The 144,179-nt window shown below is 32.7% G+C and overlaps 1 protein-coding gene and 1 non-coding gene across 4 annotated transcripts; both read left to right on the top strand.

Moving 5' to 3' along the window:
• The first annotated feature begins 29,680 nt into the window (after window positions 1-29,680).
• Window positions 29,681-29,752, top strand: Trnae-uuc. The gene has a single exon. It is a non-coding gene; the product is annotated as a tRNA-Glu (tRNA).
• Window positions 29,753-51,419: 21,667 nt separating this feature from the next.
• Window positions 51,420-123,470, top strand: LOC123708921 (neuroligin-1). 3 transcript variants are annotated; one of them, XM_045659936.1, is made up of 12 exons: window positions 51,420-51,582; window positions 74,538-75,061; window positions 86,432-86,584; window positions 98,534-98,731; window positions 108,456-108,572; window positions 109,412-109,537; window positions 114,379-114,517; window positions 115,451-115,663; window positions 116,092-116,230; window positions 121,123-121,274; window positions 121,514-121,672; window positions 121,854-123,470. In XM_045659936.1, the coding sequence occupies exons 2-12, from the start codon at window positions 74,617-74,619 to the stop codon at window positions 122,677-122,679; spliced, it is 2,667 nt and encodes an 888-aa protein (XP_045515892.1). In that variant the 5' UTR covers window positions 51,420-51,582; window positions 74,538-74,616; the 3' UTR covers window positions 122,680-123,470. The 3 variants fall into 3 exon arrangements, with proteins under 3 accessions (XP_045515892.1, XP_045515891.1, XP_045515893.1); XM_045659935.1 differs by having other exon boundaries at window positions 86,429-86,584; XM_045659937.1 differs by lacking the exons at window positions 121,123-121,274; window positions 121,514-121,672; window positions 121,854-123,470 and adding an exon at window positions 116,882-117,005 and having other exon boundaries at window positions 86,429-86,584.
• The last annotated feature ends 20,709 nt before the right edge of the window (window positions 123,471-144,179 follow it).

The following is a 144,179-nucleotide window of genomic DNA, read 5'->3' as shown; positions in this document are numbered from 1 at the left end:
AAAATTTAAAAAAGTCTAAAGATGATATACGTGTGGTACCGGCCTTACCCTGAAATAGCCCAAGAAAGCGCGACATTAATTCGATGTTCGCAGAATGTTAAGATTTTCTGCATTAAAAACAAAACAATACCTAATGCTTATTCGTCTGTGTCGAAGAAAGAAAAGCGGCGAACAAAACTTTTTATTTGTATTACTTTATTTCGAATACGAAAATTATATGTCTACAATTGAATAAAAATCATAAATTTATTTATTAACTGAGGTTTTGCATCTAACTACTCTAGGCTCTCTGCTAATCAATAAGTCGGGGTTAGTAGCCTTTAAAAAATCCTTAGGTTACTACCCAATCAAAGCCGGGATATCTCTTAAAATTCTACCGTTCTTAAATATCCTGATTTTTTTATTTATCCGCCTGAATTTCCTGTAATTTGGCATAATTTTGCGTGCTATTTAATAATAATAATGTAAATTAACTTAAAAACAGAATGAATTTTGTTTTTACCAAAAACATAATAAATTATACACATTAACCACCATCAGAATAACACTGTCATAGTTTATTTTTTTATATAGAATATTAAGTGAGCCTCCTGCCCGGTTGGGCGCAAACGCAAGGATACCTTCGCCCATAGACGCTCTCCGGCCTTTTAAAAATTGGTACGCTCTCTTCTTCAAATCATATGTATATAAAATTATTATTGTTATTCTTTTAATAATTTTGACCATTTTGCAATCTATAATAATTTTATAAACATATGATTTTTAAACAATTTTCATTATGAAACTCAGATCATTATTACATAAAGAATATGCATAATTAGTATATTTATGTTCGAAGTTTTCGTCTTTGTTTCACGGCAATTAATTCGAATTGTCTCAAACGTAACAATAATTTGGAACAGACTGCATCACGGTGTTATTAAGGTCCTTATGCAGCTGAAAACTATTTATATAGATAGTTATCACATTGTTAATGTGATAAACTTTGGCCTATCATTTAAAATCCTTTATACATAAAGTATCTGTTTAAAAAAAGACATGTTATACAAAGATTTTGAATTTTTGTCTTAGTCTAAATTAATTGTAAGGAGTTGAAGTATATTATTCAAGTCCTTCTCTCTCGCAAATATCCATCGTGTCATTTTTGCAGGAAATAGGATGATGATTTGAATTTATGAAATGTTGAATCATATTCGTGAAGTATTTTTAAGCGTTTTTCTTTAACTTATTCAGAGATAATAACCCAAATTTTGTTTCATTAAATGATAATAAGTGCTATAAAACTCAATTAAAATTAAACGAAAACAGTTTACGTTCAAGCGCGAGTCCGTAAAATTGAACACAAAGGTAATTTTCACTTTTCACCGCTTCGCATACGCGGTGCAATAAAAACAATATTCCTCATTTTGTCAACCGTTTCCAATCATTATAGTACGTATTTGTTCGGGAGAATGATTTGGTTATTTGTTACTGTGGTACAATTATTCTTTACAATACGTTTTTATCATATGACAATTTTAAGGGGTTGATGTAGTAGATGGGCGACTGTAGTGTCACTATTATTTTATAAGTTTTAGATTTTTTTCTATACAGAGAAAAAAAAACATTATTTTACACAGACTGAGAGACATTAATTGAAAGTCCAGTAATCTCTCCTATAATATTATAGATTGTTTCCGCGTTATCAAATGCGTTGTCTCCTACAACGCATTTGCATACAATTATTCTCGCATAACGTTTTTTTACAAAAGTTTAACTTTTCTCGTTATAGGTTAAAGTCAAATATTAAAAAAAAAACTATGAACGAAATTTCTGTCTACAAATCATAGATGTCCATTACGGAAATATAAAATCACCTATAGTTCGAGTAGTTCCAACAAGCATCAGAATCCGAAATCCTTTTTAAGCCTTTCAAGCAAGATTGCATCACGGTATTTCACCAGGAACATATAGTTTTACCTGGACTTTATTTGTTACTTTATTACTTTACCATCCCAGGTAAAACTATATGTTCCTGTAACTATATGTTTAAGACATTTTTTATTATTATTTCCTAAACGTAATTCCAATAATTTGTAACCATGTTTAAATACTGCTATTCTACAAGTGATCAATAAGATCGTTTTTAACCTAATCTATGGATATAACAAATCCGGAAACTTAAAAATCACTCCGCACAGAAACAGCCTAAAATAAAGGTGTATGAGTAATTAGGTGTAAGCGGTGTACGGTATTTCGTGCGGCGAATTTTATGTTTCGTTTGTATAGATAGCACTTTTAGGATATTGAAGCTACTACGAAGATGAATTGGCGGGTTTTTGGCTGCCAACTGCCTGCAATAGTAACTTTTATTTTGCACATTTTTCGTACCAAATAGTTTTTAACATCTATGTAAAACGTTCTACATTGCTGCGTTCACTCTAATTGTATGTTTCATGACCTAATCTGTGACACAGCTATGAAGCTTAAATTTACGCTTGTTTATTGTATATAAGAGCTAGAATCCTCCTAGCTCGAAGCGATCGTATTTAGAATTAATAAATACTTTTTCTTATAGGAAAATAGGTGTTCGAACGTCTTTATATCACATATTAGATTGGAGGCGATTTTTGGATTTTGGAAGAGCTGGTTTTCACAGGTGTTTTTTTCATTTTTGGACAAAGTGGGCTGGAGTTGAGCCACCTGGCATAGTGTGTGTCAATTAGTGTATCACTTAACATCAGGGTCACCCTATCTGGGCAGTCACTCCACCAGATGGCTCGCGAATGGGTTGCTATCCTTTAGTAAATCGATACGCTCTTTATTTGAATCACCCTTAGTATTGGTTTGTAAATATATCATACCTAAAACTGAATTCTTTTACTCCTTCTTTACTGCGCAAAGTATCCTGCTATGGAATTCCTTACCAATTGATATCAGACGAGCTCAGTCCTTAAATTCATTTAAAAATCTTCTTTTTGATAATTTTCCTTCTGCCTCGTAATTTGCTACTTATATATATATAACTACTTATATATTAGGTCCTTACATATGAAATTGGCGTTTTGTCGTACTGGCCACTTTGACCTCAAATACCTGCTCTTTGGTTAGGAATTTCAAATTCAAATTTGTACAGCTATTTAGTCATGTATTTGTGTTTCGATGACCGTCATTCATTTTTTTTTTTCAGTTTTTTTCTGCTTGCGTCACTCATTTTACAAAATGGAAAACTTAAAGTATCGCATTATTTACGAGTACGAGTTCCGCCGTGGCACTAGTGCTGCGGAAACGACTCGAAGGGTGAATGATGTGTATGGCGGTCATGTTGCAAAAGAAAACACAGTTCGTTTTTGGTTCCAACGTTTTCGTTCTGGAAACTTCGGCCTGCAGAACAAGCCCCGTGGACGGCCTGAGACCCAAGTTGATAATGAAGTATTGAAGGCTATTGTGAAAGCGGATCCATCGCAAACCACGTCCGAGTTAGTTGCAGGCTGCGGTGTTAGTGCTAAAACTGTTTTAATTCACTTGCAGCAAATTGGGAAGATTAAAAAGCTTGAAAGGTGGGTACCTCACGAATTGACTGAAGCAAACCGGTAAACGCGCGTCGACTGCTGCGTTACAATACTGAACCGGCCCAATAATAAAGGTATTTTAAACCGAATCATTACCTGTGATGAAAAATGGATTCTTTACGATAATCGGAAGCGCTCAGCGCAATGGTTGGATCCTGGCCAGCCAGCCAAATCCTGCCCCAAGCGAAAATTAACCCCAAAAAAGTTACTTGTAAGCGTTTGGTGGTCTAGTGCCGGTATTGTTCATTGCAGTTTTCTCAAATCTGGCCAGACTATTACGGCTGATGTCTGTTGTCAGCAATTGCAAACCATGATTGAAAAGCTAGCAGCTAAACAACCTAGGCTGGTCAATCGCTCCACGCCACTGCTACTTCACGACAACGCTAGACCACACACTGCACAACAGACGGTTACCAAATTAGAAGAGCTTCAATTGGAATGTCTAAGACATCCTCCGTACTCCCCGGACATTGCTCCAACAGATTACCATTTTTTCGAAATTTGGACAACTTCTTGCAAGGAAAAAATTTTAACTCTGATGGGGCAGTCCAAATCGCCTTCGCAGATTTTATTGATTCCCGTCCGACTGATTTTTTTTAGTAAAGGGATCAATGAACTACCTATGAGATGGCAAGAGAGAGAGGCTGAAGAGAAAAGGTGTTGAATGTCAAAAGTATCACAGCTGTAGAGAAAGTTGTGTTATCTGTATTTATTTCCCCGGAGTTGGTATCGACTAAAAGATGACGGGCTTTTGCAGAAATGACTCACGGTGTCCTTTATTTTCGCGGATTGTTTGTCTTGGAGTTTTAATTTGGATATTATTGGACACCTGGGGTGTTTGATAATTTTAGGCCGTCTTCTCTATTGGAATTCGGGTGTTTGTTATTTCAATGGCTTCGCGTACCAATCTTGGGAAGAATCTTTTTTCTTTCGCAAGTACTTTTGGTTGGTCAAAGCGTATGTAGTGATTATCTATCCTATCCTATCTAGTGTGTGTTCACAGACTGCTGATTTTGTGTGTAGTCTATGTCTTATATCCGCAATGTGTTCTTTGAGTCTGCTGGACATATTGCGGTTAGTTTGCCCTATGTATGACAGGCCACAGTCACAATCCAGTTTGTATATACCTGCATCTTGCAACGGGGTGTTACTTTTGATTGCTGAATCTTTTTGTGCAGCTTGAAAATTGTATTAATAGAAGCTATTTTTAGTATCCGGCTAATTCTATCTGTAACTCCCTTTACATATGGCAGGTAGGTTGGCTGGCGGGAAACTGTTTGTGTCTTGTTTTTGTTTCTGTGATGCAGCCGGGGGATGCGCAGTTTGTTTCGGTGTAGCACCTGTTTTACATGGTGTAGTTCCTCCTCGAGGTGGGCAGCATCACAAAGACGTTGGGCTCTCTGGAACAAACATTTACCGGCAGAAAGGAGTTGTGAAGGGTGGTGGTGGGATTCACCATTGAGGTACCTATCTGTGTGGGTTGCCTTTCTGTGTATTTTGTGACCTATGGTGCCATGTAAAATGTCCAAAACGGGCAGATAGTTGTTGTTCTCTTGTTCAACAGTAAATGTTGTTGTGTATTGAATGTGCTAGAAATGCAGATATTTTGTCATTGGGGTGTACTAGAAATGTGTCATCGACATATCTGATGTACAGTCGAGGTTTAACCGGGGCATTGGCGCGATATCAGCGACTATAAGTGACACCGGAGAACCCATGGCTACTCCATCAACCTGCACATAGAACTCATCTTTCCACATTAAGTATCCTGCTGTGAGACAGTGTTTAACAATATCTACATAATCTGGTGACGTGTTCTGTTCACTAAGTCTTTTTGCAATTATATATAGGCAGTCACTTAGTGGTAAGTTTGTAAGTAGTGTCTCAATGTCAAAACTCACCACAGTTTCATTGTGGAGTAATTTGAGATATCTCAATGTTTCCACAAAGTGGTAAGTCCTTAATATTATATTATATAAGATTTAATGTCTAGTAACAGTGTTTTAGAATATTTAGTACGGAAGGGAGATGTTTGTTTTATTACCTTGTTTGTAGGATCTTTATCGACTTTTTTATAGGTATTGACATCGTTTAAGAGGAGAGCCATTTTGCTTTCGTATTCCGACGTATCCATAACAATGGTTGCGTTCCTGTTTGTCAGCTCAGACTACTACCAAATCTTCGTTCGCCTTTAGCTCCGCGAGAGCCTTTGTTCCAGCGAAAGTTAGGTTTCTTTTTGGCGGTTTCGCAGTATGCACGAGATGTCTTGCCGTCAGATTGTCAGCCTCATCCTTTGGTATCGTATTTTTGAATAAACATTTCTCTACGTAACTAACAATTTCTTCGTGAGGGATTTTCCGCGGTGCCGTTGCAAAATTTAAGCCTCTATTTAATACCTCGATAGTTTGTATAACCATGTTTTGTTTTGATAGATTGATGACAGTGACGTTTTGTTAAATATCGGGTGTGTCATTTAAAGTCGCGAAGTTTGACAGGTGTCTATTGGTCTTCTGTGCTAGTTTTTCAAACTTTTTATTTTATTTGTATGACTTTGCAGTTGATTATTAGTATGTATTTTATCTCGAGTCCGTCGGTTGCGGGTATAAGTGTATACACGTGTTTTGGATTTCATTATTTAGTATTTTCTAATTTTCTCGTAGTTTAATGGATCAGCTGACTTATCCTATCGGTGGTGGTTAATTAATAACATCAACTACTAACGTAAGTTATTTTTATTTATTTATTATATTTCTCCCTTTACCTTGTTATATTTTTGGTAGTCTATAATGGAGAAACGCCCTCCAGATCCCCCTGATCCTCCGGATAAGATCTCTTCTCCGGTGGAATCAATGCATTTATCCTCCCCAGTGCTTTCCCAACCTGGTGTCAAACTCAGACTCAATTCTATCAATGAAGGTTTAGCGGAACCTACCAAAAAACCAATGACTGATGTTCGGTCATCTGCTGATGACGTCAACCATGGTTTTTACTCCCATCCATCACTCACTGACTCACCTAAGTCATACCATATGAATGTCAAGGGCCCTTTTTTGGTCCACGTTTCTTGCCCTGAATCTGACCCGTACGCTAGTTCATCAATCAGTTCAATTAAATTAGGTCACTTTTTAATAAAAATCAAAGTATCCAATATTGTTCAAGTTGGTGTCAAGAAAGTGGGTCGTAACAGAATATCTGTCGAGTTTAAGTCGGGCTTAGATGCTAATAATTTTATGTCTAAATCTATTTTACCTTCCAACAATTATTCTGTTACCATTCCTAATTACAATGTTTCCCGTATGGGCCTTGTTAGAGGTGTCCCAGCTGATCGATGCAGGAATTTGTTAAAACGTTAGAAATTCCTGAAGGTTTTGGTATAGTCCTCAAGGCCAGACACCCTAATCGCAAGCTGAACTCTAATGGTCAAATTACATGGACTTCAACGCAATCTGTGGTTTTGACTTTTCAGGGACAATCCCTTTCGGAGAGAGTATTCTACTGCTATAATTCCCTCCCCATTGAGACTTACCAACTCCGAACAATCCAGTGTCTTAACTTCTGTAGATTTGGTTATGTAAAGGCACAATGCCGATCGAAGCCTAGATGTTACCGTTGTACTCTAGCCCATTCTGGCGATGATTGTAATATCCCTGAATCAGAAGCCCTATGTTTATTTTGCACTGCCTCTCACTATGCCACCAACAAAGCATGTCCGGAACACAATAGGCAAAGGAATATAAAACATTGTATGTCTCAGAATAGTGGCAAATCTTTTGCAGATTCTGCAAATACATCCCCGGCCTCTTCAATCAGTTTATCCCGGCCCATTACTATTCCTTCCCAAGTTTCCCCTAAGACTACATCATACAGGAAAACTGTATTTCTCCCTCCTAGCTGCAAGCCAACATTAGGTAGATCCTATGAAAAGGTGGCCAATGAGGCCATTACTTCCAATTTACCCTCCTCTCTATCCAATGGTTGTGCCTTAAGCGCCCCTTCCCCCATCAACAATGAAGTTTCTCCTAATGACAATCTTCTTGACTGCTTATATTAAAAAAATAGTCTCTTATATTCAAATAAGCGTAATTTTAAGTTAAAAATAACCCGCTGAAAGTACTCAGTACCTTTAATGTTTAGAACAACGCAATTTTTATATAAAAAATGTATTTTAACTTTCGCATTTATGTAAGAAGAATTCTATGTCAGCACTCTATGCCGTTATGAATAAGAAATAATATGCAGATGTACAGATAAAGTATATCAAACTGCCACAACTATCTATCTTCGAGCAAAGACATTCCCGCCATAAATCAACTCATTGCGACACAAAGGAACACTTTACTCTGAAAAACTGAAAAAAAGAATCAATAGCCTTTTATTCCTCACTCATATTTACGGACTCTTTATAATCGGTCATGGCGGATATTCTGGTGGGAGATTGGAAGTATTTAATCAAAGATCTAGGAGGCCGATTAACAAATCACACAGATATTTAAATTACTCAGATTTTGTTACTTCTTGAAAAACTGTTCGTTAATAATAATAACGCTCATAAAAAACTTCGTTGTAAACAGAGAGAGAGATATGAATAAGTAATATATTATTCTGACTTCATCATCATTAGGGATAGTGCACGTTCGTAATAAGTGCTAAACAGTGAGTGAAAAAATAAAACACAAGAACAGAGTGTCTTCCCTTTAATAGAGACTCTCAGTGTTATTGGACACTTCCTTATGTTAAAAATCATTTTTAGTAAATAAAGTTAGACTTAAATTACTTATTAGTCTTAAGTTAGTAACATGTAGAAAAAATCATCATCATTAATATATATACAGCCCCTTGTGGGCCTTAGGCTTCTTAAACACACTTCATCATCGAAATCTATCCATTTCCTATTCCCACTTCCAATTGCGAACCCCTATTGTTTTGCACAACTCCATCCCACCAACGCAGCTTCGGTATACCGGGTTTTCTCTTGTCATTATTCTGACTTAGATATATCAATATATATTTGCTCATTTATGGAATAAAAACTTAATAACAATTAATTAATGAATCGACGACATGTGTAGGTCAGAATTATCACCAATAAAAAATATCAATGAAACGGATGCAATCTGGGCCAGCATCCATCATCATATTTCGGCAACGTGCTATCCGCAAAACTCCTTGGACTAATAAGTCCAGTTTTCCAGCTTTCACCTATCGGAGCACCAAGGTCATCATCGACGGAGCTTATTCAGATCTAAAAATCGTGAACGCTGGGGTCCCACAACGCTTATGTCCTGTCCCATATCCTGTATCGTTTGGATACCAATGATATGTTGCAATTAGAACCAGGCATACTCTTATCACTGGCCGTTCTGGTATTTCTTGGGTAGTTGTAGGATAGGTACCGGTTCAAACTTATGTCTGAAGTCGAAACTCTACTACGTGGAGTCTCGGACTGGGGTAAACTAAATCTAGTCCAATTTAACCCTAAGAAGACAAGTTTGCCCGTTTTTCACTAAAAAATACCCTTTTATTGCTACCCCTCTTTTGCAAAGACACTCTCCTTCATTCTAGTATAGGATTACTGGGCGTAAACCTATTGATTGACGTTCTGTTTCGTGGTCATTGAGACTAAATTAGCCACTCAGCAAGGCGAGACAATACTTTACTCCGGGCCACCGCTTGCAACTCCATAAAACGCAAATTCGGCCCACATGGAGTACTGTTCTCATTGCTCCTTTGACTTAACCATATTTAACGAAGAAGGATTCGAATCATCGCCGACCGGGCACTTTCCGAACGGCTTGATCCCTTGACGTTGCATAGAGATGTGGGGTCTCTCTGCATCTTCTACCGCATTTACCATGGAGAGTATTCGGAGGAGTTGTTCGAATTAATACGTGCAGTTGAGTTCCATCGTCGGACATCAAAGTAGAACACGAAATTCGTAAAACTAAGCGTTTTTAAGGCATTTCTTGCCGCACACAAAAATATATTTTTAATGGCTTCGATCTGCTTAAAGCTAATATGAATAATAATAATATGATTTTCAGAATACCTTAGCTGCATACTTGGCAAAAATATGAAATTTCAAATCTAAAATGATAATTTCAAGGACGTAATAAAACAAAGTTCTGAGAAAAAATTAAAATTCTATGCGCAGAGGTCGTATTTTAGTGCAACATTACACAATTTAAGGTGTGAAGGCTCTATTTATTCTCTTTATTGCCTTTTCGTTGGAAAATAAATATGTTTTATGCAATTTTTTAAGTGCAATGCTTTAATTCAGTTTGAAATTATTCGTGTCACAAAATCTGGCTCTAAGTTAATATTGTTACAATGTTTATAATGTCATAATTAAAAGGTGCATAGGTTTGAATACTTAATAATATAACCAAACTTATACTATGTTATATGATATGGCGAATTATCAGATAATGTTTCCGAACCTATTCGACCTATTAGGGTCCTTCAAGAAAAGAGCGTACCAATACTTGAAAGACCGCCAACGCACTCGCGAGCCCTCTGGCATTGAGAGTGTCCATGGGCGGCGGTATCACTTAACATCAGATGAGCCTCCTGCCCGTTTGTCTCGTGTCCTATAAAAAAGACATATGCATGTATGACCATATCGTAAAATAGTAACATTATTTGCCGTTAGAGGCGCACTTTGGTTTTACCGACGCAATTACCACTGATGTACAGTTTCAGTTGTCAATCTGAAAAGTTAGATATTCGATAAAAACATATTGAGACTTACATATCGATTGGTTTAACATATTACATTATTTTTTGTACTTTTTGGAACCAGCTGCATGTCTAAGTTAAAGCCGTCAATGCAGAGTGAGTGTCCATTAGCGGCGCCCACAACGCTGTGTGCCACATGTTTTATAAAAATAAAAATGAATATATGAATATTAACAGTTTAATAACAAATAAGTATTATATTGATTAAATAAATTAAGTATTAAGTGCAGAAGTATAATTGTTTTTATGCATGAAGACCTATGAAACAAATTTCTGATGTTGCATTTAAAGTTATAAGAAATAAATATAAAACATATATGCATGCATATCTAATATAGGCGCGACGATGCAACCTTTAACCACTTCATAAATATTCAGAAAACTATTCACCAGATTACATAACCCTTTCTATTAAATTTCGCTGTTGAATCATCATTTCGTCACACTTGATCACCCAATTTTATACTGTAGTGGAGAAAGAAAACAAAAATCCGCGTTTTCTTTGATTTTTTGAAGTCAATTAATTGTAATAGCAAATGTGGTAGTACATTACGCTCTGACTAAACGAGAGCATCACACTAGAAAGCTTTTCCATCAAGGCTATAAAAGCATTTACTCATAAAGTCTTAACGTGAAGTCGACCCAAGTAAACCTGGATCACGTTAATTTACAACCTGCTTTATATCTTATATATCTTATTAAAATCCTATTTACATCGTCCTTAAGAACAGTGTTGACGGTGTCTATGATTTTGTAAACGATTTAAAGCGAATTACTATGAAAAGCTTTATTTTTAACACTAGACTAGTTCTCGTAATTTTATTTCGTTCCAGCTTCGTTTAAAATGCTGTCTTCGGTAAGATTACATTAAATAGCTTTATTACTCGTACAACACACGGGATGCTTGCATTTCCTATTATGACTTCATAAGGACCACACTCAAGGCAATTAAAAAGTATTATAAACGGTACGTAATATGTTATAAGAATGTATAAAGTGAAGAAAAGTAATTACCGATTTAAATATTCAACCTAGCTTTTTCTAAGCAATCTTATTTTTTAAATATCACAATACCAGGCTGCAAGAAAATGTAAAATCGCGTTTTTATAAACACATAAACTGTCAAAACTGAGATTTTTCATCCAACTTATATTGTTTCGTCTATTATTTATTCCTTGCTTTCATTAAATGCGTACATATAGATATAGGTAGGTTAACCCGCAGTGATTTATGGAGCCGTGGATGTTTATTAGGGTCTAGTTGTGATGTGACGGATAAATTAAGTTCTTCAATATACTTGAAGTGTGTTCATTTAATATAATTATGAGCACAGAAGTCATCCTGGTCTCTGAAATTATACCTGATGATGAATGTAGAGAGATACAAATGTCTGCCTTTTGGTGCTGGATTAACATGCCTCTACGATTTTATAAAAAACCAAAAAGTTCTTATTTACATTTTTTTAAAGAATTCTATGGGATACTAATTTTATTTTAAATTATCAGCTTAATTTACATCAAGCTAACTGACTTAATAGAAAACAGTGCTTTAATCCATTATAGGCTCTTATTCGCTTTGTATATTAAATAGTGTAAAGCTAAACTTTGTAAAGCTTTAAGACTTTCGAGAAAATGTATGTAACGGCAGCATGTAACATAGCAGTAAGTAATATAACAGAGTAAGCTGCAATTAAGTAACAAAAGATTAGTTAAAATAATTCATTGTATAAAAAATTCGATCAGGGTTACATTATTGTATCTGTAGCAAAATCAAGAATATACATAGTAGTACCAGAAGCAAACTGGGTTTTATAAGCACATTTAGTCTGTTGTACGTTAAGTCCTGGCTAGTTCAGCCAGCCTAGCTCCTTCCAAAAGCTCAGAAGTTTGCTGGGCACTTCGCAGCCTTCACGGGGAAAGCTCACTGCTCCGAAGATTTGAGATTGATGCTGTTGAGGTTTAGAAGTCGCTTAGTCTGCGTTTTACGACCAACGGTGATTTTGGAGTTTGGTAGATCTTTGCGAATCTGAAGAAATATTTGAAGAGGCGGGAAGACTCTGATTTTGTTTAAGCAGGAATTTGAAATATAAAGTATGATTTATTGATTCAAATGTTAAATTTCAGTTTTCATTAGATTAAAAAAAAGTTCAATATATTTTTGTTTATTAATGTACTTACTTGTATTCTGTTACATATATATTGTTTATCTATGTAATCTGTTTTGGCTTTCTGTATTATCTAAGTGTTTTGTTTTATAATATGTATGTTAGCTGTAAGATGACTAATAATTAAATAAATAAAATACATAATAGTTCTTATATAACTTTTGTGAAACATTGATCTAATTGAGCTTTCAATGTGACGTAATAGTATTATCGTAGACATACATATGTATTTGGTCAATAGTACAAAATAGTCAAAATATTTAAAGTAACTATTGTAAAGCTATTTCAGTACTAATATATTTTTGGTCTGTTGTAGTGAAGTTATATAAATGGTTTATCAAACGCAAAAATATTAATACAGAAACTGAATCCATGCACTTTACAATATTGCAAAAGTAAATAAAATTTAATACGAAGCCAAAGATTTAGCTCACAAAAGGATTAATACTCTTTCCACCAAGGCTTTTGTTGAGTTCTTTTATATTCGTATTAGATTATTTTCTCTTCGGAAATACAAGATACCAGATATTAAATAAATTAAAATATGTAATGGTATTTTCTTTAAGCTTCATTCGAGATGGCATTATTAAATTGGTTTCACGTAGGAGTGTCAATATACATTGCATGCTTTGATTGTTTTCATTTCGGCAATTAGGTGATCAGCGTTCTGTGTCTGTCGTTTATACCTCAGATAGGCCAGATTTGTCACTTTCTTTTTCTTCAATGATTGAGGTAATAGGTGGCTGATATGTAATGAAATGAAATTTTAATATGGAATGAATTTTTTCAAACGTATGACAGAGTTGGTAGTGACACGCTTTACAAGACCAACAGTGCAGTATCTATTGAGTATATTTATAGTAGTAGTAGTAGTAGTAGAGATAGAAGTAAATCTGCAGGGTATCCCATTGGATGAATTTATTGAATCATTATTCAATACCGATTCGAGACCAGGCTTGTTTGCACAGAAATCTTTAAATTGAATTTATTTATTTGTCATTGTCCATAGACTTCAGTATATTCACCCCGTGTGTTTAAAGAAGATGTATTATAAACAAAAAGCAAAGACTATTAAGTTATGGAGAGAACTATCAAATAGTTCATAATAATATATATTTATGAAAATAAAGTGTTCAGTATTTTAAACGAGCTTTTCAATATTACAAACCGCATGATTCCATTAAAATAGGTAAATACTTATTTTAATATGTTTGTATTAATTACAATGAGACCAACTTTGCAAAACAATATTATTAATGAGGATAAAATAATGTATATTTAATTAAAGTGACAATCATTATTGTTTTGTTTGTATTAATTGGTAATGTTACTCTGAGGTGCAGTTATAATTTATTTGTCAATAAAACTTTGTTGCAGTTTTATTCACAAATGTTTGGATTTGCATTTATATTTTCCGTTACAAAAGCTGCCTGTTTTATTGTCCTCGCCCCAACGTACTTATGTACGTAACGTAACGTAAATATGTACTTTTATTATTTTAATTTATGCATATAACTTTGCGTTTGGTTAATAACTATGATAATTATTAATTTATATTTACACTAACCTTTGTTTAATTGTAAATAAACGGAAAAAAAAACAAAAGGAATTGTTCCTTTAAAATTTTCCGCCGCAACTGAAGTAATTCGTCTAATTCTACTTCCCTGCAGTACCGTCTTACTTCTAGACTCATATTACCCATCAAGTAACCAATTCCTCGGATTTCAAAAATAAAATAAATCAATGGCGCTACAACCTTTTTAGATCTGGGCCTCAGATTTCTGTATCTGTTTCATGATCATTTGTAAATCGAATAGGCAAGTAGGTGATCCGCCTTCTGTGCTTGACACACGCCGTCGACTTTTTTGGGTCTAAGGCGGTTTCCTCAAGATGTTTTCCTTCACCGTTTGAGCTAATGCTAAATGCGCATTCCCCGGTATTAACATCGCTAATATCAAGGTAAGGCGGCTTATTTCCGTGAAATATCCAATTATGAACAATTTTTACTACGCATTTAATTTAACTTTTTCAAACTACTTTTATTGCTAAAGAATTACTGTAAGACATATCCTCGGCAACCTAATTTGTGGAAGGTACATGATTACTGACTTTACCCACTAAACCAGTATAACGCCATCTTCTAGCTTTTGATATTTGGATTATTTATGTAATCTTTACTAACTATTTTAGTCTGTATATAATATAAACTTATTTTATAACAACGTTAAAGTATATATATTATTATTTTTTATTGATTACAGGTTTTTTTAATTTACTTATATAATTCAAATTCTCATTTGCCGATTCATTATATATATTAAACGATAGAGTGACCCGAGACTAAATAGTGTATTTCAGAGGTTCATATGTATAAGTTAGATGACTAAATTTGAACTCTGTTGCCAAATTGTTTTCGCTCGTTACGCTTTAATGTTGCATAAAACGAGGAATTTAGTACATACAGTTGATAACTGGAATTGTTTTATTGTATTCTAATTGTTTTGTTTTCGTATATTCATGGTATTTTGTCTTTACCAGAAATTTTCACAAGCACGTTGATAATTATTTTAGAAATAAAATATTAGTTTTCGTAGGAAACATATTCTCATATACATTTCTCATTTATTTTGCCAATAGTTTTGTTTATTTATGCGTTAATTTAAGATATCAAATCGGGATTATTAAAATTTCAGACAAATCCTCTTTATGAGTGTCAACGTAAATAATGTAAATATTGATTTGTTATTTTTTTACTAAATTTGTTTCATATGTAGTTATCAAAAACCAAACCAATTGTTACTTTTCAAATTTACATATGAAATCGTAGGCCTTAGGTAGGTAATACATGAAGTAGCAGTTAGTATCTCTTCGTATAACGATTGCGAGTGCCAGTTAAACTCGGAAACAGGATTAATCGACTCATTTCCTTTCGACTCGGCCTTTCACGAGATGAGAGGGAGCTTCAATGAGTGAAAAAATCCAAAATAAGTTGAATTTCAGTTACATGTGTGCTATTGTAGCTTTAATGGACGTATTCCGATAACGCCTGATGGAAATAATTACCTTTGCTTCAGGCTTTGCCTTGATATTATTGATTTTGCTTTGAAAATAATTGTCCTATAAAGAAAATACTATCACATATTCAAATTCAACTGTGTATTTAAGAAGATTTCATAGTTTTTTGTTATATCAATGATTTGTAAGTCGTTTTTAAACATTGTAGACTTTTATTTAACAATTATAAATCTCATCTTTCCTAAACTATTCCTTTTTTAAATAACTATTTTATTAATGTTTCTACTAATAATTAAGAATTCAATTCGGTATTTCGTTATAAACAATTTTGAAAGCACAATTGTGTTATTAACAATCACACATATTTCTGAAATAGAAAATTGCCTCCATACTGTATGTTTCTCGGAGTAACACACAGTGACAAGCGGAAGCGAATATATCATTAAAAACATCTAAGTAAATTATAGGTATATAATATATACTCAACATAATTTCAGTTTGTTAAGATTCAAACAACAGATACCTATTGTCAATACGCTGCCTTATGACAAATTCGATCGCGAGTTACTGTCTGCTAATCGACCACTTAGAGCTCACATAGGAGAAGGACTCCATGACGTCATTCTAGCGATTTTTGATTGTGCCGACGGGAAGTCGGCTATTTGGGTCTCTGTACCAGCGGAGTATGGCAAATCTTTGTTTCTACTGGAAAAATTAAAATTCAGGATTAAATTGTGTGTCGTCGAAGTGATTCTAATTCACTTTCAGCCGTTGCAGAATCAAATTAAAAACGCTAATTAAAGATTAATCGCTTTACTCGTAAACGTATTCAGTGCAAATAATTCCCCTACAGACGAGTACATTATAAATGCTTTGAGAATTTCGCAGTGCGAACAGCGGCCGAATTATTGAATTTTATTTTCCGTGTGTTTATCTCAACGTCGGAATGAAATATTTTATGTGGCAATCGTGTTTGGAATCTACTGCGGACGATCTGTATACAGTCATAAGGCAAAGTAAAATTTATTTAAAATACAATGAAATAATCGTATCGTACGTAGCTATGAATAGTTTTTTTTACTAAGATAGCAAATAGGAAACTTATGAAATTGTTAGGGAAATTTATTTTAGCTCGTTTCTAATATATACAAGAGATTGCTAACATAAGATTTTTGTGGTTGTTTTATACAGCCACAATACTATAATATAATTTAGAATTAAGAAATATTTATTGGTGAAGTCTTGGTGAACTTGAACCAAAAGAACACGTCCAAATAAAAAAGTCTGGCATTAAAATTATTTTTTAACAATAAAAAGCCACTTTGTGGTAACATACAATCACAAGTTAGAGTTCAATGTTAGATTCGATCTATTAATTTTTTGCCTATAGTTTTGCCATTGAAATTCCGGCAGATGCCCAAAATGTACAGAATTTAATCAATCAAAGCGACAACGTTGGTCCCCTTTAATATTACATTACTGCTCTACTTAGCTGCGGGGAACTTTTATAATGGTTTTGGATAGCGGCCAGCGATAGAATAACGACATGTCTACACTCTCGGTTGCATTATTCGCGCAATTTGACCAGAGCAATCTAATAGCCAACTAGTCAAGTTCATTCTAGATTTGGAAAAAACCCAAAAATATAGGCATCTTTCGTTTATTTACTGTAACATCACTTTACATATTTTCCATTGTAATAAAGAAATAAGAATGTATATTTTTTCTCAAGTTTCACTGCCAAAAAACAATTAAATTAAATTTAAAATTAATTTTCTATATAATAAAAAACTAATATCCAAAAAGAAATTTATATCAACTATCATAAAGAATTTATTTTTAATATGTAATATTATCACGAAAGTAATTAAACTATATTTATATTTCATTAAAATATGTACAATAGTAATGGGTATGTAATTTTTGTCATTACATAATAGGCTACCAAAACCACGAAAGCCTCATCTCGATAATATTTCTCGTACAAGACAGTAGTCGTAGACAAGCCTCTTATACAGAGTGTACACTCACCCTTCTTGTAATCTCTCGTTCCGCTCAACTATCTGTTTTGGATCGCTCAAATTTTTGTAATAACGTGCTCTGATGAGATATTGCGAAAGTAATAATATCCCTGGACGCGACTTTGTTCCAATACTTGCGGTCATATTGCTTATTGACAAAAAGTGGGCAGCAGGCACATACAATATTGCGTAAAATCACCAGTTGAATCACTTAGCTATTTGAACTGTTATATAATCTACTTACTTGTACATAAGTACGCGGTTATTCAATCGAAAGAAACTGTTTTTATTAATTTATCCATTAAACCCAACTGATAAGAAGTCAGTCCAGAAATGCGTGCATACTTGAAAACTACTAAACCAAATATTTGGTTAGTGGCGAAGCTTGGACTGTTTCCTAAGTCGGAATATAGTCATGCAAATGGAAGTTTCACCCTCATGTGACTTAGATACATTTGTCGATAAACAAACAAGATACTTATGAAATTTAACACACTTACTTGGGTCATAATAAAATAAACGACGTTGTAATATAAACAAAAATTTAAAATGGAAATGGGCTGGTCATATTGGCCGCATTTGATGGTAGATGAGATGGCAGATTAAAAAGACCCTTAATTGGAATGGCCCAGTGGGAAGAAAAAAAAGAGGATGCCCATCAAAAACTTGGGAAGATGAAATAAAAGGAATAGCGGGGAAACATTGGAAAATTGTCGCAAGGATTAGAGACAAATGGAAGAATCTGGAGGAGGCCTTCACTCCGTCGGAGGTCGAGTACTAGTGAAAACATAAATGACATCGACTTAATTATAGTGTTCTCGCATAATGGGTATTTTTATTTTACTTGGATCATAACTCTATTATTTAAATGATGTTATATTTTATTTACCTTTTTTTCAGTTCTTAAAATTATTTTCGACGATTAGAAAAGTACTTATATACGCTGATCTTTGATACTTCTTAACGAAATCTTTTTCACACTGTTTCATTAAAGTTGTTTTTATATATTATGTTCAATTTCCTCGTAGCAGAAAAAAACTGTTTTAACTTATTATTTAAATGATGTTATATTTTATTTACCTTTTTTTCAGTTCTTAAAATTATTTTTTGACGATTAGAAAAGTACTTATATACGCTGATCTTTGATACTTCTTAACGAAATCTTTTCACACTGTTTCATTGAAGTTGTTTTTATATATTATGTTCAATTTCCTCGTAGCAGAAAAAAACTGTTGAATTTCGAATTTTCTGCTGCTATTTTCTTCTCAGCTTACAAGATACTGTGTCACGTAATACCCATTTCACCGACTATACTGTTGTCTACGTTTGCACCTTTGATCATAGAATGGACTCTGTCTTATTAGTCTATTTTTACAATAAACGCGTGAAATATATTTTTATATACCAATGAAACATGGCACACAATGTGTTTTCTTATATTTTGTAGAATTATGATCATACTTTGCAGCTTTTGTTTTTTCACAGTTGAAACCATATGGGATACAACTACACCTAACATAGGTCAGTCACATCATTGAATACGTTGACAATTTTAATCGAAAACATGTATACCACAAAGATTGTCTTCATACAAGTCAGTATTACTTAAATAAGAATCAACACGCATCGGCCGGGCCGATGCTTATGTATACGTAGCGTGTAATTAATTATATACTGCAAAAGTTATCTAAAAATACGTTTATATAAAAAAATATAAAGGTAAGTTAATATAAGTATTTTCTCATCAGTTATCATTTAATAGCGATGTTTTATGTGACTGGACTTTAACAAAAAACCGATTCAATCAACGCCACGGGAGGTATTCAATTTTTATCTGTATTTACACAAACACTCTACGCCCAATTTTTACGTCAAATATTTGTTTTTCACTAGCCATGATCGTGTCGAAATACTTGATATAGAAATTTATTGAAAATAAAACAAAACTCATATTTTACTAGAATATATCATTTATAAAATTATTTGAATTGACAAAATCAATTACATAGAACTGATAAATTTTAATATTACAATAAATCAATAACATACAATGTTTTAAGTAAGGCTTCAGACGTAACCTATAAATTCTCATTAAACTTATTTCATAATAAAGTACATACATTTTTATGCAATAACTGACCGCAACAAATAAAATAATGTATAGCCTTTTTACCAATTAACATACATTTCACATGGTTTGCCAACGTGTTAATACAGAGGCAAATACGTAAATAAATCATTGGTACTTGTCGCACAGTAGTAAGTTATGCTTGTATCGCGTGCTTTTGATATGTTAGATTTATTACTTCGTCCGCAATTTGCTTAGTTGATGGAAGGGAATGCTATTTTGTATTGAAATACTGAAACTGAAAAGTTACCTGACTGAAAGAGGTCAAAAGAAAAGCGCACTTAGGTATTTTAGAGAAGATTGGTAAGGAAAGTGTAGATTCCGGTATTAGACAACGTTTGTTAGAGTATATTTTATGCAATCCCAATGCGGAAAGTTTCGTTAGCAAAATTTTAATTTTAGTCTCAATATTTTAGAGTATTTAATTTATGACCATTATTTCTTCCATCTCATCAAAATCGATGAGTATCGTATAAACTCCTATACACCATTTTTAACACTTGGCGGGTTTAAATTGCCGTCAATGTAGTTTATAGATTGCATTCATAAACATACTATATCACGAGTCACCGGCCTTAGTTAGGTTTTTAATTATTTCTTACATTCTAAACACTTTAAAACTTATTTGAATAATAAAGTACTATATAAAGTAGATGATGATAGACGGTAAGAATTAACTGTCTTAACTTCTATATAAATAAAATATTTTAGACAATCATGTATGAATGTAGCTTCGATATTACAACTCATTGGGGCAATTCTATAGAATATATTATTCCAAGTGAAGAAAACTAGGCTCATTCGAGGACAAACATCCAAATTATTTCCACTTACTATGCGGATGACGAAGGCTTGATTGCCTGTAGAATTTATACGGGTGAATTATTGTGTTAGCCTAGATTTAGGCCGATATAGTGTTCTGCGTATGTCGTGGAGATAAGAGTAACAGTTTTCTTTGTTTTTTTGTTGTGATTTTTTTTATAAATATCTCTTTATAAAAAAAACTGAGGCGAATTTCATTAATTGTAAAAGTAGAATGTTATTTTGTTGGGAAAATTGCGAATTGATCATTATCAGTCGTAACGTATGTAACATAAATTCAATATAATATCTAGGTATATTATTTATTCGTTATAATATTTCTCGTGAATAGGTAAATATTTATTTAGGTAGTAGGTTGGTACTAAAGCACATTTAAATAACTTTTAAAATGTTAGAAATATTGGTTGGTTAGAAATAAATATAAATGTTCTTTACTCCATAAATAAAGTAATATTATATTCGTGACCTAATAAGGGTAAAAAAAAATTCTACAAATTTTTGTATTTGTATCTATGTAATTTTTCAAAACATTTTTTTTTCCAGGTCATTAAGGGTTAGTTGTTTGTCTGATGACTAGTGAAATAGATGTAGAAATGTGTCCGTTCTATATCTGAGTTCCGTTCAATGATACGATGGCAATACATTATGTAACAAAAGTGATTGACATTACTGAAGATGGATCCGTTTGATGGGATGTCAATCAATATCATCAATTTATCCTTGTCAAACTTCCTTCTACAAAATTAAATAGTGGTTTTAATTTAAACTTAGAATGGTGATCAGGCTCCAGGCTTCTAAATGACCATCACATAAATGATGACTCGTACTTTGGATAATTTTTGTTCCAAACCGTAGGTTTGTTCGTTTGTTTTTGATATCTTGTACGAGTACATAGTGGCCGCCACAAACATCCATTTTAGAGGTGTATCATTTGTATTTTTGTATGTTTTAACACCATTATGAACCATAATTACCTAACGAATAAATCACACCATAACAAACAACACAAGACAAATAAACAATGACGGGACAGACTATAATCATTAGAGAATAATATAACGACAAATTTGTAATGGCGACAAATTTGAACATTATTACGTATAATGCATGCAGTATAATATTTTTCAAATATCATGAACACAAGCGAGATTTCTAATTTTGTGTTTCATACGTCACATACCTTACCAACTACGAGCGCGCGCTTCTATAGTTTGCCATTAAATTGCATTAAACGGATATTACAGTACTGTTAGCTTCCAAAGAAATGGCACTAATTTAAATTTAAGGTATTTATAGTTGAAAAGTATCATTATGAATATTGTATATATTTGTTAGAAATAATGTAATAAGAGAACACGATATCATTTGTTTTATAAGAATGGCATCACCACGCAATATCATAGACATCGGCTGCCAATGGACTTTGTATCCGGCTAATAAATAAATAATAAAAAAATCATAGATATCGTACAGGTTGTAAATTGTCAATGTGTCAAAGTCAATTGTCAGTAGTGCGTTAAATTGATAGTTGCTCTCCGATAGGCGCCTGCGAAAGGCATGCGCCTGCATGAGCAAGGGAACTTATTTAAAAAAAAAATCAGACGAGGATAGTGGTAACAACTTGGCAAATATTAATCGCTTCGAGTCTGCGACATATTTATCAGATTCATTTGCTTGGGTTAATTGATTATTATATACACTGCTATGTACATTTACATTATATGTACGAAACACTATCTGTAGTAGTTCAATCCCTTCTTCATATTCCCCTTTAGTCGAAGGTCTCGTCGATCTAGTTGATAGGAAAAGGGTGGCAAGTAGCAACATAGTAGTATCATAATATTAAAAAAGTGCTATTGTAAGATTGAATGATGATTGTTTTACATATTCAGTTAACTCGAAATATGAATACGAATAAATTCAAATTATAAAAAAGTAAACAATTCAAATCCTAATCGTGAGTGTAAGCCCAGCTCATAATCGGCTTTGTGTCGCAGTTAAATAAAAAATATTATTGGTTAATAGGCACAGAACAAACAGACGCATAAATATTAACCTTTTGTCCTATTACTTTACGAGAGAACGTTAGTACAAATGTTAAATTTAAGTTTAAATGGCATAAGTTTGGACTTAAAACGAAACGACGATCGTGTTGCATGTCTGTGTTTACACTGGAAGTGTTGTCCAATCACAAATGAGCAAAACGCTTCGACTCATCTTTCGTTTTCAATGTGTATGTGTGCTTAAATACTTTTATTACGATAGTAGTTGCTTATTATATGGTTACAGATTATAACGATTATCCCATATTATTGACTTTAAATGAAACTAAGAGCTGTCAATTTTCTTTTTGAATTTATACTTCTCATGGCGCGTTAGGGAAAAATGATGAGATTAAATTTTTACGATGCGCTCGCACACCGTCACAAAAAACCGACACCGCACACCGTCACAAAAAAAACCGATATCCTGAAGTTAGCATAGTCAACATTGTAAAATATGTAGAAATATTTTTTTGTAATATTTAAATAAACTTTATTTTACTATACAATGTGTTATAATAAAACTTTCAATATATTCAATACCTTTTTTATTATTTGTGTCGTGTTTTGCTAGTGACGTATAATAAGGCAAAAGATAAAAAAAACAAAGATTTTTATCTTGCTACGCTAAAGAAGTATAACTTCTAACGTGTGTACATAAGTACACACCCATGTCAAAGCAAATCAAAGCGAGATTGTAACTTGTCAATTTCAAGCCGTTTTTTTACATTTCAATATAGCCCCTTAAGCTTCATTTTTATTCTTAGTATGGCATCAAGTCGACAATAATCGCACCGTGCCAGTTTAATCACCCCCTCGGTCAATAAGGGATGAAAACATAAAAATCTACCCTTTAATTGCATTAAACCCGTTCATACATTCAACTACCTATATGAGTTGTTTGTTTGTTACAACTATGTTTATAAAATAAATACTAATTATGCATACCGTGTGATTTCGAGACAGGCGAGTTTTATATATCCGTTCACTGCTTCATAAATAGAGAGTAAACAATACCAGATTTACTCAAAGATTTTGATTTCAAAATCTTTTAAATGAATTCTGTTCCATTTTCCTCTTTGACACAATATTGGGCAGAATGTTTGCCCATGACATTGGGTTGTTTTTCTAATAATGTCCAATACATACTAAAATAATATTGCTCAGATTAAACAGAGACGCACTCGATACTAAAATATTTGTATAAAGAACGTATGTGTACTTATGTACTCGCGTTAGAAGTTATATTTCTTTGACGTAACAAGATAAAAATCTATTCAAAAATTTTATCTTTCGCCTTATCTACGTTTGTTGAAAAAAAAACGACACTAACAAAAGAAAAAAAATCTCACAACATTTTTCCCTAAGGCGCCAAAAGAATTCTAACTTCAAAAATCTCTGTAAAGGTTTCGTTACCTTTTGCATTAAATAAGTAGGTTGCTGTTTAACTGAAATATGACTTTGTTTTATATTACAAGACACACAAATCTAGTTTCAGGAGCTGTCAAACCATTATTTCTCTATGAAGTTTGTAATCTATGCTCCTGACAAGATTTTGACTTGAGATATAAATTACAATATAAAGAATTTGTCTACTACTTATTGTTGTACGCATTAAAGTAACACATTTAACAACACAGTAGTTACCTACATAATAACAGAGATATAGCGTTCAGCTCAACAGTTAAAAAAATTAATAAGAATTATTTTTATATAACTACTAATTAAAAATAAAAATATATCTGTGGTGCTACCTTTTTAGGTCTGGGCCTCAGATTTCTGTATCTGTTTCATGATAATTAGTTAATCAAATAGACAAGTAGGTGATCAGCCTTCTGTGCCTGACAAACGCCGTCGACTTTTTGGGTCTAAGGCAAGCCGGTTTCCTCACGATGTTTTCTTTCACCGTTAAAGCGAATGTTAAATGCGCACATAGAAAGAAAGTCCATTGGTGCACAGCCAGGGATCGAACCTACGACCTCAGAGATGAGAGTCGCACACTGAAGCCACTAGGCCAACACTGATCCTCAAATAGTACTTAAGTTAATATTTTGGTTGGTAAAGGTTGATTGGATGGATATCGATTTTTCTTTGTGCCCAATCAAGACTTGCACAGAAGGAAACCAGTCTAAGACCGTACATTGACAGCGGATATTAGACACAGAAGGCTCATCACATTCACAATACATGAGTTTGAGGTCAAAACCAAAGTTTCTAGAGTCAGTATTTTTAGTAATGTATCCAGAATCCTCCTTTATGTTCCGTACATTCCGTCAAAACTTTCGTGTCAATCCACACCTGTTCAATGTATTCCTTGGAGATTAGCATTACATAAATGGGTCGAACATAGCCCGAGGTTAGTTGAAGCAATTAATACCAATATACAAAATAACATTTTCTTATTAGTATCCAGCTTTAGATAAAATAAACGTTGGTACAAAAATTTATTAAAATTATCCGCTTCTTTGTATTCGTTTGTTTATAACAAAGACAAAGGGTCGTATTACCGTAATATTAATTTTGTAACGTTTTAGTTTTGTTTAGTTTTTAATTTGGTAGTAATTATATTAAATGCCAAAGATGACATATATCATTTATTATATAATAAATCATTACTTCTGTAATATTGAGATGTGTGAGCATGGTGACTTAAGCTTTTGCCTCTCTACCCTGAGTTGATGTGGTCGAATTACGCAGTGCAGCTTTAGAATTTATTTTCTATTTAAGGAATCAACAATCACCCGTTCGCTAATTTTGATAATCTTTATAGATAAGATGTTCAGCCTTCTGTGTTTTGGTTTTTAAGACATTTCGGTTCCCTCACAATGTTTTTCTTCACCGTACGAGCGAGTGTTAAATGCGCATACAAGAAAGTCCTTTGGAAAGCACATTGGGGCCTAAACTATGACCTCAGGGATGAGAGTTTCACGCTGGAACCACTACATCACCAGTTCTAATTAAGTTAAATATAATTTTAAAAAATAATGAAAGATAAAGGATTTCTAAGTACTTTTAAATAATTGATTAAAAAAATAGAAAGAAGTATATAAATATATTCTGAATGTAAATAAAAATAGTTCAAGTTAAACAGCTCCCTATAAAAGGCTATCCACAGATTGAGTTGGGGGATTCCCCGGTTGTTAATTCGATAGCTGGCTAATAGACTTGCAATTTGCTTAAGTGCTACAACGATGGCCAAACTTAATTTATAGCTTAGTTTTACTTAAGACGCTTCTAATACATTAGCTACTAACCCATAGATGGAGAATCTTTCAAAACCTTTCAAATCAGCTTGTAAATTCAGAAGAGATTTATTAAAATAAATTTATATTTATTAGAATAGAAACACTACTTATCCAGCTTGATATATTCGGTAGTAGGCTGATCAATTTAGAATAAAAGTGTTGTTAAGTTAAGCTACCTGCGACTAAACAAATCGGCATTGTAAAACAAATAAGTATATTGCAATATTACTAGTAAAAACTAAAATTGGAAGTATAATATTTTATTGTATTTTTGTCAAATTTATGTTCATCGTAATTGTCATGTATTTTAGAAAAGATATATTGCAACGTATACTATAGAAAATGCATTATTTATGATATGATATGCATAAATAAGTAAAAAGAGCTACTTTTGTGGAGGAAGAATGGTGTACTTTCTCTCCAATCTGGAATAACTTTGTTAACGCGATTCAGGCTATGATGCCATCGCAGTGATTGTAGTCATAAATTATAGGTGTCGCTTCACTCCTTCAAATCGATATTTTCTCGGTTGTGTCTGGTTAAATAGAAGATAATTAGTATGTATAGCAACTAACGTACAAAAGTTTGCTTACTTGTAACAGTGTAATTTTCAATGTAAGGTAGAACTTCCGGTCACGTCCGGAGGACGAGGAATACGTATTTCTACGTGTATTCTGTATTTGCCCTACAGCCTGCACGCATGTGCGTGGATAACATAACAGCCCTTTCTTATTATTATTCAATTAACATCGAATTGTAGATTATGATAAAGCTTAAGAATACTAAATTCTCATGTACCATGGGTGGTCTCAGATAGTATTTTTTCTACAGTTGTATTGTAATGTAATTAAAATTTTACCGTACATTTTAATACTGAGTCTTTTGTTTGCAGAAAACTACCACAAAGTATGTAGCCAGTTATATATGTCGATGCCCCATACGAAGAATCGGATGTCATATCAGTATAGAGCGGAAGTCGATTTATTCAGAATATGAAACTCAGCTCCAGATCCGATTATGATATATCATAATATATGGTTATTTCATACATACATTTGATGATATTGCATTTCTAGTTTTAATATTTTTATTTAGTTTTTATACAATGTTAAATTGTATTTGTTTGAACTTCCCTTAACAGATGTTTCATAAATTCAAAGTACCTAATACTAGCATTAACAATACCGAAATCAAATCAAAATATCACTTATTCGTATAGGTATGCAATGAACGTTAATTATGAATCAATATTTACATTTGCACCAGTTCCATACATCGGGGTTATACTTTCCAGTCATTTAAATCGCCAAAGTTATTTTTATATAAAATGTTTGTAAGCACATGTAACCTCTATAATGTAATATTCCTAATAACATACTAAAGCAGTTTATTATTGTAATTATATAAATAATAAATAATAATAGTCCTATAAAACCTAAATCAGCAAGGCGCGGTGAAGTAGGTGCGTGCGCTTACATTACAGTGCAAATAAAATGCAAGAATGTTGTATCAAGTTGAATAAAATGAGAAAATAATTAATTCATGTATCACACACTCAAACAACCTTAACAATACTTATCCTCACTGTCGGAGTCGAAAAATATGAGTGTGAGTCTCGAACTGTGAGTCTCGAATCAATTAGATTTGGCATACAGAAGTAACAACCACTTAAAAATATTATCAGTACTACTTAGTATTGATGCTATTTGTAAAGTTTCAATAAAATACGCATATGTATACTTATATATATCTGAGCTTGACCCTTTGGCATTGCGTAGAGATGTGGAGTCGCTTTGCATTTTATACTGCATTTACTATGTCCGAAGGTGTTTTATGGATCTGCAGTTGAGTTTCATCATCGGAAACCGATACAGAATATGAAGTTCCACCCATCCAATCACCTCGCGTCCTCGCGTTTGTTACGGCATTTTTCCGCGAACCACCACTTTTGAACCAGCTGCTCATTGAGGAATTTCAATACCAATTTGAATTAACTGCTATGGTGTTTGGTAAAAGGTTAGGGATAATTAAAAATTAATTTTACTAGTCACCACCTATTATTTTTCGTCTATATATTATTTAGAAACGAATTATTTAACCGAAAAGGGTAATTTTATTTCCTGTTATTTTGATCTTCCAAGCGTAAGGGTGTGGGAAATTTATTTCTGTCGCTGAAGAAGGAAAAACGCAACATATTTTTTATTTACTAAGCCAATTCTTGACCACGGTTTTATATATTTTTTGGTGGTCCGTGGGTGTGGCTTGACACGTTATTTAATAAAAGATCGTTAGTTTCTATGAAATGTCTTTGATTGCCACCGGATGAAGGCTAGTAACACATTAGCGAGCCCTGGCAATGTCAGTGTCTATGGGCGGCGGTATCACTTAACAACATGTGAGCCTCCCACCCGTTTGTGCCCTTTTATATATATATTTAATGTTAATACTCGGAACAAACGCAGGCTGCAATTTTCGCGTACTAGAATATCTAAAGTTAGTACCTATTTGGGAAAAGGGAATTAATATTTTTTTTTGATCTTCTAGTGACTGGTCGTACTTGAATTCGTCTAATTCGTGTATGCGGTGATGTTAGTTATTTCGACTATGTATTTGCGTGTTGTTCCCACGAGAATGTAGGTGCGTGCTCCTATTTCACCATGCCTCCTGCTGACAGATCTTTGACAATCTGAGACAAATCTTTTTTTTAAATTTATTTTATTATTATTTATTACTTAAGATTTTAGACAATTTAATGACGTGGAATAAGTATAATACCTGTATCTTATATTCCATAATGAACATATTTTTTTATATATTTCGACCTATGATACATAACGTATTTCGGTTGAACAATGACAATAAAACGAATGCTCTTGTACCGTCTAACAGTCGTCTAAATGTCGTGTTATTACTTCAATAAATAATTACTTAATATATTATTCTTATTCAATGAATACAAAATATATATATTAAGTAATTAACACAAATAGTCAACCAAATGACATTATTTAACATTTTTAAATCTAATTAATTATATTTGAAGGGAAATAAAGAACGTATTTAAATAAAGGCATATTAATATATAAACAAGATATATCTATTATTCTGATACTGCGTCATTTAGACGTAGAGATTTAAGGAGTTCACCGTATCGACGAAATTGACATTAAATGTTGGATAGTTATGAAACCCATATATATTTGGTATTATTCGTAAATTTTCCGTAGTGTCTGCTATTCGATACTAAGATATATATGTTTTCGAACAGATACAACTCTGTTTTATAGAAAATTAACATTCATTCATTTATATAAATTGAATAATTTAACTTAACTGTCGCGTGTATGTTTTTTGTTTATTTTTATTTTATTTATTTCTACATCATTATTATATCTTAACAGTTACTACTAATTCGATAGAATGTCAAAATAATATATATATATATTTAAATACCAAAATCTTATAACAATATAGCAAGCAACTCTTGTTCACTCAGCCAGTGTACAAACAAATAGGTAGATATTTACATATATATCAAATACTGTAATATATAAAGTATTTGTATTTATGGATTTATTGTATGGTTTATATAGGATTGCTTACTTTATTTATTGATAAAATATTTTTCAAGCGTAGTTTAATCCACTCAGCCTTGCAACACTGATAATCATTACGAACGGATAACAACACAGACCAAAATAATGAAAAAAGTTTAATTTGTTTATAATTTTTTTATACTATCATGCAAGCAAACAAGGGCATAAAAAATAATTAATGGGCTGGGTAGAAATTCGATCAAAGAGCATGTCACCCCTATGGAGACAGCTATCTGTCCCCATACCATGTAAAAATATGTAATAACTAAAATAACAAATAAAAACATACTGAAGCAACATCTACTACGAACGATACAAATATTGTTAGATTATAATACATATTTTTGTTTTGTCCAATATCTCCCGTATGGTCTAGTGGCTAGGATACCTGGCTTTCACCCAGGAGGCTCGGGTTCGATTCCCGGTACGGGAAACTTTTTATTTATTTTTGTAACACCCAGTTTGTTGGAATGTTTTATGTTATTTCGTTTACTTTATTTCATAGTAAAACCATTTTTTTGTTATTATTATATTAGCTTCCTTTTTTTTGGTTTATCTTTTTTCAATTTTCTAGATCATCCTAATATAATGGTAACGTTTTAGATTTCCAAAGAAAGATGGAAATGAATACTAATTTATAAAGAAATCTAATGAAATCCTAAAATCATAATTAATATAAAAGCAAAGACGTTAATTGGCCATAATCCTGAATTAAACCATCGTTAATTACCTAAATGAAGAGTCTGTCAATCAACATAGACGCTTGATGAATTAAGCAACTGTTTGACTAAAGATTCAAATTGTTAAAATTGTTTATAAAATGAAACATTAAGTTGTTGTATTCTATTTTTTACGGAGCTATAATCGTTAAGAGATTTAAATTAAAACTTTACAAAAAATTGCATAAATATCTCTATTCACTTTAAACCTTGTAAAGACTTGTAGATAACTAAGTAATATCTTTACATTTTAGGCTTATTAGAGCTAATAAAATCATGAAGACCGTTGAATTTTTTGCACTTGCAAAAACAACTTCCTATACTTACCTAAAAGTGAGTCTTATATGGTTGGTGTAAGGTTTATTTTGTGTCGTTATATCAATTTTCCAGAGGTCATAACGATTGAGCTGTAAGCGTGGATAGCCTCACTGGGGGTAATCCGGCTGAAGCCTTCGAAATCCTGTTTCAGTCCCATCTGAGCTTACTGTCCTTACAACACTCCAGTAAAATCTACAGACGAGAACAGCCCTTGCCTACTTTGAAATATGAGTGGAATATGTAGCGAGATAGATTACTTTGCAAATTGTCTACCCTAATATGATCATTGAGCGATATGGGCAAAGAAACGCTTTGCTTATTAAATAATATTATTTATATAGGCTCATCTACGTAACACCGCGACTACCTCCGGGTTTTGGATACGATACCCAGCAAAACAGTAAATATTTGTAGACGAAGGCTATCTATTTATATTAATTATAAGAAATATGTCTGCCATATGTGCCATTTCATTAACAATTATATTAACTTATATTTTAAACAACGTCAGTCACACGTAAGCTTCAACTACTTGGAGTATAATTGGTATTACAGTTAGTTAATAACTTCACATTGCGAACTTCCAAGTATACCAGTTACCGACAATATGATGGCACAAAACAGAGAAATTGCGCAACATCCTTAAACTAACACAGACATTTCCTACGTGGTGACATAGTCCCGAATACAATTACCGGCCAAACAATTATTGTTTCAGGTCGGTGTAGGTATATTAAATCATAATATCATTAAAATGAATCACCTTAATTGCACCATTTGAACTGAAGTACTCATCTGTCTTTTTCCGTATCCAACATATAAAACGCAATTTACTGAACTGTAACTCCATAACGTAAGAATAAAACATACAATAGCTTCCAAATGTTGTCTGGTTTAAAAAAGGACTTTAGGTTACTTCAGCATTCGTAACGTCAAGTTAAGCTGTGTATCAAATGTGGGTGTATATGTTAAACTAAAGATGATATTAGAGACAGTAATGACAGATTTATAAATGATTAGTGTTATTAATGTTTGTATTTTCCCGTTCTTCAAGAACAAGAAGAACTTTGTCATCTCTTTTAAGAAAGCATTTTAATTATAACAGAGGAGAATTATAACTGTACACACATTAGAACATGGCAAATGAAATAGTGGTTTGTATGTACAAATGGCCAAATTATATTTAAGTTACAGAAATCAAAGCGTATATGCAAGTACGTATGCAATACGTAATGCTTTGGCGAGTCTGGCTCAGACTAATTACTCTATCAAACGCTGTTTCAAATCGCTTAGAATATACTTTTAGTTTCCATTCCAAACATTTCGTATGTTTTAAATTAAAATGACAAAATAATACTTGTTTCAAGAACGTAGAAATGATATTATAATCGAGTTGTTTCTTCTATTTAAAAGAAGAAAATGTATTTGTTTAGATATATCAAAAAGGAAGTCACTCTAGTATTACGACAGCATTTCTATTTTATGTATTTATCATGTCTTGTCAATTAACAACTGAGTCTTCAAAACTAATAAACTAATATTTTTTTGTACGATAGTTTAGGAGATATGGAGAAAAACGTGTTTTCACCCCTTTTTCCAAGATGAATCTTGAACCCCACATACTTGGGTTTAAGATTGTATTAACCAAAAAAAAATTGCGTCCTCGAAAAATTTTCAGCCCATATAACATTTTAATGGACTATAAAGAAAGTTAATTAAGAAAAGTTAAGCCAACTTCAAATAGCTGTCAACATTATTTTCCTATAATATACTAGTATAACTCCATCCGAAAAATCACCCAAACTACTAAAACTATTTTATTTAAGCGTGGACTGTTTCATTGGCTTATGAAATATTATCTCGCTTTGATTAGTTACCATATATTGACTCGTTAGACAATTATACGAAGATACAAGAACAGAATCGCCTACTTGGAAGCCTTAATAGACTTTTTTGCTCAAATATGATTAAATTCCGAAAATATTCTGCTAGGACTGATACTTTAAATATCTTTTTTTAACTAATTAATTAATGTAATAAAAGAACAGCGCTTTTGCCTTAGAATTAATTTGTAATTAAAATAAATATTTGATACTAGAAAAACCACACATCGTCCCACTCACACATCAATAATGTCTAATGTAAGCTAGATAAATAATGAAAGATAGTGTGTGGTCGATGTATCGGTTGGGGCATTTCAAGACAGGCATGACCGTAATGGAGACTATAAGAAACGAACAAATAAATGATATTAATAACTTGTTCCAAACCAGCGATGTTGAACGTTGTAGATTACGCATGTGTATGCTTTGTGAGGTATTGAACAATGCACCCGCATAGCGACCATTCAACCAACCAACGATATCCAAGTCGAAATATTATCATGTTTATTGTTAGAGTATTATTCGTACTACATGAAAATTATTGGGTGGGACCAGGTGGGATCTTCTTTTAATCGTCATCTTGTTTTTAATATAATTTCTAACTTTAAACATCGCTATGTAACCCAAATATTATTAATGAAACTATATAATACTACTTTTTAGTGAATACCCGAAAAAAGTTAAAATATTTTATTGATTTTCAAAGGTTTTAACCAAATTTTACGATTCCAGATACGCGATACGCCTTAGAAATTTTAAAGTCGTAATAATATTGTACGAAAAGTTAGACTTATACAAAAGGGTCATAGGTATTGTGAGGTCAATGTACTACTTTCGAAATCCCAAAAAGACATCTGTATGAAGCGTCATATTATACAGAATACCTTACATTTTGGCTATGGCATATGGGTTCATTAAATATGCGAATTATACCTATAAATTAATATTGAATTTTAAGCTCGCTAATTTAGTAATTTGTTGCGGTAAATTACTTTTACAAATACAACATTGTCAAAGGCAATCTCTATTTTAAGCTCCATATCTATCAGGACCTGTATCATGTACAATAGTAACTCTTTCATTACTACATTGAATTATTACGCCTTTAATCGGTGGTATTTTAATGTATTTTACAATGATCATAGATTGAAAATTATTTTATATCAGCCTGGCTTTGACAGTCACGATAATTTTATATCGATTATAACCCTCTTATTTATATAAACTCAGTCAATCTGATTGTACCGTTTAATAAAGTAATCTGTCATCCTTTTCCGTCAAATTATGTTTACTCTCTGGTGAAAGAGAAACAAATGAGCATAGTTAAAACGGAGATATAACTAGACTAATAGAAGTAATTAAACATCAAGTGCTATATAATTTAATAGTATTAAAATGGTATTATCAGCCTTCCATTTCCACCCATTTTTTAATGTAAGAATATTTTTATGGTATGGGTATTTTACGCTATGGGATATGCCTTTAACTGTATGTATTAGTGGACAAAGAGCCTCCAAATTCGTTACTAACTATATATTTGGACTTTAACTAAAACGTTCTGTCAAACGTGAGGTCTGTACGGGTTAAGGTTGTTTGTTTAATTATACTGTATTTCGGCTTTGTTAAGTGGTAGCCACAGCTAGTTTTAATAAAAACATTCAATATTGCACTGAATAAATTGAGCCCTCAGTAAAAGCTGAAAACAAAGGGTCGCGGTAATATTTGGCGGATTAAAATGCTGATAATCACTGAAATGATACGAGCGATATGAGTTGAAGCTTTTACTGAAATTGTTTCGCCAATAGCGGAGCTTTTATTTGCCATTTTAAGGTTATTGAAAGTTACTGTAATATTGAAATGATTGATATTACTAGAATCCTACAATTATTGGAAAATTAAATATAATATATTAATTGTTATTGGAAGAAAATTTTTTGAGATTTCTAGAAATATTTGCTGCATATCTAATTGGACACATCTTCCCTTAATTTCCAGGTCACTTCTTGCAGTTTAACTATACATATACGTTGGTTTTCAATTTCCAGACTTCACTGAAGAAACGCTGTGTAGTGATGTAACTTCCAGGTAGCAAGCCAGATTTAATTAACGAAGTACCTAAGTCATCTTAATTTTACGTATATAAATTGCACACTGCTTTATTTTGTTTTAATATAGATAGAATTAATATTAAGTTTTATTAAGATGTATATTGTATATATTAATATTTAGAAATGATCTTTTATGCATTATTCAGCGTTTCTTTTCTTCTTTCTTTATTTTTTCTTGCACTAGTTGTTATTCTCGAATTAGGAGTATTTACACAAAGCCTTCTTATCTTCATCAATCTAATTTATTATAAAGTTACACCGAATCTATCAACTTAATATTTTATAAAAAGTAGTTTCTTGGAACTTTTTTGTGAAAAAGTAAGCTGAATGTTGATAGACATCTTTACTTAATACATATAAACAACACTTCAAACAAAAGCAGAAAATTCACGAGAAAACATTTGCCCCCGGTCCCAACAAAAGAAAAAGTACTAAAAATATTCCAAGGCAGTATTTCCCCGAAAATATAACGTTAGTATTCATGCCGTTAAAAAAAGGGAAAACCGACGACTCTTTGACGAAAATATGCAGTCTTTTAGATGTTCAAATTAAGTGGCCTGTAAAAATTAGAGGGCTTCCTGTTGTGAAAATACAAAGAGATGGTTTTAATAGACAATAAATAGAGCACGCTTTAACATGGTTCGTGTAAAAATTTCATTGTTCTAATTTAAATGTCTGTGATGGTCTCTTATTTCAAAAGGTTTGAGCTGTTGCATCGACTGTATGCATTTTAAAAGCATATTTTTCGTAACAACACGCGACGTGTTAAGGCCATTTTAAAATTGTAGTAAAATGAACAATTTTCAGTTACAGAAAGGGACTAAAATTCTTAAAACTATTGTTGTTTTTGTACAGAAAAACATACTACTTGATGATTACATTCGTCTTAAAACTCTATCTATTTCTTTTTAAAATCGATACTAATTTTGATTTGCTACAGTGCAGTAAAATCAATAATTGAAGATTACAAACATGAATTTATTTTTCATACAGCGATAGCTGTGGTCAATTTTAGTTTTGTATGCTTAAAATGCAATTTCGATTAGTGATCTATTATCGAAGCAAACAACTGAATTTACTATATTTTAATCATAGTACTTGTTTTAAAATTATCAGAAGATCGGATATTATGTTTTGGCATCCTATATCATAACAAAAAACTGTTCAATACTGGGAAATACTCAACACGCCGAGCGGAGCAACAAAACTTATGTATAAGTTAATCATCATTGAATTATTGACATCCATCATTCACCTTAACTCCGTGACTTGGTACAAGCGTTAATTTGTCCCTCCGAGCCATCCTTAATGCCTGTATCGATTACTCAAAGCTAATCTCTCATTTCCTAAAGAATGACCCAAATTAGGCCAAAGTAGAGGGGAAAGCGATTATCGTTGTAAAAAATTGCCGATTTTGTGAGCTGGGGCACTCTGGGTTGTAATAAAACTTCTGCTTTGGACAGAGCCCCGCCCATCCTTCATTTCATTAAATTCATTTAGAACGCATTGCGGTTCCCACGTATTTTTCAAACTAACGGCTTTGTAAAAAAATCTTTTAATTTTTTTCAAGCTTTCGTTGATTGGCAAGTTTGTAAATTTAATTAAATTGAACAATATTTTTTTTTCTTCTAATATCCAATCACGCGATCAGTCTTCTATGCCTGATTATTATTTTTTGAGTTTAAAATATTCCAATGTTTTGTTTGGAGATAGAATTAGTTGTGCAAATATATGAAGTGCACAGCCGGGGTTCGAACCTACGATCACGGGGATGAGACTCGCTCGCGTAAGTCAACAAAGTCCAACAACTTTATAAACCATTATTATTTATGTGATATATATTACTTCCGCAATTTAAAATGAAAAATAACTTAAACAAAGAAAGTTACCGATGAAATTTTTAATGGCTTCGCAAAAGTTGTTAATGTCAGTTGCTCCATTAATAATTAATCTGTCAAAAGTCCGTTTGGCATTTATTACAGCCTTCATTGAATATTTATGCGTTTTTTAATATCTTTTTTCAGGCTGCCAATAGTCCTTGACACTTATCAGGCAAATTTACGTGTATGTTTTTTTTATTTTTCGCAAGCCATAAGTTAGGAATATTTTCTTTTTAAAAGCTCAAAGCAGAAAGTCTAATTAAAGAGGAATAATTTTATAATTATTGTTGTAGTTAAATGTAAATTATTTACTCAACGTATTAATCAAAGTATGAACAAAATTATATTTTAATATACTTTTAAACATTAAATCACAGCTTTCAACATTTTGTTAAGTTTCTATTTAAAACGCAGTATTGTAAGAGATTATCTTAATGAAAAGTGATAACCGATACCCGTTCGGATGGAAAACTCTTGTATTCACTTCGTCGATCTTACATTTTCTTTAGTTATTTTCTCCAATAAGCTTAAAGCTCTATCTTAAAAATAATCTTATATCGCGTTTATTTAGCAGAAAATATTGTCCTCTATATATCCAAGCTATCTACTAATTCATGCTGGATTAGTTTGCCTAGTGTGTGATGCAGTATCCTCCATTCTATTAGCTGAGACTATATATTTTTTTTAATTTCTTACAGATAGTTTATTTCTTTATGTATCTGAATCAAACTTATGTATACACTAGCGGGCCCGGCATACGTTGTCCTGTATGATATTTTTAAGCGATTAGGATATGAATAAAAGTATAAAAACTCCGACTGCAGCGCTATCTGGTGGGTGGATTTGTGAATCTAAACAATCCAGGGCGCCACCCAAATGCATACTAAAAGAACATTCAAATCGGTTCAGCTATTTAAGAGAAGTTCAGTGACATACACACATACGTAGTAGAATTATACTTAAAGATATATATAATATAATCTGGTATAAGTATGTAGGCTCACACATGTAGGCTTTATTTGAGCATAACGTATCTCAATTAGAAACTCCATAGAGGCCCCTGTGAAGACGTATTCATATGGAATGTTATTCAATCAAGATTAAAATTTATTGGTATTGTTATGAGGACTGCAATGTTTCTAGATTTTTCCACTACTTAGAGAACTTTTCTGCATTTCACGAGAGCCGTTCAGCCCCGTCAGGCGTTTTCACGCCTAATTAGACCCCTTTGATGAAGGAATATTCTAGACCCAGTTTTCTAGGTGGGGGACAAGGATGGAATTATACGTGAGAGAGAGTGTAGATCGGAACCTTCTCGAAGCTAGACTGAGCACTCTAGAACGCCGAACGACAAGGACGGAGCAATGTGCGAAAGAATACGGACATTCTAGAATTATGCAATTGCTACTCAGTAGAAATCCCGTCTAGAGAGTTCTCAAATATTGTTTAAGATTATTCCCAGGGATATATTAGCGAGGTGAAACGCGACCAGTTAGTTTAGTTTCGATTGCGATATCAAGAGATAAACACCGAAGCAATAAAGTGCAATGCAATGTACTGTGTGAAGTGTGCATAATTACTGCGATTAATTAATTATATTAAAATAAAATTAACTCCACATTGATTTATAAAGAAATAACCCTTGGCATCTACGGTATTGTCTATTCGATCCCCTAGCTCGTAGCAGTATTATGATAGACAAAAACCTACTACAGATTATTTAAAACAAGGAGCAATAAATGTTACTGTTTTACCAAATAGTGTCGTGTTTAAATCGGCGTACAAAACTAAGAAACAATATTTAAGTACAAATCGTTATAAATCTTAAGCTCTCCTTATAAATAGCAGGTACATAAAAAGCTTAGAATCCAGGCGATTCGTCACTGTCGCGTAAAAACTAGTAAATGAGCGTTGCGACTGTTTTTGCGGTGAACAAATGGTTTAACGTTATTTGTTCTGGTCGCGATTGGAGGGAAAAGCGTAAATTAAGTGAGGTTTAACACATATGTTAATATGGTTTTACCCAAGAGATATCAAATTAATCAAACATTTTTAATACAAATGACCATCATTATTTTATACTTACATTTTAAGGTATTTGGTTTGCATTGATATATTAATACTAAAATATTTAATATTTATATTGTTTTTTAATACTACCTTTTTCACTATAGTTTTTGCATATTTGTTGTGTTCGATAGTGTATATTGCTATTTATTACATAATATATATATTTATATATGTGACTTAAACTCAAACTCAAAATATCTTTATTCATATAGGTAAATAAGTACACTTATGAACGTCAAAAAGAAGTTAAATTAATTGTGATTTTACATTTACTACCAGTTCGCAAGTCAAGGGTGTAGAGCAGGTAAGAAGAACAGCCCTGCGATTCTTTTAATCCGTGATTTTAACTAACACCAACAGCGCTCTCTTCGTCACTCACCTCGTTTTTGAAATCTTATGGTATTCTGTTAAGCAATTTCACTGTGCGTCTTGACAAGTGGAGGTAATGTGTAGCTCAATTACCAAGTGAGTGGTTGTCTATTGATATCGTGACAACTAACCCATTTTATTTATAAAAAGAGATAATTGTCAAAATTTTCATCTTCTAAACAAAATATTTACTATTTTATTTGATAAATAAAAAATAGAATACGTATATCAAACATGTTTTGAAGAATCCAGATTAAACTCAAAATAGATAAAAACACTTGTTTAATGAAGTGTAAATATAAAAACGTCTTGCCAATAATAACTTATTATGAATATTGTGAAGATGATATTGATTTTGACCGTAAAGTCCATCTGGCAAAGGGGCCGCATACTTTCCAGTGTGCGTGGTCACGGTGACTGGAAAGTACGCGAAACGTCGGATTAAAATTTAGAATTATGTAAATATAATATATATATATATATATATATAATATAATTATAAGTTTTAAAAATAATACATAGCTTTAATCCGTTCAAAAAGCGTTTTTTCTTAATGTGTTAAAGCTATTTTAACAAAAGACAAACATTAAATTGCTACGCAATATTATTGTGTCCGTACAGTGACTCACTTTTTACAATTTTAACAGATATCCATTGTATTACAGCCATCAGTAGTAGTCAATCAAGAATGAGAAAGAAAATGACGAATGATTTAAATGTTAAGAGATATTAAACCAAGACGACAAATCTATTTTGAATGCAGTTTGGACAACTATGATTTTTATATGAAAAATTGTATTATCATGTTTAAGATAATTGTGTACTTCATAAAAAAAAAATGTAATTACATTGTTGTTATATTAATAAAATGATTTATTTAATGACTGCCTACCAAAAACATACTAACCAAGTCAAATACAAAAATGATAAATATGTTTACCGTAGATCATCTAAAATTTTAATCTTTTGAGATAAATGTATTTACTAGACCCTTCGTTCATCTCAAAAGCTCATAAAGCAACAAATGTTCGAGGTTTAGTCAACACCATATAATTTCTTGGGTATAGAAAAAAGCGATAGTAACTAACGCCGAGAAATCATTTGGTCGTTTCGTGCCTACATTTTCTTCGCCATCTATAGATATTTTATTAAGTATTTTTTAATTTTTTACATCATTTATTTCTTGAAATAGAGGGTTTAATTGGACACGGGCCTTCCGTAACAATAAAAAGTTCTATTTTACTAAGCCTAATGCTTATAGATATAATTTTTATTTCAAAAATGCTGTATTTATAAATATTATTTTATAAACTTACCCCAAGCAACATATAGATTGTCCTATGTTAGAATATTTTCACATAAAACAGCTTTTAATTTCGCTTAACTGGCCACGGGGCTTTTGGACACTATTTACACAGACTCAAAACGAAAACGAGCTCCGTGTGACTGTGACGACAGAACTGACCAAACTGTGGTTCATTTACTTGTTGACTATGCAATATTTTGAAGGGCCAGGTGCGATCTGGAGCTCGAGACTGGCATGAGGATATTCCGGGATGGCCTATCCGACATGTTGCTTAGGCACAGATCGCAGCTGTAAAAAATCTGCGGCAAGATTGTCAAACATGTCACTGACATGAGGTACGAGAGGTAACGCCCATAAATATCATGACGATATTTCCGGAGTAGTTGTCGCCCGGGCCCGGCGTAAGACGCCAAGCCTCTTAGTTAATAATGTCCCTTTTTAAGAAAGGGGAGACTTCGACACTGCCCTGCAACCTAGCTACTCGGTCACATATCTGACTGACTGCGTGCCCGATAGGCTAGTACGTAGGGGTCCTTAAAAAAAACTCGCTAAAAATGGCTACCTCATAATACTAATAGTAAATCACGATTTCACCAGGAAAGAGCAACTTTTAATTTGACGTAAAAAAACGACTTTCCTGCCGATTTTAATTCACTGAGATGTGAAATCAAATGGTATCAGTATGCCAAATACCAAAAAAAATTGAGCGTAAGTGTTTTGAGTGTCAAATTTTAGTTCCAAATGTAAACAATCTCATTTGAGCGGCGATTTTGTTGTGGATATTGTTTATCAGAATACCAAATTGTAACATGACACCTTCACGAATGATTTCAGAGCGAAATCCGCTGTGAGAGTTTAAAGAGTGAGTTACAGAATCGCAAGGCTGGCAAGAAACTTTCCGCCACTCTTTTTAATCGCCAAGTATTGAGTCATACAAATTGTTTGAACTGAAGCACATCAATCAGAAGGATTAGGATCATTTAAGTATTCGTAAAATTTATAAAAAGCTTTATTGATAAATTTACGTTTAACGAGGGCTTTGAATTTATTTACTGATAATTCTCTTATTTCCCTTGGGAGTTTATTGTAAAAACGAATACAATTTCCGTATAAGAAGTGGTTTATCTTCTGGAGACTGGTTGATTGTACACTCAAATTATTTCTATTTCGCGTATTTTATTGGTGAAAATCACCATATGTTTTAAAGTCCTTTATATTTTTTTACATATAACAAGATTTACTTCAAGAATGTATTGACCAGATAGTGTCATAATATTCAATTCCTTAAACTTATTCGGTACCGACTCCCTCGGAGAAACACAAAAAATACCCCGAACAGCTCGCTTCTGCAGCACAAATATGGATTGAACATGCAGCAGCACCCCACAGTAGAATACCGTACGACTTAACGCTGTGAAAATAGCATGATACACAATTTTAGCCGTGTCCTTATCAGTCAGAGGTCAGCCTATTCGAAAGAGTCTCTATGTGTGGGCCCCACTGGAGTTTAATATCTATTGTTATGCCAGTAAAAACAGTTTTGGCGTGACTTCAGCGTGCAACTTGACATGTAAGTTCGAATTACACAATGTGCCAAAGGATATTTCTTTCTTTAGAGGTAAATAAAATAATCATTTTATTTTTATGAGTGACGGTGAAAGTTGTTGATTAATTTTATTAATCAGAAAAAACCTTTACGTCGATCATAACACATTTTAAACTTCATGACATACTGATTTTTTAATCGCTTCAATTAAAAATATAACGGCACAGTTGATATGTGATAAAAAAAAACATTCTCTCCATTCAGCGCTTATTATAAAAACTTCATAAGCATTTAATTTTCTGTAGATATATTTATAGTACATTTAACATTCGCTTGACCGGTGAAGGAAAAACATCGTGAGGAAACCGGCTTGCCTTAGACCCAAAAAGTCAACAGCGTGCGTGAGGCACAGAGGGCTGATCATCTTGCCTATTAGATTAACAAATGATCATAAAACAGATACAGAAATTTGAGGCCAAGACTTAAAAAAGTTTTTCTTAATTTCAAAGCCCAAATATTTGTTTGTTTTACTTTAAATTATACTATAATAATAATAATATTCCGTGTGTTCCATTTAAAGTATCTGCAGCTGTGCTCTCCCTCTGTGACTCCTAATAGTCAGCGATTCCGATTCCAATGTTGAGTTAATGCATACGAAACCAAAGAAATTGATACAGAGTAGTACTGAAAGTCGCGTCTGCGCTTCTGCCGCAGCAAATATCAAGACTACCCCATAGCCTTTTCCCTCACGCTTACGTAAGTCATATTACTTTTATTTTTGTTAATAATATTTTTTCAAAAGTTATTAGTATAATATAGGTTAAAAAGTATTTTTTTTACTTCTCAATTTTTGAAGTGAAACTTCTTTAGAATCGTTGTGATTTCAAACCGGATGCAACGAAAAAACGACAGGTAAGAGACACAAATACAAAAATGTGTAGGATGAAGCCAGGGGAAAGAATGAGACAGAAATATACATACAATTTGTATATTATCGGTCTCTCCTCTTTGTGCCATACTTCGTAGCGTCCCCACTCCCGTCTTCTAAGCATAGTCGCCTGTAATTTGTGAGCCAGAGCGAGAGAGCAGATGTCAGTGTGTATGTATATTGCACACTGTTTAATACGTGCTTGTATTTGAGCATTTAACGTGTGTAGTGCATGTGAAAACTACGTGAGCTTACTGTACACTGTATGCGGCTGCGTATTACAGCGTTTTAGTAAGATAGCGTGGTGTGTTATTTTTTTAATTAAAAGTTTTATCCTACTTTTAGACATTGAAAAACGTCCAATTTACATATTATTAATAATAAAAACATTGTTTTTGAAGGTTTCACTTCTAACACGTGTGAATTGCACACATGTTTTTTTAATCTGTTTGGATTATCTTTTCATTTGCTTTTCTAATCCAGAACAAGATTCTTATTTAAGTGAGAATAAGCATGATTTTGCAGAAACCTGTTATTATCAAAGCAAATATATGGCTCGTTTGAGGCATAAGTCACTAGTAAATCTTAAACAAACTTAGATGACGTTTCTGCAGTAATATCGTAACTTTAAATACACCAAGTTTAATCTTGATACGTTGTTTATGAGCAAAGTTACCATATACTGCATCACAAAGGCAAACAAGCTAAAAATAATATCAATCGGTCCACATCATATGACAAAATTATCTCCATCCAGTAGTTATGCAATAAAATTTCAACGAACGCAATTAAATATATTCAATAATAAAACCGAGTTTAAAATTGAGCTACACTTTACAAAGTATCCTTTTAATACTCACACAAACGTTACTTTTTAAAGTAATTGCTCAAGTAAATTGTGCTATTTCACATTGAAATCGGAATGAGTGGTTTTTTCAAGGGTTAATCCATATTTCAGGCTGTGAATGTTTTATATTTTTTTGGTAACTTTCGGAACCTATTTTAGGCTAAATTAAAAAAATAATTTATCGTTATGAGCTAACACTTACGAACAACATTACAGTTATGCCACCCTTTGCATGAACTATACAAACAACTGAAATTATTCTGTGTATATTTATATCTAAACCATGAAAGTTTGTGCGTTCGAAGAGGATTTTTATAATAAATGTAAACTTACTCATCATTCCTCAACTATATGATAATCAGTAAGTCATTTTAATTTAAATGTGGAAGATGTAACCACTAATAAAACCTTGGGTAGGAACCAGTGTAAAATAATGCTAATAAATTGTGAATATAGTTGATTAGTTATTCAGTGACACAGGTGAGGTGGTGGCGTGCGTGCCTCCGCAAAATTATCATCCTGTTAGGTTATAATGAGCTCTCTACAAACCCTTGCTTTCTGGGTAATTTTTGTAAATTCGCGCTAGTCGTGATAACATGTATGCAAGCGATACTTTTATTAGGAAAAAGAAGCATTAAAAAAAGGTTGGCGTTGTTTTTTTATTTTAATAAATTACAACTTTATTAGCACATTCCGACATATACATTTATCAACAAATTGTTATATGTATTTGTTGTTTATGAACTTAAGTATATGTTGATGCTAGAAAAAGTACAAAAACGGTTCTTAAGGCAATTTTACGGGTATAAATATTACTATTCCTCCTTGTTATACAAATGTTTTGAGGGGTTAACAGACTGCATGAGCCTGCATCCAAAATTGTACAGATTGAATGTGCCTGAAAAAAAATTCAGATCCCGGACGCATGCTTTGCTGTTTGAGATCAGTTTGAAACTTCACCAGCAGTCACCAATTCAGAATATTATGATATCGCTGCTTTACCGTTTCATGAGTTGTGTATCACAACTGAATATATTTGTTACATCTTTCATGTGAAAATCATGGATTTTCAAGATCCACAAACAATTAGCGACTGTAATTATTTTACATGATTTTATTTGATTTGATTTGCATTTATTTTAAACTATAGTAATTTTTCTAATTAAATAATAATGTTAATAATAATGTTATGCCAAACGCCATAAGGTTATAGGAAAAAAGTTGTAATTGTAAAAGCGCTATGCACTGAAAAATAAATTTGCTATCGTAACAAAAGTATTCTAAAATTTTCTAATTTTCCGTGCAATTTTCTTCTTTCATAAGAACCTTTTCCCGACAGTAACAAAAAAAGAATTAGCGAAATCGGTCCAGCCATTCATGCGTGATGCCGTGACCAAGGGAAATAGGGATTCATTTTTATTTATATAGATACACAAATATTGAGCTTTTATTAATCGTACATCTAAAAAGTATTTTTTGGCAATTAAACAATTTGATTAAATAATAAATGGTTATTAATAATCCAGGCATTTGCTGGTCATAATATCATACACAGCAGTATTGGCCTAGTGGTTTCAGTGTGCGACTTTCTTTCTGAAGTTGCACGTGCGATCCGCGTCTGTACACTAATGGACTTTCTGTACATGTGGGCATCTAACACTCGTTTGTACGGTAAACGAAATGTCTTATTTTAAACTGGCATATCAAATTCGACAACTTTTGTCAGACAGAAGGCTGATCACCTACTTGTCTATGAAATATAAATGATGAAAGAAACCGATGCAATCTCCGGCCAAGACCCATATATAGGGTAGTTGCCACTGGTTTATTATTATTATATTTCATACATGGCTCAGCCTAATACGGATTCCTGTATGTAGACTAGAATTCAATATTATATTTCCCATATGCACATTCCATACATACAAAGTAGCAACGGTTTGCTATCATGATGCTCCTACTGATCTCTATAAATAAATAAATATATATATTCTCAATATTAGTTCGAAGTATGTTGAGGTGCCTGTTAGTTTGTAACACAACTAGGCAGAAGGCATGCACTGCTTTAACGACCCACGCCCCACAATAAACTGTAACAGCTTGCTTTTATATGTGCTGTAAACCTACATAAAGAATCCCTGTTTATTGATGGAGAGATAAGTTTTTAAGTTGATAATTTTTTTTAATAAAATTTCACTATTCAAGAGCTTAGTTAGCTTTGGTATATCAGGAGAATGAATACTGTAGTGCTAATTTGATTTCTTTCATTTGCATAAGACATTGACCATATCTGTCGATAAAGTAAACTATCAATAATAACTTATTTATGAGATAATCGTCTTAATAGTTGGAATCTTAATATTATATAACGCCACTGTACGCCTCTGTTGTTATCTCAAATTTAAAACAATTTCAATTATCAATATTCGATTTTTATGAGACCTTTCACATTGACTACAAAACACTTTGTATGGGTCCAATTGTAAGTCAGAGCTATTGGACACCTCGATCATCCAGATTAGACCACGTATGTAGGAACTATGCTTAAGTGTAGACAAATCATGTTGATTTGATTACCATCTAGGCTATTTGAAGTCAGTAAATATGCCTACATATGTGCATGTACATATGGCTCATAAATAGCTTACCCGTTTAGTTATTGGTTTGAATGAAACGAATCAAAGAACAGAATAGGAGACAAATGGACTCTGGCTCAACTGATGGTAAGTGTTACTGCCGCCCATGGACACTCACATGAAAGCTCGCAAGTGCATTGCCAGCCTTTTAAGAATTGGTACGTTCTTTTAATTGACATTCATATGTTTTTGGGGATGGGGAAAGGGCTCCGGGAATCTCTCTCACCGCACAAAATGTGAGTACAATGAGGCGAACCTGTTACATCACTTCACGCCTGTTTTCTGAGATACAGCGGTACTGTCCCAGACGTGCCTGCACATTTGGCTAATGCACTAGTCGCACCGACTAGAATTGTTTATATAACTGTGATTATATACTGCAAAGAGCCTCTAGAAAAACAATAATACGAATAATGTATATTATATATTCAATTGTTTACTCTATGCAACATAAAAAAAGATATTACCACAATAAGTATATTGTTCACGAGTATTAAGTCTTACATTTCGTATCATGAAAATATTCAAATATTCTGAATAAAATCTGAGTAATTCATTCATTTACATTTATATTCTAGGCATAAATGTAATTAGGCCATCTCCGAGCCTCTAAGCGGTGCCTGCTTCTTTCTAATACTGTACTTACATTGTGAGTTTTGTAAAGTAACATACACAAGGCTAGTTTATAGTTTTTGTGTGATATATTTTGGGCTGTCATCAACATTATTAAATTATTTGTTTTCGTTAAAAACATATTTCTTTTTTACGAAAGTTATGGAAATTATATTAAAGTTATCTTATTATTTGTTTTGTAGAATGCCTCTGTCATATAGAACGAGGTTTGGACGAAAGCCGACTGTCTTGTTTGACGTGTTGTTTAAGGAAAAAAAATGATTAAACATGTTGTATACAAAACTATTTTCAAAATTTTGTATTCAGTTGATGCGATATCCTTTCATAACTAAATTGTAATTATTTGTATGTATTGTTAATTATATAATTATTGGAAATAAACAAAAGCTGCTTTAAGCTATGCTGAAATTGGATCACCAGGTAGTAATTAATAAATAAAGCAATTATGTCTACGTCCTTATGACGTCATAATAGAATAGCTCTCAGATCTCGGTCCCCGGAGGTTCTTAAACAATTAATCGTCTTTTGTCAAGCCCTCGCCGTCAGGTGTATAATCTGATGGACTTATGGTCGGTCTTTACACGTTTCTAAGTTATGTATAATATAATTTGCGTTTTCATGATATGATAAGACAATTATTCTTGCTAATATTACATGTAGGCATAATTTAGGGATTCAATATATCTAATCTATGGCAGTAATTGTATTTAAGTAGAAAATAATATATATATATATAGATGCCATGGGAAAATCGTAATTATTTTATTTATTCATGACGAAGTAAGAATTATGAGAAATTTCATTACCTTAACTTTATTATTGATATCACTATTTGCAACCTCTAAAATACATACATATAAATATTGCATATTTATATATATTTTAAACATCACCTTTAGTGTCAATATACAAACGTATCTTTCATATGTCAAATTCCATACCTCAGTGTCAAACCACGTGACAAAGCCGTGCACGGTCAGTAAGTCGTTGTTCATAGCACTATAAGTACATAAAAGTGTCTTTAACAAATGTATAAGCGAGCTCGTGAGCGGTTCGGACGAGGCGGCGATAAACTCCCACTGGGAGCTTGTCAGAGTCTAAATTACAAACGTTTAATTAAAGATGCAACAAAATAGCTTCTCTATAAAATCTATAAATCGGTAAATTTAGTAATAATGTCAATTTGGACTGTGAAATTAGGCGTTGGTTATCAGAATTTCGATGAATTTCAACATCTGAAAAAAGGCGGGTTCTTACTTTTTTGATATGTTGACATCAATCGAGTTTCCATATCATTTGAAACATGACTCATTCAATAGGATGCATTATGAGCGTTTCTGTAACCGAAACTGGGTCAACCGTGGTTAACTTTGAATATGCATTTAAAGAGAATATTTTAAACCGTGAAGAACGACTTGAAAAATGCATCTTTTGTGAAATCTTAGATTTTTTGGTTATAAACTAACGGTATATAAAAAAGAAAAGATGAAAATCAAATTGTGAAATAGCAATGTCTTTAATTATTACAGTAGTCGATGGGTTGATGTTTTGTCATATATTATCATTTTCGTACAAAATTAAATTTAAAAAATATATATTATGAAAATTTAGAATTAAATAATATCAAGTATACAGAATTAAAATTAAAAGTAGCTAAATTTGAAGCTTTCTCATGAAATTTTAATTATTCAATAAAGCCAACAAATACCCGTTGCTTATATACAATGACGCTAGTTAGAAAGTGCTAACTGAATGTTTAATTGGTTCACTTATATACAATACAATCTATATATCCCTTTTAAACGCAGCCATCTCGAAGCAGTACTGCTGTCACCAGCACAGACTAGTTCTTGATATTGTAGTAATTATATTAATAGATTTATTTAATGCTTTCAGCTACAATAATCATTTGTTTTATTTATTTAATAAAAGTGTTCTACTTTTGAAATCTTTCATATGTCCCTTACTAGCAAAATGAGATGACAAATTAATAATGATAATATTCTTACAATTTAAAGTCCTACATTTGACTTAACTACGATTTTACGTTTATATGACGTACATAATATTAACTTAGTGTCAACTTAAAATCAGGGCAAGAAATTATACAGCTTAAATTGTACCGAACTCAACCCATCGACTGCTAAAGACATTGTTGTATCCCAATTAGATTTTCACATTTTCTTTTGTGCTTGGTATATTAAAAAAACAATTGTGTTACAACCTATTTAGGTCTGGGCCTCAGACTTCTGTATATTTTTGGTGATTATTATTTTTCTAAAATCCAAGGCAAGATGATCAGCCTTCTGTGCTGCTATCTCGCCTTATGCACCTCACGATGTTTTCCTTCACCGTACTAGCGAGTGTTACATGCGCCACATAGGCAGAAAGTCTGTTGATTCACAGCCGGAGCTCGAACCTAAGACCTCAGGAATGGGAGTCACATGCTGAAGCCACTAAACCAACACTACTAGTAGGGAAATAAACCAATTCTATGTTGTACGTTGTATGTAGATTGCATATTATATTATTGGAATTGGTCTATCTCAGTGTAAATAGTAACTTGGAAAATGGTTTTTATTGTGCAGCGCCAAGGCAGTTCAATTCTCATGCTTCGCTCGTCTCATGATTTACTTCATGTTATTGTTTTGTAGAAAATAGTCTTTCCGACCGAATGCCGACTTATATAATTGTTATATCGGAGAAATTTAGGTCGCTATTAAATTTAATTTTAAAGCTCGTTGAGCGAGCGTTTTGATATTTTGCTTTTGTTTCTTCGTATTTATTAAAGCTTTAGATATAACATAATAACATTACTTGAGTTTTTATATCTAAATGCGATTGCATATAGTTGATTTTTTTTATTTATTACTCTTATATACTTGTAGATAATAATAAAATATTTTAAGAGATGTTAAGAATTTGACTGACAGTATGACTTCTATCATTCACATGCTTATTTTTGTTTAAAGAATTCATATAATTACGTTTTTTTACTATTATATACATTGTTTATAAAAAGAAATTTATTATACTGTTGTGGATTCAGATACTATATATAGCATTCATAAGGAATTTACAACTTGTTTCGTAAGATTAAAGATAATATAACTATGTTAAATATAAAATAAAGTGGGTATCTAAAAAATAAGATATTGCAACAAAACACAAGTAAGTAAGTATACATTATTATATTTATTTGCATAAAGTTATAACTGCAATCCTATTTTCTTAAACACCCATTCCATATTGTCATTTGCTAATGAACACGTAAAAATATGTGAAATGGCGCAAAATCAAAAGAAGTTTTTAAATAATATTTCAAAATAATTAAAAAGTTGAAAAAAGTTTTTATGTAACAGTATTTATGGCCAGAGCAGTTAATATATTAAAATGACAAAGTTATAATAAGTTCTTATATATTTTGTGCTATATCCATATCCTCTATTAGTTTTAATAAAAAAATATATATTTATATTACGTTTACCCCGTATATGTAGCAGTTGTTAATTGGTCCACGTGACTGAAGAAACCAAATAGAATACATACCACGATGAATAACCCTATTTTTCGTAGTTAGGTAAACATTTTCATCTGACGGCCAACCTCCAGTAATGAAGAGGCACTAAAAAAAGAAGAAGAAGGGAAACATTAAATCTTTCAATCCCATACAAAAAAAAATAAAGATAATTAATTCAGTTGCCAAAATTATTTCGTTAATGCTACTCTAAGCCACAGCTTATCCTTTATCGTATTACATAACCATAGAAACGGATTAAAACTGCATAGACAAGGATCAAAGTCCCATTAACCATATAACCCACCAGAGGGAAATAAATGTTATAGCAACGGATACCCCATTTGTGACGATTTATAAAATTTTCCCCATTTCCACGATAATTCTTTGTCCCATTTCACTTCCGGCTATTCTACGGAATTGTTCTACTCACTTATATGTTTATTAAAAGAAAAAATGGAACAATTTCAATTTGACAATTCGAATTGGATACGGCTGGTATACCAAAATCGGTAATTGTATTATATTACAACACATATGGTTTCATATATTATTACTTTAACCTTTACCTAAAATGAAGAATCTCTGTAAAATATTTAGGGTCAATTCGACCCTTAACGGATATAGGTCGAGAACTCTGAGAAATTAACGATTCATACCGACGTCTCTCAACATTTCAACGGTTAAATCAAGCACAAAAATGAAATGTTATATATTAATCGTCAACAGGAATTTGTTATCCATTAAAACTAAAATATTCTTTAACATCAAATAAAAATCGGATACATTAAGTAGCAACTTATTTATAATACAAGTTTCAGAATATTATGTTTTCTAAATATTGTATTGTTTTCTGTATAATTGTTATGTTGTTGCTTAAGTGTATCAAAACAAATGAATTACATATCCGTAGCACTGCGTAGCAAACTCGTAGAGCCTAGTATGTGATGTATAATATGCTTGTATAAAATAACATTGTTAAGAACTTAAAAATATAAATAAACTGATTACTTTCATAGATTAAATCGTTAAACATAGTCTAGTGATAATATAGCCTTAAGCATCATTGCGAGCATAAAATAAAGATGAAATTATCAAAATGTATGGATTTCACACACGTCTTAGATAAAGTACATTCGCCGACAAAACAAGAAAAGTCAAGATGTCCAACTTCACGACACAACGAAATTAACACCGATTTATTGTCGACGTTCGCCTGAACGGTTAACGCGTATCGTGACGTTTCGCCGATTATCGGCCAACTTCGGCTGTAATGCCGAGGTGCGCGGGTAAGCATGCGCAGAACGCGCTTATTCTCAAACGCTATCAGTGATCTGACGTGTATGGGTGTATCCCGTCGCCTTTAAATGATTTGCGATTAAAAATATCGAATTACGGATTTAATACGACTGCGTGGTGTGTTTGTGATGTGTGTGTGAAATGGATGCGACTGTGAGTGATAAATTGGTTTTTGCACGTGTCTGTATTCGGACTTTTGCAATGGTAAGACACTATAATACTTTGAAATATAACATTATTTATGGTGCTTCGTTACATGCGAATATACTGCACGTTATTTAAATAAATATATTTAAAATTAGGTTACTTCCAATTATATGGTTAAAATTTATCACTTCATACACGTGTCGTTTTCGAAGTAAAGAACTAGACATTTGTTAATTATTTTATTTACTTTAAGATTTTTATCTTCATCATAAAGTTATTATTCGACTACTGACATTATAAAGAAGATAGGTCATATTTATAATATTATTGCATGATACTGGATATTTCATATTACAATTTTAAATTATATCAGTATGTTATTCCCTCATTTTACCAATAGACGCGGATACTAGCTAGGTGTGTTGTAAAGAGAAGCTGTACTTTTAACAAAGCTTTTCCTCCTACTGAGCTTTTAATGAGTCATTAGTGTATGTATGATGTGGGCACTCAACGGAAACGGCTCATTGCATAGATTACTCCCTATATAAAGCATATTAAATTGATTTATTCGAAAAAGGGAAGTTTATTTCAGCTTTAAGACATTTTTTTGAGGTTACTTAATTTTACATTCTACAAACTGATGTTACTTGTAATGTATTTTTTTCTCTCTCTTTAATCGGCAGCTTATTTTTGAGCGTCGTGGTCAGCAGGGAAGCATCTAGAGTGGACTATCTGCTTCTATCGGTTGCTGTCCAACGCGTCTCTTACGACAGTGTACAGTTTTGAGGATGATGAGTCTTTCACTTGATCGGTCCATCTGGTTGGTGAACGGCCACGTGGTCTTTTGCCTTCTGTGTTTCCAACCACGATCAGTTTCTCCAAATTCTCATCGCCTCTGCGCAATACTAAAGTATTTTAATAATATCGTATAATTAATATAAATTTTAAAAAAACTTCTTGAAATATATACGTCTCTTCATAGTCATGCATTCTATCCTGATTTAACGATATGTGGCAGGCATAGAAGTCAAAAAGGTAACATACCTATAATTATCAAAGCTTTATTTCTATGAACCGAATTTTACCGAAAGTATTAAATAATTGGTTAACAGTGTCTCTTTGGACTCTTCTAGCTCCCTCTAATTGGTTTTATCACGGGCAACTTAAGGCCACACAGTTCTTCCTGTCGTTTCAGATCATCATAATTTCACCTACGTGGAATCTGCTATTTCTACAAAAAAAAAATGCATTCATAGTATTCAACCCATATAGAGTGACTGGATTATTATTATATTAAACTTAACATAAACATATGATTATGTACCAAACACATTATATATGTAACAAAAGTTGCGTTCGTTCAGAGGCTAAGCATGAGATTCCTATCCCCGAGGTCCTCTGTCTGACACCCTATGCGAGTAGATTTACCATGTGCCCAATTATTACTTGCTTCACCATATAATTTCGAAAAATTGACAGAATGTGGATAACATTATTTTTAAAAACATTCAAGAAAGAACAATATCTAAATTTAAAATGGAGTTGACTAAGAGAGCGCCGAAAATTTTTACATAAAAATGTCTTCCGCCGTCCATGTCCTTAACTTTTAAGCCATTTCCTTACCGAACGAACTAACTGAGAAATTTTCCTAATCTTATGAATATGTATACATTTTTATGAATCTTATGAATATTTTAACGTTTTCCTTAAATTCACACACGAATCACGTCTTTGGATAACCGAAGAATAACTGATTTATGGCGAAAATTTTAATAAAATTATTAGTACTTCTTGGAAAGAAAGTTACGGTTAAATTTAACATTCAATTATTACGGTTAAAATAAAAGTAAAAAATAAAGATCACGATAAAATAACAAATTTACTAAATTAGTAGTACAATACGCATTTTATCGTATTAGTTATCGCAAAATATATATTTTACACGATAGCGCTGGCATAAGTATTTTTATAATTAAGATTACAACATCTTATAATAATCTCTACCTTATTAGAACCCTTCACATAGACTACAATGTAATTTCTCTTCAATTCAAAATAAAATAAGCTTTGCTAAGGTGTTAGTTATTAGGCATGCGAGGTTGTGCATTAGAGTCCCTCAATAGAATAATTGGTAGTATCGTGGTAAGTATCCTGTCACGCGGAGACCGGGGTTCGATTTCCCACCGGAGAGCCATTTACGCACTATAAAGTTAATGAGAGTCGAAGTGCGGAAACTAAGTCCAAGAACACAAATCATGAAATAATCATCAGCCACTATACGATATATAAAGAGATGTAGCTCCACTGGATGTCTAAGCTTAGATAATTTTTCTTTACTCATACATGTTGCAATTAATTCTTCCCATCTATTTACCTGAAGTAACGAACGAGGTATCGAGGTCAGGCTTCCAGGTCTCAGGGGATTAAAACGATCGCTTTCAGGCCAAAGCTTACTGCGCCTATGCAACAGATTTCTGATAATAATCTGGCTTAAACCCCTTAGGTGGCTTACGCGGTCGAGCTTCTATTGAGTTTAAAGTATAAATGATTTAAAAACGCAGTTTCTCCAACTCTACGTTTCTGGATTAAAAAGGAGAATGTGCAAATGATAAATATATTTGTTTTATTCATGTTCTTCCTCTCTTTTCCTTGTTTGTTTGTTTAAAGTGCTTGTATCTTTCTTTAAACTTTAGGTGCTTCGAAAAACAAGATAGCGCTGAAATAATATAATAAATAATTTATATTAAAAATTGATTCAATTTATTTTTTACTGAAATCCAGTTTTTTGTAAATATTACAACACTTAACATATTTTATATCTTAAAAAAAATTGTTGTCTAATATGGCAGGTATAAAAGTTGCATCTCCGGCATAGTGTATACTTTTGTTAGAAGTAAATTACACATAACGTACTTTAACTAAACAAAAAATAGTTTTACTTGTTTAATTACGCAACTATATTGTCTGTTACGAGTTAGCTACACAGTACTACAAATGTTCAACTCCCTCTTACAATACTGATTTGCAAATCGATGTTGCGACATATCGAAGATTCTTAAACGTGTTATGTATGTGTATAGCCTACCTGGTTAAGCCTTGAACTATGCGATTGATCCTCACTAATAGATATTACATTCTATATGCGAAAATAACATTTTCATATATATATATGTTACCATACCGGTAATGGAAACTTATCGTGAAGACACCGACATGTTTTAAAACGGAAGCTGACGTATACATGTGCTCAAAAAGCTAATTCCAAATTTGCTATAGAAAAATCATTAGTGAAACGGAGAAATGTGTCTTCTCCATGCCTCCTGCCCTGTATACGAGATTTATATTTATATTTTTTAGTTAGGTAGGATGTGCCTGTTGGTTGGTTAAGATGCAGTTTAGTAAAAATATATGGAAGAATCACAAGGAAATTAAATAATTTTTCAATCGCATCTTTGTTCGTTCGGGATTTGGCCTAAAATCCATCGACCGTTTAAATATCGGCTTCGAATTGTAGTGACGTCAGCAGTTTGTGAGAAAAGGGACACTTACCGCTAATGGACCAAGCTCGGATGTATCGCTTCAACAAATAGTGCCTGACTTCGTTTTATTGGTAACTTGAGTGTTTGAGGACATCCCTTTACTAACGTTTACGCCTTAATAAGGTTCATTTGTAAAGAAATATGTATCATTTGATATCAGTATATTACACACTCAGGCTGTATTTGTATTGTAATTTATTGTTTAACTTAGCGTCACAATGGTATCCGCGTGCTTAATACTGAAAATAAATTCTATTCAAATAAATATTAATTTACCAAAAGAATACTGTATCTACTAGAAAGATTTGATTATGATTATTGTTGCACTGATTAATACCATAAATATAAAGGTTTTTTTTTTAATTTAAGCCATCGAACTCAGGTTTATAAAATAAATTGCATAATTAAAGTTCATCTGCCAGTAGTTACAAAATTCCAACCCGAATAAATATATAATAACTATGAATCGCTTAGTAACGTCTTGAAGTAGAATTTAAAAAAAAATCAACTCGTCTTATGCAATATCTTCTGAAAAGGGTACGTTTCGCTTCAAATATATTCACTGAGAAGCACTCACTTCAGAGTGTTTCAAAGGATTTTCCGAATACGAGTGACATATCGAAGCCTGTGTTACGTATACGGCCATTTCTATAGCAAATGCTCAGATATTGACGGAGATAGTAATTTAAGCATTTATACGAATCTCTATTTTCCACTTTACTCGTCGATGACACTATTTAAAATGATAGCGTCGCTTTACGTTATTCTTATATCTTAATATTATGTGTATTATTCGACTTTTATTGATGAATTAATTTTGACATAGTACAATTAAGTGATTGTTTTAGTTTATTTTCCGTTTTCAACGAAATAGTAAGTTATTATCAGAAGTCTTTTACTAAATGGCTTTATAATAATCCATCTCCGGTGTTGTAGATCTTTAATAAACCAGTTAGGGTAATACTACACTAGTTATTGTGGGATGACAGACTTCTTTTGTCGTTTGGATTTAAGAAACAAAAGGAATAAAACACTATTCATGCACTTGGGATAAGATCAATCGCATGTGAGTCTGAAATCTTCTAAAAAGTACCTATTTTGTATAAGCAGAAATGCGAGCAAATCTATAAAAAGTGTAAGATAATAGGATTATATATGGGGATGTTACCCCAACAATAATATAATAATTCACCAACATTTTCAATCATTTATATTAAGATAATAAATCCATCGTGTAATCGTCAGTTAATTCTCGATAATATCGTGCCTAATTTAACCGTGAATTAATAAGGATACCCCCTTGTCGTATTAAACGGATTATGAATCTTCTAATGATAATCAGCATTATAGTAAAATAATTAAATCTAGTAATAAAATAAGTAATTTCATTCAGTAATTTCAAATTAAACATTCAACAGACGTACTGCTTTTATACAAGATTGAGTTTTTGATATTTTTTTAGAATCTTTGAATAATATCTGCACATTACTGAAACAAAAGATAAATTATTAAAGATTAATTACAACGTAGCTTTTTTAAAAGCACGACGTGTCTTCATAATGACAATTAATGTATATGTGTTAATAATAATGTGTTTTCGTAAGTAACATTGATATTTATGATATACATTACATACAATTTTATATGTATCGTAAAATCTGCGTAGCTAAAATGTTTGAATTATTGAAACACAAGAGATGCCTTTTGTCTGATAATTATACGATGCCTTAGAATTAAACCAAAATGTTATCTCCACCACTCTTTGGCAGCTTTTATTTAGCCCAATTCAATGCAATGTGGAACGAACTCAAAATTTTCCTATGACCATATATTGGCTTTCAATAACCAAACATACACAAATCTACGACAAGTATTATAAAAAAGTAGGGTATAATTGAGAAACATCTAAAATCTAAACACAAAATTGTAAATTTATTATTTGACGTGATTTCGTTATTAACTTTCTCCTCACTATACCTGAATATAAATTATCTGAGTTTCATATAAGCTTTATAAATTATCTTTATTAAATTGAGCATGACAGCGTGAAAGCCTATAATATGGCGTAACAAGAAAAGCGATCATCCATTGATGATACGCGCAAGCCGTATATAAAAAGTACGTCGTTAGAACATGTATTAATTAAGTCTAAATGCATATTTAATTTAATTATTATAACTCATTCTTCGGATACTTATGGTAATTCCAAATTATAATTAGCAATAATAATATAAATGCGAAAGAACTCTGTCTACCTATCTGTTATGCTTTCGCACTTCAACCTCTGAACAATTTTATTTAATAAGACTGTAAAGTTAGGAAATAACTTTAGAAATAAATAAATAAGTTTAGATAAAAATTTAGTTTAGCGTTTTGAAAGTTATCCCCTTGACTAAAAATCACAGAAAATATATACATATACATATTTTTTATTTCTTTATTCCACATCATTATTCTATCTTAACAGTTACTACTAATTTGATAGAACGACAAAATATTCCGAACGACCACACCGATTATCCTACAAAAAATCATAAAAACATACTATATACCTATTTAGGTAAAACTATCGATATAGCAAGCAACTATTGTGAACTCAGCCAGTGTTCAAACGAATAGGTCTACCTCAATAGACATTTTGTTTATTATTTGTATTACTCGCGTGAGTGGCGTTTCGTTAACCAAGTTGAGTGTGCGCGCGGTACATCCATAAGTTAAGTTTAAGAAAGAATCAGGTTTCTACTTGGTACCCATAAACCCAGTCTCTCCACTATATCCAGATTATGAATCAGACCCTTAAATAAATACACTGACATGGCTAGCTCTCTTCTGAGGCGTAACTGGTCGTAACCCACCATACCCAGAGCAAACAGGGTCGGGTACATAAGCCGATACAAGGGATACACTCCATACAGTCTCTTGTAGATGATGTGGAATAAATAAATAAATATTATTTCCAGCATAAGAACATAAATGCCGCCCAATGAATACCACGTGGATAACGTTGCGGGCTTAAGCTTGTGTTAACATATAATATCTTTCCCATATTATTTGTATACCCTTTATTATTAATTATAGGCACTGTTGGCCTTGTGGCTTCAGTATGCAATTCTCATTCCTGTGGTCGTAGATTCGCTACCCGGCTGTGCACTAATTACTTTTTGTCTATATGCACAATTTACACTTGCTCGTACGATGAAGGAAAACAACGTGAGGAAACTGGCAAGCCTTAGACCCAAACATTTTACGGTGTGTGGCACAGAAGAGATGACTTGCCTATTAGAAATTATCACGAAACAGATACATAAATCTGAGGCCCAGATCTTAAATGTTGTCGGGTATATCTCCTTAATTATAAAAATAAACAATCAAATTTTCTGAACTATCCAGTGTAGTTAACTTTTTTAATTCATTAATTAATTTGTATAATACACTATTCTTGCTATACACTTCTTTATACTACATCTCATCCATCCAGGAGATATATAAGGAAATGTATTCTTCTTAAATGATATAAATTTACTTACTACAATCTTTATATACTTCGTATAAGCAATTAAGTAAACTATAAACGATTTCGTTCGTTCGAAAATCAAATAAACAGTGAAGAATTGTATAAAATTCTCATCAATACCCAACCATTAACCCGAAGGTAAGAAATATTCGCAAGAAAGGCCTTCAATATTGTACGGGTGAATGAAATCACCCCTGGGGTGATAGTTATTAAATATTAAAGCTTCAGGGTGGAAATGACATGCGTTTTTACGAGTCGTTTATTTGTTTATTTCAATCTGGCAACGGTAAGGAAGTTTACCTTTTCTCAAATGGATTTCGGAAATCTCAAGAAAATATAAATAATATACTCGTAAGTATTGTCTACCCCGGGTCTGCACAGGTTAACTTTTATTTCTACGAGCGCATTCATCACTGTACAGTGAAGGATAACATCGAGAGAAAACAAGCATGGCAATGAAAGCTGTTCACTTTTTGTCCTATTACTACAAAAAATTACATATACGGAAATCTGACCTCACCACTTTTTGGGTTATGTCTATTTAAAAAAATACGGTTTTGTCCAAATAAACATATTTAAAAAAAATGTGTGCGTGAACTAGTGTACACACGTAATAAGTGAAATTTCTTTATGACCTTATTTTTCGAAAAATTATCCATATATGAAGAACTTTACAGAAATTGGTTAAATAAAGTTAAATTAGATAAAGTTTAACAAAAGGCTTAATAAATTATAACTATAAATTTGTTATTAATGGCTTCGAATCCCTTCAAATCAACCGTGGTAGGGACACGAAAAAGTTGGCGCTTAACCGAAAAATGTGACGCGTAACCAAAAAATGTGATGGTATTTTTTTGTTAAAGAAGTTTCACTTCAATAATTACTTAAAGTAGAACTGTATATTGGGAACATTTTAATTTTAATAAAGCCATTTAATTTCTTAAGTAACAACTAGTTGATATAAATTATGTGACACTCTGCTCGCTTCGTTGTAATATAGTCATAGCTTCTATAAGAAAACACAACATAAGTACAACATAAAGACAACGAATTTCAGCATTTCAACAATATTTTGCGACAAAATAAGATATATTTGTATTATTATAATTGTATTTATTTATTACGTAGCAAAGAATATAGGACAATAGATCCACCAATCAATATTTATACTGATAGGATTAGCCCGCTCCATAAAACAGAGAGAATTGAATGAATATGAAATTGGGCATATAGATCCAATATAAGATCATGTTAGGCTAAATTTCGATAGAATTGGGGATTATTTATCCGTACGGCGTTTGTTAATCAGATTTGACCTTGGGCTTTTGTTAAAATAATTGCTTGCTAATTTTTAAGGGTTCAAATTACAATTGTCATGTCAGGCACATATGTCTTAATACTCATTTAATTGGTTCAGTTTAGAAAGATAATGATTAAATTACGTTTTTTTAAATATAAAAGTGGATTCACGCATACATTTTGATGCAAAAACTTTTTTAGATCTAGGCTTCAGAATTATCGATTATTTGGGTCTATAGCACGCCTGTTTTCTCACGATGTTTAATACAAATATAGGCAGAAAGTGCCATAGTACACAGAATACTTTTTTGCTGTAATGTAATTGTTATCTGAATAGATATGTGACTTGGAGCTCTGTCATAAAACGACTAAAATGATTTGATACCGCCATGGTTAGTTTAAAATATGATGTCTATGGTAACAAACATAGTACACTGTTTATTACACGTTTTGTATCGTCGTAGTAAATTATATTCCCAAATATACTAAGAAAACTTTTATTTTAGATATCTATTGTTTATTCCGTATTTGTAGTTCAAATACTTCGAATTGGTTCACTACGCCTTAAAATAAAGTGGGTACCCGAATGGAGTACGTTAGTCTATCGTCAACATCTCAATCACGTTCGTTATGAGCACAAAAAATACTTAGCGAAAACCGGAGTTTGTTCTCGTCCCGGATTCGAAACAAAACGTAAATAATGACGTCATCACTCGACAGGAATGTGCGCAGAGTAATTTTATTTTTTGAGTGTTATCTTTGCTCTTCGCTTTTATTTTAACTGTACGTTTTGAGTATATTTGAATGATATTATTTTAATGATGAAACATATTAATGTTCTACTATTGACTCCACGTCGGCGTATTCACCAAGGCTAACTAACTTTGTGTTTACTTATATTTCATAAATTAATAATTTATATACAAATAGTCAAGCTAAACATATAGATGTCTCTTTCTCTACCTTAGAACTAAAAGAATTCTATTATTTCAAACGGTATGTAAAATTATTAATTTGTGGTCTTTCCTTATGTGGAAAGAATAGTTTGACATCTCTTAACACTAGATTGATGTTATAGACTTTAGGGACGTTCTTAAATGTTTATTTTGTGCAAATAATAAAAGTTAGTTTTAAATAACAACAGCTAGTTGGTAGTGGATCAAGTTAATTAAATTGAAATATTACATTTGTTTGGGCGGAAAACGAGAATCATACTCAAATTTATGTTCTACATATTTCCTCTGTTTTAATTTTAGTAAAAAATTGTTTTAAATAAATAAGTATCAGTAGTGGATCAAGTTAATTGAACTGAAAATCGAAAATAATATCGAAACTATATGCGGACGAATAACCTACTCAATTATTTTCTACACTACATTTGAATAAAAATAACTTTGAGCGCAATTTGAATCAATAACTGCCTATTGAGGTCACTTAACGGAAATGACGTCACTGGACCACTCGTCACACTATCAAACCAGTGGTTTAATTAACGTTTAACGATAAATGAAAACGAATTAAAACAGTCTTTAAACGACTTTTATACGTAAAAGGGTCACATCCATCGAAATTGGTTTTCAACTGAAAGTATTAATACGATCTTTGTATAAAAAGCCGAAGAATAATGTTCCATTTTAATGCTTCTTACATTAATGTTGTCTAACGCAATTAAATATTGTTTTAATGATAACATTACTTTAGAACTTATGTAAATACGATCCCTTAATGGTTATTCAGAACTCTAAGAAACCTTCCAGTTTCAGAAAGCCATTCTTGCAGCTTATATAATGTATTATAAGCAACTTGTCGTTTTATCGACAATGAATAAAAAAATGAGTCGTAGTCGTATTTTTTAACTCTAGGCCCTGAATAAATTTATATTTTGCAATCATATGTTTAATTCCATTACAAAATTCTCTTCATATAAGATTTATGTTACTCAAACTATTCCTTTTAATTTTCTCTCTCAAATTTTAAATTGCGATAATAATATTTTAATAACGAACTATCTAAATCTTCATTGCATTCCTAGCATAATAAATTTATTTAAAATATTCATGACGTAAATCTCGAAGTTATACGTATATGTAGGTAGTAGCTGATTCATAAAGAACATTATGTTAGGTTGAGTATGATGAAATGAACTTTTATTTTGTCCCAGCGATATTCGATTTCTCAAGGTTGACCTATTTTTCTTGATATTCAATTAAATAACTGTCACACATCACAATTTAAATGCAGCGGCAATGGAATGGTCCTTGTATCACAATTAATAACAGAGAATAGATATTAAGTTTATTAAGCTGCCTCAGGGGCTTAGTTGGATATATTATGGCGTATAACTCGGGAGGCCATGGTTCGTATTTTACGAGAAGCACTTTGTTGAACAATTTGTTTACCTATAGGAGGGAAGTCCGTATTGCTTATGCAGTATAAGCAATACGGACTTCCCTCCTATCCATACTTGTTTAAAAACGATGTTAAACAAACATATAATGTTGTCTACCCCATGCCCCTTTCAATGGGCACGATCAAATAAAAAATATCATCGAATCAACCTTACCATAGTATTCCTATATATCTAGACTAATAGTATAAAGAGGTAAAAATTGTGTGGTTGGATCTACTAAACCGATTTTGAAAATTCTTTTATCAATAGAAAGCCACTTTATTAGTCTTTAGCTACAAATTAAAGCGAAAAAAAAGAAAACTTTGTCGTGGTAGAATTTACAAACTAATTCTGTGATAAAACGGTCGAACTGAAACTTTTATTACGAACGCTGCCTTAACGATGAAAGATGAATGATTAAATTCCTAAGAAAAGTTGCCTTACCACTGTCTAACAGCATAACTTTTATATTTAATAAAAATAAGTACTCCGCTGCGTCTCTATTAATACCTCTACTGGGTCTACACGCAAATTCGTTTCTTTTATGGTGTTTATTTTTCAAGTCATGGGGCCTCTAAAAATACTAATTGAAATTCCGATGTTTTTCCGAATCGTGTATGTAATATGTGTATGTAACTTTTTCAAATATCACGCTTTGCAATTCGTATATATCTTTGTTTTCCCTTTTTGATAAGAAAATAAATTTTGAAAAATAAAAAAATATAACCTCCAAAACCGTAAGTAATCATTTCAAATGAGTTTTTCGAAAAGAAAAAGAACTTAAGGAACTTTAAGTATATTTCAAGTTTCATAGTAAGATAGTTTCTAGTTAGGAAGATAGGTGAATATAATGTACATGCATGTCACACTGAATTTGACGTTACATACTGGTTCATGGCGGCTGTCATAAACAATCAGCGTATTCAAGTTCCAACAATTTAAAGCAACTGAAGGACTATTAGTGAAGGTTAAATCTTAGTTCAATGTGAAGTTGCAAAATACTACAGCTTTGTTTCTAAGTAAATGCCCAATCACTCCGTTGTAATAACGAGTAATCAACGCTGCCCTTCGTTTTCTATTACAATGACCGAATTGAAATAAAACACAATATATCATCATAATTGAGGTTAAGAGATATAATTATTCAACATTTACGAATAATGGTTGCCCATCGCTAGTTTTCAACAACTGTATTAAAATGTCAGAATTTATAAAATCAATAGTTATTGGCGACTAGTGGTGTGCGAGAACACACGTAATGTTTCACCACTGTAACTAAATATGTAACATGCTATTAAACCATTTAACCATCGTGATTTTTTGTATGTTCTTGACCTGCCCATTACAAGGAAACATGAAACTATTAATCTTTGAACGGTGAAAAGTAATCAAACTTGACCATGTATTATGTGCATTTGAAAGGGAGCAAATTATAAGGTATTGACATTGTTAAAATATTTTTATCATGAATAATTATTAAGTGATAAAAACTCTTTCAATTTCTTATGTCAATTTAATTAAAATATTTTGTCTATAGAATCCTAATTCTATCATTATCCATTTTAAAAGTTTGGTCACTTTGGTTGCTGGTTTTAGTTAATTTTAAGTTTATTTTTATGGGAATTGTGAATTAGGAGCATGTAAGCGTGTATTAAAATATACCTATATAGGTCGACTTTGTTTTGTTTTAAGAATAGGCAATTCTACCTTCTACATAAAAACAATATTTTGATCGCAGCATTAATTGACACCGACAACAGCTATGAATTCGATAACGGGAAGAAGATACAAAGCACTACTTTAACTGAAAGAATCGTTCTACCATCGCTTTCGATTTGTTGATTAACGATCTTGATAATCGGCTCTCGATTAATGATTCGATACTGAGTAATCGATTCTTAGGTAGCATCGTGCGAGTGGCATCCTCTGTGATAATAGGCGATTGATGGAATTCGAGAGAACCAATTCTTTATCTTAAGAAATCCTGATTCTGAAATGTATTAAATTTTATCAATTGTATTCAGATTTGCAATATGCTATTTCTGAAGGATCCTTTTCAGGTTAGTAATGAAACTAATATTTTAAATATTTCTTACGTGTATAACTATTTTTAATTATCGAAAGTACTCAAATACAATTTCCGTCAAATGAAGATACAAGCAAGCAAAAAAATTAGACTAATATTTTCTCATATATATAAAATATAATAAAACACGATAACAATACGTGTGTAACACTGAAAATGTTTAGAACTGGCCAGTTAGAAACATTGCTAATGAAAACTTTTTTTAATTTCAATTTTAAAACTCCTTGGTAACCTAATGTAGTATATTGCATTCATTTGTCATTTATCTTTGAAAATTGGCGGCAAATCTAAAACTATTATTACACGTGAAGATGACGCGAGAAAATTTTCGCTCATTGATTTATTATGACTTTCGTTGTGGGCTTACTCAACAACAAAGCTATGATAGGCTGCGATTAGCATTTTTTAATGAAGTCCCATCTGATGTCATTATTTACAATTGGTTCTCAATGATGTCTACTGAAGATAACATCAGTGCTGTGCGACGCATGAAAGAGGAATATAAGACAGTGACCTATCAGCAGATACGGGCAAGCCAGGCATTGGTATGAGTCAAGTTCAAAAAATATTACACAAACATTTAGGTGTCTGGAAGCTTTGTATCAGATGGATACCCTATACTTTAACCGACGACCAGAAACAACTTTGCATGGACTGGTGTCGCCAAATGTTAGATAAGTTCAACGGCGGTGAGTCAAATGCTGTATTTGACATCGTCACAGGTGATCAAAGCTGTTATATATATATATATATATATATTTACGAACCCGAAACCAAAAGACAATCAGCTCAGTGGGTGTTTCCTTTCCAGGATCGTCCAGAGAGACCTAAGGTAAAGAAAGGAAGAAGTCCAGGAAAAAAGATGATTGCCTCATTATTTGGTCGGAAAGGCATTTCGAGACAGTTGTGCTAAAAGATGGAAGGACATTTACTGCAGACTGTCAATCGCTGTTTGCCTGTTGTCTTGGAAAAAATTCGACAGCAGCGCCCTCGAAGCAGAATCCTCCTTCACCACGACAATGCTTCAGTGCACTCCGCAAAACGGACTGTTGAATATTTGACTATGGCTATATAAATTTGTCGAGATCATGAGTCATCCGCCATACAGTCCTGACCTGGCGCCCTGCGACTTTCATTTATTCCCAAGAACTAAAGCTAAAATTTGAGGTATTCGCTTTACAAGCCGTGAAGATGCGGTGAAAGCGTACGAAAATGCCATAGAAGAGAAAGGAAGCAGCTAAGGAAGAATGGGCCCACTGCTTTTCTCAGTTGTTCCATCGATTGTCACGCCAGAGAGGAACGGAGATTACTTCGAAAAACAATTAAAGTATTGGAAACTTTCTACATTAAGCCGTTTCTCATTTTCTAAACATTTTCAGTGTTACCTAGGTACTAGCGACGCTAAAGCTTCATTATTAAAAATGAAATATGTTTGTTTGTTCACCGAATTGATAACCGCATTAAATAATTACTCTGCCTCACGACATATGACATTTTTAATTAAGTAAATTTGCGTGCACGAGCTCGTTAACCGTTATTAATAATGTATATCATTAAAATGTTATTTTCGTAAATATTATTCATATCATGAGTTACTTTAAAACTTTTATCTTAGAATAGACTGAAGATTAGGTAGTCTTGAGTTCCGTTTCCGGAAATAAATATAAAAAACGGTGTACAATTTTAAAGACTATGAGTCTTTCACTTGATCGCTCAATCCACTTGAACGCCCATGCGATTTTATGCCTTCTATGTTAGCAATCACGATAACTTACTAAGTTCTCATCTTTAGGCATTGTATAGCCGAAATATGAGAAGATCTGTAGTCGGGATAATTTATTCATGAGCATACTTATTTAAATACCATGGTACAAATAAATGCTATTTAAAGGTATGCATCTCGCACCGGTGTCGCCCTCGTAGGTAAGCTTTTAAAGACTTGAGGTCGCGTGTTCGGAGCCCGTCTGGGCACTAATAATGTTCTATTATCTGTGAGCAATTAGTACTTCTATGAATACACTAGTCACCTTGCCATAGAAGATCATCTACATGTCTAGAAATAAAAATTAGTAAGATTGGCAAACATTTAGTTACATATTCAAGGATGTTTTCGTGCATAATGAATGCTTATATATATATCATTAAATATTAGTTATTAATTACCTTGTGCATAATGTAGGAGTTTTTATATCATTGTAAATTTTTTTTGGGAATACCTAATTAACCATAAGTCCAATTTAAACTCAACGTGAATTTAGTTTATAAATAACGTATTGGGTTATGCAGTAAAGCGAAAATAAATAATAAAAACAAATAAGCAATGAAACTAAAATGATAGATATAAAATTTTCTAAAAGTTGCATAATTAAAGTGCATTCTCATTTACAAGCGCGGTTAGATTGTAAGCCGACCTAGAGGGCGCTGGGGTCGCAATTTCCTGAGAAGCGACCCATTTCCTTCAAATGGACAATACACAGTTTAATTTAAAAGTCTCGGTTATGTTTGTGAAACAGCGATGCTTCCACGATCTTTCTGTATTTTTGGTTTTATCTTTTCTCCTATTTCCAAATTAGGATTAATTAATAAAAATCTAATCACTATCATACATTAAGTTACCTTTCTTATGAATTACGAATGAAACAAAAATACATTAAAATTTGTGCAATTACACTACTTACAGTATCTATTAAAAGGAAAACATTGTGTTATATTTGTTAAGAGTAGCACTTTGTTTTAAAAAAAATGGATCGAAATACATAATTTCAATTTAATAATTTTTTATGATGGTGATCCCAAATGTTTTTTCTCGGCCGATCGTCACATTTATTAGTTGAGTCATTGTTGAGATTTATTCGGGTTACGTTAGACACATTTTTATTTTGATATATACTTTTTCTTAACTATAAAAACTGTGTCATTGCGATCATTAATAGTAGTATATAATCGTGATATACACATTTTAAGTTAACAATTGTTATTTCCACCTGTAAAACAGGATTTATCAAAAATACTTATATTTATTTTAACACGCACGCCACGAGTTGATCAAAGTCTATACCCGATTTATTATCGGGGTTTACGACTATCAAAGAGAACTTTCCAAATAACCTAAAAATTGCAATATATAAGGGACAACTACTTTGATAGATATACCGTGCGATTTAGTAGTTAATGCTGACCTGTTAGATATTATTTTATTCATTCACTATTGTCTTATTGTATATATATAAATAATTATATTTAAAAAACTTCACATCAGAAACTAATTGTACGATTCGTAGCCCGGACCGAGATAAATGATTTGAAAAGTTTATGTGAATGAAACCATTTTGAGAAAATCAGCATGTCTAAGATCCGTGTGAAGTATATGTAAGGTAAAGATAATAATAAAACTGCCTTGGAAATGGACTACACAGAAAAAAATCATTTTGAACGTTTTTATTATTGATATTTTTTACATACACATCGATTTTTGCTGGTAGATTTTTACTAACTTGTCGATTGATATAAGTCATAATTGCAACAATTATAAAATGAATTAATAGATATTATATATCCATTAAAGACTTAAGAAAGGTTTTTACAACAACAGATGTTATATCCAGGTTAACGTTAAAATGTTGTATGAATCACTATGATAAACGAACCTCTAAAATATGTCTTCAGAAAAGTAATAAAGATTTGATTTGATATGCCTATATTCGGAGACGTAGCATTTAAATGAAAGGCACTTCTATCAAGCTTTTTACGATGGAAACCTTACTTTATAGAGCTTTTATCTGAAGAAAACAAATTGTGTTTCGGAAATATTCGTTAATTGGATGAGAAAGGTTTTTCTTGTGTGATTGTTTAATAAGGTTAAAATGTTAATACATGACAATGCTTGGCTGTGTATTAATGCTATTGTCCTTAAACTATGTTTAAGCCTAAGTTTAAAGGTTCGAACCTCGGCTGTACTTTAATCGGTCTTATGTTTTGTGCAATGGACCCACGTTGATTGACTTACCACACATAGAAGAATGATTTCTTTGCCTTTCCAAAACAGACACTGAAATGAGTCTGCATCATACTATCTAAGGCCGGCAACGGCTCACTAAATGCGAGGACTGCCTTTTTTCGTCGACCCGTACGCTCGCTTCACCCCTATGCTAAAAAAACTACATTACTTCATACATTTGTACTCGAAAATTTGCTTCAATTAATTAAGTGTTCGAGTTTTATAAAATAAAAATAGTTCTTTAATTAAGACATTCCAGTACTATTGAAATGACTAAAAGAAAATAAAGTAGAGTTCACTAATTAAATCATAATTCCCAGTTTGGTAATTAAATTAGGTTTCCAACAAAATCTTATTATTAACGTACTCAAATAAATATTGGATGAAATTGTGTGTTTATCTTAATGCTTTGAGTAAATAAAATTTTATAATAATATTAAAGCAACATCTTAACTAACTTATTAATTATATAGTATGGAACATTAAGAAAAACACTTTTTGAACGGATTGAAGCTATGTATTATTATATACAATTCAATTTGTTTGAATGGAATGGAACAATTCAATTTGTTTGAATTGTTTGCCAACTATTAGAGAAATATTTTATTTCTATTTTTAAAGTAATTATTAATATTTCTTAACGTGATCACAAAGCAAAATAACGCTGACTTATATAAATATAAAAAATCTGCTGCGCTACAACCTTTATTTTTAGGTCTGGGTCTCAGATTTATCTGTTTCATGATCGTTTGTCAATCTAATAGGCATGTAGGTGATCAGCCTTCTGTTCATGACACACGCCGTTAACTTTTTCGGTCTCAAGCAAGCCGGTTTCCTGACGATGTTTTCTTTCACCGTTCCATCAACCATTTAAACTTGTTTATTTTGCTAACATTACGTTTTGGCTAAATACCACGAAGATTGTTAGTTACAATGTGATGAATAGAAGTTGAATCAGTCTCATGCCTGAAGCTAACCTAAAAAGTTGAAAATAAATTGCATCAGCTAACAACGGAAACGATGACATCACTGTACACTTATGATATTTCTGCAGGTCGAGCTTCGTCATGTGTTCCAAAATAATGTAGCCATATGTCAGCAGCGTTCATTCAAAAGTTTATTTCTTCGAAGCGTTCTCGAAAACTAAACTTAATTCCAACAAAGATGAAAAAAACTTCTTACAAATCCGATATCCATCCAAGTTGTAGTTTTCAAAGACGTCTAAAAATTGTCAATTTAATATTCTTAAAAGAACGTATTCCAAAGTTTTATACAAAAGAATGAAATACTTTCTTAACAACCTAAAGTCGTTAAATTTAATTTATTTACATTGAAAACTGGCGATCGACTTTAATCAGGGTTGCTAGCACATTTTTATCCTTTTTTCAAGATTTGCAATCTGACAAACTGTGATAACCGTAATAAACTCAATTGGTGCTTCTTATATCATTATTTTAATTTTAAAATCAAATGAAGCAACCATTGGATCAATAACTAGCGGTATTTACTGTCTTCGCAAGACTGGCCTTTAATTTTAAAAATATTTTAGAATTACATGCTATAATAATAGCCTATGTTATTCAGAGATAATGTAGCAATTTAATGATGAAATAATTGAGATCGGTTCAATGATTTTTGAGTTTTTAATATCTTGAAATGAAAATAATTCCTCTTTATAGTATTAGTATACTTGTGGATATCTACCCCTAACGCAAGTTACAAGGATAATACTGTTTTTAATTTTAATAATTATTTAATAACATTGTAAAACTATGTAATTTAAAGCCACATACATGTTGTTATCTATCTGAGCAGTGTTGGCTTGTTTGTGGGTTCAGCGTAGGACTCTCATACTGTAGACTCGAAAAGACGACGGCACAGAAGATTGAGCACCTACTAGGCTATTAGAAAAAAATACCAAAGACCGCCCGTTATGTTACCTTACACCAGTTGAATTATATTTATATAAATTAATAATTAGAAGCACAAATCAAATGTTAGTAATTATCGCACACTTGCAGCCAAAATCAACCCCTTGGTTTTCCCACACTCATAAATTGTAATATAAGATTCTCGTTTCCGATAATGTCTAACTGCACTTATATTCTTTATATACGTAGGTAACAAGTCAAAGTCAAAGTCAAAAATCATTTATTCATATAGGTATGTACACTTATGAACGTCAAAAAAAAGAAATAGACATTAAATGCTTCTAATTTTACATTTACAGTCAGTTCTCAAATCAAGGGTGTAGAACGGAAGAGAAGAACTGGCAATAAACTCTCCGCCACTCTTTTTGATAGCCAAGTTTTTTTTGTATTACAAACGTTTGTAAGGAGCTGCAACCATTACATCATGTTCCACAAGTGTCAAGAACCCTTAAATAAGTCAACTTAGTTTTTTGTTACCCACCCCACTACTAATTTTATGTTAGCTATGAAGTTTTAATAAGCGATTAAGGCCAGTTGATGCCCATTGATTATCACAAAGAGTTTCATTTAACATCTCTACAACAACCACCACCAAAATTAAATCGCCACTGGATTTTTTATACTCGTAGATATTGCTGGCACCCCTAAATCTAATTCGAAATTCGAATGATCACGAACTTCTGATGAAAGATACAAACTTTTAGGTATACGTTGCATTTCAACTGTGTCGTTAGTTATAACTTTGCTTTTATGATCCTTCATACTTTTATTTGAGTTGGAAACTTTTATTTATAGCAGTTTTTAATCTAACAATTTTTGGAACACGCAATACTATGATTAGTGAATTATTTTATTGGTAGTAATTACTTGTTTTGTTTTTGAATGATCATATAATTTAGGCTGCTATTGTTATATAAAGTTCATGGTATAATTTTTGACCAGACTCTTTAATAGGCAAGTTGGTGATCAGCCTTCTGTGATTGATACACACCGTCGAGTTTTTGGGTCTAAAGCATGTTGGTTTCCTCACGATGTATTCCTAAATGCGCATATAGAAACAAAGTCCATTGGTGCACAGCCAGGGATCGAACCTACGACCTCAGGGATGACAGTCGCACGCTGAAGCCACTAGGCCAACACTGGTCAACAACTTAATTTATAATTGTTGAAAAATGTCAAGTCATTTCATCTGAGATACATCTATATATTTCTCAATCTAAAAATCTGGAAATCTAGAAATATTGTCAGTTTTTTATCGAAATATTATGCGCTACTATTTTTACGCACCGTATTGTATTACTATAAAGCATCCAGCGAATACATTGAACAATTTAAATAAATCCCTCGCAGCCAACGTACGTCTTAATATTTAAATTCCATTGAAGCTTATCAGGAACAAACCTACATCTCATTATTCGTTCTAACATAAATATTCACAAAACCGTATCTCGGGTTTAGCGCTATTCAAGACAACGTTCCCCAGTAACGACATTTTACGGCGACTTGTATGTTTATCTCAGCAAAATTTATTGCGCCAATAAAGCCGAGTTCACATGTGATCACCGATCTGCGCAAGACACGAACGAAATCAGCTCGATAACTGATTGTTTGACAGTAGCGCTCGCTTGCTAGTAAGTTTTAACTGAGGGTCAGCGCTAAATGATGAGAAATGTTTTTAGAAAAAGAAAAAAGGCAAAAGGCTTGAAATTGTTGACACAATTGTTAGCGGTAGTTGATTTAGTTCTTAGGGTAGGAAATTAAACACTTCAATGATGTAAGTCATTCACTATAATTTACTTCACTGATTTTACGTGAACTGTATAACTTCAAACTTGTACGAAAAAAAGGCCCGTGCGCATGTGTCACAACCTCTTTTATAAGCACAACTCCCTCCTCCGACTCGACCATCCCACTTCGGGAAAATGGTTGAGTCAATTCGTAACAACTCGTAAACAACCGAACGAGTCATATGAGTAACTATTGCACATGCGCACTTGTAGTAAGATTCTTAAGAATATGTTTCATAAAAAAGTTTAGAATTTAAATAAATTAATATTAGAAGCTAACACAATGTTGGAATTAGTTTCATGTCAAGTAAATGAAATAAATTTATCACTTCAACTACCCTCCTTGTATAAAAATTTAATTTTCTAACTTATAAAGAGTTAGTATTGTCTTTGGTTAACATAACTTTTACACATTGAAAGAAATCAATTTTTTTACCGGATTAAAGCTATTTGTATTATTATAAACTTATAATTATTTACATAATTTTAAACTAATATCCAAATTAAAACCCCAAGACAAACAATACGCGAAAATAGAGGACACATTGAGTCATTTCTGCAAAAACCCGTCATCTTTTAGTCGGTCCTAACTCCGGGGAAATAAATACAGATAACACAACTTTCTCTTCAGCTGTGATACTTTTGACTTTCAACACCTTTTGTCTTCAGTCACCGTGACTACGCACGCTGTAAATGCGTGCGACTACGCATGCGAAACGTCGGAAAATTTTAAATTTAAAATTGTGTAAATAATTATAAGTTTATAATAATACAAATAGCTTTAATCCGGTTAAAAATTGTTTTATTATAAAAAGTTTCTTAACTTCAGAAGATTTATTAATTGAAATTTATAGATGGACCTTATCACTCTGGCCTCGTGCATATAAGGTATTATTTTAACAATTTAAATAAAGAACGTTTGTGAAAACGACCAAAAAGTTTCAAACGAATTATACTATACAAACTCAGTTAAGATGACGAAAGTATAGCGTGTCTTATCTATAAAAGTTGGGTCAACTGAGGTGAATGGGGACATTAATGTTGTGGACAATATCGTTTAGTTTATGCACTTCGGTGTCCAAAGTTTATTTTATTTTTAGTTTTATGCGATGGTTCCGATTTATATTGTATTTTAATTGTAAAATTATTCGTGTAGGTATTATTGGGTAGATCTATCTTATTAACATTTATGCGAGAAATAAATAAAATATGCATTTATATATTTTTTCAAATCAGAATTTGTAAACTGAACGCTTTTCTGAAACTGAAGTTTCTTAATGTTTATAAAAGTTTGATAAGATGTATACAAAAGGTTCTTTTATGATATCGGACTCGAGATTCGTACTTGCTGAATCATCAGCAACAATTCTGAGATATTCATGTAATTTACGGCTCATTGCGCGACTATGATAATGCAATGTAATGCATCATTTATCATGCACCCTTCACTCGCAGCCGATCGGCTTGAAAGGCCACCCTTTGTGACCAAGCTTCTTATGTCAGCGGGTTATAAAATATTTTCATGGTCCATTGGAACGTAGTTTTTAAAGTTTACTACTTGAGTTCAGTTGAGCAGTTATTTTATTACAAGGTCAAGGGATGACACTTTTTGACCATAACAACTTGTAAGTTGCTTTAATGCATTATGTGATTTCATTTAGACAATTGCAAATAGATTGCACATCATATTCCATAGAAGTAGACCTTTTAGTTTGTACTATCACTAAGTTTACAAGAGTAGCTTGTTTTCTTATTAGTAATGAAACGTAGGAGATATCAAATAATTAAATATTTTTTTATGTAGAAATTCGAAGAAAACATTATTTTTGTTGTGAATTATTGAATAGTCACTGGGTTTGGCGTTCATTCTCTTACTTTAAGTGAAATTATCATACAATTTAGCATATAGCGTCAACATTTTACTTATAGGTACAGATACCGGAAACTTCTTGACCATTAAACAAGGGACTGGAGGAAAGTTTGCGCATCGTACACAGCGCGGGGCACAAACGTCAACTGATTTACCAATCACGCGATCGACACGTCAATCTTCAGTCGAGCCCCACCCACCCTCTCCCAATAATACCTAAAAATCATTTCTGCGCAGGCAAGAACATTTGTTCAAGATGTTTGTCGGTATCTATATATGAGTGTTAGGAAAAAATAGATTTCGGATCTCTATAAATTATAATAGTTTCAAAGTTCTCTTAAAACCTAGTACCACTGATTCCGCGACATTGAGATCGCGTAGTACAATGATGTAATAACACATAATGTAAGTATGTAATAAGCACTAATTAATAATAGCACAAATAAAATAATTATATTAATTATTCTGAAGAGTTGTTACTACGGTTAATAAAATCTTACAAAAATGCATACATAATTTAAGTGATATTTTCCAAGATCCAGATTAAGTGTAATATTAGTTGGCATATGACTCAATTAATTCCAAGTTTTCTCTTTACAGAACCATTAGATGGCGAGAGGAAGATACACTATGGTATACTTATAGCATCCAGAAACTTTCAGTGCTGGTGGAGACCAAAATGATAATACTGATACTTGTGCACTTCATCACTCTCCCAGCACTGACGTCACGAGCTAACGGAGATACAATGGAAGATAAAACACAACCATTAATAAGTTCCAGAGTGGTTCGAACTAAGTACGGTGATATAAGAGGCTTTATAGTTACTCCAGAATCGAGGTTTCTAGAACCCGTGGAAGTATTCCGAGGAATACCTTACGCGTCACCCCCCGTTGGTTCGTTACGTTTTATGCCACCGGTATCGGGAGCGCAATGGTCTGGAGTTAAAATAGCTGAAGAATTTAGCCCAATTTGTCCACAAGTACTCCCTGATGTACGTAATGAAACGGCTGTATTGAAACGAATATCGAAAGGGCGATTGGAGTATTTGAAGAGGATTTTGCCGTTTCTTACTAATCAGTCAGAAGATTGCCTCTATTTAAATATTTATGCACCGGCTCAAGGTTAGTATATTTTTAATAACTTTTAAAAAATAATACCACGCCAGACAACGCTGCTTATGAACCGATACGCTCAAGACTTATAATATAAGAGCATAATTTGATCTTGAGTGACTATTCAACCTTCCAAAATGATTTTGTTACTTACTCCTTTACTATATATCCTTTATGCCATTTTTTTTCAAAGTTGCTTTTAATTGTTAATTTATATGATAAATACTAGGTCGACATGAAATTCCATATAACAGAAGACAGAAGTTCCATTGAATAAAATTTTAATTAAAATTTTCGGTTTATGTTTTCCGAAATTACTTCTAATGTCAGTTGACCATTTTAAATATAGAAACTTTCTCTTGAACATAATAAATAAACGTCAAGGGGCTTATCATAGAATCTACTTCAAATTATCTCAGTATCTCACCTACAGTTCAAAGAAATGTCAGAAATCAAGAGCGCAGACACAAAAGTTACAAAAGGTATTATTACGAATCTAATTTATAATTTCGAGCGAAAACGTCCAAGAGATATAATTTTCTGGGAGACTTTTGTCCTTGAGCAAAATCACATTTATTCGACTGTAACAGGAGAGTTTTTCGGGTCAGATTTTTGGAGTGAACGAACGCCTTCTATAATTTATAGACACCCAATTAAACCGTCAGTATGAAACGAGGTACCAGTTTAAGTTACTGCAGATTTTTCGAGCTTATTACGATATTTTTACGGAGAAATTAAGATAGTTAATTGCGTAATGGGATTTAATTTACTTTGGACCCTTTAAGGGATAGGTTTTTGTTCTTCCTATTAGGTATATTTTTGCTTGTCTCTTTAAATTGAAAGAAATATAATAATATATTCTACAAAGTAATTAATAATTTCAGAGCAGTGTTGGCCTAGTGTTTTCAGCGTGCGATTCTCATCCCAGAGGATTTCGGTTCGTTCCCCGGCTGAGAATGGACTTTCTTTCTATGTGCGCTTTTAACATTCGCTCGAACAGGGAAAACATCGTGAGGAAACCGGCTTGCCTTAGACCCAAAAAGTCGACGGCTTGCGTCAGGCACAGAAGGCTGATCACCTACTTGCCTATTACATTAACAAATGTTCATGAAACAGATACAGAAATCTGAGGCCCAGACCTAAAAAGGTTGTAGCTTGATTTTTATTTTTATTTTATTGATAATTTTAGTAACGAAACGCTGGCAACGACCTTTTTTAAGTTATTTTTGATATCCTTTGCACTTATTATTAATTATACTTTACTTTTGATATATGAAAATTCTAGATAAAAGGGTAATTAACGTTTATAACGTTTCAGGAAAAATAAATGTTTAATAATATTTTAGGTAATAGAAATATAAAATATTTTTCATTAACAAACAAATGTTTATCGCAAATTTTTTATTGAATTATTTTACTCGTAAATCTGTATTAGTAAAATGTCAAAATCCCCAATAAACAGTACAGAATGTTCCAACTGTGCTAAAAGCAGTTCAGGATAACAAAAGTAAATTTAGCAATAGTTTTGTCTGTATAAAGGAACTGTCAAAATTGCAAACATTGCGGTGAGGTATAAAAGGCGACGGGATTTCCAAAAAACACCTCGCAATTCGGATATTACGTCGAAAACCATCCAATACTTTTTCCGAGCTGTGTCGTCTTTTGTTAGCTGCTATACCTTTTCACATCTTCGTTTTTGTTCGACACCCAATATTTGCTGATTTATAGAAAGAGCTGTGCAGATAACACATAACGTAATATGTCAAGTTTTTAACGCAAGGTACGTGTAATTTGTTCGTAAGACTGGGTTTAAGGTTTATATATAAAATAAATATATCAATGAAAATTAAAAAATATATCTACGTTCTATGTAGCCATTCCATATAATATGTGTGTAAAAATTTTTTGGTTGGTGAGGTTGTTGATCGACCTACTATGACTGATATAGGCCTTTTTCAGTCATAGTAGGTCAGAGTAGGTCGGCCATTTTCCTTTACCATACGAGCGACTGCGCAGTTAGCCAAAAATTCCAATGGATGACAGATGCGCTTGAACAATGCATGGAAGTTTATGTGCAAATAACTGACAGATTATATTTCGTCAAATTTGTATAAAACGAATATTTTTATTACTAATAAAACCTCACTGAGTGTCGACTTTCATACTTAAAAATTCACTGTTTTATTCACTTTCAATTAGTCTTTACAAACTTGGACAAAAGCTTCGACGTTATTTTGGTTATTCTTATTCAAAGTCTAGACTGCAGTCTTATCTTTTTCATTAGTGGCGACTAGCTTACTACGGCGACGATTAGTCACGGAATACATTGTTTTAAGAACATTCTCGTTTTAGTGTTCTTTGTTCTTTCGTTACTGGCCTTTTTTAATCCCCTAACAAGTTTAACATTATACTACAACAAAAGTTGCCATATTGGTTTGAGTACGATAGTTCGAGCATACACTTGTTGCTATTGATCGAAATAAGAACTGGTGATCAGATTTTTTTATAATAAATCTGTTGGTATTAGACATTTCTTAGTACGATATTTAAAAATAAATAATGTTACATATCGCTTGCCTCGATCTTTATTCTGCAACATCATTGAAATTATCTTAAAGAGGTATGTTTTGACTTTCTTAAGTTACTTTTATCCAATATATTCGAAATGCACCGATAGGAAAAATAACATACCTCAGTGCCGTGTTCACAACAATAATAAATCAAGTCCCAATACAATCGCACAAACTAACCTAAAGCTTTGTGACCAGACCCAATCCATCATATTAGCTAACAAACTAACCGGCTGTGATACAGAAATAACACTCGCTGGCCTCTATGTAAATGAAATGGAAGTTAACATTGCGTGACCAACCTGAATTTCAGGATTCCAATTGATTTTGAATTTAGAGCCAAAATTATGGCAATGGCTGTGTATAATTCAAGATTATTTAGCTTTTCTTTAATTGATATCTACCAATAGTTTGTCTACCTCGTTCACTTTACGTTGATTTAAACTATTCTGTATAGAATAACTATAAGTAGTAGTACTTGTATAAGTAGTTTCTCTGCATTAGTATAGAACAAAGTCACATCCCACCGTGTATATTTTGTCTTTTACTGACCCTCTTTTGTTTTTATATATTAACGTGTCTTTCATTAATGTCATTAAATTTTTAATAAAGTGAATACTCGTTCCCTCTAAGGAAAGGAGGAATTAAATTTTAATTTCTAATCTAATATTTTAATTATCTGTCTGCTCTCAAGTCAATAGATTGTTTATGGCAAAAATACAAATAAAAATAACCACAGACTGAGCGACTTGCAACAAAGCATTCAGTTTACGCTTTGTTAAATCACTAATAAAATATAACAACTTTGCTAATGTTCGCAATGATTAAAATTGTTGTATCAGTATCTGTAACGTACACCTTTGAACGACTAGGTTAACATAAATAGCCGCACAATACTTCATTAAAACCAATTTGAAATCAAACACAAACCAGAATACAAAACATGAACATACGGTTTTGAAACAATACTCGGGAATGTAAAACCTAATTTGCATTCCGCAATGAGTTATTCACTCCACTATTACTCCACAATAATATTTTAATAGATATATATTATTATATATTAAACTAAGATATAAAGACATTGGGAGTAATAAATTCAGTTTATTTACCAGCAAAAACCAACCAAAACAATTTTTAGCGGTTTATTAACCTTCTCAATTATTTATATTTCAAGAAATGTAATAATTAATAAACGTTACAATAATTACTGATCTCGTTCCAACTGTATGCTTGATTCCTATTTTCTATCGCGTGTTAAACAATTTTTACTTGCATGACCTTTGTTTACATCTAGCCTTGACCCATTACTCCTCAAAAACTCTGCTTGGATTGCTTATATGAAAACTCTAAGAGCATATCTTCCGTCTATAGCACTTGTGAGTTGTGACGTAATTAAAGTAAAAAGCACCTCTTAATGAGACCGCGGCGCTGCCACTTATTAACTGGGAGTACGGCTTGTGTTAGCTATATGTATTATATATGAATGCAGAATTATAATTCAAGATCAAAATATACATTAGTGTACATACATCACATTTTTCTTATGTCTTCAGACAATAAATGTTTAGAACTAATAACCGAATAATAATCATTTGTTTGTAAAGTCAAGGCAAACATTAAGTGATGTGAAGATGGAATAAAATCTGTATGTTATATAAGAAAAGTAGAACTTTTCTCGGTTAGTTTAAATCCATTATCCCATCTAATATATATTGCACTGACTCTTGTATAGAATTTATTGTAGCGTCATAACCCTTAATCTCAATTTTATTACTATTTGAGTGTAGATCTATTTTATATGCTATGTATATCAATAAAAATATAAAATTGTGACTTTATTTGACATATTATTAATTCAGCTAAATTACAGTTCTATTTATTATAACTTTTTATACATATTAAACTAACTTTAATAATTAAAACATAGATACACACACCAGTGTTCAGCTTCAGCGTGAGACTCACATCCGTGGAATCGTAGGTTCAACCTCCGGCAGTGCCAATGAATTCTATGTCCGTATCTCACAGTCACTCGTACCTACGGTAAAGAAAAACAAAAGTGTGTCATAGGTCATCATTCGAGAAAACTTGTATTTTCGATTTTCTACGAATCCATCACGTCGGAGATTAAGACAAACGTTCAAGGCTTGCCAATTCTGACTCGGCTCCTTTTTGTTTTCTGCCTTATTTGAAATACGCAGGTTTTGAATATCGATTTTCTCATTTCGTTTTTAAACTGTTTCTATCTGTGAGGTGGGGTCCTTTTTTATATTTCGTATATGGAAAACCCTTACGCTAAATGTTTAGTACATTTTGACACACATCAATTTATCCAGTAATAATAAAACAAGTAATTTTAATTCTAAGAAACGATACCAGCAAGACTAACGTAATACGTGTAGATAATATTTATTTATTTTTTCATTTATTTATTCATTTGCGAAACAAACAGATACATCTCTAAAAGTAGAAGTCAGAAAAGAAATATAAACATAAAATTAAAGCATTGGATATATCCACAAAAAGTTTCACTGATAAAAAAAGATATAAAGCAAAACAAAGCATGACATGACAGCAGTTCTGCTGAAAAATATTTAAGTAGACAATACAATACAAAATATTTAAGTAAACAATACAAAGTTTATAAATCGGTAGAACGACAGATATACTAGTAGCCATAATAAGAAGAAAGATACAAGGTTTACTACTCGAATAGTTGTTTTAACCTATTCTTAAATGAAGCGATAGAGGAGTGCGAAAAAAGATCGATATTAGTAGTAGAATCAAAAGTAGAACACATCCTGTGAAGAGGCTCACGGAACCCAATGTTGGTTCTGGGAGTCGGAAGCTTAAAGGTTCTGTGCGTGCGTAGAGATCTGGCAGGAATATTGAATCTTATGAGTTCGAGAAGATTTGAACAAGTTAATTCATGTACGCATATTTTTCTTATAATGACACAATCTATCAAACTACGTCTAGTACTCAAAGAAAGTAAATTATATTTTTTTAAAAGTTCGTTGTATTTAGCCCTACCACCGTTCATGCGACAATTTAAAATACGAGCCTATCGAGATCTTCCTGAATAAGTTCCACATCAGAAAGTGCAACTACCGTTTTATATAACTTTAAGTCGTCTGCGTATAACAAGTACTTGCAGTGTAAAAAACATAAACATATGTCGTTGATAAATAAAGAAAAGAGCAACGGCCCAAGGATTGAGCCCTGGGGGACACCGGATGTCACAACTATTTGAGAAGAAGTAAATACATTTATTACCACTGATTGAACACGATTAGATAGATATGCCGTAAACCATCTTAAAAGATTGCCCTTAATACCATTAAAAGACAGCTTTTGTAAAAGCATCATATGGTCAACCTTATCAAAAGCCTTTTGAAAGTCCGTGTAGATTGTGTCTATCTGATGTTTATTATCTAAACCGCTAAAAATATAATTAGTAAAAACAAGGAGATTAGAGAGAGTAGATTTACCAGCTGCGAATCCGTGCTGTTGGTCTATAATAACGTGCCTTAGGCTGGAATAAATTCGTCGGTGAACTAATCTTTCAAAGATCTTAGGGATTGCAGAAAGTATTGAAATCGGTCGGTAATTTTCGACATCACTCCTTTCACCAGTCTTAAAGATAGGCTTTATATAAGATAATTTCCAGTAATCAGGAAAAGTGCCACTGGACATACACTTATTGAATATAATCTGTAAAGGGACACACAATGAACGATGTGTATGCTTTAGAAAAACTGGTCTAATTTGATCTGGACCAGGACCTTTACTGGGATCAAGCAAATATAGTTCCTTGCTGATCTCATCTAAATCGAAATACAAGTTATGCACAAGGATCTGAGAGTCACTGGAAAGGCTCTCTTCAACTGTGTACACAGCGTCTCCATCCGAGTGAGTTTGAGGTTCAAATATTGACTGAAAATAATTTGAAAATAACTCAACTATTTGTCTGGGATCGTCGGATGAAATGCTGCCATACTTAATTAGTTTAGGGTAACCTAAATTACTTTGTTTTAGAGTGGACGTGTATTTCTAAAAATGTTTGATATTAGATTTAAGCGATAGTTCAATCCTTTCTATATAGCGCTTATAACAAAGTTTCATAAGATTTTTAACACGTGCTCTTAATAAAGAAATCTCTTGATAGTCTACTCGACTAGCCTTTGTAGGTCTTCCAGCGACACCAGATTTTCTTCTTACGATTAAGAGCTCTAATCAGCCCTCTGCTAAACCAAACTGGATACTAACGGGATATAGATTTAGATAATGGCACGCAGGCAGCAATAATTGCATTTATTTTTGAGTAGAAGACGGTAACAGCATCCTCAGAATGGGACGTGGCTAGTAATGTCACCCAATCGACCTTATCGATAGCATTATTTATTAAGTCATAATTTGCATTAAAGAAATTTCTTTGATTGAAAGTAGCTGATGTCATGACAGTTAACCTATTAACAGTACTAAGAATATCTAAAGGCGGGTGACCAAGTAAAGGATCATCAGAGAAATCAACACGCCCGGGAAGTGTTGTTAATACTAGGTCCAGGAGCCGCCCATTGTTGTTGTGGATAACATTATTTTGTTTTAAATTCATAAAAGACATGGTATGCAACAACAATTTCGATGACTCAGTATTTGCAGATTGTAGTAGGGTATCTGGAGAGGATGACCAGATGAGATAAGGTAAATTAAAGTCACCTGTAATTATGTAATTAGAATATCGAGCGCTAGCGTGTATGTCATGCAGTTTTTGAAAGAATTTTAAGTATGCAGAGGTATGAGTAACGGGAGAAAAGTAACAAGCAGTCAGGAGGAGACCAGCATGAGATGGCATGTGAATGTATATTTCCTCCAAATCCGGGGCTTCAAACTTAGTCAATCTGATAGATTTAATTCCTCTTTTCACCATAACTAAAACTCCACCGCCACCTTTTTTACGAGAGAATTGAAGGTTTCTGTCCCGTCGAAATACATCATAACCACCCGAACGCAACTCTCCATCAAAGACAGAATCCACCAACCAAGTCTCAACCAGAATAATATCATCAAAGTTGCTGAGAAGAATACTATTTCTGAGTTTATCTATTTCACTCTTGATGCCTCCAAAGTTTTGATAGTAAATAGATAAGGTATTTTGAGCCATTATCCATAGTCAAAAATATGAAAGATAGGAAACAAGGTGAAAATTATAGAAAAATCCAGTTTCGCACTCCACACCGCAGTTAAAGAATATTTAAAGATCAAGATACATTATATTATTATGATGATGAGCAACACGTAGGGCCCAGACGGATTAGTAGCAAACGTAGCACTTCGTAGCACATAAAATCGTCACCGAATAGCAGTTGTAGCTACGGAGATCTACACGAGTAAAATTGAAATAAACTCGATTTCCACGCTTCTCGATTAAAATAAAAACATGCAGAGTGCGTAATGACCCACTTTCTGTTGATATGTACAAAGGATTTCATCAAGTTGTACAAATGTAAAAAGCCAGTTTTTCTGACGTGGTATTGGTGTTCTTGTTGTTAACACTTACATTCATTTTTGTTGTACAAAAGAGCGTTTGCTTTTGTCTATAGGTAAAGGATTTAGAGGTAAAAGTGTATTAAGTACCTTTGATAAAAACAGCAACATTTATTAGGATGTTTTGGCATACAATTTGTAAAATTAAAAAAACCGAATACCGATTCAGTTTTAAATTTAAAACGACGAATTGTTTTGTCTTTTGTTAAAATAGCTTTTACACATTAAGAAAAACACTTTTTGAACGGATTAAAGCTATGTATTATTAATAAAACTTATAGTTATTTACATAATTCTAAATTTTAAGTTTTTTCCGACGTTTCGCGTACTTTTCAGCGTGCGTGGTCACGGTGATCCGCGAAAACAGAGGACACCGTGAGTCATTTTTGCAAAAACCCGTTATCTTTTAGTCGATACCAACTTCGGGGCAATAAATACAGATAAAATAACTTTCTCTGCAGCTTTGACATTTAACACCTTTCGTTTTCAGTCACCGTGACCACGCACGCTGAAAAGTACGCGAAACGTCGGAAAAAAATTAAAATTTAGAATTATGTAAATAACTATAAGTTTAATAATAATACATAGCTTTAATCCGTTCAAAAGTGTTTTTCTTAACGACGAATTGTATTTAAATATTCTTTGACTATGTCAAACTTGATATTGTATAGTAAGCGTCCATTATTATTAGAAAATCCTTTATGGCTTGATAGTGGGTGAGAAAATCGACTTAAATTGTAAAAATAATATTTTTTTTAATGCAGGTTTAATCACCAATATCTTTCTAAAGCTATAAAGAGCTTATTTTCATATTATTATTTTATTTAGCTAAAATATAGCAAACATACATTGATATTACAAAGTCAATGGCCCTCGTGCCAGACATATTAGTTCTCCAACAGCCCCGTTATTAGTTGGAGGGTAGTCACAAGTATTGTTCAACTTTGTTTGATTGTTTATTGTTTTTCAGATACTTTTATTGTTCGAGCACCGTGCGAATATTTATTGCTCCGACCTTTGGCCTTTGTTTATTTAATTTCCAGTTTCTAATGTATTTGGTTATTAATTTTGTGTAAGGGATAGTTGAGCCGAGATTTTAGGTTATTGAGTGTTTTTGTATTTAATTAAATAGAGTCGATTCATGTTTTATCAAAGTTCAAAATGCTAACAATGAGTTCAAATAGTCAAAACGATAATTAATATTTTCTTATTAAAAACAATGATAACTTTGGCTTATTTATTATTTATTTATTTATAAACACTTCATTGCAAGTGTACATAAATGTAATACAAATAAAATAGATAGAGAATAGTTAGAGGAGAGCAACTGGCGGCCTTATAGCTTTCAAGCGATCTCTTTCAGGCTACCACTGTGAGACTTTTTTAGATTAAAACAAATCACTGTGAGGAAAATTAGAACAAAGTAAAGCAATAAAAATTGAAAGGAATATTAATAAAAAAGGACCGCCACTCTCGCCAAGTTTTTTGTTTTACAAAATGTTTGTAAGGAGCTGCAACCATTACACCACGTTGTACATGGACTTTTAGCTAATTAATAGTTAATTGATCATAACACACCAAGATTTGTGCTCTATGAGCAGTACGCAAGGGTGAAACAGGAGCACGGACTTACATTCTCGTGTGAACAACACGCAATATTTATTACAACATAAAGAGATTTTTCACAATCTAGCTCAAAGCGGATCATAAGTCTACTTCCAAGACAATCTCCACTTTTCGTCCGAGATTAAGCATTAAACTCAAAGATAAGGATGATATATAAAAAGTAAGTGTTAGGGTCCCCAGGTCCGCGACTGATGGCCGCAGGACGCCATTTTATTAAGGCTTCCATTTAACGAAATGGCGTCACTCCGCAATCCTCTTTATATCCTTTTGTTAGAGACCGACAATTCTGAGGTGGTATGCTATTTTTATTTAACTCATATATTTGGTATTAAGAAATTTCTAGAAATATTTGGACTGTAATATACTAGTAGATTTTACAGTCCAAATACATATTAAATTCAGGTTTATGGCGTAAAGTATTTCAATTTTCATACCGCTTTGACTGAAACTGTAAGTAACGTTAAGTGAATGTCCGTCATTTTGTATTTCATTCATTCCTTCTTTTATAGAAATAGCTTAGAAGATAGTCTTCACTTCAACATAAATAAACAGTTATATACACACAACAAACCAAATACTTTTATTGTAGGTACAAAATTATACATCATACCTCCACTACAATACAGTGTGTATTGTGTACGCTTTCCCGTAATTTGTTGAATATTAATTATAAAATTCCGCAAGAGAAGACTCAATGTGTAGTACACACTCCTATTTGTAACACAACGTAAATTCAGAATGCAGAAAGACGACAACACTATTTTCATTTTTATTAATAAGCCATGTCTTATTGTAAATAAATCCCTGAAAAATCGTAAATCAACCCGGTTCCAAGAGATTTCCATAGATAAACACAAAAGTAGAATGTAAAGTGAACTCTGAAAAGGTTCAACCCTGCGGTCTCATTGTAGTAATATGTCCACCTCGCTCACATTATTTGACGGACCCCTTCGTATAAAAAGCGGAACTATTTATTGTGTCCAAATAATAGGTCGTTTAACCATAACTGTACTATTTGATTTAACACTTTGTCGTATAAATGCATTTGAACACTGGCACAGAGAGATAATCAGCTATGTTTTCTTAAAATCTTTAAGAAGTGAAATGTGTAGGTTAAGTGTCCGCCCATCGCTCACGACTCATTTCAAATATTTTATGGGAACCCAAAACAGAGCAAAACGATAGGAATAGTCATACTATATAGATGTTATAAATAGCATAAAAAAATATATACATTTAACGAAGTTAAGCTAAATATCCCAAACTTACAATTTAGTGGCTTAGATAAACCAGAAATATGTTGTGCTCACAATATTTTATTATTATCTACTCTTTATGTAATAAAGTAGTTTGGCACGTCAAAGCAGAAAAGGTCATTGCGTTACAGAACGAGTAAGCTATTCTCATTTTAATGCCGATGTAGACAATTCTTAAATTAAATATTTAAAGTTTAAATTCAAAGCGACTTAAAAAATATATTAACATAGCAGAGTAAAATTTTGTCAACTGTTATTAGTTTAACTATATTAATTTTCCCATCCCACTTTCCCATTAATTCAATCAAATAGCACAATCTTAATCATGGAACTTTTAGATGTTTAATAATCAGCTAATTAATAAAATAATCCAGCAGGTGTACGCGACGCGGTGGCTAGATATCCAGTACTGGTGTTCGTCCATGGAGAGAGCTACGAATGGAGTTCAGGCAATCCATACGATGGTACCGTCCTTGCATCTTATGCCGGCCTGGTAGTTGTTACTATAAACTATCGCTTGGGTATTCTAGGTAAGCGTTATTATTAATTACATTCATATAGGCTATTTTTATTTGTTACTTATTTAACTAAACACCTCAATTTAATACTAAACGTGGATTAAAGTTAGTACGAGTTAGTTACCATCGTAACGATGTTATTCTCATACAAAAATTAAGTTGAATATGATGAATACCGTTTATAATAACGCCGATTCTAAGTCTTATAAAAAAATATTTTTTGTTGTAATAAATAAATTTGAATGCTATTGCGATTTTGAGGTCTGCCAATATTACAATAAGGTTTGGTGTGAGAATTATCTTAATTTTTATTTGAAACAAGGAACATAATGTTAAAAACATTGCTTCTTTAAAACAGGTAATGCTGTACTGCGAGTGATCACTAAAAGCTCGAATTTATAAGTCAGAGGTACACGCAGGTACTAGCTTTAATGTCTAAGATTCAGATTAGAAACCAAGTATGACTACTGAATATTCAATTCAATACGAGTTTGATACATAAATGACTTTGAAACCTACCCTATATGACTCAGATGTCTCTTTATGTTCTAAGTTATTAAAAAAAAGTTCCAGATTCAAACCATAATAATCACACACTCAACCACTAGGCTTAGTCCTGCAAAATAAAATCTCATCTCCAAGTCTACATTTATATCGTCTAGCTTGATACGCGGCATCGAATACGTGTCTAAGAGTTCGTGAAAGTAATCTTCGATAATAATCACAACCAATGTTTGTTCGAACACAAATCCATTGTTACTACGTTTGCAAATCTAAAACACATTTCTAATCACCTATTCGCGTGACTTGACTCCATTGTTGTTGAATGACTGTCTTTATTACTACAATCAATGTTTTTGCAATAAGCGAGACTGTGTATTGTATGCGGATTGTTATAACTATTGTTCTACTACTTTTTATAAGTTAATGGTAAACCATTGTAAAGAATCTGAAGACTTCTATTTAGCAGCTAATATTTATTGATATACCCCATTTAAGCATATTATACAAGCGTGGTAGACACAGGTGCGCTCTCTGTACTATAGTTGTCATGGCTGTCATAATTTCACCTGTAGCAATACTCCAAGTACTCTACGACCGTAAGACGAATTTTGTGTAAATTCAATATCATTTATTTATTTAGGTAACACAATGTACACTTATGAACGTCAATGAAGAAATACATATTATATGTTTAATGTTTTTAATTTTACATTTACTGCCAGTTCTCAAATCAAGGGCGTGGAAGAGAAGAACTGGCAATAAACTCTCCGTCACTCTTTTTAATTGCCAAGTTTTTAATTTTACACAATGTTTGTAAGGAGCTGCAATCCTTACAAACATTGTGTAAAATAAGGAGCTGCAAGCATTACATTAAGAGCAACCATTGCACTAGAGCTGTACCACATTACATTAAGAACTTATGTTCCACATTCTTAATAGTAATTAATAGTTAGTTAGTGCATAGTTTCTTTGGATGTTTTACATTCTGTTGATGTAGCTATAAAAAAAATTAAACTTAAATTTCGCAATATCCCAGACTCTTAATTTAATTATTCACATATTACATTTTGTGTAAATATATATTCTTTTTCTTCTTTATATAAAATATTATATATTAAGAAACTTTATAATGTATATATATATTATAAAGCTTCCTAATACATATAAGAATTACACTTCATATCTTATTACTGCAGAGATCTTCCAATTGAGATTTGAATATTTCGGGTAAATGCTAGCAAGATTCGATCGTTACAAAAGTAACTTAGTAACGTGAGCAATCGTTACTAAGCAAGTATTACTTTTTCTTTTACAATGGCTTGTAATTTTACGTTTTGGTGTTTAATTGTCACAATAATTAAGTAAACCCCGAAGACAGCCCGGCACGAGTATTTTGCAAGCAGGCGCAGAATTGAATTGTGCACGAGTGCCGCGTACTATTAACCCCTAAACTGACTGAAAATCTTAGGAATAGCTATATCCGGGATGCGAACCTAAACATGATCTGCGTTTAACAAATATCTACGAAAACATGCGTCATGAATCATATTCCAATAATTGTTTCACCTATGAAACAAAATACGTAACTAGGACTAATATTTACATCATATTTTGAAGACTAAATAAAGTGTATCATGAGTACTATTTTTGTTGGTGTTTTTAAACGGAATTTCAGTGGTTTAAAACATACAAAAACGTGAAGCCTATGATTAAATTCACCTTTAAAATTCAAAAATGTTTCACGGTAGATATTCATACGTATCTGTTAACAAACTTTCACATTGAAACATGCAAACTTTCCACATAATTTCAACAGTATTATCAATATTGACTTTTCATAGTGCGTCATTATAAGTAGGCTTAGGCTAGACTAGACTTCGTCATTCTTCGTCATCTTTATTAGGGTAACTCAATACTTGCTAATTGTAAGTAATAATAATAATAAATTAAGATTGGAGCTACAGAGTAAGACCTCACCTAGCATGCGATTCTAGTTTTGAGACCGCGAGTTGGTTGTTTTTATTAATTGTGCTGTGGGGTTTTTTCTAGGTTATTCACTTCAGTCGTAATGTAGATAAAACATTCCGTCAACAATCTTCAAAAAAAATTTATCCATGTATATCAGACATAACAAAAAGCTTAGCATATAAGTAATCGAAGTAATTGATGCAGAAATAAGAGGTATGGACCCTCTGGATTATTATGAGAACCATCTTGACTGATTAACAATTGCCAGCAAAATGCAAGAGACTAAGAATAGGGACACGCAAACAAACAATAGTTTATAAAAGCTGTATACTTCCGGTGACCCGAATTCGACGAATACTCAAGTCAACAGAAAATCTACTTACAACGAAAATTCAGTATTAAAGCTGTCTCAAACTCAACAATGTCTTCGAAAACAATAATTTTGGAAGTTTTTAAAAGTTTGGCAACTTCGCAAAATGTATTTATTGAGAGTTCTTGCGAAGTATGAGACATTAATTGGTGTTTTTGAAAGACAATTAAGAGAATGTTTTGATAATATTGTATATAAGTAGAATTTGTTAATTAAAATAGTGTTGACATTATAAAACGATGTTCTCCTTGGTTATAGCGAGTACTACAATTTTAAAGTCATTTTAATATATTAACTGTTTGGTATGTAGTCGAAAGATAGCTATTTCCATTCGAAATCGATACTGCCTTCAAGTATCACATATTGCAAGCTCTCGCAGTAACGTGGAGTTGAGTACAACATAATCTCAGAGAACCAAAAGTTTATGAAGTCTGCTCACCAACCAGAATGAATCTACTCCATATTCATAAAAGTCCAAATAGTCTTCTTGTAAAATAGGTAGTGAGTTATAATCTGGACCACGTCCAACTGTCAATCATAAATACCAGAAAGGTTGAAATGTCATTTGTCACTTGATAATTAGCAATTGAAATGATTACTTGCTTAATAAGTTCATTAGAATTAAGATTGCGTAATTTGAAAGGTATTCGTCAAAGGCAGCATTTAGTAACTCGGTAACTTAAACACCGCACTCAGAGTCGTTTAGGTGAAATGAAATTGCCAGTAAACACGACATCTAATTCGGAAAGCGGGAGGACTCAAATGTAACGCGTCTGAAGTACCCTTCATAGTCACCGTCTTAACATAATGTCTACTGTCTAAAATTGTACGATTATTGGCGCTAACCTTGGCATTGGCCTCTGATCTCTCTGATCTTCTTCTGATCTTTTGTTCTTGTCTGACACACATCACGTTGCGATGGTTTCCTATGTGTTTCATTGCCGTACGAGCAAGTAATAATTTCGCAAATATTAAAACATATATTATTACACAGCGTGTATTCAGTATTTAGTTTAAATCGAAAAACACAGCTCATACGGCCGCTTTTAGAACGAGGGGAAAAATAGATCAACTTAAACGTTCCATGAATATTTATGAAGTAAAATATGGGAAGTCGAAAAATTTAAGATAAAAGAATATTTTAAAATACAAAATACTTTTTATTTAAGTAGGCTTTACAAGCACTTGAATCAAAGAGATACTACTGTCGAGTGACAAGCTTACCACTTTGTAAAAAAACTATTACAATATTTTGAAGCAACTTTTTATAAGTATTTTCCTTGTAACTCTCTAGAAAACGTAGATTATTACATATTTCATGATAAAATAATTTATTTTAATTAACATGCCTCTTTCATTAGCAAATAACTTGGGATTAAAAAGAATGGCGGAAAGTTTATTGCCAGTTCTTCTCGTCCGTTCTACGCCCTTGATTTGAGACCTGGCAGTAAATGTTAAATTAGAAGCAATTAGCAATTAATATGTATTTCTATAACGACGTTCATAAGTGTAAATTGTGTATATCATATTTTAAAAGTATAATATATATAGTATAATATATAATATATTGATAATTTTATTATTAATTTTCAAAATATGCCGCAAATATATATATATATATAACATAATATATATTTTTAAACCAAGACGTGTGTAAAGTGTTCATAGAGATTATAGATGTCGTATAAAAAAAATAAAAAAACTGCGAGTTCGTTATGAAATTTGATAAAAATTGATTTGATTTAGCCTCTTGATTATTGTTTACCGTCGTATTTTAACTTTTAAAACGTCAAACGCCATGGTTACTATGTAAAATTATTTAGGTCTGAAGAAGAAAGCTTTTAAGTTCTCAATTACTTAGAATGCCTGAAAGAACTCGTTGAAAGGCCCATGAAAGAAACTCCTCCTAGTGGGAGTGCCATGCTGTTGCTTTCGGGCTTCAGCCAATCGGGCAGGCACGACCGGGGCAGTACCACTGTCTCACAGAAAACCGGCGTGAAGTGATGCAATAGGTTCATCTTATTGTACTCGCGTTTCGTGCGGTGAGTGAGACTCCCGGAGCCCATCAATTCCCCCCTCCCCCAGAATATGAAGATGCAGTTTAAACAGAGATTACCCCAGGGGGGTACCACACGTTTCCGCTGTGGAGAATCCCCCTCTGAGCGTCCATCATCGGAACAATCAGTATTCGGTGGTGGATGCACAGGCTGCCCTTCGTATTCTGGGGTGGGCAAAAACTGCTCAAAAAACTATAAGTTTCGATCTCGGGGCAAACGGAAGAATTTACCGAAGGCATCCCCTTCCACGCTCTCAGTGGACTTTACCAATGTTAGGGGGCTCAACTCTAATCTTAACGCGGTTCACTTTCACCTCGAAACTGCGAAGCCGGCCTTATTCTTCCTTACTGAGACTCAGATATCCTTCCCGGCTGATACTTCCTACCTCTCCTACCCGGGGTACAAATTGGAACATTCATTTGTGCCGCGGGCGGGAGTTTGCGTGTACGTCAGAGAGGATATCTGTTCTCGTCGCCTCGGGTCGCTTGAAGGAAGGGACCTATCTAACCTCTGGCTGCGCGTAGACTGCGATGACCATCCGCGATTCTACGCATGCCTGTATAGGTCCCATAGCGGAAATACCGAAACTGAGCGACTCATTGAGCACATCCAATTGGCTACAGATTCCCTGCTCGAAGGGGTTCCTACCGCTGAAATCGTGATACTTGGCGATTTTAACGCTCACCATGCCGATTGGCTCGGTTCGGAAACCACCGATCACGCGGGAAGATCCTTTCACGACTTTGCTTTAGCTTACGACCTGTCACAAATGGTCCCTGCGATTACGCGAATACCAGATGTGGATGGTCATAAACCCTCTTTGTTGGACCTTCTGCTGACCTCACATACGGAGACCTATCAAGTCTCTGTTGACCCGCCATTGGGTTCATCGGATCATTGTGTGGTCCGGAGTACTGTGCCTACTACGCGCCCTCCTCGGCCCCGTTTTTCGGGTTGTCGTCGTATTTGGCACTATCGGTCAGCAGATTGGGATGGGATGCGGTCTTTCTTTGCGTCCTACCCTTGGGGGCCTATGTGCTTTTCGTCGGAAGCTCCAGATTCCGTCGCTGCCTCTGTCGCCGAAGTGGTTCTGCAGGGCATGGAACTTTTTATTCCATTCTCTGCGGTGCCGATCGGTGGCAGGTCACAGCCCTGGTTTAAGCGTTCTTGCAAGGCGGCATCGCGTCGAAAGCGAGAATGCTTTAATGCATGGGCGGAAGCGGCGATATCTCGTGATGCCAATACCAGCGAACATAAAAAAGCATATAACTCAGCCTCCAGGTCCTTCAAACGGGAAATCGCTAAGGCAAAGTCAGAGCACATCGCCAGATTTGGCGAGAGATTGGCCCAACTCCCTTCTGGGACTCGAGCCTTCTGGTCTCTCGCCAAAGCTGTACAAGGGAATTTTTGTCAGCCATCGATACCACCGCTGCACAGAGAGGATGACTCGCTCGCCCACACTGCGAAGGAGAAGGCCGACCTCTTGGGCTGTCTCTTTGCGTCCAACTCGACTTTGGATGACCGGGGGAGATCACCACCGGCGATTTCGCGGTGTGATAACTCAATGCCGGAAATCACATTCCAGCCACGTGCTGTTCGCAGAGCACTATCTTCCTTGGACATTCATAAGTCGAGCGGGCCGGATGGTATCCCTCCAATTGTGCTGCGTACATGTGCTCCTGAGTTGGCTCCGGTCCTGACGCGCCTTTTCCGGTACCTGTACTCGCTCGGCACTGTCCCGAAGTGCTGGAAGACCGCTTCGATACATCCGATCCCTAAAAAAGGCGATCGCACTGATCCATCCAACTATCGCCCAATCGCAATAACCTCCTTGTTCTCCAAAATAATGGAATCCATTATTAATGGCCAGCTCTTGAGTTATCTAGAGGGCCACCAGCTGATTAGCGATTATCAGTACGGCTTTCGTCGTGGTCGTTCAGCTGGTGACCTTCTAGTATACCTTACTCATAGATGGGCAGAGGCAATTGAGTCCAAGGGGGAGGTACTAGCGGTTAGTTTGGACATAGCGAAAGCCTTCGATCGGGTGTGGCACAAAGCACTGCTCTCGAAGCTACCAGCCTACGGGCTTCCTGAGAAATTATGCGACTGGATCTCCAGCTTTCTAGCCGATCGGAGCATCAAGGTCGTCGTCGACGGAGCATGTTCCGACCTTAAACCCGTGAATGCTGGGGTCCCACAAGGCTGTGTTCTGTCCCCGACCCTGTTTCTTCTGCATATCAATGACATGTTGCAACTTAGCAACATTCATTGCTATGCGGACGACAGCACTGGGGATACTCTTTACACTGGCCGGGCAGGTATTTCTCGGGCAGTTGTCGATGAGTACCGGAACAAACTTGTGTCTGAAGTCGAAACTCTTTTACGTGGAGTCTCGGACTGGGGTAGACTAAACCTAGTCCAATTTAACCCCAAGAAGACACAAGTTTGCGCGTTTTCCGCGAAAAAAATACCCTTTGTCGCTACTCCTCTTTTCGAAAACACTCTTCTTGAAGCCACAGCCAGCATCGGAATACTTGGCGTTGACATATCGAACGACGTTCAGTTTCGCGGTCATTTGGAGGGAAAGGCTAAATTAGCCTCCAAAAAGCTTGGTGTGCTCAGCAAGGCGAGACGGTACTTCACTCCGGGCCACCGCTTGCAACTCTATAAAGCGCAAATACGGCCCCACATGGAATACTGTTCTCACCTCTGGGCGGGGGCTCCCCAGTACCAGCTCCTTCCACTTGACCGTATCCAACGAAGAGCGGTTCGAATCGTCGATGACCAATCCCTCTCCGAGCGGCTCGATCCTTTGGCGTTGCGTAGAGATGTGGGGTCACTCTGCATCTTCTACCGCATTTACCATGGAGAGTGTTCAGAGGAGTTGTTCGGATTAATACCTGCAGCTGAGTTTCAGCATCGGACGTCGAGGCAAAATACAAAATTCCACCCGTATCACCTCGACGTCCGACGTTCCACGACTGAGCGTTTCTCAAGGCAATTTTTGCCGCGCACCACCGCTATGTGGAACCAGCTGCCCACTGAAGTATTTCCGAACCAATTCGACTTAGGGTCCTTCAAGAAAAGAGCGTACAAATTCTTAAAAGGCCGGCAACGCATTCGCGAGCCCTCTGGCATTGAGAGTGTCCATGGGCGGCGGTATCACTTAACATCAGGTGAGCCTCCTGCCCGTTTGCCCCCTATTTTATAAAAAAAAAAAAAAAAAAATTATTATTAAATTAAGCATTACTAAACGCTCAGTTGACTAATTTATATCATGACATAATATTTAATGAAATAACTGAAAATTCAGAAGCGGAAATATTCAATTACTCACTGTGAACAAATTCAGTAAGGAAATTGCGCCGACAACTTGGGAGAATTTAATATTCATGCTTCGATTGAAAACAATTTAGAAATAAATAACAACTTGATCTGCCTTCGACGTGGGCTTAGGACAAATACAATAAGTAGTCGGTTTGTTTTTTCAGATAAAAATTATCAATACAACAAAACATATTTCTATAAACTACAAATTATTCTTAACAGTCAACATTACTTTAATTCTGAGGTAGTTTAGAAATAATAAAATGACACAAAACCATTTCTAACTCTATGTAAAATATATCTAACCAGCCGCGTACAGATCTTTTCATGGACTTGAACTCGCTCATCGTGATCCAAAATACAACGTAGATAAAATAATTTCATAAACAACGATATACTGGAAGAATACATATACGTATATATTCAAAATAAAAAATATAAGGATTGCTTACGATTGAGATAGTTCTTAAGTAATAGGCAATGGTAACAAGCCTTTTGTGTCACACGTCTTTGATGGGTCTACAACACAGTCTTTTTACGATACTTTCCTGTACCGCAAAAGCAAGTTATCATAACTTTTAATACCCCGAAAATCACCGAAATACTTTATATGGTCTTAGAATATTCGCATTGTGGCATCCCTTTGACATGTAAAAGTTATCCAAATTTCACATAGCTTCAACATTTTCGGCTACACACAGCGATGTTAACTACTTGGTATTATTATTTTTATTCCTATCATAAAACCACCCACATAAAGCATGAATTGTTAATAAAGTATTTCAATAAACTGACATTAAGAAACGAAGAATATTTTATGAGACAAAATCGTCTTTAACATATTTGTTGTACGGGTTTTTGACGTGTCTAAGTCACCTTTCTGTCAAGACCAGTCTTTGTGCCACCTCTCATTAATATTATATTAATCAAGTTAATCATAAGAAAATTGTTTTTACAAAAATTTGCGGATAATATTATTCTTGACTTAATAATTTTAAGTCAATATAATTATAATTTAAATGTTATTGTAAAGTAAGACAAGTTATTCAAATTAATATGGGAATTGTCGAGTATGTAAATAAACAAATTAACAATTCGGTGATGTATTAGTTGAACCTAGACCTGGAAATTGACCTTAATTGAAACATTAAACTATCGTAGTTAGTTTATGAAATGAACATGACACAATATTATTAAAATTATATATTTATAAGGAATATTAATAACATGTTTGTAGTATGTGCTATATTATGTTATGTATATACGTAAACATAGACTACAATGTTATTATTTATCAATTTTTTTTTATATAAACTTTGTCACGTCTTGTAAATACACTTGACGTTTTTTTATTGCAATAAAGTTCACAAAAAAGTGTACGACTTTTCATGAATTACAATCTAGCCTATACAATAATTATGGCTAATAAGTAATATTATCTTGACTTAATTTTCTACAATACTAATGAATAGCTTAAACTAAGGTAATGTTCATTGACAGTCTTAGTGTTAGTAGTAGTAGTCTATATAATGTTTTGACACTATGTTCATGTGTCCGAGATACCACACTTGCACTTATATTCACTACACTAGGTTTATTAACTCAAAAGGTTTAGTTCTCTTTAGGCGTGTAATTCCTGTCATGTCAAAAAATTGGATTGCCTCAGCATTCACACGGCTATGTAGTTTGTTTAAGTGAGCCAAAGCAAACCATTTCGCCGTATTTAGGACTGTATCCACATTAAGATCCTTGTCGATACTTTCATTTTTAATGTACCATGGTGCATTGACAATGTCCCGAAATCGTTGTATTATTTCTTTATTGCTCTCCGCTGTACAGCCCCAAAGCTGAATGCCCACACAAGCATTATCACTTGTTTATAGAGAAGTAATTTGTTATGTACAGGGGTAATTGTCTTCCTATTAGCCAGTACATTTGTTTGTATCTTACATCCTATTCATTTCGTAATTTTTTCACGTGTTCTTTCCATCGAAATTTAGCATCCAGAGTCATCGCAAGTTTTTAGCGATATTAGCATATGGAATTTTTGTATCGGTGATAAATAATCGTAAAATCGTAGTAAAATCGACATGAACAGATTTCGAATGGTTCCTTCTCTCAACTTCCATATGATGGTTTGAATTTTAAAAATATATTTCCTTCCGTAACCAGTTGTATTATTTCATTAAAAGCAGATTTTTTTTATTAACGAGCATCACAATATTGTTTATAGTACTGCATTTATTTTAATAAGATAAACATATAGTTACGTATTTACACAAAAATTCCATACAAAATAGTCCAACATATAGTTAAACATAATTCGGTTATTAAAATAATTATTTCCGGTGTATGTTTAATTTGTGTGGATTACGGCAATCTAAACGCGTATCAACATTGCGATATAAACAAAACAATGTTGACATTGCTTAAATGAAATGGAGACTCCATTCCATAAAATAACAAGCGTTTAAGTAATCATCCTTTACTGTTTATATAACCTGAAAACAAAGGAGTTGGGTAGATGAAACAGACTGATATTACGATATGAATAATGTGTATAATTGGAGACCTTTATACTGTTTTTTATATTGCTGAACAGCTCTTAAATAACGCGTGATCGGGATGTGTGTAAAAACTTCGATAATGTAACTCAATTTGTGAAAAAATACCAATGAAATTCCTATTCCGCAACGTACGCGCGTTTCGAAAATTATTGCCAATATAGCAAATTCGTGTACTACAGTTTTATATTCACATTAATATCTACTTAAATAGATTTATAGATACCATATTTAATCATATTCAGCCGTGTAAAGCCGGGAAGCCGCTAGTAAAGTTTCGCACACACTACTGATACATTGACAGGCGCGACACGTCACCGCTTTTGTAAGGCCATTAAATTTTGTAGCTTCTAAGGATTTTAATTTCCGTTGCTTTTGCCTTTTATGAAACCGTTTTATCGCTTAAATTATATAAAGGATGTTTATTATTGTAACAAAGCTTCTCTAACAGATTTCTAAACAAAAGATAATAATTATTTAGAATTTGGATTCCCGCAGAGAGTAAAATTAGATTCGCTTATGAAGGCAAGTATAATTGTTAGGATTTGTCTGGAAATAAACAGGGTATTTTTATTCCTGAAAATATTAATTTGTCAAACAATAAAATCAATGTAAATTACTGTACAACTTATTTTTTATGTAAAAAGGGGAAAACGGGCAGGAGTTATATCTGATATTAATTGATACCGCCGCCCTTAGGTACTTACATAGCCAGAAGGCTTACATACGTTACCGGCCTTTTAAGAATTGGTACGCTCTTTTTTGAAAGAGTCCTCTAAATAGAAATTGACCCGAAAATACATCGCTGGGGAGCTGGTTCCACATAGTGGTGGTGCCCGGCAAAAACCGCACGTTGAGTTGATATGGGTGTCGTTATTCTATTATATATTATTTCGTATTCTGCCTCGACGTCCGATGATAAAACTCAGCTGCAGGTATTAATCCGAACAACTCTTCAGCACTACCTGGGGTAGTGAATTAAACTAAATTGATGTCTCTTAGTGGCATTCTAAAGCAATGAATAAAATACTTCAGTGGGCAACTGTCCACATAGTGGTGGTGCGCGGCAGAAACTGCTTATAAAACAGCTGCAAGCTGTGCAGAAAAATCACTCGTTTCCTGATAGTAAGCGATATTACAAAGAATAAAAAAGAGACAATTTTCTTTGCAGGCTTTCTCAACCCTCGGTCAGATGAGTTCCCTCGGTCACCTGCCAACTATGGTATTATGGACCAGATTGCTGCTCTGCATTGGATCAAGGAGAACGTTGCTGTGTTTGGTGGTGATCCGACGAACGTCACACTAATGGGTCATGGAACTGGGGCGGCCTGTGTCCACTTTCTACTTACTTCATTAGCCGTACCGGAAGGTAAGTCTGTCTAAATAGAATCGTAATCGGCATTTAAAACAAGGCAAGACAAGAGAAAAATGGTGCTACAACTAGGTAGCACCATTGGTTTAACTTCAATTAAATTCCTTAAAAAATTAAGTAACAAATGTTAAAATATTTCAGAGATTTTAGTTCCTGTAAAAAAAATATTAAAAATCTCTAATATTTCGACTTATTCTATTTTAAGTCATTTATAAAAACCTAACAACACTTAGCGCAAATTATATCTACTTATAGTACAATTTACATTTTTTTAATAAGTTATAGAGCTAGAGTTAAAATTTGCTTAAACATTTTTAAACAAGCAAAATCTAACGAGGTGTTTCTATTAATTAAAAAATAATTATAAAGTGGCGCTACAACTTCTTTAGGTCTGGGCCTCAGATTTCTGAATCTGTTTTATAATCATTTTTTCAATCTAATAAGCATTAGGCAATCAGCCATCTGAGCCTGACGCACGCCGTCGTCTTTTTGGGTCTAAGACATGCTGGTCTCCTAACGATGTTTTCCTTCACCGTTCGAGCGAATGTTAAATGAGCACATAGAAAGGAAGTCCATTGGGTGCACCAAGCCGGGGATCGAACCTATGGCCTCAGGGATGAGAGTCGCACGCTGACGCCACTAGGCCAACACTGCCCTCTATTTTCTATCAATTAATAATAACTAAAATGTGTGTTTATAATATTCAAAATTGGTTTTATCCATTAAAGTGAAATAAGGACTCAACAATGTGATATAACTAGATTTAGATTACAAATTGCATCTGTTTGTCACTGTCTGGCCTTTCGTTTGTTTCTGCTCATACTTATTTATCTTCCCCTAACAAGGAATACTGTCCTACACACGGGCAAAGTACCTCATTGTTGAACTTTATTGCGCTTTTAGATCAACAATTCCCATTTAAGACGTGAAGGCTCCAAAATCAGTTAATTTTCGCAAATACTAGCGGACCCGACAGACGTTGTCCTGTCTTAACTGTGAATATTAATTTCGAATTGGTGTAATGAACTAAAAAAAATATTTCAAACTTACTAAAAACTCCATATTTAATTGAGCTTTTAATATGAGCTCTGAACTAAGAAATTCATTTTTTGTTAGAATTACCTCAAAGTTATGTCAAACAGCATAAGATTATATCAAAAAAGTTTGAATGAAATGAAGAAAAAAAATCCTAGTCAGGATTACTTAATATAGTGGTTAAGTATTCTTAATTTTTTTTTCTTACATAAGAACAAAAAAATAATTAGCTAAATCGGTCCTGACGTTCACGCGTGATGCCGAGTGATCAAGAGAATTAAGGATTCAGTTTTATATATATAGATAATGTTGTCATGCAATTTATATATAACATCTAAATTTTCATCAATAATAAATAAAGAAACAGTTTACTGATTCTTCCCTCTAACAATCTCAGACCATGGTCACTTAACATCACATAAGGCTTATGCCCGTTTCTCTCTGGTTCTATTAAAAAAAAATATCTAAAGAATAAATTTGTCTCTTTAATTAAGAAGACAAATATGTAAAGTAAGTATAGTACGTAAATACTGGTTAAGGTTTTATTATTGAATCTAATGCACTTACAGTTTTAAGCAAAACTAGCCTAAAGTATTCCCAACTTCCTTTGGCTCTTCGCGAAAGTTCCTCGTAAAATACTTCGCTATAATTTTGCGCCGAAATAATTCTGACTCAGCCATGCCACAGTTCAGAAGAAACAGCTATGCATTGTGATTTATTAAATAATAATTACGTGGTTAAACTTTATGCGTTTCATACTTAACAGTCATCTTTGCCCCTCTGTCAATCGATCTGCTCTGGCATAATGTTGCTACATGACAAGCCAAGTCGTTGTGTTTAATCGTGTATGGTACATAATATTCAAATATAATTCTTATCCATAAGTGTTATCTCGGGTATGCTTCTTTACAAGAACAAAGCAATACGTATGTTATAATTTTACCGCATTTCATTATCAGAACACAATGCGATGAAGAGAACAATTATTATTACCTGTTATCCGACTGCAACTGGCGTAAGCGGGCTGATTTCCATTATCTGTGTCACTTAAAGCTTTATATTATTTTGCACGAAGACAGCGTTTATGTCCCGACCTGGTTTAGAATTTCAACGTAAGTGTGCCTTAGGTTATTAATAAATAAACCGGCACAGCGTAAGTTTAGCTCGACCGAATTGAATTAATAAAATAATGTGGCCTTAGTAACACTTTTTATAGATATAGAGTTAGTTTATACTATAAAATCGTACATTTTTATGGGGCAGTTTGCAAGTGCGTTGCTGGGAATTTAAGATACAGGTACGCTCTTCTATTAAAGGCCTGTAAGTCGTAATTGTTCGGATATAACTTTAATGAAAGCCGGTTTCATAAATCGGTGTGTGAGTGTCTTAAAGTCTAGGTAGAACGGGTGGAATTCTGCATACTGTCTTTACGTCCGATGATGAAATTAAACCGCAGGTTAACACGAAAAGTAAGGACATATATACTGTGTTTTGGAAAAATGCTACATTCAGTCACATTTATTTAATATTTGGGTAATCTTTATACATTGTAAACATATTAAAAACTTTTACACTTTACCATTACTATTTTTATTTTTTAATAGGACTGTCTGGAAGAAAGCGCTTGTTAGTTGTTCGCTATTTTGTTGTTGTTTGTTTTGTGTAATGTAACAAAGCTTTAATAATTAAATAAATAAAAATATTATGTAGTTGTGGTACAATAAAGGCAATATGTATAAATTTTCACAATAGTAATATGATTATTTATGCATGATCTCTATTGAATTTGTTTTTAATATTCTCGTTAAGTTTTTATTATTATTTGAAAAATGTTTATTTTTCCGCTTCATTTGTCTCTGTCATCGAAATTATTTAAAATTGAAATAATTTTTTATAGTTTAGCGATTCAAGCGTAAATTATAAAAAAGGGAGTGGAGCCCTATAAAAATGTATTTTATACCGACAATTTTAAGGCATTTCTGGAATCATAATATAAATATTTACGTTTATATATAAAGAAAACTAACTTGAATTATGTTCCTATAAATATATGTATAATAGAAGCATTATAATGAAACAACTTCAAACTAATGTGATAGATATGGTAAATGATGTGTTGAAAAACTTTTACTATTTTTCAGAAAATTTTCCGATGACTTTCCAATCAACACATGAATATTCAAGTTTGTCGATCGTTGATAAATTCATTTTTTTGTGTGTAATGGTGAATGTGGTTATTCCCAGAACAGATTTTTCTTTTCACTTACGTAACTTTAATGACATTGTGGTGTATGATATTTTCCTTTGAATAATTGTAATGTAGAGGCAGGGTAAACCTTGCTGAGTTTCTTGCCTGTTCTTCTCAGAACAAGGCCTCCTGGCAGTTTTGCTAACGGATTCGTAGTCTTGCTCTTTCGCTAATTTTGTAAATGTTTTTGACATTTATAAGCATGCGCTAAGACGCATCTAAACTGAACTAACGTATTCTGATTGAATATTTTACTTTCGTTACCGTTTGCATATTAGCTTCATATAAAGAGTTTTTTAAAAAGCTTTTTGTAGTCTAAAACTATTTCAAAATCATATATGTCCTCATTATAGGTACTTTAAACATATTTCTGTAATGGTGAATGAAAATATTAGTAGGTGTATTTTTGGCTAAGTATATAATGTGCTCGTTTACATTTAACCAGTCTTTTTCTTTATGTCTATAGCCTAGAGCCACGAGGCACAATACAAACGAAATTGTGATGGTGGCGGGCGGAAGATGGAGATGGCCAAAAAATAGAAATGGGGATAGCCTTGGAGGAGGCTTGGGAGATCAATATAAACATACAACTTTTTACACAACAGTGGCAAACTGGTAGGAGGCTCATCTGATGTGATACCATTACCCATGGACACTCGCGATGCAAGCGGGCTCACTGTTTTCGTGAAGGTTCGATCCATACAGCGGTGGCGCGCGGCTACAAATGCCTTGATAACACTCTGTTGTGAAACCCGTCGTTCAGTTGATATAGGTAAATTTCATATTCTGCCTCGACGAGCGATGATGAAACTCAGCTAGAATTCGACAACTCCTCTAAAACATTCCATTATAATTGTGGTAGAGGATTCGGAGAGACCCAAAAACGTTTTTTCGTTATTACTTGTTTTTTGTCGAATATGAAAATTTGTATTGGATAATTTTTCACTAAAAGTAAATGATCGAAACATAAAATATTTTCCCTAATATTTTATTCATATAATCTCAGCTAAGCCTATCACATAATCCGCTATGAATATGCAAACTATACCTCACTTTTTCTGACCCAGTTGCGATCGAATGTAACAGAAATTCTGCAATTGCAATTTCCACTTTGCGATGCCTTCAAATTTACAATTCCTCTTTGTAAATTTAGGATGCTTCGTGGAGATGTTTTGTGTTCGCGCTGTATCGATGCTCGAAATTATTCATTTTTGTTCGAATGCATCGAGCGCATGAATTTAAGTCAAAACATGAATTTCTGTTCCTTGTTGTATTAGCAAAATATAGGTAAATTATTTCTCAAATCATTCACGAGTTAAAAGAAAACCGTATGATGGTTTTACGAGTAGTTTAGTTTGTACGTAACAAATTTACTGGGTTTATGTACACTTATAATTTCTTTTTACAATGCCATATAAACAAAACACGATCATCTTACTGCTACACTCTCATTTCTTACACTTTATTTACCCTTCTACTAGAATACATGTTCTCTATCAAACAGAATTGTATATGATTTATTTTAAAAGTCAAACTTATATTATATCCGCCTTGACACATCTACTTCAACTCTTTTCTTGGACACAAGTATGGAAAATATAAATTTAAAAATTCCTAACTTTTGTTATAATGGTATTATGAGGTGAAGCGAACTACGAAGCGAAAAGGGCGCTCAACTATTCCGACAAGAATACTTACTGACTTTGCGGTTCGTCGCAAATATTTCTGCACTCCAAACTATTATACCTGCCTTTATTTCAAACTAGTGCCTCTGATTAGAAGATATTTAGCAAAGACTTTCACCAAAATTACGCACTTCTTGTACTCCTCTCCTCCTCTGAAAACTCCTTGTGGGTCCTCTCTCAGTATTGGTGGTAGAACTTAAAGTTGAGCTAGTCCCATTTTTGGTTAGAGTAATTGTATTTTCAAGTTATACTTCTTTCTATTATTAGTATTAGAATCATATAATGCACGCATCGGCGTGCGCACACCGCCGCAAAAAATCGACACCACCACACCGTCACAAAAAACGACACCCTGAAGTTAGTAACATTTTAAGATAAAAAATCCATAATTTTAATGTAGAAATATTTTTTTGGTGATGTTTAAATAAGCTTTATTTAAGAAGATACTAATAAAACTTTAAACATTCTATTGTTAGTGATGTTTTACTATAAACGTAATAAGGCGAAAGATAAAAAATTTAAAAAGATTTTTCATATCGTCCGCATATAAAGAAGTATAACTTCTAACGCCTGTATACAAGTACACACACATGTTTTTTCAAATAAATAACAATAGTAGCATAAACCTCTTTTTGTAGATTTTGTTAAGCATTGTTCGCGTGACCTGCACTGCATATGTGTAAATGGGTCACATTTCTCTAGAAGTGTGATATTTTTAAAATAAATATTCAGCAAATCAAAATTAAGTAAAACAATTATAGTTTGTGTTATTGTTATTCCCTTCGAAATCAAATCTAATGATATTCGATTTAGTCCAACCTCGTGTATTTTAAGAAAGATCTGCTCGACTGAGACCGATAAATGTGTACCGGTTTCTAAGGTCACACTTAACGGTGTATAAATGCGCGTTAGCACATCCGTATGTTGAAGGAAAACATCGTGAAGAACCGGCTCGTTTTAGACCCACAAATTAACGGATAGTTTCAGGAAGACGGCTGACCATCTACTTGCCTATTAAGAAAAATAAATGATCACGAAACTGACAATGAAATTACAGGCGTAGACTTGGAGAGTGTTTAGCTAAGTGCGTTAAAACAGTGGCACTACGTTATTATGAAGGTGTTGATAAAATGTATATTGACAGTATGTGAATAGTGGTTTATTTAAAACAAAGTACAACGAGTTATTATCCATATTATATGCGCCTCATACATTTAGCTTAATGCGTAAAATCTGACAAAGCTGACCAATACAAAACGAATGAACTATATTGCAGGCTGCCAATCCCATTCGCGATTGACTGATATGAATTGATTGACAATATGAAAATAAATCTTCGAATATAAGCTGTGCATTTACGAACGTTTGTTATGAGCTTCAAATAATAAAGTGTCCTATGGTATATATAAAATTGGTTATTTCAATATATTTCAGTATACAAGAAATGCAAAAACAAGCTTTTGTAATGTCGAAAAATATTTACAAACTAACAACACATATTTATCACATTCCTATATTAGAAATTTATATTTAGAATATATCGCATTTGACAATTATCTTGTTATAGTGTCTATGATAATTGTCTAATTTTTTCAGTTCTTATGCATAATTATGATATCAATAAAACTTATTTCTGTAATTTAACATTTATCTTAGAAAATGATATCTGTAATGTTTGTAAAATAACTATTTTTTGCATTCGATAAACTGTGATTTACGTCAGCCGCAGAGCAAACTTTTTTAATTATTATATGTAAAACTGGCGCGTTGAGTTTAATATTCTGTGGACTTATTTTTATAGCTACTTGGACGAACTATAAAAATACAAACTAATGATAAAAATGTTTCTATTTATAAACTGAATTCTGTTGTACAAATATGTATGACCGAATTTATAACACTCTTGGTTATTCTTAAGTAATCCGATACGCGAATATATAAATGTTTGAAAATTGAAAAAAATATTAAGAATGTACAATATGTTTTTATAATGACAAAATATAGTATTATCTTAAAATATAATAAAATATTTTTTTCAACATTGGTGCACATCTTCCCAATAGAGCAGCACCCCAGACGAAGTGATCTGTGGACAACCTTACGATTTTATGTTAAATTATCCTGAAAAAAAAAAACAATTCTTAAATATACGGAGATGAAGATGGTATTCTAAGTAATAATTACAGCTAAGTACGGGTTTTAACCGCAATCGCATTAAGAAGCGCACTTCAGCTCGCACCCTAAGCTCTTAACCTTCAAGTTCTAAAACGTATCAATTAGGACGCCATTTTGAGCTAGGGAGTGCCCTACATAGTAAAATATATTATGTTAACTTCGAATTATACACGAACTTGACCTCGTGACGTGACAGACATATTTAGCGACAGTAAAAATGCGTGCGTGTACTTGTGTACACACTACACACGTAAGAAGTGAAACTTCTTTTTGACCTTAATTTTCGAAAAATTGATCTCCTATATCATTAATAATTTCAGATAATAACTTTGCAGTAATTGGCTAAATAAAGTTAAATTAGATTTAGTTTAGGAAAACGCTTTTATTATCATAGACATGGATACAAATAATACAATTATTTCATTTTACCTTATTACTACTAAGATTGTTGCAGAATTTCATTAATTGTAATAGAATTATTGTTATCGTTATTATATATTTTTGTTATTAATAGCTTCGAATTTCTTCAAATCAACCGTGGTAGGGACAAGAAAAATATGGCACGTAACCGAAAAATGTGACACGTAACCGAAAAAGGTGACGGTAAATTTGTTTCCAACGCCGATAAAGAAGTTTCATTTCGAATTAATAGGCATCATAGGACAGATATCTCTATTAATGAATACAGTGATTTGTGCTTAGAAAAGGCTATTATTATATTAAAGTAACCTTAGCAAGGTCTGCTTTAAAGTCTTCGAGCGGTCTTTCTCTTTAGTAATAAACTGTTTGTACAGCCTGCCAGTGGTTTATACGATGAATATATATTTGTGTTCTTTGTGCTATCATTTCATTGCCATATTATACAAAATACATATAAAAAACAAAAAAGCAGGTTACATAAGTTATTAGGCAACGGACGGCCTTATAGCTAACAAGCGATTTCTATCAAATGTATTGTGTAATGTATTACTAAGTATTGTTGCGACTTATTATTTTAATTTTAGCGTATTATAATTTATAGCATCAAAGTCATCATCAATATAAATACGCATTATGTTTGCTTTATGATAAAAATTAACATATAAGGTGCCTCTGTAGGCCGTGAACATCATAACAATGTTGAATTAATTTTTTATTTTATCGACAATTTTACGTAATCACTACTATATTTTAAAATCACTTTTTTTTAAAAGTAAAATAATCAAGCAATTATATTTTGATGACATCCAATATGCTTTTGCATTGTTATTGCGTGTATATTATACTTTTATTGGATATTATATTTATAGATCAAATAAAAACAAGATAGTGTCAAAATATTAACCATCTTTTACTTAATGTACGGTTTTGAGCAGAGCTGTTATCTTAGTTTAAGTAGAATGTTTTAACAAAGTATTATTTTTAAATTTGTCAAACAAAAATGAAAAAAAGGTACATGTCATTGTTGTGGTCTTTTTCGTTAGGAAATAAATACAACAAAGGTTTTAAATACAAAAATGGTTACACATTTTATCCTTGTTATGCCTTTTTGACTTACCGACTCCGTTTAGAGTAATATCTGTGTGGCCATGGCGTGGAATTACGATTTTAAACTCCTAGACCGTCACTACCACGAAACATAAGTATTAAAAATTCGCCATTAGAGGTAATTTGTACATGCGTATTTTATAATTATATATGTACTGCTTACAAAGTAAAATCTAAGTAAAAATAAAAAAGTCGTATACAATACTTACAATATTTAATCTCTTTGTGGTAAAGAAAAGAATCAACACACTGACCTCAATAGCAAAGACAAAAGAGAAACTATCTCAAAAAGGTTTCTGGAAAGTATATTATATTGAAACTAGAACTCTTAACAAAAATTCATGGCACGAGCCATCTAAGCGAGTGAAGGAAATCCGTTCCGAAAGAAAGTTGTGCCCTAGCTGCCATGAAGATGTGCTAAATGAGAGCTCGGAAGATTGTTTTGAGTTCTTGGAGTATATAAGAGTTTTACTTTAATAGTTTTCTCCATGTCGAATATTTTTTGCTCTGATGTAGATTTTGTATTTAAAGAATATTATTTTGCAAATTAGCACTAGAACTGGTTGAATTGATAACGTTCTCCATAGTTTTATTTAAAGTTCATTTAATAGAGCAGTTGGCGTAATGGCTTCAGCGTGCGACTCTCATCCCTGAGGTCGCAGGTTCGATCCCCGGCTGTGCACCAATGGACTTGCTTTCTATGTGTGCATTTAACATTCGCTCGAATTGTGAAGGAAAACATCGTGAGGAAACCGAAAAAGACGAGAGCGTGCGTCAGGCATGGTAGGCTGATCACCTACTTGCCTCCTAGATTAGCAAATAATCATGAAACAGATACATAAATCTTCGGACCAAACCTAAAAAGGTTGTAGCACCATCGATTTTTTCTATATGACTTTCAACCACGAGATTTTGAGTTCAAACTTTGGCTGTGCATAGATCCCTGCGTCGATTTACTTATAAAAGAAACTTTGGTTTTGAAGTAATCTTTACACTCTAAAAAATTACTTTGACTAAACAATAACACATGAAAAATTATTGCTTGTTTCAGGTCTCTTGTTCCACAGAGCTGTTTTGATGTCAGGTTCTGGTCTGAGTCCCTGGTCACTGGTTGCTGATCCCAATAAATACGCAGCCCTTGTTGCCTCACATGCTAACTGTTCACCCGGTAAAATATCTAATTTATTTAGTAATTTAGCAGATTTTGATATTTTTAGTACCAACTCAGAGATTAATGGCATAATTTTAGCGACTAGATAAAACTTACATAAGACTCTGCCATGGTTTAAGTAATTATATTTAATGTTAGTTATGCCTTATTATTATTTACAAAAAAATAGTTTTTACACTCTGTTATGGTTGAAGCTACAATAACACTTTTTGTTATATATTTTTTACCGCGTAAGAAAAATCCGTTTATTAATATCTAAACATAACAATTAAACATACAGTCTTAACCTACAAGGTAATAATAAAAATAATTTAAAATTTAAAAAGTTTAGTCCCCGTGTCAGCGTACTAACCGGCGCTAACTTAAATCTTTAATTCAAAGGCCGGAAACGCACTTGCAAGCATTCTGGCAATGTGAGTCCATGGGCGGCGGTATCACTTAACATCAGATGAGCCTCCTACCCGTTTGCCTCCTGTTACATAAAAAATACTTTCACCTGTGCATCTTCAAGGGATCAACGTCATCCCATTCGGCCAGTTGCCATCGTCTCTATTTTTATTATAAACCTTTAAATAATATTTTTCTTCTCACAATTTAATTTCTTATAAATTTGTTGATAAGGTTTTTTTCAATGATTTATCATATCGTATCTACATCATTCTTGACTCATCACTTTTAGTTCTTCGATTTGTACCACTAAGATGGGTAATAATCAAGTTTAGTATTAAGAGTTTGTATTGTGTGAATTGTGACTTTTGTAGAAGGGTTAATGTAGCTTCTAAGTGGACAGTTCAATACAAATCTACCAAAACCCTAAACTTATGCATATTTTACAGATCTGACACCGCCAGCGCTTCTACGTTGCTTACGAGAGCGTCCATTGGAGACACTATTGTCAGCACCAGTCAAGGCACCAGACTTTTCCTATGCTTTTGGGCCCAGTGTTGATGGAGTTGTGATTGGTAAGTTCAGATTGATCCTCTTACTTTGTAAATATTAATTTTCACAAAAAACAAATATTAAAGTCAAAGTAAGCTTTAATGTATATATATAAATAATTTGAATTTATTAAGTTATTTCTTTTTAAGCTAAGGAGATTGATGAATAGGAAAACTTAAAACAAAACTGCAACTGTAATAACAAAATATAACGATAAAAATTTACAAAAAGAACATCAAAAATCAGTCCTATAAATGTAGATAATCATTTTCGAATTAAAACTACTGAATTAACAATCTTGAAAACAGTTGAATAATTCAGAATGTACATTTTCGCGTAGTGCAGTAGCTGTCACAATAAGTTGCAACTATCGGGGAGCGATGCGAAAATCATTACAAATTCTCAACGAGTCTTAAAGTCTGAACAAAAACATTCCAATTTATATCCAAAAGCTTGTGTTAAAACAAATAAATTTTATATATTATCTTTCTGTTCGGCTTAATCGTGACTTGTAATTTTAAGAGCTGGCAATAATTGTCATTCATGCTTAAATGCACTAATTTTTAAATATTAGGTTTAATTATGTTAATTTAACCGATAGTTAAAAGATTGTTTTCAACTATTATTTCGTATTCTTAATGGAACGAAGTCATAATAGAGTACATAAATATATTACGTTTTACTCTGGATTAGATTTTTCATTTTCAATATAAGTGCGTATTGAATTTGAAAACGACGGCAACACACATGCGTAATATTTTCCATGGACGGCAATAATATTTAAAATGAAATAAATAAAATGCGTCATTAAATTTTACATGCTTTCATCACTTTATAATAAATTGGAGTTATTATTTTATGAAAACGTTAAAATAATAAATGTTATGGTAACACTTTGTTTCCAAATTTAAATCGAAACGATATAATGTATTATATACGTATAGTTAATTATAGATGCGTGTAACTTGAAATCACTAGAAGAAAAGAGGATCTGATAAAAGTTGTAACCGAATTACGCTGTATCGCACTATTCACATCACGCGTTGTCCATCCGACACTTGAGAATTTTCACAAAGCCCTCGCTTGCTTGGACATTGTTTAAGAGTTCTGAAAGTGATATTAGTTTACGATATTCTCGTTAATAATTCGGGTACACTATGTTGCAGCAATGATAAAGAACTTACCATTGTATTTTACAAGTATATATTTCTGGTTTTATTATAGTATGGAGAACAAAAGCATGTCCAACCTGCAATAATTTCGATGTAAAATTAATTATAACATTTACTCAAAGTAAACAATGCTTATTACGGTCAAACGTCGGTTCTACTTTGTTTGTGACAGCAAGGAGTTTTCATATTGTATTCAGTATTTCACATCACATAGTCTGAAATAAACTGTATGAAAACTAATACGTGAACATTTTCATTACCTAAATATTATTCTGTAATCGCTTTATAAGCAAATTACATAAAAAGCATTCAAAATGTCTATATATTTTTATTGTACAAAAAATACCGATATTCAACGAAAATATTGCACAACAAAGACCAAACCAAGCAGGAAAAGAACTCCGGAAACTCAATTGATCCTCATAAGAGAAATAAAAGATCAATCAGTCAGACCCTTGATGAATCAATCAATCTGAACCACGGAGTTTGTAATAAAAAAACGGACTTCCGCAACTCGCATTTGATGACATATTTTCTTTACAAATTGTAAATTGCTTGCAATTGATAATAGATATCACGAAATCAATTTGTTAACAAGCAGTCAGCCAAACAGTTTTTTTAGAACTGTTTCCGTCTCAGACTAATAATTGGACTTCTCTTGTACAATCCTCACGACCGTCCGTTTCTGCATGAACACGATAACTTCAAATACTCCGAATTGATTACGGTACTGTTTTCACCATTGAGTGACGTGATTTCTGAGAAAGGTTGGATATTACGATTGTTGTAGAGGTCGCAAAAATCTTTCCAAAATATACTAAATCTACGCAGGCAAAACTGCGAGCGAAAACTACGGAAATCACTTTATATAACGCTTTCTAGAAATTGTTAAGTAAGTTACATTCGTAAATGTTAACTGTCAATCATAGTACTATAGAAAACGTATTTTTACAACATAATCTTTAAAATTTGAACTGGCCCATTTAAGCTTCTCTATACATTCTGGGGTGAGGGACACACGACCGACCAATTATTTAATGAGGCGCAATTACTTTCTTTGGTCTCCAGAATACGATACGGCGAATACAAGATCAAGACTAATTATATAATTTCATTTTACCTGCCACAAGAAGAGTGACCATTTGGTTTCCTTCCAACTTACTTCCCAGTAGTGGAGAACAAATTAGAAATTTAATTATAATTTGCACTACGACCGGCGAATAGAATGAAAAACAAATGAAACTACATATATGGTTTTTACTTTAAGTTATATAATAATAACATTTGTGTCCCTAATTATACATTAGTCGAGGCAGAAAAACAGTTTCATGATAAGTTTTCTAAAAACGGAAACACTTGATAACCGGGTAGTACTTTGAGAAAAAATACCTTTTTACGACTAACATTCTCGAATGATGACCTTACGTTGTATAAAACTTGTCAAACCATAACGATAAATTTACGAAAAAGTATTCTGCCGACAACGCGCTAGAAGCTTGTGAATCGATGTGACGATAAAGTTGCTATTGATCTAAGTTTACAAGTTGCGATTGAATTACATTTATAGATTGCATCAGATTTAATACGAAACTTAGATATTGGAATTCGAGAATTTACAATTCAACGTCTTGATATTATTAATTACATTTAATACAAATATAATTAACACAAAATACAAGTAAATATAAGCATGATCTAATCATATAAGTAAATAAATTCATTTTATTATATCTTTTGGTAGATTTGATATTAGTTCTAATGACAAGAGGAAAATAATCATAGTCTAAACATGTGCCAGGAATGACTTTCATATGTCGACAGATTTTATAATTCATATACGTATATAGCTTTAGGTGTATAAGAAAGTTTATCATTTGTACTTCAAATATGTATGAATTTAAGTTTTTTTTTTAGTTGAAATCAATACAATTATGAATAACCATTTACTTCCTAGAATTTCATAACCATTCAATGAGTAATTTGTAATAATTTTCTTATAACTTAGTACAATGTACCAACCGTAATCAATTCCTTCGAACTTAAACAACTCTGCAACTAAAAAGCTGTCATCTCAACATTTGCAGACGTTCCTTAAATAACTATTCAACTATCTGCTCTCATTTCTCGCTCAAATGCCATGTCTGGGGTTGATAGTTGTAGATTTACCAATTGTCCGCAAATTCTTCAGTTGACAACCCCAAACAATATTAAATTGAGTCAGAACTTTTCTCATCTCATGTTGTTCTTAGAATATTCGAGGATTCCTTTGATTCTTAGTTTTTTCATATCAAAGACACTTAGTTTTGGGTTTGTTATGATTATTTCGACGAAATATTTTATACCAAATATTTCTAACAAAGGACTAGTACTTATACAAATTGCTAGGCAGTTATATGTTTTTGGGAACAAATCTGGTAAGTTCATAAAGAAATGTCTTATGAGAATTATTTTTAATATTTGAAGAGTTTTCAAAGAGTCAACGAGATTTTGAAGCTTTTTTCTTTCCTCTTCATTGTTAAGCAAAACCAAAATCTCACTTATTAAAGAAATCAGCTAAAATGATGGACCATTTTTACATTCTGTTTTAATAAATAATCTTCGACCTGTATTGTAAAACTGAATCAAACTTACATACACTTTTGTAAAAAATATTTTACATAGTCTTATTTTTGTTTAGCAAATCAATTTTACTCGAAGTTACAATACATAGTATTTGCAGAGCAACTAATATTTTTATTTTATATAGCTTATTTTCTAACAATTTGATAAAACGTAGTACACAACTAACCTACCTTAAAATTAAATTTCCTAATGCTTCTTTGATAATCTTTGACCCGTTGAATCATTTTTATTTTAAGAAAATTCTTGATTGTAGAAATTCAGTAAAGAAACCAATTCCCTATTATGAAATAGGGTTTAAATAAAGGTTCACAATCCAAATCGTGACCAAAGACCACATCGTAAATTAACTCATTTCAAAGTAGCTAAAATTTACTGATGGAATTTTTAATTAAATAATCGTGTTCTGGCTCGTTGTAGCGTTATAAATAAATTCCATTTCTAATTATACAACGAATTTGTAGTGGCTTAAGATTAAATTTGTTACTTTGTTAGTTTGTGTTTTAATATCTCTAGGGTTTTAAAAGGTTAATTTTCTTAAATAATTTATAGAAAAGTTAGCTTTTAATATTTAAATTTTTGGTGGTGTGGCTTTTGTTACACTTTACTTTCGGTTAAACTTACATTTTTCTGCGACTTTATATAAATACGTATTATATACATTTTGATAAAAAAATACATAGTAAATTATATTCGCGGTAATATTTTTATGGCGAGTTATGTTAATGGAGAGTTTCTTCGCAAGAAGGTTTACCTCGTCACTTTACGATTTAAATTTCAATATTAAATTTTCGCACATAAAGTCCTTGACATCCGCGCTACTTAAAAGAACTACATCGAAATTGGATAAGGACGTAAGATGATGTTATAATTGTTAGAATTGGTACTTTATTAGTGCCGATTCCGGGCTTTTATCGGAAATTTAATTAATACCACAGAATAGCCTTGCAGTTGTAGTTTATCGGTAGTCGATCAGTACGCTCGGTGTTTTTCTTTCTAAGTAATGTACGCTTACAATAATGCCCGTCAATCATGGTTCGAATAGTCGATTAATATTTAAATTTCTTTCAAAGATACAGGTGACATGATGGGCAATTCGGAATCCGGTTTCGAATGGCAAATGTCCAGAGCCCTTCATGGAAAACCAGCAACTGCTGTCAACATCATCAACGCTGTGCTTATGAGGGAGAGTGCTGTCAATCAACTAACCAAGTAAGTTAATAATTCAATTCGTCAGCGGCGTGATGCTTACAAACGAACACTTATTGCTTCCTATTAAATCCTATAAAAAAAGATTCCAAATTTACAAGAACACATAGCCATAGCTTACACACTTCTGAAAACTATATCCTTGAAACCATTTATCATATCTCTTGCTTTCTTGGCAAATTCAATAAGGTATCCGCAGTAAGGCTATGGAATTCACTTTACTGTACAAGCATTACCTGTCGTACTAATTGATGTAAAATTATCGTGATTTTTTTTTTTCATGTGTTCTTTTGTTTTACTGTCCCTTTCATGTACTAATATGTATAATTACTTGTGTTGTTCCATTAGTTTTGAGTAATTTGCCCTCTTTTTTATTTATTTACAACGAAGTCTAAATAAAACAAACCTGTGAAGAATTGCATGTTTACCATTAGGTAAATTAAGTGTTGCGGTTTGCCTTTTATCATACATCAATGAATTGACCAATTTAGTCAATGAGTTTATAGTTGCATTTATAATCTGCAACTACAATCAGTACAATAATTATTAAAAAATTTCGAATATCAGCCACAAGGACCCTCGGGCCTGGTAGTAATTGGTTCGACCGGAGGCCATTGACAGGTTGAAGGAACCGCTTCAATTCACCACAACTTATTTCAATTCAAACTGTCTAGAATGTTGTTTTGTTTTAAATATCCGTAACCTCCCAATAGAGCACGGATATGTCCACGTCCATTTCATTGATCATTCATGAATCTAACCGGAAATACTTTTGTTCCACCGATCCTCGAACCGAGTAATCAAAGTTGATGAAACACATGTACACTGTTACATGTTGTGTAAGCGGCAAAGAAAATATACCTTTATTTCATAACTGAAAGTAGAGCTTCTTCGTGGAGTAATAATTCAATTTAAAAACCGAAGCTCAATTTTCAGATATGACCTTATGCTGGGAGTGACGAAGGCTGAGGCTTATTTTGCATTCAGCGGAGATGATATCCTATTCGGAATAGAGGCGGATAGGAGATCAAAAATTCTTAAAGCGTTCGTTAGAAATACCTACACTTATCACCTATCCGAGATATTGGCTACAATAATAAACGAATATACTGATTGGGAAAAGCCAGTTCAGCATCCAGTTAATATTAGGTAAGTTATTATAACTTATTTTGTAAGATTTTTATAGTGAGATTACATAGTAAATTTCCAATAGAAAATCCAGTCTGCCAGTTATAAATTAATAAATATTAATTTTGTTAAGTTTTAAATATGTTTCATCAATTTAATAGAGCAGCGGTGACGTAACTTATCAAACTTACTTTACAAACATGTTGTTGCTTTTTAAAATAAAATAACAGTTAATAATTTACTTCATTATGTAAATGAGTTTTTTCTATATTGAGAGACAGATCAGTTAAATGGTATAATTACACTGATGTTGTGTTAACTAATAATATACATGAAAAACAGTACACATGAATTAAGTTCCTCATTAGTCAATGTGTCTACCGTTACTTACGTAATTCAAGGGAAAAAATACGTTAGTCAACAGTACTTAATATAACATTTTTCAACAGAGACGAAACACTAGAAGCATTGAGTGATGCGCAAGTGGTCGCACCAATTGTACTAACAGCGGACACTCATTCTGAGCTAAGAAGGAACTCGTACCTCTATGTCTTCGACTATCAAACGAAGAATGGAGATTATCCACAGGTAAAAATATATCAAATAAAATTTTGGTAAAGTCATGAGGGTTTAAATCACACATATTTAATAATGCGTAAACTAAATATATACTTACGAAGAAATTTAGAAATTATAAAGGCGTATTAAGAGCGTGTTCGATGAATAGCCGCCATTTTTATTTTAAAGAACACACACGCGCGAATCACGACACATCTAACAAAGAGTACGTTACCCACAATACATACAGCCAGAGATCGGGGATAAGGAAGACATTCTTAAGTCAAATTAATTGATCGTTTTTAAGGAAATGCTAAACTTTCTAAACCCAAACAATATATTGGCGGATTAATTGGAAGACCTAATTATACAATACGAGCAGTGTTGGCCTAGTGGCTTCAGCGTGCGACTCTAATCCCTGAGATCGTAAGTTCTATTCCCAAATGTGCCCCAATGGTCTTTCTTTCTTTGTGTGCATTTAACATTTGCTCCAATGGTGAAGGAAAACATCGTGAGGAAACCGGCTTGATTTAGACCTAAAAAGTCGACGGCGATACACACAGAAGGCTGATCACCTACTTGTCTATTAGATTGACATTGATCATGAAACAGATACAGAAATCTGAGGCCCAGACCTAAAATAGTTGTAGCGCCACTGATTTATTTGTTTTAATTATACAGTACAATCAACGGTATATCCAACGCAGCCACGGAGTAAACGTACTTATACAACTTCTCTCACAGAGTACGTGTTCACCGCAACTTTAATTATACTATTTTTTCTAAAAAAAATATTTTTCTAAAATACTCGTGTTTTATTCTGTTTGATTAATTCTCTTTTTCGAAGTAGAACTCCACTCCGACATAAAAATAGAACCTACAAAAGCAATTATGCTATTCATAAAACATCAGCTGACACCGTTTCTTTATTCCATTCATGTTACTGGAGTTTGAATTTTAAATTTTATACATGTTTTACAGAACTTGATATTTCCTTAGAGAGCGTATTTAATTCTTAAAACATACATACCCAGATATACATATTACATATAATATCTTTATTCAAAACAGCAGTAGGAATTAATAAAATACGTACAAGTCTCTTTGATATGGAAAACGCCTCCGCCTCGTAGTTATTACGATTTGAACATGTGATATAGAGACCAGACGGTATTGAGATTGTATGTAATACGCAAGTATAATGTCTATAATTATATCCACACATTATTATGCCTCTTAAATTTGTATCTAAAGTTAAGACCGAAGAGATGGATTGAAAGATGTATGTTCTGAAAGAGTAGTGTGATCCAGCCGTATGCCATGAGGTCACGCGATCGAACACCGACCGACAACATCGTACTGAGCCCAAAATCAATGGCGTCTGCCACCCATAGGAGCCTAAAGCCTGTAAACAACAAAAATCTAAGACTAAGCGCTGCAGCGCCAATTAGGATATTATTTTAGACGTAACTAACAATGGCGTAAATCAAATTACAGAAGTTACTCAAGAACTCGGTGTTTCAGAACCTTCACTTTAAAAATGAAACAATTAGCAGTTATTTCCTTTACTCAGTCATGCAATTAAACCTTTTAGGGCCCCTGATAGAAGTTAGCGACTATTAAAATTCAGTTTTTTGACCTAACGTTTCAGTACTTTAGTGACGTTTAAAATGAGTATTTAGCGCTACCTTCTATTGTTTCGCCACTGCCCTATCCTTTACAAAATGCGCTCAGCTTAAGGAATAATAACCAACATAATTCTTTAATGCTAGTTTTAATTCGAGTTTAATCTTCTCCTTAGGACTCAAGTGAAAGCATTTATAACAATGCTGGCGTACTATCGGCCTTATTTCAACACAAATGACTAGGACTGCACATTAATTGTAGCTAATTACTTTTTTAATACTCTTTTCTGTTAAATACGGGAAGGTGACTCAAAACTGTATTTAGGATAAGCAGATACGTTTCTGAGTCTATTGACAAATTAAATACGTAAATTGTATTTTTAAGTATGGATCAAAATATATGTTATTATTTCAGAAGTTCTTACATAAAATAAACAAAATAACCAAAGTCCGTTTACAAATAACGATAAAGGCTTTCCCAGTACTTTTCATTCTGCCCTTTCTCTATCCCCTCTTGATCAAACCTTGCCTGCAATCAGTTTTCCCATTTTAACTTTCCATCTCTTCTACTATCTGCCCTTTTACAGTCTACTTCTATAGTAATTATTATAAATTACCTCGGAACCCCAACACAAACTCGGTTACAAAAGTTAAACGATTAAAAACTTCCTTGCCGCTCTATAGTTTTATTCCACGTACATCCCCGTTTTAAATTTCTCTTAATTGGAACCGGAAGTTTGGAAGAACAACAAAGTTATAGAGCTACTGATGCCCACCAATTTGACTGCTGAGTTCAAGCGTCTTCATTTCATAGCAAGTAATTAAACTTTGCCGGTTAAACGAGACCTACTCTGTGTTGGATATCGTTCAAAATCGAAGACCAAGAGAAGTTGGTTATTATTAATATAAGTGAAGTTAGGTCGTTTGATGGTGGAGTCAATGAAGTGCGCTAAATTACCTCATTGTTAGTCAGACGGAAACTACAGATTCCGTAGCCGTAACCGGTACATTACATTAAGTTTTTTTGGTTTAAATATTCTTTATGACCTTATATTATTCCTACTATTATTCTTCTATATATAGTGTTATATGATCTTTAAAACATAGTCTGGTCAATTACATTATTTTTGTTATAGAGGTGAGACATTGGAGGATACAATCACAACTTACGTTAAGAAAAGCTTATCATCAATAAATAATAATAAAAAAATCTGAAAAAGTTTAGAGACATTAAATAAAAAACATCGAAAGATATGGTGGATATTTTGAAAAATCGATTTTCACTTAGTGACTACCTCAGGGCGTCGTTCCAAGTTCCAATTGGCAAAGATGCATTCTACATTACTGCTTCTTGGCGTAAATCCATTCCACAAGAATCTGTTCACTGAAATATTGACGATTTTATTTGCTTTCTACGTTTGCTGCCTTGAATCAATTTGTTATATATTTTACCAAATATTACGCGTTAAACAATTAGCCCGCTTAGAAAGTACTCTTTCTAACGCCGCAACTCAAAATTTACCTGTCAGTATCATAACATCTTGTACTTAGTAAAATATTAACGTAAATTAAACATAAACAGTGGTTATCTGTAGCAAATGTTCTGTACATTTTTTTTAAATAGGGTGGGAAAAAAATTAAGCTGACTAGCTTTCTTGGGTTTGTTAGATTACATTTTTGAACGTCACGTGAATTATGATTCATAATTGATATGTAAAACAATAATATCTTTACAAGCAAAAAACAAGCACATCAAATATATTTAACTTAACGATATTATTACACACATATCAGATATATTTCCATACAAAAGACAGTTAAATGAATACAAGAGTCGATTGAAATATTTTGAGTGAAATTATTCTCGAGTAGGTTTTTTGATGTTGGGAGAATGAAAAGAAAACGTCACATTTTAATATAAAATTGTGATGTCTGTTACGTTTCGTCGTTTCTTTGTTAGGTGTTGTATTAGGTATAGAAATTGTTTTTATTGGAGCGAACCGGGGACGGAAATGATAAAATGTTCTCCTTTGTACAATCTCAAGTTTCTTGACGTAAATTGTACAATATTTTATTAGTATAATTTCACTAACTGATTGTGATATAAACTTAATTTGTAAAGTGAAGAATATCTTATTTTAATTTTAATTTAATAAACCAAGTTGCGTTTCGGATTTTTGGTAGTTATCGTGTATAGTCTATATCTAAGTCCGTATCCCATGCTAGAGGTGTGCTGATATTAAAACGACAGTTCTAGCAATGATATTCCAAAATTAGCCTATATATATATATTATTTACGCCTTATATGATACTAATATTTTCTAATTATATTAACTATGTTATTAATCTCGTAATGCTAATCCAAAAATAAAATTTATATTTACTGGAACGCAATATATTATTGTTATATGTGTTTATTTATTAATTAACATTTCATACTTGAAGTACTCTTGCAGTCCGTTTAAAACATTTCCATAATAATAAATATTAAAATTAAAGCGAATCGTTACTGAAATTCTCACCTTGTTGGATTACAGGTAAATTAGGTTTGTCCGAGCTAAACGCCTCGGTAATTTCGTTAGAGGGGATCCGCCAGAGATAATGATTTTACTTAATGTACTACTTTTGAGTTTTTATTAATTTCTACGTTGAGAGTTATTAGTTCTTATTTCAGTTATGAGAAATTTTATAACTAGCTGAATATGACTGCAGATTTTTTCTATTGGTTAAGATCGGTAGGTAGATAATAAGTCCTTGTAGTCGAATGATAAAGCGCGTTCATTTGAGTTTTATAAATAGCATTTTTTGGTATTAGTTAGATAGTTTGGAAAGCAATTAACAACACATTATTTAAATCATTACTGCCATTTACTCTTAAGGGCTTCTGATCATAGACATGCTCATGCCGTTACAGCTTTATTATTTACCATACAATGCAATATTTACAAAATAATGTGTTATCAACATAAATGTGAAATACCTATTAGCATACACTAATATTGTTAGCAATTTCGTGTGGCAAATAAACTGTTTATAAATTATTTAAATAAAATACCAGTCGAACGGCACGTCATTCTTAATAAATTATGTTTGATTCACATAAATAACTATTCCACCGTTGCCATCACATCACTACAGCAGACCACCTCTGGCAACCGTAGCTGCCAAGAGGTGATGACACGACAAAGCATGAAAGTTTTATCAAAAGAAAATGTTTGACTCTCAGCGAGTGCGATTCACAAATAATCTCTTCCTAAAAAATTAGGTTATAAAGGCAATTAATTAATTCCCAACAGCGCCAGGGCTGCATCCATGGAGAAGACCTGCCATATATCTTCGGAGCGCCATTAGTAGGTGGGTTAGCCCACTTCCCCACTAACTATACAAAAGCAGAAGTGGCTTTATCGGAATCTGTGATGTTGTATTGGGGAAACTTTGCCAAGACTGGGTGAGTTATGATCGTCAAAGGCTCTTTAGTGTGAGATTTATTATTACTGCAATTCGACAATAAAATACTATCGAAGCTTAAATGTATTAAACTATTAAAATCTACCAAAATTATGAATTGCTTGTTTTCTTAATAATATAACTATGTTTTTTAACTTGTAACATTTGTGTTAACTTGTTTTTTCGAAAAATATGAGAAATAATATTTATTTTATTTTTATTTGTTAACTCCTTAATTAGGAACCCGAATGAAGCCCAAGACAGCGACCCTATCAGAGCTGGAAGGCAAGACAGGGTGAGGATGAAGAATTTTGAGTGGACAGCTTACGAAGAAGTTCACAAAAGATACTTGAATATTGACCTCAAGTTGAAATTAAAAAATCATTACAGAGCTCACAGGTACTCTTTTCTCGCTCATGTTTTCTGATGAACATTTTAAATATATATTAAAATATCTTCAAATAAAAAGCATTTAAGCCAAGTCTAGTGATCTAGATTATACCTAAACGTTATATAAATCTAAGTCAATAACGAATCATTTATATGATAAACAAATTTAAATGTATTAATTTGTTTACAGATTATCCTTTTGGCTGAATTTGATCCCAGACCTACATCGCCCAGGAGGCGAGGACGTACCACAATCTCACCATCAAATCGAACCAGAAGATTCCTCTTTACAACCGACTTTGAAAACTTTCACCCCGCCGTTTAAGAAATCTACAGAGATCGTATTACCAGACTCAGCTACTAAAATCCCTTTCTTAACAATGTTAAATGTGACAGCACCAATGAATTTTAATATAATCGGTATGACTCAGAGTACAATATCAGACGTTCACAAAGCTGATGCACAGAGTACATCCACACCTGAAGATGGTTTTGCTGCATATTCTACCGCTCTTAGTGTCACTATAGCTATTGGGTGTTCGTTGCTTATTTTAAATGTTCTTATCTTCGCTGGTGTTTACTACCAAAGAGACAAAACTAGAATGAACGGCCAAGGTGAACCAAATTCTCACCTGAAAAAACGAGTTGAAAACGGTCAAATGCCCAATAATATTTGCGGTGACTTAGAAAGCGCTCTATCCTTTCAAACTAGCCTTAAAAACGATCCCGCCACTATTTTAAGCCACCACCATGCACATTCTCATCACCAACTGCCACCACCTGAATTTGCTGACCTTCCCAGTAATAACGTTTCAGCAATGGCTACATTGCCTCGGGCCCCTCCACCACCCAAAATTGGTAAGAGTAACATAAACACTCTAGCAAGCGGGCAGTTGCAAGAAAACCAGCCACTTCTCTCGCATCAAATGCAGATGATAAATACAAACACATTGACAAAGAAGAACACGCAACTGAACGCCAAGTCAAATGTGAGAATGGAGGAGTTGAGGGTGTGACGCCAGCGAGCCTGACTGCAGCGGACCGGCAGTTGCAGTGACGTGCACCACGATGAGATCGTGTGACTCCAGCCGGACCTTCTCAAGGGCGTAGATGATTACATTTAACGCTCTTGGAAAGAAGGTGCCAGAACAATCTTAATATAGTATCTGTTGAACAAAGTGAAACAGAGATATAGTGTTTAAAACAAAGTTTAAAAGTGATTTGCTTAGTGATACCATATCTGTACTGGACTCGGCAAACGGACAAAAACGATGTTGTAATCGATGTAAACTTTTGTAATTTAGCATATAATATAAAATGTTGTAAATATAGATACGGCTAAGCCATATCTGAGCTATGTACTCCTATAAGAACATGTGTTGTCGAAAAAACTAGTCAAGTTAGATTTTGATTTGCTCAAAGAGGAGTTCGTGTCTCATGAAAATATTCACATATTAGTAGATAACATTCTAATAATAGTTCGTGACAGATAGCATAATACGTAGATCATAAGAATAAATACCATTAAATAACTGACTATATAAGATATAATAGGTTTTTTTTTATTTAAAAAGATTTTAATGAATGAAGTTATTGGTTTTTCATTAAGAGGGGTATTATTTTGAGATCTGAAAATTAAATCGCAAAAAATTCTTACTAATTATTTTAACATAGACGGACCAATAGTGTTTGTAAATATGTATATAGACTTAGAAACGGATGAACAGGTTGTATGATCATGTTACCGGTATTTACCTTGTATCGAATAAACCCTTACTGACTGAATATTACTTACATTAAAATGTTATTTGTACACATTTTCTTTCATTGTATCCAATCGTCAATTTAATTGCAATAAAATGTATGAAACTTTTTGTTTATGACTAATTTTATTCTATTGTCCCATTTCAAATAATAACAGATCCATTATATTTATTGTAATAATTATTTACACTTTATATTTCTCTTCGATTTCAAATTGTAAAATTAAAAAAGTTACAAACACTTCTTTAACAAAACAGAACGCCTAAGATGTCCCCTTTATCGCCTCGATGCCTCCAACATTAAGATTGTGATGGTATCAAGAGGCTATAGAGTATTTTTGTCATTGCAGTCTATGGGAGCCCGAGACTGCGTTATCTGTAAATCGTAAATATTAAATTCACTTAACATACGCACATTATAACGTATGTTTTAATTTTCTTTACGGAAAGCATCAAATACTATATTTTAATTAAAAATAGTTAACGATTACGGTACGATTGTGCAAATGAAAAACGAAAGGAATTAAAAAAAAACATCTTCTGAAGGCAATCATCATAACTATAGTTAACAAAACCCACCACAATTACCATTAAGTAGACGATGAGTTATCTTAATGATGTTATATTTTAGATTGTATTATTCCACAAGGTAAGTAAACCTGTTTAGCTCTGAAGAATAATTTAGTGTTACATAACGTAATATGCTAGCTAGTTTCAGCTCACGTTATTATTTATTAACCTGGTTTTATCCCATTTTGTATTCCTAACGTTAGACATTTTGCAGTTACCATCAATTTTTATATAACATAACTTACTTGTTTAGAACATATTGTCATCCTTACATTTGTGGATGGCTTAATGGTACCCTATATCTAGCACATAGAGACCTTTAAAAAAAATACTCCGTTGTATTCTTGTTTAAACTTGGTCTAAGTATAATCATGAAATATAAAAAAAAACTTGAAATAAAGAATAATTAACAATTAACATATTGCTTTTCGAATTGTACTGAATTATTATCTTAAAAATGGGAAACTGGATGTTTTATAAATTATTCTTATTGTTCGCTCTAAATCGGTGTCAATCAAAGAAGGATGACAATTATCGATTTGACTTTGACACACGAACCGGAGATAAGGTAGTTAAATTTTAACTGGTGTCGCGTGCGCTTAGTGCGCATATATATACCGCATACCGTTTAACATTTACTTTTTTTTATTCATCATTGATCGAGTGTTTGGAGTGAGATAGGCCACCGTTGATGGTAAGTGCTAGTTTTAGTCTCATCGATTATTGGATTCCTTTTCTTATTATACTGACACGCGACAGCCGAACCAGCGCATATTATTTCACCGAGGGAAGGGAGCATCCTGGATATAGCTTCCGGATACCCAGGCCCACACACTGATCTTAATATTAAAGAAAAATAGTGCTAAAATTTATCTGTTATTTGCAGTAATAAAAACTAGTAAATAAAAAATAGATATTTTACACATTTAAATAACACTTTACTAATTGCATGAGTTATGTGTAAAGTACATAATTTTGTATGCCTGAAAGGTTTAAAAATAAATCCTTAAATTTTCTAACCAAGCAATCTATAAGCAAAGTCTACCATATTAATAGGGATAAAAAGGTTGCTTTTGAAACAGCTTAAGAAGATTCACACCTTTCTCTATTATCTCAGTAAGCTGCTAAGTAGGAACCTAGATAATGCTGAAACTGAAACAAACTTGACACGATTAGTTTTCGCAACTTTGAAATTTTGATGATACAAAGATTTTGCTTTCAGAGAATTACCCTAGTTTCTTAGCTTTAAAACTATGATACTTGTATAATTTGAGTATGTTTATTTTAATACTGACCTCGCATATGTACGTGATAGTAGTAATTACTGACCGTAATAGTAACATCCAGTTAGGCTTTAACTTATACTTTTTTGAAAAGGATTTGCTTTATAGAATATATATTTTTGTATATCTAAACTTTAAAGCAAATATTTTACTGAGTTATACGACAACAATACGAAACAAAAATTCAGCTCGAATATCAAGGCAAAATTACTATTAAAACATAACCATTTTTTCAAACGTACTTCCGTATTCGTATACTTCAATGATTTTCTTTGACATTCGTTGAATAAGAAAAGATTCATGAAGAATATTTTTTTAAGCGTAAAGCAAGCTTTTCTTTATGTCTTAAGCTGTCAGTATACTAATGAATAATATTAATAAAAATATCTCGTATTGTTTTGGCACTTAGTGAGTGAAATTCCTTGCACGATTTTTACCTCAGTGTAAATTTCTGTATTGACATACACACATTTTAAAAATCAATAACAATGTATACAAATAAAACATATTTTGGTTAAATACTATTAAATACTACTATATTTTTGTGCCACTACTGTAACACTATACACCCGACAATTTTCTTGGGGTTAAGTAAAGATGTCACAGTCCCTTATTAGTCGTAATACAATTAGCAAATGTGTTCTCTGTCTTCTAATGGCGCCGTGATAGAGACGACGATAGTACCTTCGTCAATGTCCTTTCTATTGGATTAATGTCGTGAATGATTTTCAGCTCTGTACGGGAACTAATGGTTTTAGCTTCGTAATTCCTCAATACATTTTACCGGAAATTGAGGAAATATGTTTCGAAAGTAGCAAGAGTTACGAATATTACATACGAAACTGTTGGCCTTTACCTGATTTCAATAAACTTGAGTGTATGAAATTCCTTCAAATCCGTCAATTCCGTCATACCGTACCGGGCAAACGCATTTTTGGTATGGTTTTTTAAACAGTATTTTGTGCCTGGTGTTGATATAGATATATATTGGTGTAAAGCCGGAGTTCAAAATCATATAAAACTAGGATTTAATTTATTATTTCAGCCTGGCAGACTTTATAAATTTGAATATACAACTAATAATTTGACTACAAACCCTCACTAAATAAAACCAACCAGGACAAAGGCTTTTTAGCATTGACGATATTTGGATTATAACGAAAATATTTTCATAATACCCTTTGCCGATTTAAATATCACGCGTGAATCTCGACTTTATTAAAAAAATCTGAAAAGTCACCTTCATTATTCAGCTTTTACGCGCTACGAAAAAACCTTTATGTAAATTATATCGTACATATATTAGCATGCTGTTAAATACTTGTTTGTGTATAGAGGGTTTGAAGTTATGAACTTTTACGACCTTTCAGCAATCGAGTAAAGTATATATTAAATTTTCTTACCATCCATTGCTTAGTGAATTACAATTTCTATTTGAAGTTTCATCAGTAGGCAACTTATTTCTGCGCGTCTTATATCAACGCCGCTGTCATGTCGTAACTTAAGATGACATTAAAAAAAATCTACGTAGAATATGGAAAATTATGTACGACATTCCTATGTATCTATTTAATGAATTTGGGAATAGCCGATTAATCAAAGTAATCAGTTTAGGGTTTTAATCCGAAACGCGTTTCAAACTACCATTTACGACACATGTATTCAGATTCTTAATGACAAAATAAAATAACGTTCTTCGAGAATATTCTTTTCGAAAAGATTTAGAAAAGTTTTGTCTTCTTGCTTTTTAGCTAAAAAACAATTATGCATTCATGCTTTTTTCTAAAACGTATGTTGTCTAGTGTTAAAAAAACTTACTTATAGTCCAGCAGTTATTAACGTTACTTTACTTACTGGAGATATTTAGAATATACTATCCCAGAACAATCATGCACTGATGGAAATATCCATCACGACCAGATCATAGGAACATAAGGCGCAGGTTTACTTTTAAAGCGCCAACTTAGCTTTATTGGGTCTTGGTTGCTTGGTTGCTGGTTAGCAATGTTTTGTCTTGTGAATGTTTTTCGACCTAAGCCGGGATTAAAAGTTGAAACCTCAAAACTGGAAGTAGAATATTATCAATACATGAAAAACAAAAATAATACTGTAACACTTCTAAGGAACCAAACGTGGTACTTGTCAGTAATTATTTTTCCTGTAGCGTAACTCGCGGCGGCTCTATTTCCACCTCCTAAAAATGCAATACCAAGGCACCACGATCATAAAAAGAACTATACATGCAGTCATTACCAATCCATATATTTTTGCCCTTATTTTCTTTCCTATCTCCCTTTATTTGAAATCAAATAACCGCCTGTTTATCATAATGATATTCAACATCACAAACCTTTTAAGGCCTCTCTGTAAAGTCGTCCAACCTTTTTGACTTCACACATTGAATCCTATAAAAACATTGAGATGCTCGTTGTATTGAACAAACATATATTACGTTATATAAAACAAGGTTGCTTCCCGCCGTCTCTACGATATATTGTACGCATCATGATAACTTGTAATTACGTAGAAAACGTTATTGTTTTTGTATGTTAGGAAGGGTTTTTACATAGTGCAGAGGCAGATACTACGTATAATCTGCGGCTAGGATCAACACACATAAATAAAAGTTGGTGCTACCGTACGAATTGATGTTTTTTTTCGGTAGCTTATTACTCCATATTTTGTTTTTTAAAACTATGTATTGTGTATTCACAATTAAAAGTACGTTAAATAAAATTGCCTTAACAAATTATAATAATTTTTCGTAAATATTGATTATAAAACATTAATGAACTCAAAACTATAGTGCATAGTAAATTCATATAGCTATAATACAAAATTTAACCCAGGGGGGGTACTTGCTACAAAACTTTTGAATAGTTGGCCTTATTGTGCCTAAAGTGTGTTAATTTCACGTCTTGAGGTCTTTGCGGAAAACTCGTGAAAGGCGTAGTTTACAGAAACTTTTCTACAAAGAGAAACCTGCGTACTTTTTTTCTATTTCACGTGTGCATACAAAATAATATAATAAAGCGTATTCGTTGATAGACGAATAAAAGAGAATTAATTGGCATAAAATCCGAAACAACTTATAAAGACCGGGAAAATGTTGTATACGTATAAAACATTTAATAAAAAATATATATTAAGCAGTAAAATAGATTATGTACAATATTCTTAACCTACATAGTAATAAGAATAATAACACGATAAGACAATTTAAACAAAGTTAAAAAGTTTGGTCCTTGTGGCAGTCTGTATCTTTAATGATGGCAGAATGTACTCGCCTCGCAATATTGCTGTATTTATTCGTTGAGCGAGGAAATCACCAGATCTGGGGTCATCGCTATTATCTTAATCTTAAATATTTTATGTTTAATTATTATTAAAAAATATTAATTAATTAATGCATTTTAACCGCAAGGTCTTGCTTATTATTATATTGATTTATTCCATTTAGAGAGAGGTGTTTGCAGCTCCTTACAAGTTACTTGATAAACAAAATATTTGGGGATTAAAAGAGCAGCAGAGATTATTGATAAATCGACTCAACTGTTCTTCGCTCGTGATTTAGGAAATTTATTTATCTTCTCCTTCACCCATCTGCAATCATCTTGGCGTTTATCAGTTTTTATGACTTTGAATATATTATTTTGAGACAAGACCGTGATTCACAAACTATCAAACTGCGGCAAGTCTCGTCCTTTGTTGGCGGTGCCCTCAGTTGTATTTGGAAAATGCATAGTAATGGTTTTAATAAGTTACGTAAATTAATAAATATATTTAACTTGGTTAACGTCTACTTTTAGCAAGTCCATTTGTTCCATTTCTACACCCGCAAAATCTAATTTTTCAAGTACAGGTGCTAAAGCAGGGCAGGCCATCTAGTCGTATTTCAATGTGAAGAATAATGATTCCTAATGAATTTACACTTACAAAGCACTGGAATTATTAACATTCCATTGACTTTACAATATCATTATATCTTTTGAATTGTAAGAAAATTTATTGGTTCTTGAAAAGTTTTCCTAATGGAAAAGTCTGCTGTATTCTGAAAGGACTCCAAATTGCTACTGAAGTTGTCGTGTCAACAAAAACGTTTACATTAAAACTTGCTCGACGGAAATTTCCGGAATTGTTCGACATTTGAACTTAATTAATTCTTGTAAGTTTCGAACAGGTAAGTTGACCGGAACTATGTAACTGCGATTTCCAGTCATTGCTTCTGGGGAATTCGGCTCATACTATATAGTACATCATTATACTAACAACAAGATAACGGAAAGATAAAATTATCGTAAATTACTAAAACATTCCACAGATATTTATTGAATATAAGTTATAGAGCAAAAAATAATAAGGTACTTAATTTAAAATTAATAATGGGGTATTAATGAATAAATGAGAATATTTTAGTCTTGATAGAATCCTCCCTATATTTAATGACTGCCATTAATTACAAAAGACAATCAAATTTGAAATTATCTTATAAGTTTGTTTTAATCATTTATTATATAGAACTAGATTTATATGTAATTGCTTCAAAGTAATCGTGATCAGCATGAAAGTAAGCATTGTAACGAATCTCTTGCTGATAACAAAATATTTGGAGTAGGTATTATTTTTAATAAAACTCAGCAATATACTTTTAGATGTACTATATTTTTATCCTTACGGTAAAAAGATATAACACAACACAAAAATATAAGGAATCTGCTTCAAATTTTGATTAACTATGACAATCGATAAATATGACAATTGAGTTCGCAAATATTCAATATAAAATGAATTATCGGATTACAGTATTGACTGACTATAAAATTAATTTACCGCAGAGGTGGCTAGTGGCTTCAGCGTGGGACTCTCATATCCTGTGGTAGTAAGTTTGACGTCCGTCCGATTGTTTCATAATTCAATAATATTAAGTACTTTTTCTTCTCTTTCTAATTTTACAAACTTTATTGTATTTACTTTATTAACGTTCGTTGTTTCTCAGTTTCAATTAGATGCAGTACTTATAACAGTAACCGTCGCTGTCACACAAGGCAGATACCATTTAAACGTCATACATCCTACAACCTAAGTTGGTTCATAGATTCTTACATAAGTGAAGTCCTCTGGCGTATGTGTGCGACTAACTGAAAAACTACCCAACGAATTGAAGATATTGTTTTCTTTGGAGAAATGTTTTAGTGTATAATGTTAGTAGTCTTTATGGATTAACTTTCGCAAAAAAATTGTACATACTGGTAGTTTTCGCATACGCTGCGTAAATCATTAAAGATAAATTTAATTGTAGATCTACTATAAAGGTTAAAAACATCTGCACGGGCACTAATGGACACAACTCATAAAATAAATATTAGTACAGTTAAAGGAATTGTCATCAGTAATAAAAACTACTCATGTCGTGTATAACATAACGAACAATAAATTAAATAGGCGCTTAAAGAATTAATTTTATAAGAGAGTCCTATTTCTTTTGATGTTTTTTTTGGATCCAACGCGCCCTCGTCTCGGAATACTCCCATTCTTTCTTTATTACACCTTACAAATTATAAGAAAATATTTATAATGGAATTGTATTGAAATTGTCTTACGGTTTATCAACATTTTGTGGCTTATTTTTTTACCGCAGAGAGAGGAGACTTTTGATGTATTATAATAAGATGTAGCATATGTGGGAGTCTTTTATAAATAATTATGTGAAATGCTTTAATAAGAAACTTTAAAAAAAATCATGACACCCTTAGATCGGGTCTCATGCTAGTGAGTTTATGTAGTTTTATAAAGACATCGTGATACGGGTCGTATTCTGCCTCGACGTTAGATGACGAAACTGAGCTTATGGTATTAATTCCATTGAACACGCACCACGGTAAATGCTATAGAAGATGCACGGACCCCACATCTGTACCCAATATGTATACCAAGGGATTAAGCAGCGAAAGTGACTGGTTCGTTGAATTCGGTGAAATCTCATCAGATACAGTTTCGAGGCAAATTTAGCCTTTCTAGAAACTGAACGTCGTTCGATATATCAATGCCAACTATTACGATGCTGGCTGTGACTTTAAAGAGAATCGTCTAACGAATGTATCGAAAAAATGTGTTTTTTTCGCGGAAATACATAAGGGTAACTAAATCACTTTTTACAATTTTCTAATACAAGTTCTAACTATAGAGTCTGTAACATTATATATTTAGAAATATTTATAATGTAACTCTCTTTAATATACGTTTGAATTTGGAACTGAATATTCTACTGTCTATTATTTGACCTCAATGCTATTGAGACACGACACGTAACAATACAAACAAATACAGGAAGTATTATCTATATGAACTAACATAGTTAAAGCACCAGTTTCTATATATTCAAAAGTATATAATACGTAACTCGCTAAGTGTATCTGATATTAATTCCTCACATAATTTATGTAACCTACGGGAACACGGGACAGGATAATTTACAGCACGTCCACACAACGTGTTATCGCTTAGCGACGCTTAATTAATATGTATAAGACTTTACAATTCAATTGTGTACGTGATATAGACTTATATGTACGCGTTTGTAATTTGCTTCATTTCACAATATAATACGGAAGTACTTGGTGTTCAAAAAACAATTTTGATATTGTTATTAGGAAATAATTGCTGTGTTGGCTAATATTAGTACGGGTGCGACTGATATTATTTTTTTTCTATTTGTTTAGATCAATGATATTTAGGAAAATCATCATATGCCAGGAAAATACTTTATTCGAAGCATGCATCTCTATTTTATAATAGAGCACTGTCGAAAATACCTTAATTAATTTCGCATCTTTTGTAACGATCAGTAATATAATTATGGTAATATAACTATGCATTTGAATTCCATTTGATTATTATAAACTATTACAAATTATAGCGTACCGATTCTTAAAAGGCCGGCTACGCACTTGCGAGCATTCTAGCAATGACTGTCCATGGGCAGCGGTATTACTTAACATCAGATTAATACATAGCTTTATTCCGTTCAAAAAGTGTTTTTCTTAATGTGTAAAAGCTATTTTAACAAAAGATAATACTATCAGATAAGCCTCCTGCCCTTTTTTTTAATACGAAAAATATCGTTGCTTGTAATCGAAACAAAATCTTATTATAGCAATGAAGTATTATGTTTCGTGAAACTAAACAAACATTCATTATTCTTAAATGGCGCCCAAAATTGATTGATGTATGTGACGTCACATTTGCATATTAATGTTATCGCTCGCCAGCTATTGACTAGTTTGAACTCTTGGTATTGCCTACATTGTATTATATTAAGTCTAAAGTAAATATAAATGTGATGGTTAAAAAAATGTGAATTGTTGATGTAAGAAAAGGTTTTACTACCCAAATTTCTTGCCATATTTCCAAGTTCAAACTTACTCCAGTTAGCAATGTATTTATGTCAATGTCGCTTGCCTTATTAGAGTATCTCTGATGACAATGTAAGAATCGACCAAGGAGGTGGTTTGTGTGAATCGCGTAACTTAGTCTTCTGGACTATCCTTCTTGAGATTCCAGGTAATATTGGACGTCAAACATCTAAATTAATATCTTCACTTGAAATTGAGATATAAACTTTATTAAATTGAGATATAAACTTTATTAAATTGAGGTATAAACTTTATTAAATTGAGATAAAATATTTATAATTTATATATATTAAAAAATATATTGTGACACTTTAAAATTAAGAACTTTCGTCCATGTGAGCTACATGGAACAAAGAAGTTAGCCACTTCCTTGTATCTTTATCCTTCAGTGTAACATAATTATTTAGCTTATAAGCCAATCCAAAACAACCACTACTTAGAATTAAAAAAAGTTTTCTGGACTTAACATCATTCCTCTTACGGTTTCCACGTACTTCGCTACATTAAAACAGCCAAATAACAAACTACAAAACGTTTCATAATTATACATTATTTAATTATCAAAAAATCTCACATTGTTATAACAATTCTTTCGTTGTAGCTTTATTTATTTTACAAAACACTTTATAAAGGCCCTATCCCAGCACAAACTGCTGTGTTAGTGTCTCGGGGTGGACTGTGGAGTGCAGGAGAGAGCTGGAGCACTTGCGATAAATATATCGTGTAAATTCAATTATTCAATTAAATCATGTTCTATATACATTTTGGTTATAAAATGATGTATATGTTTGGATTGTTTTTCTATCGAGCGAAGTTATTTAAATCATGTATCGATCTTTTAAAATGGGATACATAAACTATTCAACTCCACCATAAATTTTTTCCATTTGTTCTTCTTCAAGAAACGATGACAAAAAAAGGGAAAGAAAATTGTTTCTACATTGTACATTTTTGGAGTTTGGCGACCGGATAGGTCCTTAAGTGTCCTTCAAACAATTAGCACAGTGTGATGATAATTGTGTATTTGGTATACACAATTATTATTAATCGCAGTTTTTTTATTAACCCATAAAATATATATTCGTTTTATAAACAAACAGACACACTATAAATGTATTTTAGGTTAACATTTAATAACACGCCTTTGTGATTTATGATATCATAGAGGTTACAAGTTTCAGAGGGAATTTTTTAGCCTTGTGTCGATTGTAATTACAGTTGAGAGGTTCGGACGTTGATTTATAATATAATAATGTTTTTTGTTACAGAAGATACTTCAGAAGATTACTAAAAAAAATTATGATTGTTCTTCTACAAAAAGTAGCTAGCTTTTGCTCTGGAGTCACTTTACAAATTCATGAATATGACATAACTCTATTTAAAAAATTTGAAGCCTATATTGCGATTGTGAGTAAAGTTAGATAGTGTGTATACTGTGTAGTCTGAGAAGAAAATAAAAGCAATTGAATCACTAAACAGTATTCTAGCAGCTTCCTTCCTCCTCTCTGAGGTCGTGCGTTCGATTATCGCCTATATACTTATGGGGTTTTCATTCTATGCAATTAGCACTTTATCCTATCAAACCAAAATTGTAACTTGATGACACTTGTCAGATAGGGCAATCACGTACTGGTCTATAAAATAAAAATGATCGAAAAAAAGGATGTTATCTGACGCCAAGAACCATTTAAGGCTGCAACGCAACTGGATTTTTATTATCATCAATGCAGTCATATTTTTTTAAACGTTAATAATTAGTAAACATATTTTTTCGTATTGGGCTATTTGTATCGATTATATTTCGCGTCAAAGAATATGCATTTTATGTTAAGGATTGTGTATAATCTTTAAACATCTGGGATAATACTACACTGACACCGTCACTGTAATACACATAAAGTAGGTATATAATGATATAATTGCATCAGAATATGCATGTATTCAATTGTGGTTAGATTGGGGTATTATAACAGAAATTTACAATTAGTACTTTTCTTATCTTAACTTATATTCAAGTTCTTTAAAAAAATGTTTAACATCTCTTGCTATAATAGTTTGATAGGTCCAAATATATTCATTATTAAAAAAATAATTTATCTGTATGTGCGCTTAAAGTGCTTGATGAATTTTTAAATTATACAAAATATTTTTTTTTCTGAACACCTATTTGTCTTACTTGAATTTTTAATTTTAATAATACAATTTAATTCGAAGCAACGGCGTTACTGTTATCTATCATTGTCATAAAATGTCACAGAGCTTATAAAATACCAACGTCAAAGTCAAATTAGTTCTAAACCATTAATACTAGAAGTTTATCTGATTTACCAATATTGCCTATATATTATCTATAAATTAATGACTTAGTCGTTATTATTATTAAAAGTAATTTACTAGCACTTTAAACCTTCGCAATTAAAAGACAATCAATATGAAGGAACTCGTTCCAACGACTGCAAATCGACTCTGTAGTCGATTCGAGTTTAATCGGAAAACGAATACACAAAATGTCACAAAACTTGTATTTATTATATATTCAGGCATTGGCCGGTACGGTTCTCGGTCCGATTTAGCGGTCTAACCAAGCAGGAGCTTTCGCAAAGTAGACTCTAATGTTGAAATTAAACGGCTAATGATAACAAAATAATCTTTGATATAATAAATTGTGGTCGTGCTTTCTAGTTCAGGTTTTCTCATTTTCTGTTTTATAAATAATCGGTACTCTACCTTCCTGTCATTACACGACAATTTCAATTTCATATACCCTCTCGATACTCCAGGCATCCCATCATTCCATTTGTTCCTCCTTTCCGAAGAACGCGTTTTGGTCAAAGCTCACCGATGTCTTGATTAAACATTCTAATAAACCAGCAAGGCTAGAGCTACCTTAAAATCAAATTTTGTTTAGTGTTTTGTAATTATATTTTTTTTATTAGTAATTGTTTTGTATAATATTTGTATGATCTCTTCGTGTTATGTAATGTTTGCCTATAAATGCTTTGACACATTGAAAATTGTATCTTTTACCAATGTATCAGTGTGCCAAGCGTTGGCAAGCTTCTATCAATAAAAAGTACTCGTTATCTGTCGGTACTACTTTTGACTTTCTACCTTCCTTTCTCCATGTGTAACCCTAGACCTCCCTGTGCTATTGTTACTTGATACCCTCGTTCCTCTTTCATGTTAATCCTCGTCTTTCATCTATTTCGCTTACTTATCTTCTAATATAATGTGTACTACTCGGTCACATATCTGACTGACTGCGTGCCCGATAGGCTAGTACATAGGGGTCCTTAATAACAATAAAAAAAATATAATGTGTAATTAAAAAAGAGCTTAGTCTAATCATTTGATACCTTGACCATTGACAAAATAAAAATGTGATTGATTCATCTTATGAACTTCAGTAAAGTGCCAGTTCTAAATCAACCGAACCGAATGAGAAAAACTGGCATTAAAACTCTGTCACTATTTAAATTGCCAAGATTTTTTTCAAAATGTTTATTATGGAATATAGGATATAGGTATCAATTATTCCACGTCATTAAATTTGAATCGGTATATATCTCTACTCATCGGCAAAAAAGACAGAGGGTGTATGCCGAGAGAAAAATCTGGCGTAAAAAACTCTCGAAACTATTTTTAAATAGCAAATTATCATACAAAATGACCATGGCAAACAACACTTATTTTAAAACAAATACATATAGCCTACATAGAGTCCTATGCGCTTTTAACAACTAGATAATCGTTAACTATATAATAAACCTTTTTACACAGCTTTTCTTTAATACATTTCATAAATGTATTAAAAGGCAGAGGTTTTTGTAAGCAACAACGTTCAGAAAACCGGACTAACACGAGGCTATACATGAAATCTAACACATTGTATTGTAAACCACCTTCTCCTTCAGACTCTTTGTAGTTGGCTAAAACCCTCACTCCATCACCAACACGTGTGATGCAAAATTATTATCATCTTGACACGGCAATTATACCGTGATTCATTCTGTGTATATCAAATTAAGATGTTCAGTAATGGTTGTTTTTAAAATATATATAACATAAGCCTTTAAACATTACCGTGCATTATAAACCGTAATAAACACGCAATTATAATCGAGATTTATAAGTCATAATGAAGCGAGATGAGACTTCATTCGTGTTAAGAGAAAATGCCTTTTCTGATAGCAAGCATGACTCATGTATTCTATATAACTACAAATGAATTGCTTATAATTCATTATTAAGAAAAAAATTATTTGTCATGTCCTTAACATCAAATCAACCTTATTAAACAAATCTGTCTGTCTAAAGAAGGCTTTTCATTCTCGCGTACTAAATACGTAGAAATATGATTTCCATATTTTGTGGAGATATGGCTTTAAAGATAGATTATTAAAGTACCAATTTATTTGTGAATTTACATTAGATTCCACCAAAATAAGTATTCATACTATATCAATGATTTTCAAAGCTTTAAAATAGTTTTTATATTGTTAAGGATAAAAATAACTAGATGGTATATTTCCGCGTCACGTTTTGCGGTGACACATTTTTATAGAAAGAGGCGCAGGCGTGACTACATCACAGTCTGGGTAATAATTTCTGGTTTAGTTTGTCGATTTTGAGCATACAATTTTTTATTTGATAGTGTATATCGGTTGCGAAGTTCAATTTACGATTATTTATTGTATAAGAAATAATAGTTTCAATGAAAAAACTGTAGCCTAAATAGTAGCTGTTGGCCTAGTGGCTTGAGCATGCGACCCTGAGGAACTGCGTGGGAATTACGGCTGTGTCTATTAAAAGTACAGCTCGTACGGTGAAGCATGTCGTGCAATACGAAAAATTTACGGTGTGTGTCAAACACAGAAAGCTTACCTTACACCTACCTTACAGAAACCTTACTACTAAGGATCACTTACTTTCATTTTATGGAAGATAAATAAATGATCACGAAACAGATACATAATAATTCAAGATTGTAGTGCCATCGGTTATTTTTAAATAGTAGATGAAATACATACATCTCATTCAATAATGGTTGCAGCTCCTTACAAACGTTGTGTAAAACAAAAACTTGGCGATTAAAAAGATTGCCAGTTCTTCTATTCCATTCTACGCCCTTAATTTGAGAACTGGAAGTAAATGTAAAAATTAGAAGCATTTCTTATACATTTCTGTTTTTGACATTCATAATCGTACATTTTGTTACCTACATGAATAAATAATTTTGAATTTGAATATATGTCCTACGTATCAATATTATGTAAGTAACATACCTTCAGTATATAAACAAACGTTAAGCACTCTTTCTACTAAATTACTAATTTTGAGACTTCCAAACGATAAACTACGAAGATATATTTTGACTAATTACGGCTGACGGCTTATGAAAAGTTGCTAGGTAAGGAAATACGCTTGCCGAAAATGCTACTAAATAAAAGATGTCTTTCGCTGGCCTATACTTCCTTAAGTCATTCGTTAATCATTCAAACAGTAATTTCCGGCTGGCTTCTTTAGTTATATAATTCTAATAGTAAGAAATAAATAAATAAATTATAATACACAGTTGTTCAGGTTAGTAACAAAATATAACGAAATTATGTTAGCAAATTTATTTATTTATACTTCATTTCCATAATATACATAGTTATACAGATAAAAACAAAAAGTAAGTAGGTTACATGAGTTATTCGGCAACAGGCGCCCTTATCGCTAACAAGCGATCTCTTCCAGACAATCCTAATATAGAACAGTAGAAAAAGAATCACCTACAGAGTGTATATTACAAGAAGTGCATATTTAATTAACAACAAAACAACTGAAAATAACATGCAACTATAACTAAAATTAAATTAAATAAAATCCTAAGAAAAATATTAATAATAATACGTGTAAACATGTAAAAGCTCTGTCAAAGGTTATTGACTCTGTTCGCGCTAAATCGGTGTCAATCAAAGAAGGACAATTGTCGATTTGACTTTGACACACGAACCGGAGATGGTAGGTGGTGTCCCGGCGTAATGGCGCAAGGTAAATTACTAAAAAAAAAACTAAATTTTACCCGGTGTCGCGTGCACTTAGTGCGCATATATACCGCATACCGTTTAACATTTACTTTTTTTTAATTCATCATTGAAGGATCGAGTGTTTGGAGTGAGATACGCCACCGTTGATGGTAAATGCTAGTTTTAGTCTCATCGATTATTGGATTCCTTTTCTTATTATACTGACACGCGACAGCTGAACCAGCGCATATTATTTCACCGAGGGAAGGGAGCATCCTGGATATAGCTTCCGGATACCCCCCGGATATAAATAGTAGCTAATTACGAGGCAGAAGGAAAATGATCAAAAAGAAGATTTTTATATAAATTTAAAGACAGCTCGTCTGATATTAATTTTTTAATATAATTTTACAGATAGTTTAAAAGGCTATTGTTTCAAAAGCATAAAGTTGATCTATGTTGTAATAGTGTTACCCAGAGCGATCCATTAAAACTATGCTCCATTTGATTTCAACTTTTCCTTTGAGCTTTGATACTCCATGTATCTTGTTATAAATCTGTCAGAGTTACACGCCGAATCGAATGAAAAGTTGTGTCTATCAAAGGCATCTTTTCCTAACAAAAACTATCCGGAAATTAGCACTTTGATTCTATTACAAAAAAATATTTTATATAATTTTGAACCAGAAATCAATAAGCTTTATTCTTTGAAGAATGCAATAGATATATATATATATATATATATATGTGTATGTGTTACCAGAAATGTATGTAATTCCTAAAATCGCACGGAAATGTGTAAAATAAATGATATTAGACACATTTCCTAGGAAATCTATAAATTGTCTAAATAGCAATCGGAAATGTAAATATTTCAGATAGCTATACCCACGGGTACACGGGGATAGCGGAGCGAGGGGAGATTATTGTTTAAACGAAAGTTTGACTTTATAAGAATAATATAAGTCGATTTTGTGATAAATAAATTTTAAAAGGTTCTAGATACTTGATTTTCGACTCTTTAATTAGCAAGATAATTATATTGTACGATATGACTGTTATTACCTGAACGCTGTTGTCTCAACGAGTGCTAATAAAAATATTATTCTCATTTTAACAACGTGTTTTATAACAGAAAGCATTATTTTTATACATTTTCCTATACGATATTGGAATTACATACAATTCCTAGGAATTGTGCACATTTCCCAGGACATTTATGTATTAAATAGTTTTCGAAACAATATTTTATACATTTCCTAAATAGCTTTGGAATTACATAAATTTTCTAGGATTTGATACAATTCCTAGATTTCATACATTTCCGGTAACATTTATATAACACGCGAGGAACTTTTCATGTGTATATTATGTTTAAATGATTTGTTACGCGTGAAGAAAAATTATGTATATAAATAAATTACTCACAATTAAATAGCTAGTAAAAGTCAGATCTTGGAACCTAGCAATGTCGAGTTTAACTCATCAACTTGTAAAACATGGACCAATTCTCGATGTTTAAGATTTTAATTATCAACTATATAGTGTATAATATTTATTAACAAGCTTCTCAATTTCTCAAGCGCTAAAAAATTAATTCACCGTTTAGTATTCACAAATACGTATCGCATTTCGATAAGGGTAGGGCGTAGGACCCGCAGACCCCCGCTTTTTGTCAAGAAACAGCCGCTGTATCTTGGCTCAATTAATTTATTCTGGGACGGACATGATTAATGGGAATTAGACGGACCGGTCACATCAAATAGTGCTAATTATATTGAGAATATTAAGTAGTTGAACACAGTATAAAATGAATCACATCTAACAAAGAATAATTTTTAATGCTCAGTAACTTGATACAATAACACTATTATGCAGGGTGAATTGGTGTCGATACACATGTACTAATATAATAAAGAGGAAAGAAACCTACTGACTAAAAGTACTAGGCCGATTTCAAAAACATGTTCATCAGCTTCCCAGAAAACTGCAGCATGCCTGTGTTAGGTTATATTTATTTCCTAGAATATTTAAAAAATAACGTCCAGCAGTGTGATGCCAGAAACGATACTAGTGGAATACAGATATTATATGGAAATAGAATTCAAAAAATCTGATGCACAATTCGATGCATTCTTCTATATATGTATTTTAATAACCAGTCTGGCCATAAATACTGTTACATAAAAAAATTTCTTTATTCAACTTTTTAATTATTCTGAATTTGGAATATATGTGATATTATTTTAAAAACATCGTCGAGATACACAGTTTAAAAGCAGAGAAATGTCCTCTTTACCGATGAACACTACAATTAGCATAATGAAATGGAAGTGTACGCTCACAGTTAAAAGAAGCTACTCAAGTGGTCGGAAAGGAACAACGTGGTCATCATCCTGCGTCAGTGATGGTTTGGCGGGGCATGTCTTATCAAGGAGTCACAAAGCTATTTTTTTGTGAAAAACGAGTGAAAACTTTAGTCAAAGGATATCAGTATCAGGATACAGTCTGGGATCATGTTATGAAACCTCTCAGTAATACACTTTATCAAAATATACCGTGGACTTTCCAGCAGGATTCTGCACCTGGTAACAAGCACGAACTACCCAAGCCTGGCTTGAAACCAACGTTCCAGATTTTATAAGAGCTGAAGACTGGCCCTCATCTAGCCCAAACCTCAACCCTTAAGACTTGAAATTATAGCCAGCTCTAAAGGACACGGCGACTTTGAGTCTGTTAAAAATCTTTGGAGCAAGCAGTGGCGTTAATCCATAGGTTCGTAGCCAAATAGATTAAAGGCCTGTTTAAAGCCAAAGGGCGTGAAGGCCTATCGAATAGAAATTTTTTTTGCTGATACTAATAAATATATATTATGTTTATAAAAATATTACATTAAAAAAAATCATTTTCATTTGTAACAGAACTTATGACTGAATGTATAGTCAAACATTCAGATTGTTCAATGAAATACTTAATTGCATACTGATGCGTACTATTCAATAGTGTAGTTTCAGTTTATACATTGTTAGGAATACCCGAACTAAATTCTGATATTAATTGAAACTATTTGCAGATTGTATCATTTTAATTACAATATCAAAGAATAATAAGAAAATGACAAATTACTTTATTTTACGTTCAATAAAATTATAGTTTAAAACGATTAATATGATTTTATAAATAAATTAGTTAAGCAAACTGAAATATTTACGTTTAAATATTTCATAAGTTTCTGTATTCATTAGTTGCAAATTTATACTTCAGTTTTTACTAACTTTCATTATTTATATTAGTGAAGGTGTTTGATATTAGAACACCTAATAGTACTCGAATGTCATAAATTCGTGAAAATATGGACAATAGGCATGATTTAGTTAGAACAAATTTAGTGCAAACGCTTTGTGCAAATGGTTTTTCGATAGGAAATAATAAAATAATGCGAACCACACATTCAACGGTTTTTATGTTTCGTCCCTTTGTATTAGGCGTAAGCCTTCAAAAGGACACCTCCCTCTGGTACCCTTATTTGCAAACCTAGATACATAATACGTAATTAAAACTCTCAGTGACATATGGTAAGATTACAAAACGAGACTTAGAGGTAAGTTTATCAGGCACGTCAGAAATGTATTGGGTATGTCCTTGTTTCTCAATCTCACTTTTGCCTTTCTGTATCCTTCCTCTTTCTTTATATCTAAAACGTCTGATATACGCCATTGTTATTTAAGGTCTAAGACAGTTGACTGACAATGTTTTCCCTAGCTGTACGAGGAAGTGCTAATTGCGTAAATAGGTGTAAAGGAATCACAATTTTAATGCACGACTAGATCGGAATACAGATAGGTTATTAAGAAGTAAGATATAATATAATGAAATTCATTTAGAACCACATTTAACTCACATCGAATATTAATATGAAAACAAGCGTAATCTCTTAACCACACAGTTAACCAAAATTGAGACTTGAAAGAGCCAATAATATTAATATTCTGCAGCCGTAACTCGGGTTAACGTCGATTCAACATTTGCATAGCCATCTTATACTTGCCACTGAAGTTTCTAGTACTGATTTTCAGATTAAGTTCCAGCTGGAGATAGAGTTGTCAAGCAGTGTTCAACACAAAATCTGTGTTCCTGGAATGATTGCTAAAGTATACATACGCTATTAATATAATCACTATCCCACTTCTTCTGGTGGTACTTTATGGTGAAAGGTTGGCTGTTAACAATATGAATTGGGTATATTAAAGAGATCCACGGCGGATGTGACGCCAGGCCACTCCCGTACGTTCTGCAACCACAATTTCTTCCTTCGACCAGCCCGTCTCTTGCCTTGAACTTCGCCCATCATTTAAAGTCGTATCGGTGATGACGCAAAATATGTCCGAGATATGCGACTCTCCGTATTTTAACAGTCTGCATAAACTGTCGTGTCGTCCCATTTCGCGAAGGATGCGGCGTTAACAACATATCACGAAAGCTTCGCGGCGCCTTTTTGTATGTTCTTAAATGCTTCTCAGCCATTATATGCTATTGGCTAGATGTAACAGTGTAAGAGTCGAACCCTCAGTGTGATTTATATATGTATGTATATACTATGTTATTGCCACATGAGTATATATATATAATGTTTAAAGAACTTTATTTCTCATTACAAAATTATATTTTATTTACATGAGAAACATTATGCATATACAAACGAGATACACGTCCAAATTTCAGTCTAGTAGATTCACTCTGACATGTATTTTTAATGCCCTTTTAATTTGTTAAACGCGCTAATATTGCGAATTTTAGATAGTAATAATTAAATAGTTGCACACCCTCATACCTAATTGACCTCTTCAAATAATTTGTGCGCGGCTTCGGCAAGATAAGCAAACTTGCTCGACAAGTATTGCGTGTGGTTGTGTGTTTGATTTTTTTAAATGATCAGCTACTATAGAGAGAGTTATTTGATTTTTTTTTTAAATTAAGCTACAGGTGCTATAAACATATAGTTGTTTAGTCGTCATAATTTTGGTTTCTTGGTAAATTTTATTAGTCTGTGTTAAAAAAAATTAATTAGTGCTTTTATTAATTTATTTTGTAGTGTTTGTAAGTTTGAAATTATTTTTCTGTATGCTGTACCCAATATTTCAATTAAATATATGAAATGGGGCTTGACTAAACAATAATAAATTAAATGACGTACGGATTGCGGAATACATTTTGATATTGACCAATATTATCATTTGACATATTGTTCTCATCCTAGACGACGTCAACATCGTCCAATTTATAAAGTGCAACAGGCTCAAGTGGCTGGGACATGTGCACCGAATGGCGAACGATATAACCCCAAGGTCCTTACTGAACTCACAACCCGGTAGCAAGAGACAACCCGGTAGACCGAGGCTGCGTTGGTGGGATGGAGTTGTGAAGAACAATAGGGGTTCGCAATTGGAAGCGGGAAGCACTGCATAGATTGCGAT

The sequence above is a fragment of the Pieris brassicae genome, chromosome 4 (genome assembly GCF_905147105.1).
Source record: "Pieris brassicae chromosome 4, ilPieBrab1.1, whole genome shotgun sequence".
NCBI classification, from domain to species: Eukaryota; Metazoa; Arthropoda; class Insecta; order Lepidoptera; family Pieridae; genus Pieris; species Pieris brassicae.
This window is presented reverse-complemented; position numbering and strand designations above follow the sequence as displayed.

Bases quoted from the DNA above. Each gene is read 5' to 3' on its own strand.
- LOC123708921 (XM_045659935.1), top strand. From the start codon at position 74,617: ATGATAATACTGATACTTGTGCACTTCATCACTCTCCCAGCACTGACG. The intron at 98,732-108,455 runs GTAAGTCTGTCT...TGCTTGTTTCAG, and splicing joins TTCATTAGCCGTACCGGAAG to GTCTCTTGTTCCACAGAGCT. The intron at 108,573-109,411 runs GTAAAATATCTA...CATATTTTACAG, and splicing joins ACATGCTAACTGTTCACCCG to ATCTGACACCGCCAGCGCTT.